Genomic DNA, 144179 nt, shown 5'->3' on the forward strand with positions numbered 1-144179 from the left:
GAGGTATCATAGAAGACTATCTGATGGGTGCCCGTTAGGGCATTGAAGTCCCCCAAGAGAATGATTCCCCCATCCCTAGAGAACTCCTATATGTCATCATCAAGCACAAAGAAAGGAGACTCTCCTCTAGGTGATACATAGGTTGATGTACTTGGAGCAAAGTAGCATATGCCAATATAGAGAAATCTTCCTAGGTCAACATTCAATCCCACCCACATGTATCTGGCATGATCGTCTCTCCGCACAATATGTACAGGCGACTACAAATCTTCCCTGAAAAGAACTACTCCCGAGTCCCCGCCCGATCCTCTACTCCCATGTTCAATTCTTGCGTCTACTCAATGAGCCGTCTCCCATCTGTATTTAGTCACATGTGGCATCATCTAACCCGGGGCCTCGTAAGTCTATGAATAGAGCACAATATCTATGTCTCTAAAGTTGTCCTCAAAGGCACGCACATCAAGCTTGAGAGACCCATTGCAGTTCCACACTGCTATTTTAAGAAATGAAATGAAATGAAATAATATATTAACGTCTTCAAAAGGCCAAAATGACCTATGAGACCATCAGATACAAAGTGGTGAATCTAATACAATGTCTGAAATTCAAGTACAAAAAGTACTGAAAGTACAAAAAATGAAAACTGAAAATGAAGTGTGAAATGTGAAATGTGTAATGTGTAATGTGAAAATGTAGAATAGGCCCTCAATGACAATCTAGGTGTCGTGCTAGAATGCCTCTGATCCTCTGCTGGAGTCTCCGTCGATGTAGTGTGCTCCTGTGTCTCGGTCGTGGTCGTCTCGATCTCCCGAGCTTAGTCGCCTTGTCAATGAGGGTGCCTCTGGTATGAATGCGAGTACAACCCTGGGTTGGTGGTTGGTCTCTTGGCTACCTCGATCCAAAGAAGTCTGTGATCTGTCTCTGTGAATGTCGTACTCCATGTCTCCCCAACAAACTATCTCTATGTCGGTGTAGCTCAAGTAGATATAAGCCAAGGCATCTCTGGTCCTGATACCTCATGACTCTATCTAGGGGTCCAAAACCCTCCCTGAATAAGCAATGGAAGCGCCCTCGTATCTCATAATACACAGTGCAGTGGCATATGTAGTGTAGCTCTGTCTCTGGTTCTCTACCGCATAGTTGACATATCCTAGACTTCGGTGGTATCCCTTTGAATCTACCCGTCTCAATCTCCAGCTGGTGTGAGGATGTGCGAATCTGACCAATAGCACATCGCAAACCATGAGATAAATGAGTGTCCATGTAGCTCGGACGAGTCACAAACCCATATCCCGAAAGTTGGAGAAGGTGCTCTTTGTAGAAAGCCATCTTCGTGCCCAACTCCTACATCGGCTCTACCCATGTCCTCCTAGTGTCCAACTGTATAAGATCCTAACGAATGAGTCTAGTGATCTCCGTCCGTGTGACTCGCAGGGAGGGTGCATCCAGGGAATACTGAAAGGGAGGCAATCTATCCATGCTGAGACCATGCCTCTGAAACCATGAGGTCATCTGCGCATACCAACATGATGCATCTCCCTGCATCGCTAACTGTCTAGAGGACTCAAGAGCCAATCTAGTATATCTGCCTCTATGTGTATCCCATAGACTGTGCATAAAGGACACTGATCTGGTAAGAGCCTTAATCTCTATAGGAGGGGCGGCTACCTCCGCTCGAATAATCGCATGTGGTACGGAGGCCTTGGCTCTAATCATCCGGGATATCATAAATACCAAGGGTGTCTCCATGTTCCTCCAACTATCATGATTCACAGATGGTCCCCACACTTGGACCCCATAAAGCATAGTTGAAGCAACCAAAGTACCAAAGAGCCATAACTTTGTTCGTGGTTCTTGAAACTGAACGCGCGAACACATCCTCTCTAGCCCTCCCAATGCGGCATAGGCTCTGGACAGTCTAGTCTCTGCTGCTCTCCTCAGAGTAAACCTCGGTCCCGTGAATACCACCCCCAGATATGTATATTCATCTGTGTACTCCACAGTGTCCTGACCATATACGAGTGTAGGTGCCGATCTCTTGACCCACTGTGGTGTGGTGTTAAACACCATAACCTTGGTTTTACCAAGGTTCACAGACAGTCCACTATCCTCTGCAAAGTTGTGCAATGCATCCAAATGTCTCTACATGTCCTTTGGACACTCTGATATCAACACAATATCATCAGCATATAATAATAAAGGGATCCATGTCCCTGCTAGCTGAGCGCCTCTGTCACCCGCTCTATCAATGTAGTCAGAGACCTCATCTACATACATACCAAAAAGTGTAGGGGACAAAGGACACCCCTGTTTCACTCCAATAGTAGAATGAACAATGTCAGAAATCCCCTCAAAAGTGAGTACCTGGCCAATCACTGAGCCGTATAAAGCCATGATCCCCCATATGATCTCTGTGGGTACTCCCAACTTCAGTAGCCTGTGCATCAATCTGGCCCTTGGCATTGTGTCAAATGCTTTGCGGAAGTCCACAAAGCAGCAATACATCCGTCTCCCATGTGCCCGACCCTCCTCAATAATGGCTCTGAGTGTAAGAATATGGTCCAAAGTGGAGAAACCCCTCTTGAATCCAGCCTGTCCTGCTGCTCGTATGCCCTCATTTTCTGCCCATTTACTCAGTTGTTGTTCAAGAATGGATGCATACAACCATGCCAATGTGTGCCCTATCATAATAGTACGGTAGTTCCTTGGCACTGTGGGGTCCCTTGCCTTGAAGAGAGGTACAATAGTAGATAATCTCCAGGATTTGGGTAGTCCCTTACACATCACACGGTTAAACAACCGCGCAAGAACCTTTGACAGTAAATCTCTAGCATGTATCAAGTGCTCTGCCACCAAACCATCATGATCATATGCTCTCCTAGTCCTCATCCTGTCAATGGCGTTCTTCACCATCTCAGTGGTAAAGAAGGTACTAGTGGCTGGACATGGCTCTAGAGGGTCGGGTAATGGTGGTTTCCCAGGTACTGTATATAATGATGCTGCATACTCACCCCAAGTCTTGGGAGAGGTAATCACTGGAGGAGGTGAGTGCTCATGGAAGAGACGCCAGGCATCACCTGAATCTCGACTCAAAAAAAGAGCTGATACAAATCACGTTCCATCTGGGCTAAAAAGGCCCGCATCTTCCGTCGCACTAAACACCGAAGGGCAATCCGAGACTGTCTATATGTAATGACTCCAAGTATAATCTCTCTCTGAATCTGAACTCTCATCTCTCTGCACTCCTCATCATACCAACTATTCTGAGGCATGTTCCCAGAACGTCTTCTCTGATCTGGTTGAGTGTGTGGGTATGCCTCTACTGTTGCCCCATGCAAGATCTCCGTCAATAAAGTGGTGATCTCCTCCACTGTATATACAGGCTCGGCTGCCCACATCCATCTGTAAATCTCTTCCACATAAACTGAATCCGTCTCTGGTGTAAAAGTATATCGTGTGTGTGCAATTGTCCTGGTGTCTGAGAGACACTATACTGGAAAGAGACTGAAAAAGTCAGGAGAGCATAGTCCACTGCTACTCCAACAGGCCTAGGGCCCACACTAAAATCCTGAATATTAGAGATGAAGTTCGGTGAAGTCATGACATAGTCCACTATACTGACCCCATGTCTGTGTGGAAAGCATGTGAATCCCCCAGACGAAGGAAAAATCTCTAGACCATTAAGTATGGCCAGACCATGCATAGTCGTCATCTCCATGAGATATCTCCCATACTCTGTGTGCTCTCTATCCTGTGAGTGTCTGTCAAGCCCCATCTCCGATATATCCATCTCTCTAAGCATCTCCTCCGAGGTATCATAAAATACCGTTTGGGAGTTGGCCGTCCTGGCATTAAAGTCTCCCAAGAGAATGATATCTCCATCTCTAGAGAACTCCCATATGTCATCATCAAGTATAGAGAAAGGGGATTGCCCTCTAGGTGAGGTATAGACTGATGTGCTAGGGGGAAAGTAACATATAGCAATGTATAAGAATCTCCCTGTCTCAGCTCTCAGTCTCACCCACATGTATCTCGCCTGGTCATCTCTCAGGACAATCTGTAATAGCGGCTGCAACTCCTCCTTGAATAAGACTGCTACCCCTCATGAACCTCGACTCCCATGTTGGGATCTAGCGTTTGGCCGACAAGCTGTCTCCCATAAATAGCCAGTCACACTTGGCCTCAATTGTCCAGATTTTTGATGTGTCTCTGAGTAAAAGACAATGTCTCTATCTCTAAAGCTATCCTCAAAGACACCCACATCCAGCCTATACGATCCATTCCATCCGGAGTGTGGTCCCATATGTCTCGCACCGTCATGCTGTGCGTTTTTCCAAAACCACTACTTTCCCTCCTCTACAAAAGGCAATTTTTCCCTTCTCCCTTGCTGCCTTGATCTCTGGCATCAACTCTTGCATATGTGCTATTTGTGCTAAAGTAAGGTCATCCCCCATAAATATTCCAATTTTCTTAAGTGCTGGTCTCTTCTTCAAGAATTCCTTCCTTGTTTCCAAAGTCGGGAAACGTAAAATAAGTGCTTTTTCTTTGACGTTTCCCTTCTCATCCACTCCCTTCTTTCCTACTCTCCAAGCACCTGTGTGAATAGGTTCCGGGATGCCCATGCGCTGCAAGAGTTCCTTGACTTTGTCTTCTACATTTTCGGAGTTGGCCGTCCTGGCATTAACATCTTCAAAAGGCCAGAATGACCTATGAGACCAAAACTGATACAAAAGTGGTGAATCTGTTACAATGTCTGGGTACCTTAGTACAAAAGTACTAAGTGTGAAAGTGTGAAAATAAATGTGAAAAAACTAAATACAAAGTATTAAATAAACTTCTTAGTAGCATTCTGGGTGTCTGGCTAGAATGCTTCTAATCCTTTGTTGTAGTCTCCTCCGGTGAAGTGTGCTTCTACATCTCGATCGTGGTCGTCTCGATTTCCTAAGCTCAATCGCCCTGTCAATGAGGGTGCCTTTGGTGTTAATGTGGGTACTCCTTTGTGCTAGCTGCTGGCCTCTTGCTTCTCCTTCCACTCCTGCTTCTCTCAATCCGAAGAAATCTGTGATCTGCCTCTGAGGCTGGAGTGCTCTTTGTCTTCTCATTAGATTATCCCTGTGTCGATGTAGTTCCAATAGGTACAAGCCTAAGCATCTTTGATCTTGGTATTGCATGACTCTATCTAGAGGTCCAAAGCCTTCTTTAAATAGGCAATGGAAACGTCCACGTATCTCATAGTATACGGTGCAATGGCATATGTAGTGTAATTCTGTCTCCGGCTCCATTCCACATAACTTACAAATTCTTCTCTCAGGTGGGATTCCCTTAAATCTACCAAATTCAATTTCCAACTGGTGTGAGGATGTATGAATCTGCCCAATAGCACATCTCAAACCATGAGACAGGTGGGTATCCGTGCAGCTCGGGCAAATCACAAATCCATCTTCAGATAGCTGTAGGAAGTTTTCTTTGTAGTCGGCCATCTTCGTGCCCAATTCTTGGGTAGGGTCTACCCATGTCCTCTAAGTATCCAACTGTATAAGATCCTGACGGATGATTTTATTAATCTCGCTTCGTGTAATTGCCAGTGATGGAGCCTCAAGAAAGTATTGGAAGGGGGGTAATCTTTCCATACTGAACCCGTGTCTCTGAAACCACGAGGACAGTTGCGCATACCAGCATGATGTATCCCCTTTCATTGCTAATTGTCGAGAGGATTCGAGGGCCGGTCTAGTATATCGGCAATTATTTGTATCCTAATCCACAGATGGTCCCCAAAGTTGGACCCCATAAAGCATAGCCGAAGCCACCACAGTATCAAAGAGCCAAAGTTTTGTTCGTGGTTGTTGAAACTGCACTTGTGAACACATCCTCTCCAACCCTCCCAAGGCCGTAGAGGCTCTAGACAATCTAGCATCTGTTGCTTTTTTAAGAGTAAACTTCGGTCCTGCAAATACCACACCAAGGTATGTGTATGCATCTGTGTACTCTACTGTATCCTGGCCATATGCAAATGTAGGTGCCGATCTCCTAACCCACTGCGGTATGGTGTTAAACACCATAACTTTGGTTTTACCCAAGTTTACCGACAGTCCACTGTCCTCCGCGAATTTATGCAATGCATCTAGCTGCCTCTGCATTCTATCCGGTGATTCTGCTATCAATACAATATCATCTGCATACAACAACAAAGGGATCCATGACCCTGCAAGTTGAGCACCTCTGTCACCCTCTCTATCAATGTAATCTGATACCTCATCTATGTACATACCAAATAAAGTAGGGGACAGTGGGCATCCCTGCTTTACTCCAACGATGGAATGAACAATGTCGGAATCCCCTTCTAGAATACGTACATAACCAGTTACTGACCCGTATAAGGCCATGATCCCCCAAATAATCTCTTTGGGGACCCCTAACTCTTGCATCCTGCGCATCACACTGGCCCTTGGTACTGTATCAAAAGCTTTCCGAAAATCCACAAAGCAACAATACATCCTTCTCCCGCTTGCTCTTCCTCAATAATGGCTCTAAGCGTAAGAATATGATGTAAAGTGGAATAACCCCTCCTAAATCCAGCTTGTCCTGTTGCCCTTATGCCCTCATTCTCCACCCATCTACTCAATTTTTGTTCAAGAATGGATGCATACAGTCGGGTCAATGTGTGACCTACCATAATGGTACGGTAGTTCCCGGGTATCATAGGATCCCCTGACTTGAAAATAGGTACGATAGTAGATAATTTCCAAGATTCAGGTAATCCTTCACACATGACCCAATTAAACAAACGAGCAAGGACTTCTGAAAGTAGATCTCTGGCATGGATCAGATGTTCTGCTACTAAACCATCATGATCATATGCTCTTCTTGTCTTCATGTTATCAATGGCTTTTTCCACCATTTCCGTAGTAAAGAAAGTACTAGTAGCAGGGCATGGCTCTAGCGGATCTGGTAATGGAGGCTGTCCAGATACCATATATAATGATGTTACATATTGACCCCAAATCTCCAGAGAAGTAATCGTCGGAGGCAGTGAGTGCTCGTGAAATAAACGCCAGGCCTCATGTGAGTCCTAACTCAAGAAGAGCTGATATAAATCCTTCTCGAGTTTGGCTAAAAGTGCCCTTTTCTTGCGACGTACTATACGCCGAAGAGCAATCCGAGAATACTTATATGTGATGATCCCAAGTGTAAGCTCTTTCTGGACCTGGGTTCTCGTCTCTCTGCATTCCTCGTCATACCAACTGATTTGAGGCATGTTCCCAGATCCTCTCTTCTGATCAGGTTGAGTATATGGGTATGCCTCTTGAGCTGCTCCATGTAGTATCTCTGTTAACTGAGAAGTAATCTCCTCTACAGTATATACTGGCTTGGCTGCCCACATCCTATTATAGATCTTTTCCACATAGACTGAATTAGTCTCTGGCATGAAAGTATATCTTGTGTGTGTCTTCTTCCTTTGTACTTGAGAGGCATTGTATTGGAAGGAGATTGATAAGGTCAAGAGAGAATGATCCACTGCAATCCCAACAGGTCTAGGTCCCACCTTAAAGTCCTCGATACTAGAAATAAAGCTTGGTGAAGTCATGACATAATCCACTGTACTGGCCCCATGCCTGTGCGGGAAGCATGTGAATCCCCCAGATCAAGGGAAATTCTCTAGACCATTAAGTATGGCCAAACCATGTATAGTTGCCATCTCCATGAGTTGTCTCCCATATTCAGTGTGTTCTTTATCCTGTGAGTTTCTAGTAAGCCCCCTCTGTGATAAATCCACTTCTCTGAGCATTTCCTCAGAAGTATCATAGAATACTGCTTGAGAGTTGGCTGTTCTGGCATTAAAGTTTCCTAAGAAAACGATGTCTCCATCTCTAGAGAACTCCCATATGTCATTATTCAATATGGAGAAAGGGGACTGTCCTTTAGGTGAGGAGTAGACTGATGTACTTGGAGGGAAGTAGCATATAGCGATATATAGAAATCTACTTGTCTCGGCTCTCATTCTCACCCACATATACCTTTCTTGCTCATCTTTCTTGATAATCTGTAGTAGTGGTTTCAGCTCCTCTTTAAATAAGACTGCTACTCCTCCTGAACCCCGGCTACCCCATAGAGATCTCTTGTCTGGTCGACCAGCTGTTTCCCATAAATAACCCTTCACATGTGGCATAAGCTATCCTGGTATCTAGTGTGTCTTTGAGTAGAAAAAACAGTCTCTTTCCCTAAAGTTGTCTTCAAAGGCACCTACATCTAGCCTATATGATCCATTACAATTCCACGCCGCTATCCGGAGCGTCGCCCCATAGGTCTCGCATCGTCATGATGAGCGCTTTTCCGGAACCACTACTTTCCCTCCTCTATAAAAGGCGATTTTCCCCTTTTCTCTTGCTGCCCTGATCTCTGGCATCAACTCTAGCATGTGTGCCACTTGTGCCAATGTAAGGTCATCTCCCAGGAAAATACCGGTTTTCTTAAGAGTTGGCCTCTTCTTTAGAAATTCTTTCCTTATTTCTATATTCGGGAAGCGGAGAATAAGTGCCCTATCCTTTACGTTTCCCTTCTCATCGATTCCTTTCTTACCCACTCTCCATGCACTTGTGTGAGTAGGCTCTGTGATGCCCATGCGTTGTAGCAGTTCCTTCACTTCTTCATCTACATTCTCTTTGTCTTTGACTCCTGTGACCCGCACATGCAGAGCCTGATTCTTCCTTTTCTGCTCTTCCTGAATTGTCATATTAATAATGGTGGAGGTAGGTGTGGTCTCGGGCATCTGGGCCTTCCCTTTCTTCGCATCCTCAATCTATTTCTCTGCTTCATCAACCTTTTCTTGTGTCTTAAAAAGACGTTCCGCCCATGAAGATGCCGTTTTCGATTTCTGTTCATCTCCTTCCCGTAGAGCTTTCATCTAATCCTTCATGTCCTCAAGCTCCTTCAGCGCCGAAGGTTGGTCGTCTCCCTTCTCCTCAGTTGCATTTTTTTTTTTCGACACACCATAGGGCCCACAGGGGGAGGTGCTTATCCATTCCAAATATTAGCCATGTTACATGGTCGGGCAAGGGCCGCGTACCATCGGGCAAGAGCCACGCGTAGGCATCTCCATGGCCACCTAATTGATGCACCACATGCTGGGAACGACGGAGAGAACTTGTAGCAACCAACTAGGAACCTCCTCCTCGGGTGACCCACCCCAGGAGGAGGATGCACTCGAGTGTCCAAGGGCAAGAGCCCTAGAAAAGTGAACACCAGGTGAGCACAAGGTGTCCCTCTAGAGTGTGACCCAACGGGGGATTTGAACCCACGACCCATAGGTTGAGAGGCCAAAGCCTTACTGTTAGACCAACTCTTTGGGGACCCTTAGTTGCATATTTGCAAGCCGCAAGTTCTCCTTTTAGCTCCTCGATTATTGCATAACACATTCTGTTACATTTACTTCGGCCTTGATTAGGTTTCGTAATTCCGTTTTCAAGATCTGAATTTCCTCATTCTGTGACCCCAGGATCTCTCTCCTTAGTTCTCTCAATATTGTCTCCATACATGGAGTTCCTGTAGCTCTCAGCGCTCGCGTGCGAGAGAGAGAGAGAGAGAGAGAGAGAGAGAGAGAGAGAGAGAGAGAGAGAAAGAAATGAAATGAAATGTTATATTAACGTCTTCAAAAGGCCAAAATGACCTTTGAGACCAAAAAGTTACAATTGGTGAATCTGATATTATGTCTGAGTACGGAAAGTACAAAGAATACAAAGAACTAACACTAGAAACATTAAGGAAATGAATCTGAAGCTAATTCGGGGGGGGGGGATAGGGGGTTGGTGGGTTCAGATGAAATCTCCCATCGGTCGCTGTCGAATCTCATCCACATCCTCCATGGCCAGTACTCGTGTTGGGCGTCTTGCATGTCGAGCTAGAGTGATCTGTATCTTCTGCTGCAGCCTTCGTTGATGGTGGGAGACCCCTCGAGGTCGAGGGCGTCTAGATTTGCCTAGCTCCATGGCTTGGTCAATCAACGTACCTCTAGTGTGGGTGGGCTCTGAGATCTGCTGTGGTGACTGCTCCTCTGCCTCTCCCCTGGCTTGTGTAAAGAAATCTGTGATTCCTCTCTGAGACTGTCTCTCCTCTGATGTCCTCAGCAAGCTCTCGCTAAGTCTGCGTATCTCTAGCAGGAACAGTCCGAGACATCTCTGATCCTCGTATCTCATGACTCTAGAAAATGGTCTGAAGCCCTCTCTGAACAGACACTGGAAGCGGTCGTGTATCTCATAGTACGCCGGGCAATGACATACGCTTTGGCTAGTCTAGTCTCTGCTGCTCTCTTCAAAGAAAACCTTGGCCCAATGAAGACTACCCCAAGATAAGTGTATGCATCTGTGTACTCTCCCCATGAACATAGATGCACCCTCCCTATCTCTCACACACAAAGATCAGTAGACTTGTACGTCAGGGTTTGATTCAACTTGATACCAAGAGCACATGGATATAGCCGACGCAAGAGTTGGACACAACGATGGCTTTCTATAGAGAGCATCTTCTTCAACTAACACAGCATGGATATGTGTTCAGACCACAAGGACACTCATTTATCCCATGGGATACGATGTGCTATTTGTCAAGTGCGCACATCATCGCATCAATTAGAGATTCAGACTGACAGATTTAAGAGAGTACTAGCAGAGGCCAGGATTTGCCAGCTGTCATATAGAGCTGTCATATAGAGCCAGAGACAAAGTTACATCACATTTATCATTGTCCAGTATACTATGAGATCCGAGGCCGCTTTCATTGTCTATTCGGAGAGGGCTTTGGATCGTTGGCTAGAGTCATGAGATATCAGGATCAGAGATGGCTCGGGTTGTTTTTGCTAGAGTTGCGCAGACACAGGAGAGTCTCTTGAGGAGATTAAGCAGTGGGAGACATTCATAGAGGGAGATCATTGACTTCTTTAGAGCAGGGGCCCGGCAGTCAAATGAGCAAGCTTCATAGTAGACTTAAGAGCCCACCTATATCACAGGTATATTAGTTGAGAGAGCCATTGAGCTCGGGAGAGATAGGCGCCCACATCTACCAAGGCAACCAAGACATCGACGGAGGCTCCATCAGAAGATCAGGACTATTCTAGCACGACATGGGAGACGTCCATTATGACTATTTTCAAAGGTGGACATTGACGGTGCTCTTCAGCGACCAATGCAATACTTTCTCACACAACACCCGATGTTGGGCATCCTAGGGCATTGATGTGATGATGATAATTTTAGTTTTTCACTTCACTTCATTTTTATTTTGCAGACATTGTATTAGATCCACCAAGATTGTATCAATTTGGCCTCATAGGTCCTTTTGGCCGTCTGAAGACATTTGATATAACATTTCATCTCGAATTGAAAATGAAGTGAGTTTACTACTCATAATACTATATGCCTAGTAGGCGAAAGGGCATAGATTGCTATTCAGTATCTTGGTAAACTTATGGAATGAGTGTTTAACAAATCCTTTAAAGCTCCAACTGGAGTACAATGTTCACGGGAACATTGATTTTCAGCACTTAAAAAGCTTTTAAACAGGCATTGCTTACATCTATGGATTCATAACTTGATACAGTCAGACTTCCCTCATCTACTTGATGAAGCTGTAGGCCCATACTCAGCCTCATCTGACTATGGTGCCTTGAATAGGGTGGGTACATACATACATATTTATGGGTTAGTAAGTGAACCTATTTTTCTCGGTGGATCACATAACCTACTAAAGTGGTACTTGCGTCCATGAGCTATATTTATTTGCCCTTGTCCTTGAGTTGTATTGTAGGATCATGTCCAATAGAGGTGGTCCAATTGCCAACTGCCAAGCACGTTATCAAAAAAAAAAAGCATATCCATCTTGCCACAAGTTGTGCCCAAGAACTGTGCCCATATAGCACACCAGAACTGTAACAGAAATGCATGCAAGAGACGTTCCCCGGCTCACTTAGTCTTGCATGGTGTAGCTGCTCTCTGTTCTGTATCGTCCTTTGTACATGAAATGGCCACAAGGAGGGCTCTTCAGCAACTGAGAGAGAGGGGATTTCATCCCAGTTTACTCACAGATACTGTAGCACTGCTTGGGATTGTGGAGTGCACTCTGTGTCTCTTACTGCACGACTGTGTTTTGCATTACTTTGGTGCTCACCACCTGCATTAGACAGTTTTTTATGTTTTTCTATTAGTGGGTCAAATTGCATTAGGTAGGCGAGATTTGGTCAATTTTTTCTACCCTTGTGAACAATTACTTCTCATTGGATTTGGCTTTTTGGACCACCCTTGGAATTGACTTCTCTGGTCTCACTTTGACACATATACGGTTGGCACGTCTCAGCCATAGTCTGCAAAAAAAAAAACAGCATGTTCGTTGAAGTTCTTTGGTTATGGAGAGCATTTAGAAATGATAAAAAGTTCTAATGAAGTAATGACTGTCGTGAATATGTCGAGTTTGCCTCAGATTCTGGCCCACACTTTGTGGTGTCTCCCTTGATGGATGGTAACCACATGCTGATAGACCAAATGTCTGCAATATTGGAAATTGGTGACTGCCATATAATGAGGCCTGTTTGGTATTGGTTTGGGCTCAGCTTTTGTTTGATATACTGTTGTACTCGTGGAAGCTTTTGGTCATCATAGCTTTGATTTCTTGCCATATTGGGAATAGGGATGGTTCTGAATTGATAGTACAGGGCAGGGCTCAGCATTCTCGAGCGCTGCTTTTTTAATCATGATTTACTGAAAAGATTCTACACATGACTTCTAGGTAATCTCAAACATGACCTGAAAATCATAAATCTGCAGATTTGAGCTTTTTCGAACTGATGGGGGTTTAATTGAATGGAGTAACTATTACAAGACTGAAGAGCACACCTATTGGTGTTCTGAATTGCGGGTAGAATGGTCGTGTGCTATCACAAACTTAGTTGGGGGATGAAGTAGACATACTGATAGAATGTGTCCCAGGAGGTTTAAGGATCCTGTAATAAAAATACTCGGTTGCCTTGGGTTGAGTACCAGTAGATACCAGGACTCTGGTCAAACCGGAACTATCAACTATTGAGCTTGTCTCTAAGTTTGAATCTGTTTTAACTCTCGAGTTTAACTTTGGCTTAAGAATTATTGTTTCGCTCGACTGGCATGATTTTTGACAGGTAAACACGGAGTTTGAGATTGTTCTTCTTTCTTCTTTTCTCTGAATAGTATCCTTGGGGGCCCTGTTGGGTGTTGGTATGATATAGATAGGTATTGGTCCCAAAATCAAAGTATATATTGCCCTCATTAAAACTACCTTTTCTCAGATAACCTCTTTAATCATCATGTAATGCCAAATAACTAGAGTTGGCTCCACAACATGCATACAAGGCTAACGATTCACGAATGTTGTTCTGTTTTTGTATGGATGCAGGTGAGAACTTCTTCTCCCCTATACCTTGCTAGGTCTGATGATGTTTGGAGCAACTTATGATGGGATCGACTGCTGTCCATTCCTTGTGATGAATTATTTTTACAATAGAATGGTTCTCTCATTCTCAAACACAAATGTAGAGAAGTATGCAGTAATGTGAGAAAGAATCGTAATATTACCAAACAAGATAATCAAGAGTGATAAAAAAGCTATGACACTGATATGAGAGTTGTGAGTTGCCATTTTCACTTGTAAGTACAACATGCTGCTCCCGTAGATAGAATGACATAGTTCAGGATCAGAGAACAAGTATTAGACAAAAATGATTATTAGACTTGATTGCAAATGTACAAGGGCTTACGGAGCCATCAAGATTTCAGATTATGGGTTGCCTCTCTTGATGTCTCTAAATCCTGCTAAACCTTAGTGCAGCCGGCGCTCCCCTCTCCGGGCTCTCCAAGCCTGATAACTTATGACAGTTGTCACATGCATTAAGCAACAAAGCCCAGAAACCCCCACAATACACTGTTGTGGTGCATCACCCTCAGACTTCATAGATGTCTGTCATATTGGAGAACAAGTATTAGAGAAAAATGATTACTAGGCTTGATTGCAAATGTACAAGGGCTCATGTATCCAGAGTTGAGGCTTACGGAGCCATCAAGATTTCAGATTACAAAATTCAAAAAAACGTTTCTAACTGTCGTGAGACAATCCTATTGGGAAAATGTGTATCTCATTGAGTCACAATTGGGTTGCCTCTCCTGATGTCTCTGTACTCCTGCTAAACCTTAGCGTAGTCGGCGCTCCCACTCTTCGGGCTCTGCAAGCCTGATAACTTATAAGAGTTGTCACATGCATTAGCGACAAAGCCCATAAACCCCCACAACACACTATTGTGGTGCATCACCCTCAGACTCCATAGATGTCTGTCATATCCTCTTGGTCCAAGAAAGAGCCTATCAAAATGCCAAATGAACCTCCCCACTCGCGAAGCCAGTTTCCCACATAGACACAATCTATCTGAGACAGATTAGATCATCTGATGGCGATCTCCTGTAGGGTAGCACAAGCTACCCCATACATTAGAAACCCGCAATGTCAATACATAAAGATCTCCTACGCTGACAATTGGATCCCATGCACAATGACCTAGTTGGCCCCAATCCAATTAGGTGAGTCCTCTAGCATGTTAAAGTCACCTTATCCTCACCTATGATCCACATCAACACATCAAAAATCTGTGTCCAAAACTTCTTCTGTGCACTAGCTTGATTAGGAGCACAAACGTTGAGCACCCCAAATGAGCTCACCCTGAAGCCTTAAGAGTAATCCATTGCATCCTATGAGGAACATAATCCCTCTATCCGCAATGGCTTGCTTCCTAGACTCTACAATCGTCATACATACACCTCCTTGCCCTCTTATGGGCTAAAGCCAGCTAACAAAATATACCATACCCGCGCTGCCAAGCGTTAGACTACACCATTGAAGCAGGATCTCGCCTAAGTGATGCTCTTAAAGCAACAATTAATCAATTTGTCCCCCACCAAGCACTGGCGAAGTTCCTGGCCTAGCCGTCCACGACAAGGCATGAACTTTAATAAACCAAATCTTCACATTCAATGAGACGACCCTCATGACGTCTCAACGAAGAGAGTTGACACTACCGCCACCACCAATCGCTGAACTTTCGCAAGAGACTCGGATGGGGAGCAATCCATGTTTGAGTGATTGCGGTCCGAGATGGATTTTGAACATAGGAGCTTCGTACCAAGGACTCAACAAGAAGAACCTCACATATGATTACATTGCACGTCGTTTGGCGAAGATTTGCAAATTGCCACAATCCTCACTACCATGTGGCGAACCCCATGCTTATCGATTGTCGCCACCAGATGAAATGAGCAAGATCCCACAAGCGCAAGCTCAGATTCGTAACCTCTAGATTGCTGACAATGTGTGAAAATTCAATCACCTAGAGTCTTGACACATTGAATAGCCTCGTCAATGGTCCATTCACGTGAATCAGAGCCATATAATGAAAAGGAGAGGCCCACCGTAGAATCACAAACCTCAGGTTTCAGATGGGGCGTGAGCTCACCCTCTCCAAAACACACGCATGAAGGCGTAGTCAAAAGCATCCCCCGAAAATGTATGTCAAACCTCACAAGATCACGTGGCACCACTGCGATGGGTGAAACGCTAATTTGCATGGGCACTTGAGTCATAGTACTCTACGCCAAGTCTCCGTCTCAAGATCTACGCGCAATTTAAGCATGCAAAGGAACATGCATGAAATCCAAATTGGGATGGGAACGGGGAACGAAGACTTGAAAATGGTTATTCCCTATAACTATGTCCAAAAGTCATAGCAGCCATTGGAGGAGGCGAGGCGAGGCGAGGCTGGGCAAGTAGAGAAGACAACAGGGGGAGGATGAGGTGAGGAGCACTAGGCTCAGCAGGGGGGAAGGGGAGAGTAGCTTCCATTCATGTCTGATGTTGAAGGTGAAGGCGAAGCGGGAGAAGAGGTGGAAGCAAGAAACATGCAACAGTCCACCTCCAAGGACTTCACACACCCCAACAAGAAACTCCAACCCCACAATCCCATAGACACACAAACACACACACACCCCACAGGAGGGGCTCAAGAATAAAGAGAAGGGGGGAGGGGTGGTGCAGGAAAAGTAGGGGTGAGGATGGCAAGGGGTAGAGCTGAATGTTCCTGGGAGGAAGTCAACGCTGATGCTGGGGCCACAAAAGAAGCAGGCCTGTGGAAAGTATTTGTACTCCAGCGATTGCTCGAAACCCTGGCGAGGCAACGGGACAGACATATCCATTTCCACAAGCTCCCTCCCAATGCCCGTCGGCCCCTGCTCTACCACTGCTCCCACTTCCCAGTGATGTCGCCCTGCTACCCATAATCCCCCCCCCCCCCCAAGGCTTCCCCTTCCGTCCCTAAAGCCGCCCCTCTTAACTCACCCCCAGAGGAATAAAAACCAGGCTAGATCTCGCCCTACCAACATGTTCGCTGTTTTGGATACTCTCAATGACTGTCGATTCCTCTAAGTCTGACTAGGAGGAGTGTCTCCTCCCAGCCCCCAGAGAAGCTCCCCCTCCCAGCTTGGAGGAACACGTCAATGCCCTCAACAAAGAGCAAATGTTCGATCTCAACAAGGAAAAAATTCCCCCATAATTCCCTTCCTCTCCTCTGGTCCTTTTCTCCTCGTGTCCCACCCCCATGGAAGTTTTGAAGGACAACAAACGGAGCCACTCAAATGTCTCTCAAACCCCTCCAAGGGCAGGCAGTTCAGGTAAAAGACCTCAACGCATTCAAAGATGAAGTTTCTGTCTTTGAACATTAAAGGGCTTTCAGACCCCTCTAAGACAAGGAAGATAGACAACTGGCTTAAGGACAAGAAGTTTGAAGTTGTGGCTCTTCAAGAGATCAACACCACAGGAGAAGATCTGCAGAGAAGACTGACTGAGGTCTTCAACGTCCTGCAATGGGATCCTCAGACCATCCCTAGGGCTCGGGAGATCCTCTATCCCCGTCACTGGCCAGTCCCCATCTGGCAGCTTGTCATCCGGAAAGGTTTGGTGTGCCGTCAACCTTCCAGCCCCTTCCACTGCAGACTGATTTCCCTTTATGCGGGGGGCTCCACAGCTGATAGAACTGATCTCTCAGAAGAACTCTCGGCCTTCTCCAGCCCTTGCATTCTTCTAGGTGACTTCAACATGGTTGAAGACCTCGAGGACAGATTTTTACGTAAAGGCATACGGTGTCGGGCTCTGAGAAAGTAGACACGGAAGATCTCAAATCCAAACTCCAACTTTAAGATCTTGGCACTCAAGGCGATAAAGCTCTGCAAATCCGCAATCGATGGTTTCACACTGATCCTGACTTCTTCAAGCTCCCCATCGCCCAGGTTCAAGTCAAAACCATCTGGTCTGACTGCTTTGCCTCGTTCTCCACTCCCTCTAAAGCCTGGTCTGCTGCTGTCCAAAAAATGCAATAGCATCTCCCTAAAGAAGCCACTCCCATCAGAAAAAAAAGAAAAGAATCAATCTATGCCGACCTCATCTAGCTAGAGACCGCCCTCCAAAACTTGCAAAGCCAAACCAAAATCTCTCAATTGAGGGCACAGCTGCGTATGGAAGAAGACTTGGCGCTTAAACACACCTCTCTATTCATCAAGGAAAGGTGGGCTGGCCAAGTGGATCGCCCGTCGAAAGCCATGTTCTACTCACTAAGACAGGAGACCTCGAAATGGAGTAAACCCTGTACCTGTCTTCACCGAAGTACGGTAAGCCCATAATGCACTAGGCAATTCCAAATCCCAATTCTTTCCTTGGTTCTCTGTCACTTTCGAAATAATTTGTACCAACTCACCATTGAATCTTTCATTCAAGCCATTGCACTGCGGGTAATAAGGAGTGGTATGCTGGTGCCTAATCTTCATCTTTGCGCATAAAGAGGCTAGCAATTTAGCTCTAAATCCTGGCCCCTTATCCGAAAGTAGCTCTAGTGGCACCCCAACCTTGCAACATATTTCATCATACACAAATTTTGCCACATCCTCTGTAGTGATTTGTTTTACTGCTATAGCCTCTGCCCATCTAGAGAGATAGTCCACTGCAGTCAAAATATAGCTTTTGCCCCTGCTTGTGATAGGTAACGGGCCTATTGCATCAATCCCCCATTTTTCAAACACATCAAATGCCAAAATGGTTTTTCGTAGCTCTGGCTTCAACACTCAGCCCTCCATAAACTATCTCAGAAACAGTAGCTCAAAACAGGGAAAAGATTTGGGCATGCAGAGCTAAGGTTATCCATGTGGAGAGTGCAAAGGTACTGGGGATCTCCCTCTCTCCCTTACGGACATACACATGGCTATAGAGTCTCTCAAGCCCAAGAAAAGCCCGGGGCTTGATGGTCTTCCCTCATAATTCTTCCAGATGTTTAAGGAACAAATCTCTCCCTTTCCCCCTACGGTGTGGGAGGAATCACTGAAGCACCAAGCTCTACCCTCTCAATCAGGACAGGGGTAATTAAGCTTCTACAAGAGGGGGCCAAAGGACGTCTTAGCCAATTGGCGTCCACTAACCATGCTGAACACGGCATACAAGATCTTCACCGGGGCGATCAGGGCTGCTTGGAACCGCCACCGGGGTCCTCTCCTCCCTAATTGGAAGTACAACAGCAGGCAGACCCTGCTACTTGACGACTCCATTAGGTGGCCTTAGGTAACTGGTAAGGACATCCCTGTTGATCACTCGCGGTTATCCCTAACCATCCACAATAAAGGGAATTGTCGATGGGGTGACATCTGGTCCCCCCACCACCACTCCTGGCTTACAGATCTAGATCTCTCCCTCAAGTTCAATCTCCTTCATCTGTCGAAGATGCACTCTTCTCCCCAGCTCTCCTCTTTGGATGCTTAACTGTTCCACTGACATTTCTCTTGGAGCCATTGTATGGCGAGGTGGCTTCTCCCTCGCTCATCCTCGTTTCCTTTACCAAGATTTGTCGTGGAATCTTACCCTGGATAGAAGGCAGTGGTATTTCAAGCTGCAATCCCTCTGGTCCAGCGCCTCTTCCCCTCATCTCTGGCAGCTGCCCCCGCTGCTCCATGTTTCAGTTGAGGACCTGCCGTGTCTCTTTGTCAACTGCCCTTTGAACGTCCTTTCTAAGGTTTCTCCTGGTCTTGGAAGGAGATTTTACCAAGAGACAGCCACATACGCGCCGAGTTTATGTGGGCTATATGGAATATTTTTCTTTGTGAGGATGCCCATCAAGCTCACATGACACAAATTTAGAGGGTTTCTTGATGAAATTCATTTGCATGTCCACCAATTAGCTTTCGAAAAAGCTCAAATTTATCAAATAAGAACATGAATGCTACATGTTTATGGATCCTCTGAGGATGCAGCCAGGAATCAATGTAAATTCTTGGAAGACCTCCAAAATGCCCAAGATGAGTGGAATGATGCTAGTAACTTGTTACCTGCAATCCGAGCTGAATTGGATTCCGTCCGATAATGCCTCAAGCTTCAGTGATTCTCTTGAAGGCAGTGATCCAATTCTGGATTCGAAGTACTCTCAACCACTTCAAGAATAGGTTGCGTTGAAGCTCATTCAGAATCCGATTCCCTCCGCTACAATCCCAATTGTATCTAGGATGAGAGATTTTGTATCTAGATTTTTGTATCATCCCGTTGCCCATTCCTTGGGCTCCTTATGTAATTTTTTTGCTCTCTTAATACAATTCACGCACCGTTTTTTATTTTTAAAAAAACAATTAGGGAAGTCATAAGGTCGAGACAAACCGAGACCTAAATTTTGTGAGTATTCGATATTACAGAACACAAAATTTTACACATATAGTGTATATCTATACTATTATAAAAGGGGGAGGGATTCCGCCCTGCCCCCCCTACCCCCCCCAACACGTGGCGAGAGCTCCTTTCCCCGGCTGGTTCCGGCCAATGTGCACTGTCGCCCTGCAACCCTACGCACTCAGTGAGACAGCACGCGAGAGAGGCGGCCAAAGGCCGCCAACCACACTAGTACATCTAAACTAACATAATATGGCGGATGGGAGTCCCATTTACACGTGGCGCAAGCTACGAGATGAAGGCTAAATTCCAAATTCCAAAAATAAGAGTGGCTCTTGGACATGCGATAAAGTGGGAGAGAGAAAGAGAGAGAGGCCGCCGAAGGCGGTCGGCCGTACTAGTATACACGATATGGAAGTGGAATTGTCTTGTATGTAGCGCTCCCATACCTGAGCAGACCACCTTACAAGTTGGACTCCTCCCATTGGTTTGGAGGAGCTTTGACCCCGACTACGCGGATGTGCTCAACAAGTTGCGCATGGTAGAATGATAACTTGACAACAGGTGCTCGCTGCTACAGTATCCCCTGCACTGCGCCCCCCCCTCCCCCCCCCCCCCATCGCTTCCCGCCTGCCCTCTCTCTACCCCCCCCCCCCCCCCCCCCCCCCCCCCCCTCGCTGCCCCCTTGCTGCCCTGCGTGTCCGCGCGCTGCCTTTCCCCAGCTGTGGCAGTTTGCGGCACTGCCGCTGCTGCAGCCCCACCCGCCACTGCCGCCCCTGCCATCCCCTTCCGACCCCCCCTGTTGCGCAGCTCCCGCCATTGCCCCCGCCCGTTGCTGCTTGCGCTCTCGCAGTAGCCGTTTCCACCACCCCCCCCCCCCCCCCCCCCGTCGACCCGCCTGCTTTTTTCTCCTCACTGTTACATCCTGCACATTGGTACTCTCAGCATTGACTCCGTTTTGGGGCAGTGCTTGGCGTGTCAAGTTGCAAATTCCGCCCGCCATCTTCTTCCTGCGCCACAGCAGTAGACACAGATGGAGGCTCCAACTTCGCCACAGAGGGACTCGCCTGAAGCCCCCTCGCCCGACCCTGCTGAGCCCACCATTCGACTTGCTCTTTTGCCGACAGAGCAAGAGAGCCTTGCCGCAAAGGTAGAGCGCTTGCAGGCGACTTTGGTCAACTGCAAGGTTCTCGGCACCCGACCTAGCAGAGGAGAGCTGCGAGACCTTCTCCAAGCCCGCCTTCTCGCAGAGGTGAGCAAGATCCTAGATGTCCAGATTCTCGGACGGGGGTACTACCAGATCGAGTTCGAGACTTCCGAGATGGCCTCCAAGGTCATAGCTATGACTCCCTTGGCCATCCGAGTATCACGCGCCCACTTTCGACAGTGGCGACATGGTTTTGACCCGACTTCGGATGTGCTAGTAGAGGAGGCAGACATCCCCATCTCAGTCTGCTTTCCGGGTTTACAGAGGGAGTACCTTCCACTTCTCTCCAAGATTGGTTCCGCCATCAGGACAGTCCTGGAGACACCTCGTACGACAGCATCAGTAGCTGCCAAGGCGGCTGGCATCCCTTCAGTTCGAGTTTTGGTAAGAGATACCCACACGCTCCCGAAGGTCGTTCTTCTGCCTGGGTGAGTGGGGGTTGGTTTAGACAAAGTGTGGAGTACTCAGGTCTCCCGAACCAGTGCTTCATTTGCAGACAGATTGGGCCACCTAGCGAAGGCCTGTCCACGGAGGAGGCCACGACCTGCACCTCAACCTCAGCCCCAGCCTGCCAAGGCTGGGCCGCAGCCACAGCCGGCGGCACAGCGCACAGATTCAGAGCCACCCTCCGAGCCTGGGGCTCCAGCGGAGGAGGGGTGGCAGCAGGCCCGTCGCCGTCGACGCCAGGGGCCACAGCGACAGCTTGGCACTCAGAGTGGCCCTCAGGTGCCTACTCAACAGCAGTGGGTTCCCACGGGGAACCGCTTTGGTCCTCTTGAGCACGAGGAGCCCCCTACACCAGCATCCACCTCTGCTTCACCCTCGCCAGCCGCCCCCCCTTCAGAGTTCCCCTCCTCCTCCTCATCCCCCCCCCCCCCCTCCCGCCTTCTGCTCCAGTCCACTCCCCACCTCACCCCCCTGCCTCTGTCGCCCCACCCCGCTTCTCTTCTCCTCCGCCCCCCCCCAGCTCCTTCTCCCCCTCCTCCTGCTTCAGTACCACAGTCGACTCAGGAGACTGGTCCCTCGCCGGCGGCTAGGAGATCTCTTGGCAGCGCTTTTGCCACGAGTCGCCTAGCGAGAGAGGGCCAGCCTTTCTTGCGGCCCCCTCTGCAAATTCAGACATCTTCCCTTGCAGCTATCCCCCGGGGTCTGACGAGCATTGACCTCCGACGCCACTGGGATTTCTTCGATTATGGGTTCACTCGCTTTCTCGGCGATTCCGCAGCAGACCACGAGGCAGCCTGCTTCAGGGTCCATGCTTTGTTCCTCGCCGCTAGGGGGACAGAGGCCTTGGACTCAGCAGTTGGTTTCTCTTTCCCCCTCTGTGGTAGGACCGAGACAAAGTGGTCCCTCGACTCAGTGGTGGGATGGTTGCATACACAGGTTCTCGAGTTCTCTCACCACATGGGAGAACATGGAGTTACAAATCTGCTGCAGACTTTGTGGCCACTGGCCAAGTTTGTGGTGACACCCCCAGATTCAACAGGATGTAGGCACATTGTGGTGTACTTTTTTTATGATACGCAGTGTTTGCCTTGCTATGTATTCATTCATGAGGACTCCTGGACAGAGCAGGTTGCTTTTCGCATGGCTCTCTCTGCTTGGGCTTAGGCCAGGCACTCACTGCAGTCTCGCCTATCTAGAGGACGCTCGGATGCGGATTACTCCCCATCCAAGCCAGCCTCGAAGATAGCCCGTCTTGCTGCTGCGACAGCATCTGTTCTCTCTCGTTCCCCATGAGGATCGTCTCGTGGAACGTGCAGGGACTAGGTGGGCCCCAATTTCAGCGACAGCGGGGCCGATTGCGATCAGGAGCTTCAGCGTTGCCTTGTGGGAGGAGAGATTGATCTCCTTATGCTTCAGGAGCACCATTTGTCTGAGAGCCACATTCGGCGATGTGGTCAGATTTTGCGTGGACGTTATGATACCTTTTGGTCAGCTGCTTTTGGACTTGGAGGCATCCAGGGAGGGGTATATATGACTATTGCGGACTCATTGCAGCAGGCCATTGTGGGCAGAGGGATTATTGTGCCAGGCAGGGCTCAGTGGATCACTACGCAGGTTCAGGGTGGCCTTGTGGGCTTCCTGAACATCTATGCGCCCAATGTGGCGAGTACTCGTGCACAGTTTTGGTCACAGATTGTTGAGTCCTTACCACAGGTTGACCATTGGTGTGTAGGAGGGGACTTCAACATGTTGGAGGACCCTTCTGACAGGATCGGAGGCAGCCATGCTACTTTGCATGGAGTCGAGTTAGCAGCTTGGGAGAGGTTGTGTATGACTTTGAGGGTCTCGGACACATGGCAGCACTCTGGCTTTGTGAGGCCTCCAGAGAGTCTTGCCTTCTCTAGGTCGCACCCCAAAGTGGGACGAGTGAATCTATCGCGGATAGATCGCTTCTACACTAGTGACCACTTCAGTGACTTGGGAGGATCAGTGGGCATCCTGGCAGGGACATCCTTCTCGGACCATGCACCAGTGATCTTTAGAGTGGCAGACAGGCAGAGGAGTGGGAGCACGATGCTCCGCATCCCAGAGCGGGTCTTGTTGGACTCAGCACTCAGAGAGAGGGTAGAGGCTCTCTGGACAGAGGGCATGGACAGCCAAGCTCTACCTGCAGACATAGTGGCCTTAGGCCTAGCTCAGCTTAGCCACTTTTTTCTTCAGGAGTCTCTGGCTCGACGGGCTACAGCGACTGCAGTGAGAGAGGAGGAGCAACGTCTCAGACGAGGCATTGCTTCACTACAGAGGATGCAGGAGCAGCATCCAGACAGTCCATGGTTGGAGGAGCAATTATAGTAGGCTCGCCAAGAGCTTGCTTGCACAGAGGAGAGGCGTCATGAGTTTGCCTTTCATCGACAGGCATCTCAGTGGACTCAGGTGGGTGACAGAGTGACAGGTGCTTTTTTTGAGACACTAGGACCTCGGCACTCGCATGCCAAGGTCAATCAGTTGAGGAGACCCGATGGGTCAGTTGTTTGTGAGCCCGAGGATATGCGTGCAGTTGCTACTGACTTTTACCGTGAGTTACTTTCGGCTGAGCCTCAGTCAGAGCGGCAGGGTGCATGCAGGGAGCAGGTTTGGGCACAGATGCCTTGTCTTGTGACTGAGGAGATGCGCCAGAGGCTAGAGATGCCTCTTCAGCTTGAGGAGCTGCACACGGCTCTTAGGGCCCTCCCTCGTGGTAGCTGTCCAGGTGAGGATGGGCTGACTCCCAGCTTCTTCTTGGATTACTGGGACCTGCTTGGCCCAGATCTATGTGGTGCCTTTCAGTACATTCTGCACACAGGAGTGATGCCGGATAGCATGAGTGAGGACCTGATTTACCTCATTGCAAAGGAGGGTGGCTCCTTGGATGAGATTCGACAGTGGCGCCCCATCACCATCCTCAACTCAGCCTACAAAATTCTTGCCAAGGCTCTGAGTTTGAGGATTCACCCACTTTTGGAGAGCCTTATATATGGGACTCAGACAGGTTTTGTCAAGGAACCCAGTATCCTTGACAACATCTTCAATTTCTCGGAGGCTTCTGCCCTGGCACGGCTCCGTGGGGAGGACTTTCTAGAGGGCACTCTACGTAGGATGGGCTTCCCAGATGCTTGGATCAGAGGGGTGTCAACTTTGTACAGACAGGCTCACAGTCAGGTGATTTTGGTAGGAGGTAGAGGTAAGCGCTTCATGCTCACACGATCGGTCAGACAGGGTTGTCCTCTTGCCCCCTTTCTCTTTCTGTTCTATGCAGAGGCGATGAGCAGATTTTTGGTCTTGTAGCACGTTGGTCTGAGGGGCTTAGCACTCCCTATACGGGGAGATGAGCTTCTGGACGCTGAGTTTGCCGATGACTCAGTCTTGTACTTAGAGGGCCAGGAGGCCAATCTACACAGATGTGAGCAGGCTTTGGAGACCTTCTGTTGTGCATCGGGCGCACTTATCAACTGGAGAAAGACAGTGGCTTTCTCGGTTGGCAATGCTCTTGTGCCAGATTGGATGCCAGGAGAGGGTTTCATGTGGATTCCTCCAGGGACTGCAGTTCGGTACTTGGGTTGTCAGGTTGGTTTGGACTTGTCCCCCGAGCAGCACATTGCTCCTCTTCTCCTGTCTATCAGGAGAAAGCTGTTACATTGGAGCTCAGCACGACTTTCGCTGGCTGGTAGAGTGGTAGTTGCCAACCAGGTGTTGTTGGCGACTATGTGGTACATCACTTCTTGTTGGTTCTTCTCGAGTTCTTGTATCAGCCACGTAGAGAGGCTGATCAGGAACTTCCTTTGGTCAGGTCGTGACACTCAGATTGCCCGAGCCAAGGTGGCTTGGTCGGTCATCACACTTCCTTTTTCTCAGGGAGGGCTTGGGATCATTGATCAAGCACAGCAGAGCAGAGCCCTTCTTGGGAAGCTCGTCGTCAGAGGACTTCTTCCAGGCGAGGAGCCCTGGAAGGAGTTCTTGCTGCAGAGGCTTCGTGCCAGGGTGCCTCAGTCAGGAGGCCCTTGGACACCTTCGACCAGATGGATCTTTACAGAGTTGCACTGAGTTGGTTTGAGTAGGAGACTGGAGGACCGCTTCGCTGTGAGTTTGCTTCGATCTTGGGAGCTCCTACTGCGTGGCCTAGAGCAGAGATAGGCGACATGCACAGAGGAGCGCCTACGGAAGCCCCTCGTCTGGAACCCCAGGGTTAGCACTAAGAGAGGCCACTTGGTTGGGAGTCGGCCTCATGTTTCTTGGGGTCCCATGGCGGCAGGTCCAGCACGTTCTCTAGGTGACTGGCTAGAGTTCACAGTTTTGTCAGAGGAGGTGCAGGCCGTCCAGCTTCAAGGCATGAGAGGGGTGCAGAGCATGTGTCAGGACATCTCAGAGTCACTTCCAGCTGAGTGGTTCACGCCTTTCGAGCCAGTAGCACCCCGGTGGATGGGAGCCTTCACACGACTGGAGGTTCTCATTTCAGTCAGGGCTTGCTCAGAGACTGTCCCAACCCTGTTCTTCGAGCTTCAGGGTGTGGGACGATTATATCAAGTTGCAGTAGAGGCCCCGCAGGTAGCAGAGTGCTGTTTCCAGAGGATCCGAGTTGTGGGCATCTGTGGGAGGACTTGCGTCATAGACCCTGACCCAGCAGCTCTTGAGACTGGACACTAGAGGCTATGGACTTGGGAGTGTTGTCCACTGGCACGAGTACAGTGGGATCCTGGTGAGTGGCTATGGAGGGACCCCTTCTCTTCTGCAGACCGCCTAGGAGTCCCCTTCTTTCAGTACACTGTTCGGCTTGGATGTCATATACTTGCAGCATAGAGAGAGGCCCGCCCCACTGCAGCACGTCATTGGCATGAGGAGGGCCATACAGTCGAGTTCTTGGCATCTTTTTGGCAGAGGCTGTGGGACTCCAGACAGCCGAGGAGCGTCACTTTGTTCCAGTGGCTGGTTGCACACAGAGCCACAGCAGTAGGGAGCTGGCTTGTGCATAGTGGTCTCTCGGCCGCATGTGCAGCCTGTGACCAGTTGGTGGAGAGTCAGCGTCACTGTCTGTGGGACTGTCCCTCGGCCCAGCAGGTGTGGCTACGTGTTCTTCGGCTGATGCTTGCCCTCTCCACGGCTCGACGGTACACTTGGGGGGCAGCGGCTTGGTCCACCCTCAAGGGCCCAGCACTTCAGTTTGAGCTATCTTCCACAAGCAGGATGAGAGTGATACAGGGGGGGCGACCTACAGTCAAGCCTGCTACAGAGCTTACTCCACAGGAGTGGTGCAGTGAGAGAGAGGAGTGTTGGGAGCTCATCAGCGGCCTAGCTCTCTGGTTCATCTGGCGGGGCCGCTGTTTCCGCATCTTTTAGGCTCATCTTGTGCCACCAGCAGAGACTGTTGGTGACTTTTGGCTAGAGCTGATCCATACTCTCAGAGGACAGCTTGAGGGACTACACGGCAGCTCCGACCGCATGCGGGAGTGCCGCGAGGCTTTTCTTCGACTCTGGCACCCTGGGCCTTTCTACACCATAGTCCAGGGGGTGCTCAGATGGCACTACTGACCACCTGTGTGGCTCTTCCCTCCTCCCATCTCTTGATTTAGCCTCATTGTATATATGCTGTTTTTTCATTGGGAGAGTCTCCCATCATGCTTGTTGTAGCCCTCTCTCATAGAGGTGGATGTAGCCCTATGGGCAGTTTTCATTAACTAATAGAAGGATCTATTTCTCGGAAAAAAGAAAAAAGTTGCGCATGATAAAATATTCTTGACTCTGAACAACTTTTAAATTGCAATAATGTAATTTTGTATGTTCCCCAGAAGGGCTAAGTTATGAATTACATTTTTCTTTTGGTAGGGACACTTCCACCACAAATATAATCACATCGATGGCATGAATGTAGCGGGCGGTGGCAGGTAAGGTTCTCTGTCTATGCTTAGGTTTTGTGTAATTTATGTATCTGTGTCAACATCAGTGACATTTCCAGCCATCTTCGCGCTGAGAGAGAGAGAGAGAGAGAGAGAGAGAGAGAGAGAGAGAGAGAGAGAGAGAGAGAGAGAGAGAGTGTAATGAAATGAAATGTTATATTAACGTCTTCAAAAGGCCAGAATGACCTATGAGACCAAACTGATACAAAAGTGGTGAATCTGTTACAATGTCTAGGTACCTTAGTACTAAAGTACTAAGTGTGAAAAGTGTGAAAGTGTGAAATTAAATGTGAAAAACTAAATACAAAGTATTCAATAAACTTCTTAGGAGCATTCTGGGTGTCTGGCTAGAATGCTTCTAATCCTTTGTTGTAGTCTCCTCCGGTGAAGTGTGCTTCTGCATCTCGGTCGTGGTCGTCTCGATTTCCTAAGCTCAATCGCCCTATCAACGAGGGTGCCTTTAGTATGAATGTGGGTACTCCTTTGTGCTGGCTGCTGGCCTCTTGCTTCTCCATCCACTCCTCCTTCTCTCGATCCGAAGAAATCTGTGATGTGCCTCTGAGGCTGTAGTGCTCTTTGTCTTCTCATTAGATTATCCCTGTGCCAATGTAGTTCCAGTAGGTACAAGCCTAAGCATCTTTGATCTTGGTATTGCATGACTCTATCTAGAGGTCCAAAGCCTTCTTTAAATAGGCAATGGAAACACCCACATATCTCATAGTATACGGTGCAATGGCATATGTAGTGTAATTCTGTCTCCGGCTCCATTCCGCATAACTTGCACATTCTGCTCTAAGGTGGGATTCCCCTAAATCTGCCAAATTCAATTTTCAGCTGGTGTGAGGATGTATGAATCTGACCAATAGCACATCTCAAACCATGAGACAGGTGGGTATCCATGTAGCTCGGGCGAATTACAAATCCATCTTCAGATAGCCGTAGGAAGTTTTATTTGTAGTCGGCCATCTTCGTGCCCAATTCTTGTGTAGGGTCTACCCATGTCCTCTTAGTATCCAACTGTATAAAATCCTGACGGATGATTTTATTAATCTCCGTTCGTGTAATTGCCAGTGATGGAGCCTCAAGAGAGTATTGGAAGGGGGGTAATCTTTCCATACTGAACCCGTGTCTTTGAAACCACGAAGACAGTTGCGCATACTAGTAGTAGGGCATGGCTCTAGCGGATCTGGTAGTGGAGGCTGTCCAGATACCATATATAATGATGTTACATATTGACCCCAAATCTCAGGAGAAGTAATCGTCGGAGGCGGTGAGTGCTCGTGAAATAAGCACCAGGCCTCATGTGAGTCCTGACTCAAGAAAAGCTAATATAAATCCTTTTCCAGGCCACAAGTTCTCCTTTTAGCTCCTCGATTATTGCATCTTTTTCCCCCATGTGCTTTTACATATTTATTCTCCATGCTTCAAAACTTGCTACTGCCTCATCGAGTTTCTTTTGCATAACGCATTCTCTTACATTTACTTCGACCTTGATTAGGTTTTGTAATTCCGCTTTCAATTTTCTGAATTTCCTCATCCCCCGGATCTCTCTCCTTAGTTCTCTCATCATGTCTCCATACATGGAGTTCCTGTAGCTCTCAGCGCTGCGTGCATTTCCTTCGTGATGTCATCCCTCATATAGTTTAGCTCTAATTCGAGCATCACCTGGACCTTCTCCATCATTAGCTCATCATGTATCCTGGAGGTTTTCCCAACTTGTAAGGATCCTGGTGATAGTACAGTATCTCTATTTCTCCGTTTAAATGTAGCTGTTGTTTTTTTTGGGGTGGTGTAGCTATCTACACCCGGCCCTTCCCCTTCTGTAAGCGGATCCATCGAACCCGAGCCACAAATGTGGCGACCCCTGCTACCTATGGAATCTTCGGCAAAGGCAGCGCCTGTCTGTAGCTATGGTGGCGCCCAAATTCGGCAACCCTTCGGGGTGGAGAGAGAAAGAGAGACTTCCCTAGCGTTACTGCTCACCCTGCGCGCGCTGCTGCTGCAGAGAGAGAGAAGGGCCTGCTCACTGCCCTGCTGCCCTGAGACCTGCTCACGGAGAGAGCTTCCTGCGCGCGACCTGCTGGAGAACAGCCCTCTGCGCCATCAACAGCAGCAGCAGCAATTCGCACACTTCAGCCTTCAGTTCGCACACAGAGACAAGGGGAGAGCAACCCGCTACCTTCAGCCTTCAGTTCGCGCGCAGAGAGAGAGCCCTGCTCGCGTAGTGAAGCTACCCGCGTAGGAGACCTGCTCGCGTAGGAGATGCTGCTCGCGTAGGACCTGCTCCGCGAGAGAGAGAAAGGTGTTGACAGGCTGCTCGCGTAGGAGATGCTACAAGAGAGAGAGAGAGAGAGAGAGAGAGAGAGAGAGAGAGAGAGAGAGAGAGAGAGAGAGAGAGAGAGAGAGAGAGAAACGCTACAAGATCATGGTGACTCATTGGTGAGATGGCACGAGGGTGTTGTTTGAGCAAGAGGTGAAGGTATAAGGTCGATAAGCTGCTGTCTGTGAGAAGGGAGACCGTTGTGAGTAGGTTGCTCTTGCAGTGTGCAACACGGTGCATGTCAGGTGGTGCAAGCCTGCTGGCTGCAAGGCACTGCTTGAGAAAAGCAGCCAGGGTAGGGGACAGGAGAGAAAGGGGATGTAGGGGGACTAGGGAGGATTCTTTAAGAGTGGTAGGAGATAGGAGAGCAAAATTGACAAGTGATAAAATCACTACGCCTGCCCATAAGAAGTTTCACCTCATGGTAAAGCTCACCATAAATGGGCAAAAGGAGAAAAATACTTTTAAAATGTGAAAACCCTTCTTTGCAGCAAAGGGGACTTGGCAAGAGATGCAAAAGACTTTTCCAACTAGCTCAACACAACAACCAAATCAAGCCTTCCAAACTTTTTTTTGCCATACTCAAAATTGTGAGCGGGTTGCATGTCGAGCCTTCCAAACTTAATGCCGAGAACCCAAAGCATGACAAAAAATCATGAATAGTGTGATATTACATCATCCCAAAACTTTTTTTTGCCATACTCAAAATTGTGAGCCGGTTTAGTGTCGAGCCTTCCAAACTTAATGGCGAAAACCCAAAGCATGACAAAAAAAATCATGAATAGTGTGATATTACATCATCCCAAACTTTAGGAGTGGCCCAATCACTTTAAATCCTAAATTTACAAGAATCGGACGTCATAGTAGAAATTCCAATGTAAAGATTACATTCTATAGATTATGGCAAACGCAATATGCAAGGCTCTCAAAGAGATTCACGTGAAGGAAACCTCTTAGAAGATAAGGGATCTACTAATGTTAAAGCTGACGAAAATTAATCTATATCCTAGATTGATATGTGTTTACAAAGCTCTCATCTTACAATAGCAAGAAATGTTTACTTATAATGAGACATTGTTTGCTAGTGTGGAGGTCAATTGGCATCTTGTCAGCCTGCAAGGACATAGTCGTAGTCTCCCGATGCCCCTCTTTCCTAAGTGCCAATTAGAGGCATAGTATGACTCTCCGAGTCTTTCAAGGCATTTGTTGACCTTCCACTCTGTCACAACAATTAGTTGGTGCCTTTCCCTCAACAAACCTTGAAGCATGGCAACATGTCCTCGAGCTCATACACTACCATGGCAATGGAAACGCCCACGTATCTCATAGTATACAGTGCAATGGCATATGTAGTGTAATTCTGTCTCCGGCTCCATTCCGCATAACTTGCAAATTCTGCTCTCAGGTGGGATTCCCCTAAATCTGCCAAATTCAATTTCCAGATGGTGTGAGGATGTACGAATCTGACCAATAACACATCTCAAACCATGAGACAGGTGGGTATCCATGTAGCTTGGGCGAGTCACAAATCCATCCTCAGATAGCTGTAGGAAGTTTTCTTTGTAGTCGGCCATCTTCGTGCCCAATTCTTGTGTAGGGTCTACCCATGTCCTCTTAGTATCCAACTGTATAAGATCCTGACGGATGATTTTATTAATCTCCGTTCGTGTAATTGCAAGTGATGCAGCCTCAAGAGAGTATTGGAAGGGGGGTAATCTTTCCATACTGAACCCGTGTCTCTGAAACCACGAAGACAGTTGCGCATACTAGTAGTAGGGCATGGCTCTAGCGGATCTGGTAGTGGAGGCTGTCCAGATACCATATATAATGATGTTACATATTGACCCCAAATCTCAGGAGAAGTAATCGTCGGAGGCGGTGAGTGCTCGTGAAATAAGCGCCAGGCCTCATGTGAGTCCTGACTCAAGAAAAGCTAATATAAATCCTTTTCCAGTTTGGCTAAAAATGCCCTTTTCTTGCGATGTACTATACGCTGAAGAGCAATCCGAGACTGCTTATATGTGATGATCCCAAGTGTAAGCTCATTCTGTACCTGGGTTCTCGTCTCTCTGCATTCCTCGTCATACCAACTGTTCTGGGGCATGTTCCCAGATCCTCTCTTCGGATCAGGTTGAGTATGTGGGTATGCCTCTTGTGCTGCTCCATGTAGTATCTCTGTTAACTGAGAAGTAATCTCCTCTACAGTATATACTGGCTCGGCTGCCCACATCCTATTATAGATCTTTGCCACATAGACTGAATCAGTCTCTGGTGTGAAAGTATATCTTGTGTGTGTCTTCTTCCTTGGTACTTGAGAGGCATTATATTGAAAGGAGATTGATAAGGTCAAGAGAGCATGATCCACTGCAATTCCAACTGGTCTGGGTCCCACCGTAAAGTCCTCGATACTAGAAAGAAAGCTTGGTGAAGTCATGACATAATCCACTGTGCTAGCCCCATGCCTGTGCGGGAAGCATGTGAATCCCCTAGATAAAGGGAAATTCTCTAGACCATTAAGTATGGCCAAACCATGTGTAGTTGCCATCTCCATGAGATGTCTACCATATTCAGTGTGTTCTTTATCCTGTGAGTTTCTAGTAAGCCCCCTTTGTGATAAATCCACTTCTCTGAGCATTTCCTCAGAGGTATCATAGAATACTGCTTGAGAGTTGGCCGTTCTAGCATTAAAGTCTCCTAAGAGAACGATGTCTCCATCTCTAGAAAACTCCCATATGTCATTACTCAATATGGAGAAAGGGGACTGTCCTTTAGGTGAGGAGTAGACTGATGTACTTGGAGGGAAGTAGCATATAGCGATATATAGAAATCTACTTGTCTCGGCTCTCATTCTAACCCACATATACCTTGCTTGTTCATCTTTCCTGATGATCTGTAGTAGTGGTTTCAGCTCTTCTTTAAATAAGACCGCTACTCCTCCTGAACCCCGGCTACCCCGTAGAGATCTTTTGTCTGGTCGACCGGCTGTTTCCCATAAATAACCCTTCACATGTGGCATACGTTGTCCCGGTATCTGGTGTGTCTCTGAGTAGAAAACTATGTCTGTCCCTAAAGCTGTCTTCAAAGGCACCTACATCTAGCCTATATGATCCATTACAATTCCACGCCGCTATTCTGAGCGTCGCCCCATCGGTCTCGCACCGTCATGCTGAGCGCTTTTCCAAAACCACTACTTTCCCTCCTCTATAAAAGGCGATTTTCCCCTTTTCTCTTGCTGCCCTGATCTCTGGCATCAACTCTTGCATGTGTGCCACTTGTGCCAATGTAAGGTCATCTCCTAGGAAAATACCGGTTTTCTTAAGAGCTGGCCTCTTCTTTAGAAATTCTTTCCTTATTTCTATATTCGGGAAGCGGAGAATAAGTGCCCTATCCTTTACGTTTCCCTTCACATCGATTCCTTTCTTGCCCACTCTCCATGCACTTGTGTGAGTGGGCTCTGTGATGCCCATACGTTGTAGCAGTTCCTTCACTTCTTCATCTACATTCTCTTTGTCTTGGACTCCTGTGACCCGCACATGTAGAGCCCGATTCTTCCTTTTCTGCTCTTCCTCAATGGTCATATTAATAATGGTGGAGGTAGGTGTGGTATCGGGCATCTGGGCCTTCCCTTTCTTCTTATCTTCAATCCATTTCTCTCCTTCATCAACCTTTTCTTGTGTCTTACAAAGACGTTCCGCCCATGAAGATGCCGTTTCGATTTCTGTTCATCTCCTTCCCGTAGAGCTTTCATCTGATCCTTCATGTCCTCGAGCTCCTTCAGCAGCGAAGGTTGGTCGTCTCCCTTCTCCTTAGTTACAGATTTGCAAGCCGCAAGTTCTCCTTTTAGCTCCTCGATTATTGCATCTTTTTTCCCCCATTTGCTTTTCCATATTTGTTCTACATGCTTCAAAACTTGCTACTGCCTCATCGATTTTCTTTTGCGTAACACATTCTGTTACATTTACTTCGGCCTTGATTAGGTTTCGTAATTCCGTTTTCAAGTTCTGAATCTCCTCATTCTGTATCCCCTGGATCTCTCTCCTTAGTTCTCTCATCATGTCTCCATACATGGAGTTCCTGTAGCTCTCAGCGTTCGCGTGCATTTCCTTCCTGATGTCATCCCTCATATAATTTAGCTCTGATTTGAGCATCACCTGGACCTTCTCCATCATTAGGTCATCATGTATCCTGGAGGTTTTCTCCAATCGTAAGGATCCTGGTGATAGTACAGTATCTCTGTTTCTCCGTTTAAATGTAGCTGTTGTCTTTTTGGGGGTGGTGTAGCTATCTACACCCGGCCCTTCCCCTTCGGTAGGCGGATCCATCGAACCAAAGCCACAAATGTGGGGTAGGGTATTACGATGAGGAAGTCCTTCTCCTCGTAGAAGAGCTTGCAGAGAGAGCGTGTGTGCGTACGGTCCTCGCGCGGCCCTGAGAGAGAGAGAGAGAGAGAGAGAGAGAGAGAGAGAGAGAGAGAGAGAGAGAGAGAATTTCCTCTTCACCTAGGTTTGACTCACCCTTCACAAAAGAGAGAGCACTTCCTTTGATTTGCTTTTGATGTTGTGTGGGAACTACTTCTTAGGATGTCTTCTTTGTAGGATGCCCTCACGTAGGATGTCTTTGCGTAGGATGTCCCTGCCCGTCGCGTAGGATGTCTTCGCATAGGATGTCACTGCCCTCGCGTAGGATGTCACTGCCCTCGCGCTGTCGTCGCGATGGGAGAGAGAGGGCGAGCAGCAGGTCGAACAGCTGAGCCACGTGAACAGCTGCAGGGCGAGCAACAGGGCGAGCCTGGCTCTCTTCTTCTTTGGCTGCCCTCGCGTCTTTTTGCCACCGCCGCCTCAGAGAGGTAGAGATGGCCAGCTCGCTGCCTTGCTGCCCTCACGTTGTGCCGCTAGCCACTCGCGATGTTCACCAGCTCCTCGGAGAGAGAGAGAGAGAGAGAGAGAGAGAGAGAGAGAGAGAGAGAGAGAGAGAGAGAGAGAGAGAGAGAGAGAGAGAGAGTTCTATTATCGTCCTCGGAGGTCAAATATGACCTATGGGACCAAATGAATATGTCACGTGGTGTGAGTGGAGGTCATAAGTGACTCTCGATGCTCAAAAATGGCTGAAATGAGCGTCGCAATAGAGAGTCCACGTCGTGGTTGGGAGAGGAAGGTATGTAGGGAGAGCTCATGGCTGAATATATGGGGAAAAGAGGACCTAATGTGGTCAAAAGCTGAGCACTCAAGTAATGTGTGGTACTCACTCTCTCGCACTTGACGAGGACATAAGGTGCAAAGTCGATGAGACTCCTCGCCAGTGCCCCAACGTCCTGTCTCGCAGCGTAGAGAATGGGAGCTAAGACAAATGGAGGCAATGGTACGGATCGCACTCAATGGGATGGGCTCAACGATGTAGGGATGGGTTCGGTTACCATGTTCGGAGAAGAAGAGAGATTTGTAGTTTGGGGCAATGTGTGTGGTGTAATGGCTGAGCGAGAACCTCAAGATTTCTCCCAAGCCATGATACATTGTCTATCGATACTACTTCGTCTTCTGCCTTCGCTGGCGCCCAAAGGGCTTCTTTTATAGGTCTTTGAGGGCCAGTCACAAGGATACTCTATTTCTTGGACTATATAGTACTGCAGATCTTACAAGATTTACTATATATTTACTTGTGCGATGGGGTTTCCCTCTCATGGGTTAGCAAGAAGTTAAAACGCTCAAGAAGTGATGGTGATTTCCGGTAGGCAGTAATATTATGTTTTAGCACAAAAAGAACTCAGTGCTGACAATTCGATAGTGACAATGTACATTGTGGATGATTTTCTTACACACATAGAACAAGATATATAACACGTTGGACCATGGAGAGTGCAATTTAGAAAACGTATTTGAGTCTGCTTTTTTACAGTTGTTGTCACGTGTACACTTCACTTGCACTACGTGGACAAGCTTTTGCTACAGTCTAGCGTCAATTTTAGCTTAGGACCTAGCCTATGGCACCCTCGTGAGCCTCTAGAAGTACGTGCATGATCAAGCAGGTCATAGTTGCACACTTTTTTTGTAAATCTGCTTTGATTACTTTACAAGTGGGAAACCTCAAAGCGAGGAAAACCCACAAAAAGAAAGCGATACAAAGAGAAGAGCACTATGAGGCTCCGAAAGCTAGAAGCAGTCAAAGTAAATCCTGTAGGCATCAAGAGTGATGTCTCCAGCGACAAGAAAAATGTAGTGTTTGGTCAAGAGATAATTTGAAATAGGGGAAGGGGTCAACATAAGTGTCGTGGAACATGAAGGAGTTTCTATGGTGCCAGATGGCCCACAGAGTCCAAAATATCTGACCCGGGTGAAGAACACCGCAAACTGAGAATGTGGTGACTGGAGCACCCCGAAAAGCCAAAAGCGTCAGTGAAAAGAGCCGGAAGGAAAACGCAGCCGAAGAGCAATCGACACTTGCCGAATGAAGGCTCTGGAGTGGCAACAATGCCATAGCAAGTGTGGCACAGTCTCCTCAGCTTCAAGGCATCTGGGACAGTGGGAAGACGCAATATGCCGAGCATGTAACACACTGCCAACAGGTAGAGCTCCCACCAAGCAGTGCCACAAGAAAACACATTCCTTCAAAGGCAGATGACTCTGCCAGATGCAAGATAACGTGCGTTGCCACCACAAGGATGACTTGGAAAGCAACCACAGTTGATTACCATGATGCACAATCCATATATCAGACTGAAGGATGGCATATACACTGCCAGCTGAGATACAGTCCAATGTAGTAGTAGCCAGATTCCAATCAGAGAAGCAAGAGTCCACATCCAAAGGAGGAATGGGTGAGTGATCAGCAAGAATCCTTTGAATTTCCCGCTAGAGAGGAGAATAGTGAGGACCCAACCGAAAGCGGGACACTGCATCAACGAACGAAAGAATAGAACCCAAGTCATCAAGCACCTGATGCACCTGACAGATTCCTTTTTGGGAAAAAAAATATGCTTGGCGAGGAGACCGTTGAACCAAAGTCGAAGCGAAGGCCCTTCTCCAATACAGACTCTCCGAACGAAGAGAGTTATCCACATCGGATTGTCGACCATTCCAAGACAAATGCGAAGTGACAACCTTCCAATCAACGATGAGAGAAGAGGTAAAGAGACATCAAGGAATGTGTCCTTCAAGCTTCCCAAAAACAACATCGCAATAAATCGGTTGCCAATGACCAAAAGCTGGGGTGACAATGTGCGTACACAAATGTGTCACCATGAGAGCCCAGGGTTGCTGTTGCTCCACCAAAACTGGCAACAACATAGCTTTCCAAGCCAAAAGATGACGTCGCAAGTCCAAAATATTTAACCCTCCAAGCCGCTTGGGAGAACACAACTTATCCATAGAAAGAAGCCGAAGACTCTTCTTGGTAGACGAGGTCCGCCAAAAATGCTCTAGAATATTGGACATGAGGGACTGCAAGCGCAACCGAGGCCACAATAACAAAGGCAAGTAAAACTGTCACAAAGTGATGACGTGGCGGACAGCAGAAACCCTAATTTCCGTCTGAAACCCTAAAATTCCTGCAAACCCTAAAATCTGCCAGAAACCCTAATTTGCAGCAAACCCTAATTTCAGGCTGAAACCCTAATTCAGCAAACCCTAATTCTGCCGGGGGTGCCACGTGGCAGCAGCAGTACAGATTTCCGTGATTTGCGGTGGAATTTGCGCTGGCAGCTTTTCTTGCTTTTTCTACGCAAATAGCAAGAGAAAGATAGAGAGAAAAAGTCTTTTGCTTTTTCTTTGGGACTCTCAAAGAGAGAGAAAGGGCAGATGCTTTTGCCTTTCAGAGCTTTTGATTTTGAAGCTTTTGGGGCTCTGCTTTTGGGCATCCCTTGTAACCTTTAAATAAGTGGTGAGGGCTTCACTTCTTAGAGCATATGGACGCAGAGTTTGAGAGTGAAACCCTAGCCACTCTCTTGTACTTCGATCTGATTAATATAAAAAGAAATACCGAAAGGGGCGCCAGTCTTTGGCGCCAATATGTCTAGGCACGGAACTCCGCCGGGCCAGTGCAAATCTATTGTGATCTGTGAATTGTTTTGAAGTGGTTATTTGGTGCTGTCGCGATTGATTCTTGACTTGGAGTGTCCAAGTCTGTTACAGTGGTATCAGAGCACGGCCGATTTCTCTTCTACGAGAAATCCGATCCCCAATTTTTTCCGCGGCACCTATGGCTTTACGCAAGGATCAGTAGACTCCCTCTGCATCTGGAGATGCGGGCACGGATCACAACAAAGATTCCGGCAGAGAGTATGGCCTGCCTCGGCCTACTCAGGCGGAGCGGCGAGAGATGGAGTGTCGCTAGTTGATCGGCGATGCAACGAAGATGGTGCTCAATTTTGCGAAGAACCCAAAATTTGCAAAATATATGAGCGAGACTTCTTTTCAAGAAGTGCATGAGCAGTGGCAGAAAACCACTACACCCACTCTCAAGAAACCTTTTGCTCACAAGAAATATTCAGAGAAGGAATTAGAAGAGGTGGTTGATGCACAGATCGCCTAGCTTTTTGACGCGCAAAAGAAAGCCAAAAAGCAGAAGAACAGCACTGACTTCCCGGGATATTTGGGTCGTCAATCAACTTTTGATAAGGCAAAGAAACAGAAGAAGCGTGTTCGATTTGAAGGAGTATCCGGTTCTTCTTCTTCTTCTTCTAACAGTTCTTCTAGCTCTTCAGATTCGAGCGAAGAAAACAGAAAAGGTAAAAAGCAAAGCAAGAAACAAAGCTTCGAAAAGGGCAAGAAAAAGGGAAAGAAGGCTAAATCTCGCCCAGACACTGACAGTTCTACCGAGGACTCGTCTACAGACAGCTCAGATTCCGATGACGGAAACTTTTATGCGAACAAGAAGAATTTTTACAAAGCTAACCAATGTGACTTTCTCGAAGATAAAAACAAGAAAGTCTGAGAGTTTAAGGAAGGTGGCCACTCGATCAAGTTTGATACTTTTTCAGGATACTCAGATGCTTCGAAGGATTTGTCTTTTATACAGCAGTTTGACATCGCTTTCGCGGTAGGACGCTATTCAGAGCACTCCAAGATTCGGAGAGCTACCTCTTACCTTAAGGGGAATGCTCGTACTTGGTGGTCCACGCTTCTTTTAAACAAGATTGCGCCAGTTAAATGGATGAAATTTAAAAAGGTTTTTATTTCTTCTTGGTTGACACAAGAATATGAACGAGATATACAAGCTTCTTGGAACCATCTTTGGATGACCAAGAAAGATACAATCAATGCTTATTGTGAAAGATTCTGGAGCTCTTTTCTACCCGCCTCTTCATTCAAGAAGATCTCGTTCAGAGAACAGATTGAGCGGTTCACCTTGGGTCTACCTACAGAGATCCGAGATCACTGTTTGGAACAGAAGTCAGCTTCTATTCAAGAGTTGATGAGTCATGCGAAGCGGGGCTTTGCCATTCACTCTGACAGTCTGACCTACCTCACAAATGAGATCATGACACAACGAGCCGAACAGACTTCTGGGAATGAAAGTAGAAAGAAAAAGAGCAACCCAGAGAAAAAGGATGCACGACCCAAGCTTACTCCTGAGGAGAGAGCTCGCTTCATTAGAGAGGGGAAGTGCTTTGGATGCGGGAAACAGGGACATATCTCCGTGAAGTGCCCTAAAAAGGCACAAAAAGAACAGAATGATAAAGACGACGACAAGCCTGAGAGTTCGAGAGTAGCTGAGGAACGTGGCAGAAAAGGCAGATAGAAAAGCAGAACTGATACCACATGGCGTGGGATCTGCACCGAATCTAATGAATGAAAGTACAAACTCTGCCGCTTTTGGGGCAAAGTGAAGGAACAGGAAGCTCTTTTGAAGGATCCAAGGCCAACTTCTTTTCACTTGGAATTGGCGGCTCGATTTGGAATTACACCCGACAGAATGACGCCACAGGTGGAGGTAGTTCGACTGGCACCCGGATGGGATATTGCCATTACACCGAGCATTGGCAAACTTCGTTTGCAATGACAGGGGTGTTCAGGGCACGCGAGTGACGTTCTACTCGGAATCCCTTGGTACCACAAGAAATACGCCGTGATTGACTACCGGGCCGAGAAAGTGACTTTGACAAATGAAGGGCTCAGAGATTGTACTTGATGAACTTCAATTTCTTTCCTCATTTGGGAGAGAATTGAACAATGGATAAAGGTTGAATATGTTTTGACCTGAAGAAAAGAACGCCAAGATTTTTTTTCTCCCCACTCATGCCGATTGCTTTTCAGAGGGCCTAAAGATCAAACCATTGATCTGATACCTGGAAGCACGCCACCGAACCGGCCACCTTACCGCCGTGTGAGCCGAGCACAAAATGAAGCGATTATGAACCCAGTGAAAGACCTCTTGGAAAAGGGTCTTGTCCATCGTAGTACTTCACCGTATTGCTCTCCACTGTTGTTGGATTTGAAGAAAAATGGATCTTGAAGAATGTGCATCGATTATAGAGCTTTCAACAAAATCACCATCAAGAACAGATTTCGGATCCCTAGGATTGATGATATACTCGACAGGTTACAGGGATCCTCGTGCTATAACAGACTTGGACACTCCAAGTCAAGAATCAATCGCGACAGCACTAAATAACCACTTCAAAACAATTCACAGATCACAATAGATTTTCACTGGCCCGGCGGAGTTCCGTGCCTAGACATACTGGCCCCAAAGACTGGCGCCCTTTTCGGTATTTCTTTTTGTATTAATCAATCATCAAAGTACAAGAGAGCGTTTAGGGTTTCACTCTCAGACTCTGCGTCCAGATGTTCTGAGAAGTGAGGCCCTCACCACTAATTTAAAGGTTACAAGGGATGCCAAAAAGCAGAGCCCCAAAAGCTTCAAGTCAAAAGCAAGTGCTCTCTCTCTCTCTCTCACAGAGAGTCAAAACTTGAAAGCAAAAGCATTCTCTCTCTTTCTCATTGCGTAGAGAAAAAGCAAGATTCGCGTCGTTCATCACTATAAAAATAAAATAAATAAAAAAATTCACCTCCGTGATTTCCGGAAATTAGGGTTTTTGGCAGAAATTAGGGTTTGCATGAATTTTAGGGTTTTTGGCATAAATTAGGGTTTCTGTTGTCCGCAGCCACATCATCACTTTGTGACATACCCCCCTCTTGAAAGCATTGTAATCGACCACGATTACGCCTGCAAAACCGACAAAAGCCATAAACTGTCTTAGCAGACACGGACTGTTAGTACCTACGTACTAGGAACACACATCTAGCACATGTACAAAATCCACAGTCACATCACACGACATCACAGAACATCACATGACATTCAACATTCATTCGGATCTTAGACCATGATTTATCGGCAATGTAGCTAGCAATCACATCTAGGTCCAATCGGGACCTAATCGATGTCCGATTGACTAACCCCTATTGCAACCATGTCTATTCGAGATCAAGTAGACTAAATGCTGCAGTCATTTCGTCTATCAGTTCCTGCACTCAAAAGAAGTGAAGAAACAAATCAGTATCATTATCAGGAATTCCATTTCATAAAGTCATCCAGCAGAATACTGTCAACTCTCAGTATCCCTGAAGCTCAAAGAGACATCAGTGACTTTAGTATCAAAATCAAGGCATCTATTGACAAAGGAGTGGAGTGACTCCCCTCTTGTGCATCCCACTGCACCAGATCTCCGGCCAAGCTGAATTCTGGGTTCCATTTGGAGTTACTTGCACCTCAGCCTCAGCCCCAGCCTCTGCCAAGGCTGGGCCGCAGCCACAGTCAACGCCACAGCGCACAGATTCAGAGTCACCCTCCGAGCCTGGGGCTCCAGCGGAGGAGGGGTGGCAGCAGGCCCGTGGCCGCCGACGCCAGGGGGCCACAACGACAGCCTGGTACTCAGAGTGGACCTCAGGTGCCTACTCAACAGCAGTGGGTTCCCACGGGGAACCGCTTTGGTCCTCTTGAGCAAGAGGAGCCCCCTACGCCAGCCTCCACCTCCGCTTCACCCTCGCCAGCCGCCCCCCCTTCAGAGTTGACCTCCTCCTCCTCTTCCTCCCCCCCGCCCTCTGCTCCCGTCCACTCCCCACCTCGCCCCTCTACCTCTGTCGCCCCATCGCGCTCTTCCTCCCCTCCGCCCCCCCAGCTCCTTCTCCTCCCCCTCCTGCTCCAGTTCCACAGTCGACTCAGGAGACTGGTCCCTCGCCGGCGGCTAGGAGATCTCTTGGCAGCGCCTTTGCCACGAGTCGCCTAGCGAGAGAGGGTCAGCCCATCTTGCGGCCCCCTCTGTGAATTCAGACATATTCCCTTGCAGCTATCCCTCGTGGTCTGACGAGCATTGACCTCCGACGCCGCTGGGATTTCTTCGACTACGGAATCACTCGCTTTCTCGGCGATTCCGCAGCAGACCACGAGGCAGCCTGCTTCAGGGTCCATGCTTTGTTCCTCACCGCTAGGGGGACAGAGGCCTTGGACTCAACAGTTGGTTTCTCCTTCCCCCTCTGTGGTAGGACCGAGACAGAGTGGTCCCTCGACTCAATGGTGGGATGGTTGCATACACAGGTTCTCGAGTTCTCTCACCACATGGGAGAACTTGGAGTTACACATTTGCTGCAAACTTTGTGGCCACTGGCCAAATTTGCAGTGACACCCCCAGACTCAGCAGCATGTAGGCACATTGTGGTGTACTTTTTTGCTGATACGCAGTGTTTACCTTGCTATGTATACATTCATGAGGACTCCTGGATAGAGGAGGTCTGCTTGGGCTTGGGTTAGACACTCACTACAGTCTCGCCTATCCAGAGGACGCTCGGATGCGGATTACTCCCCATCCAAGCCAACCTCGAAGATAGCCCGTCTTGCTGCTGTGGCAGCATCTGTTCTCTCTCGCTCCCCATGAGGATCGTCTCGTAGAACGTGCAGGGACTAGGTGGGCTCCAGTTTCAGCAACAGTGGGGCCGATTGCGGCAGGAGCTTCAGCGTTGCCTTGTGGGAGGAGAGATTGATCTCCTTATGCTTCAGGAGCACCATCTGTCTGAGGGCCACATGCGATGTGGTCAGATTTTGCGTGGACGATATGATACCTTTTGGTCAGCTGCTTTTGGACCTGGAGGCATCCAGGGTGGGGTATGTATGACTATTGCAGACTCATTGCAGCAGGCCATTGTGGGCAGAGGGATTATTGTGCAAGGCAGGGCTCAGTGGATTACTATGCAGGTTCAAGGTGGCCTTATGGGCTTCCTGAACATCTACGCGCCCAATATGGCGAGTGCTCGTGCAGAGTTTTGGTCACAGATTGTTGAGTCTTTGCCACAGGCTGACCATTGGTGTGTAGGAGGGGACTTCAACATGTTGGAGGACCCTTCTGACAGGATTGGAGGCAGCCATGCTACTGTGCATGGAGTCGAGTTAGCAACTTGGGAGAGGTTGTGTATGACTTTGAGGGTCTCGGACACATGGCAGCACTCTGGCTTTGTGAGGCCTCCAGAGAGTCTTGCCTTCTCTAGGTCGGACCGCAAAGTGGGAGGAGTGAATCTATCGCGGATAGATCGCTTCTACACTAGTGGCCACTTCAGTGACTTGGGGGGATCAGTGGGCATCCTGGCAGGGATATCCTTCTCGGACCATGCACCAGTGATCCTCACAGTGGCAGACAGGCAGAGGAGTGGGAGCATGATGCTCCGCATCCCAGAGCGGGTCTTGTTGGACTCAGCACTCAGAGAGAGGGTAGAGGCTCTTTGGACAGAGGGCATGGACAGCCAAGCTCTACCTGCAGACATAGTGGCCTTAGGCCTAGCTCAGCTTAGCCACTTTTTTCTTCAGGAGTCTCTGGCTCGACGGGCTGCAGCGACTGCAGTGAGAGAGGAGGAGCAACGTCTCAGACGAGGCATTGCTTCACTACAGAGGATGCAGGAGCAGCATCCAGACAGTCCATGGTTGGAGGAGCAATTATAGTAGGCTCGCCAAGAGCTTGCTTGCACAGAGGAGAGGCGTCATGAGTTTGCCTTTCATCGACAGGCATCTCAGTGGACTCAGGTGGGTGACAGAGTGACAGGTGCTTTTTTTGAGACACTAGGACCTCGGCACTCGCATGCCAAGGTCAATCAGTTGAGGAGACCCGATGGGTCAGTTGTTTGTGAGCCCGAGGATATGCGTGCAGTTGCTACTGACTTTTACCGTGAGTTACTTTCGGTTGAGCCTCAGTCAGAGCGGCAGGGTGCATGCAGGGAGCAGGTTTGGGCACAGATGCCTTGTCTTGTGACTGAGGAGATGCGCCAGAGGCTAGAGATGCCTCTTCAGCTTGAGGAGCTGCACACGGCTCTTAGGGCCCTCCCTCGTGGTAGCTGTCCAGGTGAGGATGGGCTGACTCCCAGCTTCTTCTTGGATTACTGGGACCTGCTTGGCCCAGATCTATGTGGTGCCTTTCAGTACATTCTGCACACAGGAGTGATGCCGGATAGCATGAGTGAGGACCTGATTTACCTCATTCCAAAGGAGGGTGGCTCCTTGGATGAGATTCGACAGTGGCGCCCCATCACCATCCTCAACTCAGCCTACAAAATTCTTGCCAAGGCTCTGAGTTTGAGGATTCAACCACTTTTGGAGAGCCTTATATATGGGACTCAGACAGGTTTTGTCAAGGAACCCAGTATCCTTGACAACATCTTCAATTTCTCGGAGGCTTCTGCCCTGGCACGGCTCCATGGGGAGGACCTTGTGATTCTTCTTCTCGATTTTGAGAAGGCATACGACAGAGTTGACTGGGACTTTCTAGAGGGCACTCTACGCAGGATGGGCTTCCCAGATGCTTGGATCAGAGGGGTGTCAGCTTTGTACAGACAGGCTCACAGTCAGGTGATTTTGGCAGGAGGTAGAGGTGAGCGCTTCATGCTCACACGATCGGTCAGACAGGGTTGTCTTCTTGCCCCCTTTCTCTTTCTGTTCTATGCGGAGGCGATGAGCAGATTTTTGGTCTCGTAGCACGTTGGTTTGAGGGGCTTAGCACTCCCTATACGGGGAGTTGAGCTTCTGGACGCTGAGTTTGCCGACGACTCAGTCTTGTACTTAGAGGGCCAGGAGGCCAATCTACACAGATGTGAGCAGGCTTTGGAGACCTTCTGTTGTGCATCGGGCGCACTTATCAACTGGAGAAAGACAGTGGCTTTCTCGGTTGGCAGTGCTCCTGTGCCAGATTGGATGCCAGGAGAGGGTTTCATGTGGATTCCTCCAGGGACTGCAGTTCGGTACTTGGGTTGTCAGGTTGGTTTGGACTTGTCCCCCGAGCAGCAGATTGCTCCTCTTCTCCTGTCTATCAGGAGAAAGCTGTTACATTGGAGCTCTGCACGACTTTCGCTGGCTGGTAGAGTAGTAGTTGCCAACCAGGTGTTGTTGGCGACTATGTGGTACATCACTTCTTGCTGGATCTTCTCGAGTTCTTGTATCAGCCACATAGAGAGGCTGATCAGGAACTTCCTTTGGTCAGGTCGTGACACTCAGATTGCCCGAGCCAAGGTGGCTTGGTCGGTCATCACACTTCCTTGTTCTCAGGGAGGGCTTGGGATCATTGATCCAGCACAGCAGAGCAGAGCCCTTCTTGGGAAGTTCGTCGTCAAAGGACTTCTTCCAGGCGAGGAGCCCTGGAAGGAGTTCTTGCTGCAGAGGCTTCGTGCCAGGGTGCCTCAATCAGGAGGCCCTTGGCAACCTTCGACCAGATGGATCTTTACAGAGTTGCACCGAGTTGGTTTGAGCAGGAGACTGGAGGACCGCTTCGCTGTGAGTTTGCTTCGATCTTGGGAGGGGAGCTCCTACGGCGTGGCCTAGAGCAGAGATAGGAGACATGCACAGAGGAGCGCCTACGACATCCCCTCGTCTGGAACCCCATGGTTAGCACTCAAAGAGGCCACTTGTTTGGGAGTCGGCCTCATGTTTCTTGGGGTCCCATGGCAGCAGGTCTAGCGCGCTCTCTAGGTGACTAGCTAGAGTTCACAGGTTTGTCAGAGGAGCTGCAGGGTGTCCAGTTACAAGGCATGACAGGGGTGAAGAGCATGTGTCAGGACATCTCAGAGTCAGTTCCAGCTGAGTGGTTCACGCCTCTCGAGCCAGTAGCACCCAGGTGGATGGGAGCCTTCACACGACTGGAGGTTCTCATTTCAATCAGGGCCTGCTCAGAGACTGTCCCAGCCCTTTTCTTCGAGCTTCAGGGTGGGGGAAGATTACAACGAGTTGCAGTAGAGGCCCCGCAGGTAGCAGAGAGCTGTTTCCAGACGATCCGAGTTGTGGGCATCTGTGGGAGGACTTGCGTCATAGACCCTGACCCAGCAGCTCTTGAGACTGGACACTGGAGGCTATGGGCTTGGGAGTGTTGTCCACTGGCACGAGTACAGTGGGATCCTGGTGAGTGGCTATGGAGGGACCCATTCTCTTCTGCAGACCGCCTAGGAGTCCCCTTCTTTCAGTACACTGTTCGGCTAGGACGTCATATACTTGCAGCACAGAGAGAGGCCCACCCCGCTGCAGCACGTCACTGGCAGGAGGAGGGCCTCACAGTGGAGTTCTTGGCAGCCTTTTGGCAGAGGCTATGGGACTCCAGACAGCCGAGGCGCGTCACTTTGTTTTAGTGGCTAGTTGCACACAGAGCCACAACAGTAGGGAGCTGGCTTGTACATAGTGGTCTATCGGCCGCATGTGCAGCCTGTGACCAATTGGTGGAGAGTCAGCGGCATTGTCTTTGGGACTGTCCCTCGGCCCAGCAGGTGTGGCTACGATTTCTTCAGCTGATGCCTGCCCTCTCCTCGGCTCGACAGTACACTTGGGGGGCAGCCGCTTAGTCCACCCTCACGGGCCCGGCACTTCAGTTTGAGCTATCTTCCACCAGCGGATGATAGTGATGCAGGGGGGGCGACCTACACTCCAGTCTGCTGCAGAGCTTACTCCACAGGAGTGGTGCAGTGAGAGAGAAGTGTTGGGAGCTCATCAGTGGCCTGACACTTTGGTTCATCTGGCGGGCCCGCTGTTTTCGCATCTTTGAGGCTCGCCCTGTGCCGCCAGTAGAGACTGTTGGTGACTTTTGGCTAGAGTTGATCCATACTCTCAGAGGACAGCTTGAGGGACTACAGGGCAACTCCGACGGCATGGAGGAGCGCCGCGAGGCTTTCCTTCGACTCTGGCGCCCTGGGCCTTTCTACACCATAGTCCAGGGGGTGCTCAGATGGCACTACTGTCCACCTGTGTTGCTCTTCCCTCCTCCCATCTCTTGATTTAGCCTCATTGTATATATGCTGTTTTTTCATTGGGAGAGTCTCCCCATCATGCTTGTTGTAGCCCTCTCTTGCAGAGGTGGTTGTAGCCCTATGGGCAGTTTTCATTAACTAATAGAAGGATCTTTTTCTGGAAAAAAAAAAAAGTACAAGGGAGCGGTTAGGGTTTCACTCTCAGACTTTGCGTCCAGATGATCTGAGAAGTGAGGCCCTCACCCACTAATTTAAAGGTCACAAGGGATGCCCAAAAGCAGAGCCCCAAAAGCTTCAAGTCAAAAGCAACTGCTCTCTCTCTCTCTCTCACAGAGAGTCAAAACTTGAAAGCAAAAGCATTCTCTCTCTCTTTCTCATTGCGTACAGAAAAAGCAAGATTCGCGTTGCTCATCACTATTAGATAAATAAATTGAAAAAAAAAACACCTGCGCGATATTCGGAAATTAGGGTTTTTGGCAGAAATTAGGGTTTTTGTTGTCCGCAGCCACGTCATCACTTTGTGACACGTGCTTTAGCAGGATTGACTTGAAGAGTAGATATCATCAGATCAGGATAGCGCCGGGAGACGTCTACAAGACAGCTTTTCGGACGACTTTTGGGTTATTTGAGTTTTAGGTGATGCCTGTTGGCTTAACCAATGCTCCTGCGACATTTAACCGGATGATGGACAGGATTTTTCGAGAGTACAAGCTATTTGTTGGCACTTTCTTTGACGACATCATCGTTTTCTCCAAGAATGAGGCAAAACACAGAGATCATCTGCTTCAGGTCTCTCAGGCATTACGAGATCACAAGTTACTGATTAATGCAAAGAAAAGTGAATTTTTCCTACCAGAGATACACTTTTTGGGACACATTGTGTCAACAGCAGGAGTGCAAATGGATCCAGCCAAGATAGAGACTATCCGTGATTGGCCCGACTTGAGGCAAAGGGGAAGCAACCTCTGCAAACTTTTGTACGAACTGCTTGTAGTAATGAACACAATCCCAAGAAGCTTCTAACTTCATGGACATTCCTATCTTGACACAGAAAGGAGTACCTTTCTCGTGGGGACCCAGAGAGGTGACTGCCTTTCAGACATTGAAAGAGAAATTGACTACGGGACCAATTTTGACTTTGCCGGACTTGCAAAAGTCATTTGAAGTATATTGTGATGCTTGTGGTCGTAGTCTGGGTGCGGTCTTGATGCAAGAAGGGCATGTCATAGCTTACGAGAGCCGTTTGTTCTCTAGGCCAGAGATGACAACACAGATCTATGAGAGAGAGCTTTTGGTGGTTATCCATGCTCTTACTCAGTGGCGGCATTACCTACTCGGAGCAGATTTTACTGTCTTTACAGACCATCAGAGTTTGCACTACTTCTTGTTACAGAAGCAGCTTTTGGAAAAGCAGATGCAGTGGGCGAACATCTTGTCACAGTTCCACTTCCACATTGCCCATGCGCAGGGACAGAAGAATGTGGTGGCAGATGCTTTGTCTCAGAAACCGTTGGTTCTGGCTATTTCCACGATACATCATAGGAGCTTCGAGGATATGGTCGATCAGTATGCCACAGATACAGATTTTGCATATATTTTCACACGGATACGGGATGGGGAGACAGTAGCGGGATACTCCCTTCGGGAAGGCTACTTGATGAAAAAGACTATGTTGTGCGTTACACAACCGTTGAGGGAAAAGGTTATGACTGAATGCCACTGTCCACCTTTTACGGGTCACCGCGGCATTGCTACCACCATGAAAGGGGTAGAGAGATACTTCTTTTGGCGGAGACTCAAGAAGGACGTGGAAGAGTTTGTGCGCAGTTGCTTGGTATGCCAGAAGGTCAAGTTTGACAGGTATAAGGCACAAGGATTGTTACAGCCTTTACCCATACCCACCCGCCCCTGGGAAAGTATAGTGATGGATTTCATTTTTGATCTCCCGAGAACACACAGTGGCCACGGTGGTATCTGGACTGTTATTGACAGATTTAGCAAACAGGCTCATTTCATTCCAGTGAAGAAAACAGTCAAGCCGGATCACTTAGCAAGACTGTTTGTGGCCCAGATTTTCAGATTACATGGCATGCCTGAGACGATTGTCTCCGACAGAGACCCCAGATTTACGAGTTTGTTTTGGAAGGCAATTTGGGAGAACATTGGCACGCGGTTGCAGTTCTCGGCATCGTTCCACCCGCAAATTGACGGACAATCCAAGATTGCCAATTCACTGGTTCTAGATTTATTCAAGTCTTATATCTCAGATCAGAAGACTCAATGGGAAAGATATTTACCTTTGGTGGAATTTGCCTACAATAACACAATACACTCTTTGACAGGGAAGGCGCCATTTGAGATTGTTGAAGGTGCTGCAAAGGTTCCACCCTTCCTGAGCACGAAAGATAAGATCTTTGAAGCGGATGAATATACGCGAGATCTGGATACGGCTTTTGCCAAGGTTCGCAGGACTTTGCAGAAGTCTCAAGAACGACAAAAAAAGGCAGCGGATCGCCATCGTCACGACATGAAATTGAAGGAGGATGATTGGGTGCTCTTACGTTTTGAGAAGGCACGCCTATGAAAGAAAAAGGGAAAGGAGAGGCTTTTTCCAAAGCTTAGTATGCGATACTACGGCCCTTTCCAGATCACCGAAAAGATAAATGATGTCTCCTTCCGATTGAAACTGCCAGATACTTGGAGGATTCACAATGCATTGCATGTGAGTCTCTTGAAACCTTTTAGGGGTGATGTATTTGATGATGGGGAGCCTGATGAGCAACCCGAAGTGGAAAAAAACGAGGAGATCCTTGTTCCTGAACAGATTTGGCACATAAGGATACGAAGACTAAAGGTAAAGTCCGAAGGCGGTTCTTGGTTAAGTTCAAGAACTTTCCTGCATTTGATGCGAAGTGGATGGAGGAGGAGGACCTAGCAGATACTCCTCGGATTGTGAAACTTTACCTCAATGTTTTGGTTTAGCATAGTCTACTCCAAACGGAACCCAGAAATTCACCTTGGCCAAAGATCTGGTGCAGTGGGATGCACAAGAGGGGAGTCACTCCACTCCTTTGTCAACAGATGCCTTGATTTTGATACTAAAGTCACTGATGTCGCTTTGAGCTTCAGGGATACTGAGAGCTGACAGTATTCTGCTGGATGACTTTATGAAATGGAATTCCTGATAATGATACTGATTTGTTTCTTCACCTCTTTTGAGTGCAGGAACTAATAGAGGCAATGACTGCAGCATTTTGGTCTACTTGATCTCGAATAGACATGGTTGCAATAGGGGTTAGTCAATCGGACATCGATGAGGTCCCGATTGGACCTAGATGTGATTGCTAGCTACATTGCCGATAAATCATGGTCTAAGATCCGAATGAATGTTAAATGTCATGTGATGTCCTGTGATGTCGTGTGATGTGACTGTCGATTTGGTACATGTGCTAGATGTGTGTTCCTAGAACGTAGGTACTAACAGTCAGTGTCTGCTAAGACGGTTTATGGCTTTTGTTGGTTTTGCAGGCGTAATCGCGATCGATTACAATGCTTTCAACAGGGGGTATGTCACAAAGTGATGACGCGGCTACCGACAGCAGAAACCCTAATTTCTGGCTGAAACCCTGAAATTCCTGCAAACCCTAAAATCTGCCAAAAACCCTAATTTGCAGCAAACCCTAATTTCAGGCTGAAACCCTAATTCAGCAAACCCTAATTCTGCCGGGGGTGCCCCGTCGCAGCAACAATATGGATTTCCATGATTTGCGGCAGAATTTGTGTTGGCAGCTTTCTTGCTTTTTCTATGCAAATAGCAAGAGAAAGAGAGAGAACAAGTCTTTTGCTTTTTCTCTGGGACTCTCAGAGAGAGAGAGAAAGGGCAGATGCTTTTGGCTTTCAGAGATTTTGGTTTTGGAGCTTTTGGGGCTCTGCTTTTGGGCATCCCTTGTAACCTTTAAATAAGTGGTGAGGGCTTCACTTCTCAGAGCATCCGGACGCAGAGTCTGAGTAAAACCCTAGCCACTCTCTTGTACTTTGATCTGATTAATATAAAAAGAAATACCGAAAGGGGCGCAAGTCTTTGGGGCCAATATCTCTAGGCACGGAACTCCGCCAGGCCAGTGCAAATCTATTGTGAATTGTTTTGAAGTGGTTATTTGGTGTTGTCGCGATTGATTCTTGACTTAGAGTGTCCAAGTTTGTTACAAACTGCATATAAGCCACAAGGATGCATTGGACAGTCTTGAGACATACATGAAGTGGCCGCGTGGACAGCTTCCAATAATTCAACTTAGAATGTAGGCGTTGGAGCACCCAATCCAGTTTCTGCATAGCTGATACATTCCAACCCAACGGATAACCCAAATGGCGAACCAGAACATGTGGAGGAACAATCTCCCCAGGCCACAATATCTTATGCCAATCACACTCCTTCAGAGGCAATAGTTTGGATTTACAAACGTTGACTTTGAGACCTGCTGCCAATCCAAACAAGTGAAGAGTATGCATAATTTGTTGTACATCATCATAATGATTGCGAGGCATAAACAAAGAGTCATCCGCATAGGCCTGACCAGCAAACTGCCGTCCCGAAGGTAAAGTCAGGCCATGTAGCCTACCAGTGGAAGTCAAGGAATCCACATACATAAACAAGGGGTGAGTAGCGATCGCATAAAGCAAAGCACTCAAAGGGCAGCCCTGTCTCACCGACCGTCCCAAAGGCCAAGATTCTGTAAGAGATCCATCCAGCAAGCCTGCAGAAGTGTTGTGTGCATACAAGAAAAGCACTGCATGGGATAGCGTCATAGTTGCATACCCTTACTTGCACAGTTAAGTCAATTAAGCATATATGAACAATCATTTAAGTCATTTATTAACAAGTGACTTTGACATCAGACTGACCTATGATTCGACGTTCGCACATCAGATCCTTCCCAGAGTGCAATGGGAGGCCATTAGAGTAGTCGGCTCTCATGGAAAGCGTCGTTGTGTTGATCCTCGTTTCTCTTCAAGGATTGCTAGCCTATGGAGACTTTGGGTGTGTCGTCCCCTATTTGAGCTTTGGCATTGGCCTCACTCTGACCCTGCATATGCACCGGTCTCTTTCTTCAAGTACACTGTCAGGATTGGACGGTTATCATTGATACATTAGCAGAGGGAGAAGCCCACCTGTATAAGTTTCTGGTAACATTCAGGTCTCTCAAGCTTATATGCAGCAGCTTTGGTCCGCCATCTGGGACTTACATACGGAGCGACGTATTTCCTTCTTTATGTGGATGATTGCTCATGTAGGACTTTCAGTTGGGAGTTGATTAGCTACTATGGGTCATGATCCCTTATGCCCTCACTGTTCTTCCACTCTCCCTGAGTCACTTGCTCATTCTCTTATTGGTCCGGCACATCAAAGTCGGGCCCTGCTAGGGAAGCTGGTTATTCGGGGATTGCTTCCAGACACGGAGCCTTGGAAGGCTCTTCTCCTACATCGACTACTTGTGAGGACTTCCCCTACTGCGGCCCTTGGCCTCCGGATCTTGACCGAGATGCGCCGCACCGGGCTCAGCAGAGGATAGGAGGACAAATTTGCATTGAGTGTTCTCATCAGGGCTTGGGAGCTCTTATGACCAAGCCTCAGACAACGGCGACCAGAATTCTCGGAGGAGCGCCTAAGGCATGGACCAGGGCCACATGCTTGGCAGCTGGTCGCATATGGCCTGGGTCCAATTGGTTGCTGTGGAAAAAAGTGATTTAATCCCGTCGATGGAACCATAAAGAAATACCGAAAGGGGCGCCTAAGTTAGGGGCCAATCTGGTGTCTGTCTACTCATACAGGTGCAATCTAGCAGCCTGTATCCCTCTCCCCTTTGTTGTGTCTTGAAAGTACAGGTAAAATAGACGACTAATAATGGGTGAAAGCTAAATCAAGGTTTAAAGTAAAGTCTACCGCCCTTTTTGGATTGAACAGGCCGGTTTCATGGTTCCATTGCCGGGATTAAATCACTTTTTTCCATAGAAGTGAGCCTTGGTCAGTTTTCGGCTTGAAGACACAGGGGATCATAGACGAGACACAGGGAATTGTAATTATGGCTGACAGACCAGATGATGTGACTGAAGAGGTTTCCTCTTCACAGGGTCAACAGACACATGAAGTGGGTGAGTCCTCAAGACCACCACAGACTGATGATGATATATTCAGGACCCAGTTGGCTACTGCTGTGGCTATGTTCACACAAGTAATGCAGAACCCAAGGTTTTTAGCCTTTCTGCAACCTCCTGTTCCGTCTCAGCAAGTTGGGTCACTGGATCATATTCAAAAGCCTGTTAAGGCTCGAGCACAGGTGATTCATACCGCACAGTCAATGGAAACACCTATACACTTGACGGAGAACATGCAGTCTCCACAACCTGTGCCTAAGGTGCAAGAACAGGTGGCTGAGATGCCAGTTTTTCAAGCTGTACCAGTTCAGCCCGCCACCTTTCAACAGCCTATAGCTGGTTCTAATGGGCAGGGAAGCAACTTACAGGCTATGCAACAGGTCTTCCCACCACCTTCAGTACACCCTGAAAATGCGCCAGATCGCCTGTACAGCGGTCCCCTTGCGTCCCCGAACCTCCTGGGGGTATTAGGGTCCGTTTAGGGCCAAAACCCTAAACCTGCAAAAATACACAGCAGGCTGTAATTCACTGTTTCGGGCTCCGTTCCGCGTGCCGGTCGCATCCCTAGCAAGTCCTCGAGCTCCCGCACCTGTAGGGCTACTTGCCCTTTGAATCGGACGAGATTTCTGGCGTGAAACCTCTCCGAATTCACCTGTACCTGCGGGGGGATTAGCCGCTAGCTAATCCAGTACCTGTGCAAGAGGCTCTTGCCTCGGCAATCGCGCATGAACCCACACAACTGTACATTGGTCAAATGAAGAGCCCACTAGAGGGGCATAACATACTGCCAAAGGGGAGAGAGAGGGCAGTGCGTAGCGTGCAGGGCATCACTCCTGGCACCGCACTGTGCATAAGAGGGAAAGCAAGCACTCCATAGCTCTTAACCTGTGACAGAGACTTGCAAAATGAGCCTCCCAGCTATAAATCACGTTTTTGCCTTCTCTATAAGTAGTAAACTGGCCTCAGAGTGCCAAGTGTCACTCATTTGTGCATTTTCCCGCTTTAGACCCTCGGGTCTAAAAATATCTCACCTGCAGCCTCTGTTGACTTGGCCACAGAGTAACAAAATGATCCCCATGTCAAACTGCACGTAATGACGCGAAGACATTTTCAGGTCCCAAAATAGCAGTTCCCTAAATTTTAGGAGATGCTGCCATTATATCTTTCTAGGTCATCCGACCCTCTTTGTACACTGTGGCCACATCCAAAACTGAAATGTAGCCTCTGTAGCAAAGGATTCCACTTTGGCTAGTCAATGACCCCACTTGGCTAACCATAGTCCTTGTCCAACCTTAGTGCTCTCTTGCCCTCAGGCCTGGACTCCCTCTGGACAGTTCCACACTAGCTATGCAATGCAGGGCAGTTAGATTTCCCGAGGGGTGTTTCCAAAAAGTGAAAGTAAATAGATAATAAGAAAGAAATCAACAAATAGGATAGATAGTAGTCACACGCTGGTGACATGCTGGGCATGCTGTACCCTAGGGGATTGGCTGAAATTCTCTAAGCTTCCGGAGACCGTACAGCTAGGAAGACTAAGCCGGTATAGAGGAGGACATAGTATGAGACATGACATCGAGACCGCACTAAAGGCAGAGACACAAGAGCCTTTTGAGCTTCAAGCTCTGGCTTGGATGGGGGCTTTCATGCAGCATGAGATCCTGCTGGCAGTTAGGGATTGCACAGCATAGGGACACACCTATTTCTTTGAGATCCAGGAGGAGGGAGACTCATCTAGCTGAAGGACGAGTCTCCTATGGTCTCAGAATGCGCCTTCCAGCAGGTCATGGTGGTGGCCATGGATTCTAAAAAGTGGACAATTGATCCATCCCCAGAGGCAGAGGAGGATTGGCAGCTGTGGGTCTAGGGAGGCCAACCCCTAGCTCGCTTGCAGTGGGACCCGGAGAGTGGGAATGGCAGGACCCCTTTACGCCCCCAGGCCATTCGGGGATTTCCTTCTTCCAGTACTCAGTACGGCTGGGGAGACATATCTTGACAGCCCAGCGGTCAGCCATACCAACAGCAGCAAAGCATTGGTGGTGGCAGGGTGTCACCACAGAGTTCCTAACTGATATTTGGGGCTGACTCTGGGCCAGCCAGCACGCCCGCAAAGTCTCTACTTTTCAGTGGTGGGTGGTTCACAGAGGCATAGCCATGGGGGTGTGGTTAGGTTACAGTGGACACCCACAGACTTGCGTGGGCTGTGGTCACCCGATGGAGGCGCAGCGACATTGTTTGTGGGATTGCATGTAGGCTCAGCAGATCTGGTTGCAGATCCTGAGGCTGATGGATCCTTATGCATCCGACCAGTTCTTCACATGGGGAGTAGCAGCTGGTTCGTCACTTCGAGACGAGCTCTAGGTTATGAGCAGGAGCCAGACAGTCAGGCCATTCAGATGAGAGGAGGATGTCCTCGGAGATGCACTACACCAGACTTTACGATGGCCATCTAGACTCGGGAGAGGGACCCGCGCTGGGAACTGATCAGTAGTCTCACCCTTTGGTGCATCTAGAGCGGTTTCTGCTTTCGAGTGTTTGGGGGCAAAGCGGAGCCACTAGTAGAGACAGTGATATCTCAGAAGACATATCAGAGCGACCCATGGTGGTGCCCATAAGAGGACGTGCCAGCCATAAACTGGTGCCAGTCATCAACTGCCTGAATAGCTAGCAGAAATCTCTCCCATGCATCCTGCTAGCCAGGAGTAATGGTGGTCAAAACAAGGTCAACCTGAGCCCGAAAGTCATGGGCAGACTCAATATTGTTCAGGTCTCCACCAACAATCCAAGAGTCTACAACTGGCAAGGCATCAGAGATCTGGGACCAAAAACAAGCTCGTTCTCTCGCAGTAACAGGAGCATAAATGGACATAAAACCAATCAAGGATTCCCCAATCTGGATAGCTCACCCTGGAATAAGAATGCGATGTTGCCTGATAGGACTCACGGAGCTGTTAGAGTTCTGACCCAATGCTGGAGATCAAAGAAGTGTGCGATCCAACGTACAAGAGTTTAATAAAGGCTGCTCCAGCTTATGCTCTTGAATCAACAGAATATCAACATTTCCTACTATATGTCTGTTGATCTCTCTTTTGAGTCTAGACGGTCGGAGCCTATTGCACTGCTAGTCCGCAATCCATTTACATTCCAAGATAATACATGTAGATCCATGTCAAAGAACCACAAGAATTTACATATCTCTGTACAGATCTCCAACCAGAAAACACATACATATTGCTGTAAAAAGCTCCAAAAACCACAGCCTCTAAGTATATATAAATATCAGCGACGTTGTCTCTTGTAGCTAATCAGCTCTAGTGACTTTGCCTTCGGTGGAAACAAGGAATCTTCTTCCTGGGGCCAAAATATTGTACATCAACCAACAAGCTAGATACATCCTGCTGTGAACATGACATCGCCTGACTCACTCTCTTCAAACCCCAAATACACATAGAACGTGGGAGCATATATGAGTCTGGTAGATAAAACACAATAGGAAGGCAAAAGCATCTGTTTGTGTCAAGCCAATCCAATGCTGCAGTGCATGCACTAAACTGCGCAGACAACAATGTGGCAAAACTACTATCACCAAGCCAGGCTTGCATATGCATAATAGTATGATGGTGCACAAAATGCAAGACAGAATCTGGCGTCCAAGTCTCTCACCTTGAGAAAGGCAAGAAGAAAGATACCAACGGAGTGGACACTCCTCTTATCAGCTGGGGACCAGGAGGCCGAGCGGATCTCTGTAACATATATACTCTGATCATGAGAGGTCCGAGCTCACCGGCGCTACTCTCTGCTCTCTCAACACCCCAAATAACCAAGCAATGATTGAAAAACTCTCTAGAAACATGGCGAGGATGAGGAGATGGAGGAGGTGGAAGAAGTGGCTGATTTGTGGCAGAAGCAGTAGCGAGAGTCTGGAAGGGGCTGCACAAGTAGAGGCTGTGGATTTAGCTGCATAGCGCTGGCTCACTTACAGATAAAGCAGGAGGAGATGGCAAGGCTGGAGCTGCCGAGGCTGAAAGTGGCAAGGGTGGAGCTGGCAAGGCTGGCAGAGGGAAAAAAGCGCTAGCATCCGATGGACTAGGAGGGTCGCAGGCACCTGAGAAACTGGAGCCAACTAGCACCTGAGAGCAGGTGGAGGCGCTCGCTGCACCTGCCGAGCATGCTGCCCCCTCTGTTGGAAGCTATGTCTCCTATCTGGTCTCCGCCAGTCCTCTGTACCAACAGAGGTAACCTGCTTTGGGTGGTGTAAGTCAGCAGCTGGGGGACAGAGGCAGAGTCGTGCTGCCCCCTCTGTTGGAAGCTATGTCTCCTATCTGGTCTCCGCCAGTCCTCTGTACCAACAGAGGTAACCTGCTTTGGGTGGTGTAAGTCAGCAGCTGGGGGACAGAGGCAGAGTCGTGCTGCTGAGGTGCTCCAAGTGCATGCCTACCTCTAGTAGCCTAGCACCTCTAAGGAGGCTGGGTAGGTGTTATGTCCCGCTTCAGGAGAGGGGATCTGGCTAAGACACCGTCCGGATGTGCATCCGGTGTCCGAACGGAGGTAGTGTGAACCTTGCCAGTGTGGCCGGCCAATAGTATAAAAAGGAGGTCAAGGCTTCATTTGTAGTTATCGACCCCCACTGGCAAAGTGCGAGTGATTATCCCGTGAGGTTGGGAGTGTGCAAGGTCACCTGAAGGAGGTGAGGCCGGGTGGTATGGAACGCTCGATCTTACAGGTGCACGCTTACGTCCTCGGACGCTCTCGCGAGGTTTACTCAAAAATATGTAGAATAGCACGTGAGTTCAACAAAAGGGGTTTTTCCTTTATGAAATTACAAAAAATGTACATATAGAAGGATGTTTTAAATCGAAAAAGTGAAAACTTTGGTACATAAGAGGTCTCTATATGTTACATCCCCAGACATCACGATGGGCACCTGCAATTATGTCTGACCAATGTGAACCTGGCCCTTTCGGTTATGAAGTGAGTCTCATTTGTGAGACGTCTTGTGTGATCACCACACTTAGGACTCTTGGCCCTTGGCAACTCTGCCCGCACACCCGTATTGGTGTGGGATTGGTGGTATGGGACACCGGCCCTTGTGGTAGAGGCTAGCCCACTTGGTTGCAGGCTCCCAGGCTCGGGGTGAGCCTGTATTGGCTCTATGGCTAGGAGGTGAGCCTCATGTCCCCTCACTACGTGTGTCAAGGTGTGAGTTTGGCTTGTGCCATGTCATGTATGCAAGATGAATCCGATCATCCGTCTAGGGATTAACATTGGTGTCAGAGCCTGATGTCCGCTCACACTGTGTGTCTAGGTGTGAGTTTGGCTTGTTCCATGTCATGTATGCAAGATAGATCCGGCTACGGATGGATCTTGATGTCTAGGGACATAAAGTTATATCCGGCCAGTGTGAACCTCGTCCTTTTGGTTATGAACTCCTACAAATAGGACTTGAGTCTCATTTGTGAGACATCTTGTGTGATCACCATACTTGCACTCTTGGACCTTAGCAAGCCCGCAGCCTCACGCCGTCACCGCTGCTGCGCACGGCCTCACGCTGGCACTCTGGCTAGCATGTTGGCCCGCGCATACGTCCCCAGTCCCCCCTCTATCTGTTGTGTATATAGTTGCTAGCGGAATTTTAAACCGTGGGCCGAGCACCCAGCCACCATGGCCACCAGGGGGGTACCACTCTAACGAAGGGAGTTGCCCCCCACACTAAATAAGAAATTACACCTCTACCATGGATACCAATAAGACATGCTCCATGTACGAGAAGACCTCTCACCGATTGCATACAGAGGGGCTGCCATGTCCTTAGAGTGACAGCTCTCAAGGACACCCTCATGCGATCATCGACAACAATGAGGCAAAACCAAGACATACCGAACATCCATGTGACTGCCACTGGCCATCAACATTCCACACACTAGAATCCGTGAAAAAAGACTTAGAAGATTCCCACCATCGGCTAGCATGTGCCCCCCTTGCCCTCCTCTCTCGCTAGTAGCATCCCATACCACCCTATGCGAGAGTTGGGAGAACATCTCACGCTAGGCCATCGCGGCCCCATGAGCTCTAGTGGTTTTTTGCGAGTCGCCAAGTCATGCATACGAGCAAGGAGGAGGCTCTGATACCAATGCTAATCCCTAGCCGAATCTATCCTACATACATGACATGACACACATAATGAGCGGACATCAGGCTCACCTCCCAGCCATAGAGCCAATACGGGCTCACCCCTAGGCCTGGGATATTGCAGCCAAGCAGGATAGCCTCTACCACAAGGGCCGGTGTCCCATACCACCACGCTCACACCAATACGGGTGTGCAGGCAGAGTTGCCAAGGGCCAAGAGTCCAAGTGTGGTGATCACACAAAATGTCTCAGAAATAAGACAAGTCCTATTTATGGGACTTCATAACCAAAAGGACCAGGTTCACACTGGCGGGACATAACTGCAAGCGCCCATCCTGATGTCTGGGGACGTAACACTGTATACCTCAAAAAATGTAGACGAGGGGGTTTTATAAATACATCTTGAACGCACGTCCTATACAAGAACTCCATATAGTGAACCCCCCGAGTGGACGCTAGGCCAACACGGAGTGACCCCTCGAGCGGACGCTAGGCTAGCACGGGGGTGCTACCGGATGGTGGCTATGGTCTTGTGGTTCGTCCGACGTGTGTAGGCGGTCCGTATAGCCGCGAGATCATCTACGAGTGTTCATTTCATGGTATCAGAGCCGACTTGGCTGCAAGTAGGACCACGTGCACACTTATGGATCCGTTGATGTCGGGTAACCTCAATTATGGGTAATTTTTTATGACTTATTGTTAAAATTGTCTGTTTTTCTTCTCGTGAGTATGTGTGCAAGTGAAAATTGATGTGCTTTTGCTGATTTTTTATAAAAATCAGCAATTTAACTGGTGGGAATGCTGAAAATCTGATTTTCTATGAAAATCAATGAATTATTCATTAATTTATTGATTTATAATTCAGCACACAGTGCTTTTTTCCCCCTCTCTATAGCCTCCTCCTTTGTGCGAAGTAGAGAGAGAGAGAGAGAGAGAGAGAGAGAGAGAGAGAGAGAGAGAGAGAGAGAGAGAGAAATGAAATGAAATGAAATGTTATATTAACGTCTTCAAAAGGCCAGAGTGACCTATGTCGAGACCAAACTGATACAAAAGTGGTGAGTCTGTTACAATGTCTGAAAAGTGTGAAAATGTGAAAATAAATGCGAAAAACTAAATACAAAGTATTAGATAAACTTCTTAAGAGCATTCTGGGTGTCTGGCTAGAATGCTTCTAATCCTTTGTTGTAGTCTCCTCCGGTGAAGTGTGCTTCTGCATCTCGGTCGTGGTCGTCTCGATTTCCTAAGCTCAATTGCCCTGTCAATGAGGGTGCCTTTGGTATGAATGTGGGTACTCCTTTGTGCTCGCTGCTGGCCTCTCGCTTCTCCTTCCATTCCTGCTTCTCTCGATTCGAAGAAATCTGTGATCTGCCTCTGAGGCTGTAGTGCTCTTTGTCTTCTCATTAGATTATCCCTGTGCCAATGTAGTTCCAATAGGTACAGGCCTAAGCACCTTTGATCTTGGTATTGCATGACTCTATCTAGAGGTCCAAAGCCTTCTTTAAACAGGCAATGGAAACGCCCACGTATCTCATAGTATACGGTGCAGTGGCATATGTAGTGTAATTCTGTCTCCGGTTCCAATCCTCATAACTTGCAAATTCTGCTCTTAGGTGGGATTCCCCTAAATCTGCCAAATTCAATTTCCAACTGGTGTGAGGATGTACGAATCTGACCAATAGCACATCTCAAACCATGATACAGGTGGGTATCCATGTAGTTCGGGCGAATCACAAAGCCATCTTCAGATAACTGTAGGAAGTTTTCTTTGTAGTCGGCCATCTTCGTGCCCAATTCTTGTGTAGGGTCTACCCATGTCCTCTTAGTGTCCAACTGTATAAGATCCTGGCGGATGATTTTATTAATCTCCGTTCGTGTGATTGCCAGTGATGGAGCCTCAAGAGAGTATTGGAAGGGGGGTAATCTTTCCATACTGAACCCGTGTCTGTGAAACCACGAGGACAGTTGCGCATACCAGCATGATGTATCTCCTTTCATTGCTAATTGTCGAGAGGATTCGAGGGCCAATCTAGTATATCGGCAATTATTTGTATCCCATAAACCATGTATAAAGGACAGTGATCTGGTAAGAGCTTCAATTTCTATTGGAGGGGCAGCTAGTTCCGCTCGGGTAATCGCGTGTGGTACGGAGGCCTTGGCTCTAATCATTCGGGAAATCATAGATACCAAAGGTCTCTCCATTGACTTCCAATTATCCTGATCCACAGATGGTCCCCAAATCTGGACCCCATAAAGCATAGCCGAAGCCACCACAGTATCAAAGAGCCAGAGTTTTGTTCGTGGTTCCTGAAACTGCACTTGTGAACACATCCTCTCCAACCCTCCCAAGGCCGCAGAGGCTCTGGACAATCTAGCATCCGCTGCTTTCTTAAGAGTAAACTTCGGTCCTGTAAATACCACACCAAGGTATGTGTACTCTACTGTATCCTGGCCATATGCAAATGTAGGTGCCGATCTCCTAACCCACTGTGGTGTTGTGTTAAACACCATAACTTTGGTTTTACCCAAATTTACCGACAGTCCGCTGTCCTCCGCGAATTTATGTAATGCATCTAACTGCCTTTGCATTCCATTTGGTGATTCTGCTATCAATACAATATCATCTGCATACAACAACAAAGGGATCCATGACCCTGCAAATTGAGCACCTCTGTCACCCTCTCTATCAATGTAATCTGATACCTCATCTATATACATACCAAATAAAGTAGGGGACAGTGGGCATCCCTGCTTTACTCCAACGGTGGAATGAACAATGTCGGAATTGCCTTCTGGAGTACGTACATAACCAGTTACTGGCCCGTATAAGGCCATGATCCCCCATATAATCTCTTTGGGGACCCCTAACTCTTGCATTCTGCGCAGCAATCTGGCCCTTGGTACTGTATCAAAAGCTTTCCGAAAATCCACAAAGCAACAATACATCCTTCTCCCGCTTGCTCTTCCTTCCTCAATAATGGCTCTGAGCGTAAGAATGTGATCTAAAGTGGAATAACCCCTCCTGAATCCAGCTTGTCCTGTTGCCCTTATGCCCTCATTCTCTGCCCATCTACTCAATTTTTGTTCCAGAATGGATGCGTACAGTCGGGTCAATGTGTGACCCACCATAATGGTACGGTAGTTCCCGGGTATCATAGGATCCCCTGACTTGAAAATAGGTACGATAGTAGATAATTTCCAAGATTCAGGTAATCCTTCACACATGACCCGATTAAACAGACGAGCAAGGACTTCTGAAAGTAGATCCGTTGCATGGATCAGATGTTCTACTACTAAACCCTCATGATCATATGCTCTTCTTGTCTTCATCTTATCAATGGCTTTTTCCACCATTTCGGCAGTAAAGAAAGTACTAGTAGCAGGGCGTGGCTCGAGAGAGAGAGAGAGAGAGAGAGAGAGAGAGAGAGAGAGAGAGAGAGAGAGAGAGAGAGAGAGAGAGAGAGAGAGAGAGAGAGAGTATTGGCTTCTCTCCCTCTATCGCCTTTAGTGTGGAGCAAAGAGAGAGAGCATGCTTGGGAAGAGAAGAGAGAGAATGTGCACAAGAAAGAGAGAATGATCGCAAGCAGAGGTTCCAACGTGGAGGATTTTCTTTCCAGCGTGGATGCTCAACTAGTAGCCCAATTGCATGTGGGGCACACGTGAGTGCACGCAAGCTCTTTTCACTCCAAACCCACGTCTGGGTTCTCTCTCGGTCTCCATGCGGGAGAACGGCAAATTTTTTTTCGTTAAATCTCTACGCAAGCGATTTCTTTTTGTTGAGAACCCTCAAGTCTTAAGCGACTTTATTTAAATCAAATGGCCAGGACATTTTTTAAGTAACTACGAAACCTGCACATTATTAAAAGGTCACTTATAGAGACTGTAAAGTTTACAGAGAACTCTTTTTCTCTACTCTACTGCTCTTCTTCCGAGTTTCCTCTTTCTCCTCTGCTCGCATTCACGCGCTCCCACCATCACCTGCCTACTTTCGAACGCTCATGCCGACGCGCCGAGCTTCCCAAAGTTTGACTTTTCGGGACCGAAAAGTTCAGAAGAGGTCCGTTTTTAAGCAAAGTTTCCCGTTCTTCACCAAATTTCATCATGGATTCCTTCAACTCAAATGGACAACGTAACGACGCACTAGAAAACATTCAAATTCCATTCGCGTATTCTCTATACACATGGATCACGGATACTTTCCAGAGCCATGATCAACGTATATCTGCTCTGGAAACCACTAATGTTTGGACGAACATTCGCTTGTCCTCTCTTGAAGGGGTCGTGCAAGGGTTTAATGCCCGTCTTGCTGCTCTCAAAAATACGGCTCAGTCGACGACTGCTTGTGATGCTGAGAACGATACCCATCTCCAGTAATTGCGTACACAAATTGCTGCTTTTGGGCACTCACAGGGTTGTCCCACTACCACGACTCCGTACAAAACCACCAATTTCTCAGGGGAAGAGGAGTGTACGGAATATAATTGGCTTCATCAGTGGATCACGTATTTTGATCTTCACGGGGAGCATGATGAACGAAGGATTCAAACGAGTCCTCTTTATCTGCGCAGTAAGGCACTTACCTTGTGGGGCGACATGACAGATAAGCCTGCGACGTGGGCTGATTTCTGTGTGAAATTCAAGAAGGATTTTGCAAAGATGGATTCTTTGAAATATTATGTAAAATTGCAGAGTCTCTGATGAAAACTCTATCTTTTGATAAATATACAATAACTTTTAACGAAGCGCTCGCCTTTTGCAAGGTGGACTCCACGCATGTTGTGCACATGTATCTGTTGGGATTACATGAGAACTACTGTTGAGCCTTGATCAATGATAAAGCCCCGATTGACGTTGAGGACGTTGTGGCGAAGGCTAGGACGTTCCACTTGATAAATGGAGCAAATTATAAGAAGAAAAGAAGATTAGATCACTAATCCGGCGAGGGCACTTCGAGGAAGCGGCCTCGACTCCAACAAAGGTCAAAATCACCGTCGAGACCTTCTCAAGACAAGAAGAAAGCCAAGAATGTTGCTATCTCTAATGCCACCAAATTAAAGACTGCCCCAAGAAGAAGACCAAGAAATCATCACGCTGCCCTTCGGTTCAGATTCATGAGATCTCAAGTAATTCTGATGTTATTCAAGTTGAAATCCGTTACTTAGCGCATAGTTCATACACTAATTGTACCTTTAGCACTAGAGTGTTTGATAAGCATGATCTTCTCCATTTTCCTGGGAAGGTCAATGGTCACGACATGACCGTACTCCTTGATAATGGAAGCTCACACAATTTCGTGGATGCAAAATTGGTGCAGAAAGTGCGCCTGCAGACGCAGGAAAGTGACCATGAGTATCTCGTGAAGATGGCTCATGGCGAAGATACAAATGTATAGAATTAGATGGTTCCTGATTTGATGCTCGAGCTAGCTGATTATTAAGAGAACCTGGATTTCCACATCATGCGCCTGGACAAAGCAAATCTTATTTTAGGAATTCCATGATTTTATGATAAACAAGAGATGTTGTATATAGACTATTTATATCACTCTCTTGTTTTTGTTAAACAGGACATGCCTCATGTATCTGTTTCGCTTTGTAATCAAATTTCTGTAGATAGTGGTGTTGCTATACTAATTGTTACTGCTTTGAAAATGTTTAAAGATATGAAGTCTTTTGATGTTGACTTTTATCAATGTATACCATCTGCTTGGTTTGATTCATTAGTGCTTGGTACTTCTATCACTGAATCTCATAAACATGTTTCATATTCTTCTGTTGAACTTCGGGATTCTGACGAATCCACCCTTATCCGAGAAATCATGATTGATTTCAAGGTGTCTTTCCTGATGATCTACTTCCTCACTTGCCGCCTTCGAGAGGAGTAGATCCTACCATTGAATTGGTGGCTGGTAATCAGCCTTTTTCAAAGCAACCCTATCGATTTAGTAAAACCAAAGAGCACGAGATTCAGTGAAAGGGGTTTTTTTTTGCCAAGTAAATCCCCGTGGGGGGTGCTTGTGTTACTTTCTCAAAAGAAGGATAACACTATGCGCTTTTGCGTGGATTATAAGGGGTTGAATAAGCTCACTGTCAAGAATAAGTACACTGTCCCGTGCATGGACGATCCGATAGATGGACTCCATGAAGCATTGTATTTTACGAAGATAGACCTCCGATTAGGCTATCACCAGATATGAATCAGACTGGAAGATGTTCCCAAAATAGGCTTCCATATGCGTTATGGTCACTACGAATTTTTGGTCCTGCCTTTTGATTTGACCAACGCTCTAGCTACATTTTAGTAGATGATGAATAATCTCTTGAGACCATTTCTATGCCACTTTGTTGTTGTATTTCTAGATGACATCGTGATTTATAGCCGAATTTTGTCTGAGCATCTACGTATATACGCGTTGTTCTCGAAGTATTGAGAACTGACAAGGTTTATGGTAAGGCTTCTAAATGCGCATTCTTTAAGAAAATGATTCTGTATTTGGATCATATTACAGTATATTACCCGTGATGGAATTCGCGTCGACCCTAAAAAGCTGGATAAAGTGCAAAATTGGTCCATTCTGAAGAATGTATGCCAAGTAAAGTCCTTCCTAGGCTTTATGGGATTCTTTCGCAAATTTACCAAGGATTTCTCCAAAGTTGCTGCTTCGCTTATGGAACTTTTAAAAGGAGGGGTGAAAGGACCGAAGACTTCGGGTCCTCACAGTAAAGCTAACCCCCGTGTTGTTTGGAATGAGCGTCTTGACAAGAGCTTCAAGACACTAAAACACTTGGTGACTACTGCGCTAATATTGGAAATTGTGGATCCTAGCAAGCCATTTGTAGTTAAAACAAATGCTAGTGATTATGCGATTGGTGTAGTGCTGTATCAGGATGGACGTCTTATTGCGTTTAAAAGTAAGAAACTTTCTGACGCTGAGATGTGTTATCCAACGTATGGAAAGGAGCTTTATGCCGTAGTTCATGCTTTGAGGAATTGGCGGTATTATTTATATGGCTCTACCTTTGTTGCATGGACAGACCACACTCTTTGCGCTATATCAGGGTGATCTCAGCGGTCGGAAGGCCAGATGGATTGAACTTATGCAAGAGTTTGACTTTGAGATCCGTTACAGAAAAGGATCCAATAATCGAGTTGCTGACCCACTCAGCCGGAGTCATGAAGTTAATGTCTTGTCCACGGCTGAAATTTCGACGGATTTCTATCTCTCTCTCCGAGGGCTATGTCGTTCCGATAGCTCTTTTGGCAAGATATGGAGCGAAGTCGAAGCGATACATGACTCTTATACAGGCTTGGGTGATACAGAAACCCCAAGTGAGTCATGTTGAAGAGACGAGACATCGACAATATTCCATTAGAGGTGGACTATCGTTTAAGAATGGAAAAATCTACGTGCTAAAAATCGATGAGGTTTGACAAAGGGTTTTGTTTGAATGCCACGATGTTCCTAGCGTTGGACACCCAGGCATCCAAAGAACTTTAACATTGGTCAAACGATATTTCTATTGGCCAAGGATGCTCTCTTTTATAGAGAGCTATGTGAAGAGATGCACTCATTGTCCAGTTAATAAGGCAAAGTGCCTTAGAAAAGTTGGCCTACTACATTCATTGGAAATCCCTGATGCCAAGTGGCAGAGTATTTCTAAGGATTTCAAAGTTGGTTTGCCAAATACTAGTCGTGGCAATGATTCCATTTGGGTTGTGGTCGATAGACTCATAGAAATGGCAAAGTTTATACCAAGAAGTCGTCAGTAAAAAGCCATGAGTCGATAGTTTTATTTTTCAATCAACTTTATAAGCCGTATGGTCTACCAAAAGATGTCGTCAGTGAGAGATACCAAGTTCATAGGGCAATGTTGGCAAGATACGTTTGCTTACCTTCGGACAAAGTTGAGTATGTCGTCCTTTGATAAGCCAGAGCCCGACGGACAAATTGAAAGGATAAATCAGACGTTAGAGGACATGTTGAGGACTTATGTCTCACAGGCAGTTTGATTGGGAAAGGTACCGCTCACAATTAGAGTTCCTACAATAATTGCAAGCATTTTTCTATTGGATTTAGCCCTTTCATGCTCATGTATGGATTTGAGCCTAAATCCCTGATTGCTATTGGCTTAAGAGAAAGTCAAGGATCGCCAAGCTCGTGATTTCTTGTATGATATGCAAGAGATGCTCGAATTGGCTAAGAATAGTATAAGGGCGGCTTGTGATCAAGTTACTACTTATGCTAATCAAAACAGATCTCCAAGGAATCTAGAGGTGGGACAATGGGTCTATATGAAGATACCCAAGAATTCCAAGACTATGCCAATGGGAAAGCATTAGCTAGATATTGTGGTCCATTCTTGATCACAAGAAAATTGGCCAAGTTGCCTATAAAGTTATAAACTAGCTCTTCATTCGAATGTTAGTATACATCCAATGTTTCATGCCACCTGCCTTAAAGAAAAATTAGGGGAAGCCCTCATTGTTATGCCTATCGAAGAAAATGTGTGGCAAGATATGCAAACTGAGTATATTCCTTGAGAACCAGATGTTGTTCTAAATCATCGTACCCCTCATTCGCGCCAAAAAGCTTATGATGAGTACTTAACTAAATGAAAGGGTCAATCTGAAAAGTTTGCTACTTGGGAATCAATCAGAGCTTTAAAAGCCCACTTATTGATGAGGACATCAATGGTTCTTAATGGGGGAAGATTATTGTTGACCTGGGGTCTCTCTCTAGAGTGGAGTCGAAGCCTAGTACTCTCTACTCCGGCTAGCTTTGAGGCTCTCAGCTCTCTCTAGGGTGACTCCATGTTGTGTGGTGGGCATGTTGGTCGATAGGGAAAATCCATGTTGTCTATGAGTTGTGTCTCTTGGATTCCGCCTCTCGGTGTAGCCGGCTCTTGTAGACTGTAATGCTCTATCTATGATCTCCAGTAGGAAGGCTCCAAAGCTGCCCTGGTGTAGTAATACAAGCTCAAGCATCCGATGCTTCTGCTTGCAATCTTGACAACAACCTCGGTGACCACTTAGATGCATACTTTTTTTTCCAAGAAAAAGATCCTTCCATTAGTTGATAAAATTGTCCAAAGGGAAACAAACCACCTCTACTAGAGAGGGCCACATCAAAGGCATGGGGGGAGACTCCCAGTGAGTAAACAAAATATGTACAATGAGGCTAAATTACAAAATGGGAGGAGGAAAGAGCCATAGAGGTGGCCGGTAGTGCCATCTAGGTGCACCTTGGACCATGGAGAAGAAAGGCCTTGGGCGCCAGAGTCGCAAGAAAGCTTCTTTGCACTTCCGCATGTGATCGGAGCTGCCATGAAGTCTCTCGAACTGACCCCTGAGAGTATGAATCAACTCCAATCAAAAGTCACGAGCAGTGTAGGTCGACCCCCCTAAATCACTATCATCCAATTGGTGGAGGCTAACTCAAAATGGAGTGCAGAGCCCATGAGGGTGGGAACCACGCTAAGCACCCCAAGTAAACTGTCGCACTGTGGAAAGAGCTGGCATCAGTTGAAGTACCTGAAGCCAAACCTATTGTGCCATGGGACAACACCACAAACAATGACGCTGACTCTCCAAAGGATGGTCACAATCTACACAGGCTGCCGACAAGCCACTATGTACTAGCCATCTCCCCACTTTTGTAGCTCTATATGCAACTAGCCACTAGAACAAAGTGACTCGTCTCTGTTGTCTGGAGTCCCACAACCGCTCCCAAAAACCTGGCAAGAACTCAACTATGAAACGCTCCTCCTGCCAATGAGGTGTTGCAGAAAGACGAGCCTCTCTCCGTGCTGCTAGTATGTGTCGCCCTAGTCGAGCAGTGTACTAAAAGAAGGGGGTCCCAGGGTGATCGGCTGAAGAGAAGAGGTCTCTCCAAAACCACTCCACGGGCCCACTGCACTTGTGAGAGGGGGCAGCTCTTCCAAGCCCATAGCCGCCAATGGCCTGTCTCAAGACCTGCTGCGTCAGGATCTATGACACAGATACCCACTACACGTACCCTCTGAAAACAACACTCTGCTACTTGTGACTGAGACTGAACATGGGGGGTACGGACTCTGAGCAAGCACGAACTACGATGAGGACCTCCAATAGCATGAAGGCCCCATCCATCTGGGAGCTGCGGTCTCTAGAGGGGTGAGCCACTCAGTTGGTAAAGCTTCTGTAACATCTTGGCACATGCTTTTCACCCCTCTCATGCCTCGTAGTTTGATGCTCTAAGTCTCCTCAGAAAGCCCTGAAAACTGAAGCCAGTCGCCAAGAGTGCGGACTGGGCCTTCTGCCATGGGACCTCACATGGACAATTACCACGGGGGAGTGCTCTGAGGGCCTCATGGAGCTCCTCTAGTTGGAGAGGAAGCTTTAGTCTATGTCGCATCTCCTCAATAACAAGGCAAGGCATGTAAGGTGCAGCGGAAGTGAATGTTGAACTTTTCTCAAGATGAGTGCTCTGAACTGTGCTCAAGGGTTCCTTTTACTTACGGAAGGTAGAGCCTTCCATTTCTTTAGTGAGAGAGTGCAAATGACACTATGAATGAAGGTGCTAAGACTGAGAGAGAGAGAGAGAGAGAGAGATAGAGAAGAATACGACACCAGACGGTTGCCAAACCCTCCTTCAAGGGTCCCCCCTCTCTATGGCAAGAGAGGTCTACGCTATTGATTACACAAATATGGTAGAATGGTCTAGATACAATGGACTTGCCGACGATGTTGACGACAATGATGACAACGATGAGATGGGCTGAAATCTATCTACTAACTGCTGAATTCTGACACTGTGTCGGCGAGGACGGCGATGGGACGACGATGCGCTGAAAATGCAAATGCTGAAATCTACGAACAACAGTTGAATCTGAAAACACTAGCTGATCTGATGGTGCGGCGAGGATCTGCTACGGGTAGGTGAGATCTGCAAGGTTTGGGGCTGATCCTGCGGAGTCTAAGTACTGAAAATTGAAAACGCTAATGACTGGGTCTGATCTGTCGCTGGGAATCTGCAAAACGTTGATGCTATCTGCAAAATTGCTAGGCCTAATCTGGTATCTACAAAACACCAAGCTGAAACTGTAACCAAAACGCTATCTGCTTCTTGTTGGCTTGAAAACGCTAGGTCTTGTGCCGGTCTTGCTGAGAAGGTGCATTGCAACTTGTTGGAACTTCTGTTGGCTCTTCTGCCAGAAAGTCCTAGCGCTAGGTTTCTTTTATAGCGCTTAGCAAATTTGCCCTACCTAGTTTCCCAACAAAGTCACTTATTAATAATAAGTGAAAAATGGATAAAATAGGGAAAATGGGTTCTGTGCACTGTAAAATGCTCATGATGGGTACTGACTGTCATGCTGAAAATCATGCTATGTGCAATCAAAGGATATGCAACTACTCTAAGTGCCTGGACATGCACCGCCTGCGCACAGGCTCACAAAGGTGCAAGAACACTTCCTAAGTTGACCTGAACCCTGGACCTGAAGTAGCTTGTCCACATGCACAAAGGGTTAGATGTGACAAGGTATCTGCACCCAAATTTGCTCTCTGCATGCATCGTGACGCTTTGAGTGAGGCTCATCTCACAAGAAATTACGGTAAAAGTCAGTAGCAGCTGCACGCATATCCTCAAGCTTTGAAGCAACTGAACCATCGCGTCTCCTCAACTGGCTAACACTAGTGTGTGAATGGCGTGACCCCACCGTCTCAAAAAACTCCCCAGTAACTCTGTCACTCAGTAACTTTGTCACTCACTAGAGTCCATTGAGATGCCTGTTGATGGAAGGCAAACTCATGGCACCGCTCCTCAATGCTAGCCAGCTCCTGCCTAGCCTATTATATGTGCTCCTCCAACCAAGGACTGTCTGGATGATGCTCCTACATGCTCTGCAAGGAAACAATGCCCCATTGGAGATGCTTCTCCTCCTCCCTGGTTGCAGCCAAGCGAGCTACAGACTCCTGGAGGAAGAAGCGGCTGAGCTCCGCTAGTCCAGAGGCCACTCTACCAGCAGGGGAGTCCTACGTGTCCAAGCTTTGTGTCCAAAGTACCTCCACTCGCTCTTTAAGCTTTGGATCCAGCAAGATCCTCTAAGGGATGCGTAGCATCCCACCCCCCCTCCTCTGTCTGTCTATCACACAGTGAGAATCATTGGCGCATGGTCAGAAAAAGTAGTCCTTGCCACATGTCACAGATGTGGTCACTGGCATAGAAGCGATCTATTCGACATAGATTCACTCCTCCTGCTCTGTGGTTAGAGTGAGAGAAAGACAAGATGTAAGGGGGCCTCACAAAGCCTAAATGATGCCAAACACCAGGAACTCTCAAAGTCATACATAGGCAAACTCTAATCCTGTCAGAGGGATCCTCCAGCATGTTGAAGTCTCCCCCAACACACCATTGCTCTACATGTGGCAAAGACTCTACAATATGAGACCAAAACTCTGCTCGTGCACTTGCCACATTGGGCACATATATGTTTAGGAAACCCAACCTTGAAGACTCTACATGCTGCAAAGACTCTACAATATGAGACCAAAACTTTGCTCGTGCACTTGCCACATTGGGCGCATATATGTTTACGAAACCCAACCTTGAACCTTCATAGTCATTCACTGAGCTCTGACTGGCACAATAATACCTCCGTCCACAATGGCCTACTTCCATGAGTCCGCAATAGTCATAAATACCCCTCCTTGGATACCTCCAGTCCAAATGCAGCTGACCAAAATGTCTCATATCGCCCACGCAAAATTTGACCACATCATCTAATGCGACTCTCACCACACACAAGGCATCGCTGAAGCTCCTGACGCAACCGACCCCTCTGACGCTGAAACTCGGGTCCTCCTAATCCCTGCACATTCCATGAGACAATCCTCATGGAGTCGGTGAGAAAAAACAAATGTTGCAACAGCAGCCAATCTCGCTATCTTAGAGGCCGGCTTGGATGGGAAGTAATCCGCATCCGAGCGACCTCTAGACAAACGCAGCTGAATTGACTCTCCCACCCAGACCCAAGCCGAGCGTGCAGTCCGCAAGGCCGCATCCTCTGTCCAAGAATATTCATGTATAAATACATAGCAAGGGGGGCTCTGAGTGCCAGCAAACAAGTTTACCACAAGGTGCGTGCAACCTGCTGCATCTGGCGGTGTGACGCGTCACACTAAACTTTCCTAAAGGCCAAAGTATCTGTATTAGATCCGTCACCCCTAGGTCTCCTATGTGATGTGAGAACTCAATAGCTTGGACCTGTAGCCGATCAAAGAACTGTGTGCAAGGTCCACTCTGTGTGATCCGTTCCACACAATGGAAAGGAGAAACCTATTGTTGTATACCAGAGCCTCATTGCCTCGGGCTGCTAGAAAGAGGACATGGACTTGGAAGCAACCTTCCTCCAGGTCGGAAGAAGGGTCACCAGGAAAGCGTGTGAACCTGCAGTCGAAGAAGTCTCATCATCAGCGGATGTCGAAGCTGGTCAAATCACAAGGAACTGCTGCAAAAGGAGAGGTCTATACCAGAAGAGGCCTCCTCAGGTGGGGTTTGTCCCTCTCGAGCCATGCGACTCATAGCAACAGCACTACCGAGAGATCGTCTCGCTGCGGATGTTTGTCCACTCTATTGTGTCTGAGGAGAAGTGTAGGATGGGTTAAGTGATGAGCTAAGGGCCCCACTGGGGAGAGAGGAGCGGGAGGTGGGGATGGAGGTGGGGGAGGAGGAGGCGGCGAAACGAAGGAGTTTGATGGAGGAGGGGAGGGAGGCAGTGGAGATGGTGGAGCTAAGGTGGAAGAGCCTCCTCAAGGGGCTCCTGCTAGGGGAGTTCAAAACGGTTCCCTGTTGGAACCCAATGCTGCTGAGGTGCAAGAGGTCAGCCACTAGGGGGGCAGTGTGGCTAGCCGTCCCTGTCGACAACGGCGGGCACCTGCTACCAACTGTCAGCTGTCTGATCGCTGGCTTCTATCGAGGCACCAGTCTGTGTGTCCTGGGTACCTGTTTGCTGGGCATGCTCAGCCTTAGGAGGCTGTGCATGCGCTGTGGGTCGAGATCCCCTGCGAGAACAGGCCTTTGCTAAGTGGCCCATCAGCTTGCAAATGAAGCACTGGTTAAGGAGTCCCGAATAGTCCACCCTCTGGCGTTAACCATCCCCCACTCACCCTGGGTGGAAGGAACACCTTCCGTAGAGTATGGGTGTCACGAACTAGAACGCGTACTAAAGGCATACTGGCAACCTTAGCTACAATTGAAGCTGCCGTGTAGCACGGGGTCTCCAAGACTATCCCGACCTCGGAACCAATCCTAGAAAGAAGCGGAAAGTACTCCTCCATAGGGCAGGAAACAGACCGGCAAGTCTGCCTCCTCGACAAGAACATTCAATGCTGGATCGAAGCCATGGCGCCACTGTCGGAAATGAGCTCTGATCGCTCGGATGGCCAACAGGCTCATTGGTAGCCATCTCGAGAGTGTAGGGATGAGAAGAGAGAGAGAGGCACTGACGAGCAGAGGGAGACGCAATAGCAACGAGCATGTCAGACTTTACTTAGATGCATACTTACATACAACGGAAGTTGCAACGAGTTCTATAAAAGGAAACGATGGAAAATTTTCTCTTATAACTCATAGATCATACTCATAATGTAATACATTAATGCAGCACAGTATGCTAGGTTTATAATTGTTATTGCTTTTGGATGTGATGATAGGAAGCCTATTTTTTCCCTATTTAAAGGGCATAGCTCTATGAAGGATCTACCCTTTTACTTATTGAGAAATATTTTTTTTCAAAAACTATTCAACTCATATTTTGTCCAATGGTAGGCCACTGATTGTATGACCTTGTTGATATTTTTAGGTACATTTTGTTGGAGGATCCATTGGAGTTACATCACTTCCACATCATTGCAGCAGTCCAAAATCATAAAGACTATGTCAAGATTTTGGACGAGATAAAAGCAAGATGGGCAGCTCGGGAAGAGCTGTATTTGCAAGCAGACACACCAAGGTATGATATTGCTATTATTTCACACTTCTTCATGGTCATTACACCTCTTTTTCTTTCACACATGGAAAAATGTCAAACACTACTTTTGATATATTTTATTATTGTATGCAGAGTTGGTGCAGTTCTGCAGGTGGTGTTCCATTCGGGTGCTCCTAGATTTGTGATTCTCGACAAGCAGTAGACTCTCCAAATGTAGTTTCCTCTCTCTCTCTCTCTCTCTCTCTCTCTCACACACACACACACACACACACACACACACACACACACACATTGCGCAAGATGATGGCTTTGCCACATAACAAGACACCCCCAAGGACCTTGAAGGCGACTTTCATGCTCACACACAAACGGCTCATAGAGATGGAGAAAGAGATGAAAGAGTGGAAAGCGGAGATGGATGGTTGGATGGAGAAAAAAGCAGATTTCCTCCAAAAGCAAGCTAGCAAAGAGGAACAATGGAAAGCGGAGAAGGAGGACAGGCGGGCTGAAATAGACGCGCTCAAAGGGGAGGTATCGGCCCTTAAAAAAGAGCTGGCTGAAGTTAAGACAAGAGGGGAACTCGAAGAAGGAAAATTCCAGCCCTCACTTATCGAAGAGCTCCAAGTCATCAAGGAGCAAGTGCAAACAATCAAAGGATGAGAAGCAACGGTGGAGGTGATCACCAAGATGAAAAGAGATGATGGATGAAGCGGAGAAGTGGATAGAGGTCGCCGAGGAAAGGAAAAGGGAAGGAGGCATCAACCCTTACACCAACCATCATCAACATGACACTACAGGAGGAACAACGGAGACGCTCACGTGTTGTACATGTGGGAGTTACCTGTCCAAAAGATCGAGATAAAGTCGAGGAAGAAGTAAGGGAGCTCATGGAGTTAATGGGAATAGATAAACCAACGCATACAAAGACATGGAGAGTCGGTAAAAGAAGTGGAGGTGTTGGAGAGACATTGAAGGAACGTGCTCTCATTTGGCGCTTTTCACTATTGAGGCGAAGAAAGAGTTTCTAAAGAGAAGGCCCACATTAAAGAAGACCTGCATATTCCTTGGTGATGATTGTAGCGTGGATAGTGTGTCATGCTCTCTACAGTGGGGTGCTCCTCAGTGCAATGTGCGTGACATCTCACTGAAAACAAAGGAAACAATAGATAACAGCTGATCAACACAGAGACACAATAGCAGACCAGAACATATGGACTCGATTATCTTAGAGAACTGATACAGACTCTGGCGTGGCAGCACACTCAGCTCCAGCCCAGAACGCACGGGTACAATGGGGGTGTCGAGGCTCAGATGTGCAAGGATGGTGCAGACATGCTGTGTATAGAATCGCTCTCTAGACGACGACATTGGACCATATATGAAGAAGATACTAATGATGACCCAACAGCTACTACTCATATGTCCAACCATAAAGAACCATCAACGGCTCATAAATGTCAGCCATCTAAGTCTATCTCCAAACTGAGTGGTGGTGGTGACCTGGCCAGGATGTCCACTAGACCACCGTCCGTATCCCTGCCATGTGTCATTGCCCAGCCCAGAGAGTCCGTCCAATGTGAACTAGACCAGACCAACTGTAGTAACTGTGTGTCCTGTGAAAGTGACACTGTAGCCTGCTACAGGTTGCCCGCCACAAGACCGCTCACCGTCTCGGTGAGAGGAAATACTGAAAAACTGTGAAAGAAAACCACTAGGTACCGCATCTGTACATCTTTCTTGAAGCAGATTCTAGGTCCAACCATGACCTTACATGCCTCAAAAGTGGAGTTAAAAACATTGCACTGCTTGCCAACGCCTTAAACCTTTGAATAGACAGAAACCCAGTATGATTGCATAGTCCAAGAATCCCAATTGGCAAAACAGAATGAGGCTCCATAGCAAAGAGATATGCTTGGTTTGGATCCTTCGCATCTTTATCCTCCATAACCATAGTGAGAGGAAAATGGTTCTCACCCCGATGTAAAGACAAGGAGTTGCACATGCTTTTTGATGCAACTAGCTCCATCGAATTGAAAAAGAGGATCACAGCATTAGAGGATGAGAAAAAGGTCTTGATTGCCAAATCAGGTGAGGATGAAGTGAAGCTTACTGAACTTAAGTTTGAGGTCTCTGACTTGCTTGTGAAGGCAAAAGATTTGGAAGCTGAAGAGAGGGTGGTAAATGATAGGTTAAACTCTCTTTCAACTGAAACATGCATAAGAGGCTGAAAACTTGAAGTTAAATCATGCTCTGATTACTTGCAAGGAAGAGAAAGTCAACTCATTGAAGCTCGAGACCAAGGACCGCAAGAAATGATTGCAACTGGCGAGAGAATTCGACACTTGGAGGGAGAGGTTTCTCTGCTCGAACACAGATGAGTTTCTTGCCAAATCCAGTCAAAACCGAAGATTTACTTGCCATGCTTTACTGGATAGTACTGAGAGGGTGAGTTAGGGGGCGAGGGGTGGGTAGGGGGGTCGATGGGTAGGTAGGGGAGCGAGGGGGAGAAGATAGGGGCGAGGGTGAGTTAGGAGGGGGCGAGGGCTGGTGAGGGGGTGCGAATTGGGAGAAGATAGGGGCGAGGGGGGGTAGGGGGGGCGAGGGCTGGTGAGGGGGGGGCGAGTTGGGAGAAGATAGGGGCGAGGAGGAGGGACTAGGTAATGGCGAGGAGGAGGGGCTTAGATAGGGGCGAGGGGGTAGTGAGGGGCGAGTAGAGAGAAGTAGGAGCGAGGGCTAGTGAGGGGGTGGGTAGGGGTGAGGGAAGAGCTAGATAGGGGCGAGAGGGGAGGGAGGGAGGGGTAGGATGTGTGGAGGGTGGGTAGAGACTAGAGTCGTGGAAAGCGGGTGAAGAGGGGTGAGGGAAGACCACATAGGGATTGTCAGAAGGCAGAAGCAAAAACTGAAGACAATCCAAAACGTACTTTGTGCTTGGAACGTACGGCGCGGAAGCTTGTTCATGGCTAGTGCATCAGATTCAACCCCCACACTCGTGACCTCCACACTTGTTGCATCCTTTGGCAAAGATTGAATAGAGACCTCATAACAAGGCATAGACTTGGTAGCTTCCAACCAATCCAGTAAATCTTCTTCTAACCCGTCAGGTAGAGTAGGCTGATTTCGTTCAGAGTTTGATTCTATTGACAGGGAATTATGTTGCACCACTGTATCCACACCTCCTTCAAGTTTAATGGGTTTCATTTGGGAGCCAGAAGTATGTATCCACATTGAGTCATTTCCCCAATCATGCAGTGCTTTCATGTGCCGCAACCATGGTCTACCGATGAGCGAGGGAAATCCGCCCTCCACCTGTGGAAGACGAACCACAACAAAATCCAAACTAAAAGTGAAATCTTGTACCTACAGAGGCACCTTTTCCACTATGCCCACAGGGTATACTGTCTTCTGGTCGTTCAATGTTACTGTGAAGGGGCCAGGTTGAGTAGGCTTCAGACCTAAAGCCATCATAGTGAACTCAGGCATCATGTTGATGCCAGATCCACAATCCACAATTACTCTTGAAAACTGCTATCCCAAGACGGACATGGTGAGACGAGGGCTTCTATAATCCTTGAGGGGATATCATATAGGACTCGGATGGTTGCACTGGGAGGTGCCCGCCACTAGGATCTGCTCCGGGGTAAAGTGATTGAATAACTGTAAGGGTGTCACTTCGAAAACTCGCATCTAGCCGCATCATGTCATATAGCGACACTTTTTGTAAGGTGTTCTTCAAGATTGTCACTGCTGTAGGTTTTTCTTTTTCTTGCAGTGGCTTTTTTGGTACCTTGATCTGTTGTGGATCAGCCACTGCTTCCAAGAAGGCTTCATCAATATCAAAGAGCAAAGATTTGGATTCTTGCTTACCAATGGGTGATGGCTTGTCAGCAGCTAAAGGTAGGGTATCCACTGTTGGGAGAATGTATGGGGGAGTTGAGTGTGTTGGAATACTAAGACCGAGAGCATCTCTTTGGGCCCGGGTGAGGACACCCGCTGCTCCTCTACCAACTGCAACTTCTCTTGAGTGGTAACCACATGGGCGGAAGGGTGTGGTTAAGGAGTGGTGCTAACTGCTATCAAATTGAGCTTGGGAAAGGTAAACTCATTCTGGCTTTGACTTGGGTTCGAAGTCATGGATGCACAAAGTTTAGGGCAATCCTTACTGTAGTGATCCTTCGTTTCAAGGCAATGACGGCAAGGAGGGGACCCTTTTGGCAGGGGGCATTTGCTTTGGTAATGACCATATTCCCCGCATCTGTAGCACAAAATGGGCCAATTCAATGGGCGAGTCGAAGGGCGAGGTGGTCCTTGCTCCTGGTGCATGGAGTTGGAGTTGGAGGCATAGAAGTTTTGAGGGGATGAGGGAGCATGGACATGATAAAAGCTCTGAGAGGGAAAAGTACTTTGCATACCTTGCATAGGAGGGGCTGTCAATAAAGGTGGCATGTGGTGTGGATGGCCACAGAGAGAAACCATATTGGATACCGGTGCTGGCCCTTGTTGACGAGTTTGACCACTTTGTTGTATTTTTCGCAATCCTTTGAGGTAGTAGAAATCCTTGTCCTCATGACCAAACTTTTCACAAAGGTGGTAGTAAACCCGAAGGGGACAATCCTGTGGAGGGTGTCCTAGAGAGTAGCATGAGCTGCACCATACCATAGCCTTAGTCTCCTGCTGAGAGCTAAGCTCTTCTAGCTCTCTTTTGATTTGATCCAAAGCCTCATGATGTGGGGGCTTTTCCTGTCTAAGAGAGATTGATTTCTCCTCTTGAAGAGCACGTTGTAGTTTTAGGGCTTCAAGTTCCCTACGTAGAGAAGTCAAAGGGTCAAATGGACTCTCCAAGAATACAGAGGCAATCTCTACCTGAGAAGAGTCGGTAAACAGCTCCCTTGCCCCCTCAATCCTAGTAGAAGCCGCAACAAACTCCTTCAAGGTGGCATCAGGTCGGAGATTCTCTCTTAGTTTTTGTTGAGAAGTCTTTGGAAGAGCTTTCTCTACCCACTTCTTGACCATAAATTCCCTTGGTTGCTGAGGAAGCTTGGCAACCAGAGACTTGGTTTTAGTCATGAGTTCTACAAAAGTCTCCTCTGGCTGGAACACCATGTTGGCCAACTCATCCAAAACCTTTTCTTGGAAGTCACCTGGCATGAATGCTGCATAGAATTGTTGTCTTAAAGCTGCCCAAGTTGCAAAGTGATTCTCTGCAAACTGACTGTACTACTTGCCTACTTAACCATCCAAGGTTGATGGAAACAACACCAAATAAGCATCTTCTCTATTAAGACCACAACCTCTATAGAGAGAAAAAAACCTCCTTGCATGGTCGTCTGCATCTTCTGAGGAGAGTCCCTTGAAAGTAGGAAACTTGATGTTTACCTTGGCCAAAACACTGGTCAACGCCTCCATGGCCTATTGTTCAGGAGCCTCTTGCTCAATAGCTTGTTGTAACAAAATGGGAGAGAGCTTTACTGGGCATGATGAACTGGAAGATGTAGAACCAAATGGAGGAATGGATGATGCCGTATGTGGAGGTATGGGTGATGAGGTTGGTGGACTTCTACTAGGTACCAAGGGTTGACGTCTTCTACAGTAGTAATTCAGAGGACTCAGTAGTGCGCTTTGACGCTCTAATGACCGCCTTGTATGTGTCATGCAATAATCACAAACCCAATCAAGATTTCGGCAAGAAGACCTTTCACTAGCTGAACACCGGTCTAGACTCTACTAGACCAAGGCGAGTGACTAGACACCTGGCTGGACAGGGCGAGGAAGGACTACACCAGGACGAGAGCTGGTTGGACCAGGGCGAGAGAGGACCAGACCAATAGGGTGAGAGACTAGGTCAGCTAGACTAAGCTGTCTACGGTGAAATTGGACCAGACCAGCAAGCTGCATTGTGCAAGGCGAAGTAGGCGAGGCTAGGTAAAACCCAGCTAGCTCCTCGATTTGTACCTCAACAGAGTGAGACTTCAGTTGAGGTCCCACCGGACGTGCCAAAAATGAGAGCACCTATAGCGCGGATAGTGTGTCGTGCTCTCTACAGTGGGTGCTCCTCAATGCAATGCGTGTGACATCTCACTCAAAACAGAGTGAAAACAAACAAAACAATAGATAACAGCTGATCAACACAGAGACACAACAGCAGACCAGAACATATAGACTCGACTATCTCAGAGAATTGATACAGACTCAGGCCGGCAGCATACTCAACTCCAGTCCAGAACTCACAGGTACAATGGGGGTGTCGAGGCTCAGATGTGCAGGGATGGTGCAGACGTGCTGTGTGTATAGACTCGCTCTCTAGACGTCGACGCTGGACCATATATGAAGAAGATACTAATGATGACCCAATAGCTACTACTCATATGTCCAACCATAAAGAGCCACCAACAGTTCATAAATGCAAGCCACCTAAGTCTATCTCCAAACTGAGTGGTGGTGGTGACCTGGCCACGATGTCCACTAGACCACCATCCGTATCCCTGCCATGTGTCACTACCCAGCCCAGAGAGTCCACCCACTGTGAACCAGACCATACCAACTGTACTAATTGTGTGTCCTGTGAAAGTGACATTGTAGCCTACTACAATGATCCTACTCTATCACAACTTGCCCACATGCAGGAAGCTATGCCAGAGATTAGGCAGCAAGGGAAAAAGGAGAGATAGCCTTCTATAGCAAAGGGAAGGTGGTCATTATATAGCAACGCTCCACATTACGGTTGGCGACGTATGGGACCAAACTTAAAATAGCAATGTGGAATTGTCACAAAGTGATGACGTGGTGGACAACAGAACCCTAATTTCTGCCAGAAACCCTAAAATTCTTGCAAACCCTAATTTCCGCCAGAAACCCTAATTTTCGGAAATCGTGGAGGCTGGAAAAAAAAAATGATGAGCGGCGCAAATTTTTCTTTTTCTCTACGCAATGAGAAAGGAAAGAGAATGCTTTTGCTTTCAAGTTTTCACTCTCTGTGAGAGAGAGAGAGCAATTGCTTTTGATTTGAAGCTTTTGGGGCTCTGCTTTTGGGCATCCCTTGTAACCTTTAAATTAGTGGTGAGGGCCTCACTTCTCAGAGTATCTGGACGCAGAGTCTGAGAGTGAATCCCGACCCACTCTCTTGTACTTTGAACTGATTAATACAAAAAGAAATACAGAAAGGGGTGCCAGTCTTTGGCGCCAATATCTCTAGGCACGGAACTTCGCTGGGCCAGTGCAAATCTATTGTGATCTGTGAATTGTTTTGAAGTGGTTATTTGGTGCTCTAGTGATTGATTCTTGACTTGGAGTGTCCAAGTCTGTTACAGTGGTATCAAGCACGGTCGATTTCTCTTCTACGGGAAATCCGATCCCCAATTTCTTTTCCGCGGCACCTATGGCTTCACGCAAGGATCAATCGACTCCCTCTGCATCTGGAGATGCGGGCAAGGATCACAACGAAGATTCAGACAAAGAGTATGGCCCGCCTCGGCCTACTCAAGCAGAGCGGCAAGAGATGGAGCGTCGCCAATTGATCGGCGATGCAACGAAGATAATGCTCAATTTTGCGAAGGACCCAAAATGTGCAAAATATATGAGCGAGACTTCTTTTCAAGAAGTGCATGAGCAGTGGGTGGCAGAAAACCACTACACCCACTCTCAAGAAACCTTCTTCTCACAAGAAATATTCAGAGAAGGAATTAGAAGAGGTGGTTGATGCACGATCGCCCAGCTTTTTGACGTGCAAAAGAAAGCCAAAAAGCACGGCAAAAAAAAGCATAAGAAAAGCACTGACTTCTCACGATATTTGGGTCGTCAGTCAACTTTTGATAAGGCAAAGAAATAGAAGAAGCGTGTTCGATTTGAAGGAGTACCCAGTTCTTCTTCTTCTTCTTCTGACAGTTCTTCTAGCTCTTCAGATTCCAGCGAAGAAGATAGAAAAGGTAAAAAGCGAAGCAAGAAACAAAGCTTCGGAAAGGGCAAGAAAAAGGCAAAGAAGGCTAAATCTCACCCAGAGACTGACAGTTTTACTGAGGACTCGTCTACAGACAGCTCAGATTCCAATGACGAAAACTTTTATGCGAATCAGAAGAATTTTTACAAAGCTAACTAGTATGACTTTCTCGAAGATAAAAGCAACAAAGTCCGAGAGTTTAAGGAAGGTGGCCACTCGATCAAGTTTGATACTTTTTCAGGATACTCAGATGCTTCGAAGGCTTTGTCTTTTATATAGCAGTTTGACATCGCTTTCGCGGTAGGACGCTATTCAGAGCACTCCAAGATTCGGAGAGCTACCTCTTACCTTAAGGGGAATGCTCGTACTTGGTGGTCCACGCTTCTTTTAAACAAGATTGCGCCAGTTAAATGGCTGAAATTTAAGAAGCTTTTTATTTCTTCTTGGTTGACGCAAGAATATGAACGAGATATACGAGCTGCTTGGAACCATCTTCGGATGACCAAGAAAGATACAATCAATGCTTATTGTGAAAGATTCTGGAGCTCTTTTCTACCCGCCTCTTCATTCAAGAAGATCTCGTTCGGAGAACAGATTGAGCGGTTTACCTTGGGTCTACCTACAGAGATCCAAGATCACTGCTTGGAACAGAAGTCAGGTTCTATTTAGGAGTTGATGAGTCATGCGAAGCGGGGCTTTGCCATTCACTCTGGTAGTCTGACCTACCCCACAGATGAGGCCATGACACGATGAACCGAACAAACTTCTTGGAATGAAAGTAGAAAGAAAAAGATCAACCCGGAGAAAAAGGATGCACGACCCAAGCTTACTCCTGAGGAGAGAGCTTGCTTCATCAGAGAGGGGAAGTGCTTTGGATGCGGGGAACATGGACATATCTCCGTGAAGTGCCCTAAAAAGGCACAGAAAGAATAGAGTGATAAAGATGACGACCGGCTTGAGAGTTCGAGAGCATCTGAGGAACGTGGCAGAAAAGCCAGAAAGAACAGCAGAACTGGTACCACATGGCGTGGCACCTACACCGAATCTAATGGATGAAAGTACAAACTTTGCCGCTTTTGGGGCAAAGTGAAGGATTAGGAAGCTCTTTTGAAGGAGCCAAGGCGAACTTCTTTTCACTTGGAATTGGCGGCTCGATTTGGAATTACGCCCGACAGACTCACGCCACAGGCGGAGGTAGTTCGACTGGCACCCGGCTGATGGGATATTGCCATTACACCGAGCATTGGAAAACTTCGTTTGCAATGATAGGGGTGTTCAGGGCACGCGAGTGACATTCTACTCAGGATCCCTTGGTACCACAAGAACTACGCCGTGGTTGACTACCGGGCCGAGAAAGCGACTTTGATAAATGAAGGGCTTAGAGATTGTACTTGATGAACTTTAGTTTCTTACTCATTCTTTTGGGAGAGAACTGAACGATGGATAAAGGTTGAATATGTTTTGACCTGATTAAAAGAACGCCAAGATTTTTCTCCACACTCATACCGATTGCTTTTCAGAGGGCCTGAAGATCAAACCATTGATCTGATACCTGGAAGCACGCCACCGAACCGGCCACCTTACCGTGTGAGCTGAGTACAGAATGAAAAGATTATGAACCCAATGAAAGACCTCTTGGAAAAGGGTCTTGTCTAACATAGTACTTCACCGTATTGCTATCCACTGTTGTTGGATTTGAAGAAAGATGGATCTTGGAGAATGTGTATCGATTACAGCGCTCTCAATGAAATCACCATCAAGAACAGATTTCCAATTCCTAGGATCGATGATATACTCGATAGGTTACAGGGATCCTCGTGCTCTAGCAGGATTGACTTGAAGAGTGGATATCACCAGATCCGAGTCGATCCGACTTTTGGATTATTTGAGTTTTTGGTGATGCCTTTTGGCTTAACCAATGCTCCTCCGACATTTAACCGGATGATGGACAGGATTTTTCAAGAGTACGGGCTATTTGTTGGCACTTTATTTGATGATATCATTGTTTTCTCCAAGAATGAAGCAGACCAAAGAGATCATATGCTTCAGAGATACATTTTTTTGGGGACACTTTGTCTAAGCAAACAAGAGTGCAAATGGATCCGGCCAAGATAGACACTATCTGTGATTCGCCCGATTTTAAGAATGTCCATGAAGTTGAAAGCTTCTTGGGACTGTGTTCGTACTACAGACGGTTCATTCGAAAGTTTGCAGAGGCTGCTTCCCCTTTGCATATCTTGATAGAGAAAGGAGTCCCTTTCTCGTGGGGATTCACAGAGGTGACTACCTTTCAGACATTGAAAGAGAAATTGACTACAGGACCAGATTTGACTTTGCCGGACTTGCAGAAGTCATTTGAAGTATTTATTGATGCTTACAGTCGTAGTCTAGGTGCGGTCTTAATGCAAGAAGGCCATGTCATTGCTTACGAGAGCCGATTGTTCTCTAGGCCGGAGATTACAACACAGATTTATGAAAAAGAGCTTTTGGTGGTTATCCATGCTCTTACTCAGTGGCGGCATTACCTATCGGAGCGGATTTTACTGTCTTTACAGACCATCAGAGTTTGCGCTACTTCTTGCCACAGAAGCAACTTTTGGAAAAGCAGATGCGGTGGGCGAACATCTTGTCACAGTTTCACTTCCAGATTGTCCATGTGCAGGGACAGGAATGTGGTGGCAGATGCTTTGTCTCGGAAGCCGTTGGATCTGGCTATTTCGGCGATACATCATAGGAGCTTTGAGGATATGGTCGATCAGTATACCACAGATACCAATTTTGCTAATATTTTCACACGGATACGGGATGGGGAGACAGTAGCTGGATACTCCCTTTGGGGAGGCTACTTGATGAGAAAGACTACGTTGTGCGTTACACAGCTGTTGTGGGAAAAGGTTATGAGTGAATTCCACTGTCCACCTTTTACAGGTCACCGCGGCATTGCTACCACCATGAAGGGGTAGAGAGATACTTCTTTTGGTCGAGACTCAAAAAGGATGTGGAAGAGTTTGTGCGCAGTATGTCGAAAGGTCAAGTTTTACAGGCACAAGGCACAGGAATTGTTACAGCCTTTACCCATACCCACCCGCCCCTGGGAAAATATTGCAATGGATTTCATTTTTGATCTCCCGAGAACACAAAATGATCACGATGATTTTCCGATTACATGGCAGGTCTGAGACGATTGTCTCCGACAGAGACCCCAGATTTATGAGTTTGTTTTGGAAGGCAATTTGGGAGAACATTGGCACGCGGTTGCAGTTCTCATCATCGTTCCACTTGCAGACTGATGGGCAATCTGAGATTGCCAATTCCGTGGTTTTAGATTTATTGAAGTCTTGCATCTCGGATCAGAAGACTCGATGGAAAAAGAACTTACCTTTGGTGGAATTTGCCTACAATAACAAGATACACTCTTCGATGGGGAAGACGCCATTTGAGATTGTTGAAAGTGCTGCGAAGGTTCCATCCTTCCTGAGCACGAAAGATTAGATATTTGAAGCAGATGAATATTCGCGAGATTTGGATATGGCTTTTGCCAAGGTTCGCGAGACTTTGCAGAAGTCTCAAGAACGACAGAAAAAGACAGCGGATCGCCATCGTCGCGACTTGAAACTGAAGAAGGATGATTGGGTACTCTTACGTTTTGAGAAGGCACGCCTAAGAAAGAAAAAGGGAAAGGAGAGGCTTCTTCCAAAGCTTACTATGCGATACTACGGCCCTTTCTAGATCACCGAAAAGATAAATGATGTCTCCTTCCGATTGAAACTGCTAGATACTTGGAGGATTCACAATGCATTGCATGTGAGTCTCTTGAAACCTGTTAAGGGTAATGTGCCTGATGATGGAGAGCCTGATGAGCAACCTGCAGTGGAAGAAAACGAGGAGACCCTTGTTCCTGAACAGATTTTGGCACATACAAATACGAAGAAAGGTAAAGTCCGAAGGCGGTTCTTGGTTAAGTTCAAGAATTTTCCAGCATTTCATGCCAAGTGGATGGAGGAGGAGAACCTAACAGATACTCCTCAGATTGCGAAACTTTACCTCGATGTTTTGGTTTAGCATAGTCTACTCCAAACGGAACCCAGAAATTCAGCTTGGCCGAAGATCTGGTGCAGTGGAATGCACAAGAGGGGAGTTACTCCGCTCCTTTGTCAATAGATGCCTTGATTTTGATACTAAAGTCACTGATGTCTCTTTGAGCTTCAGGGATACTGAGAGGTGACAGTATTCTGCTGGATGACTTTATGAAATGAAATTCCTGATAATGATAGTGATTTGTTCTTGACTTCTTTTGAGTGCACGAACTGATAGCCAAAATGACTGCAGCATTTTGGTTTGATTGATCTCGAATAGACATGGTTGCAATAGGGGTTAGTCAATCGGACATCGATGAGGTCCCTATTGGACCTAGATGTGATTGCTAGCTACATTGCCGATAAATCATGGTCTAAGATCCGAATGAATGTTCAATGTCATGTGATGTCCTGTGATGTCATGTGATGTGACTGTCGATTTTGTACATGTGCTAGATGTGTGTTGCTAGTACGTAGGTACTAACAGTCAGTGTCTGCTAAGACGGTTTATGGCTTTTGTCGGTTTTGTAGGCGTAATCGCGGTCGATTACAATGCTTTCAAGAGGGGGGTATGTCACAAAGTGATGACGTGGTGGACAACAAAAACCCTAATTTCTGCCAAAAACCCTAATTTTTGAAAATCGCGAAGGCTAAACAAAAAGAAAAAAAATAAAAAATTTGATGAGCGACGCAAAATTTGCTTTTTCTCTATGCAATGAGAAAGAGAGAGAATGCTTTGGCTTTCAAGTTTTCACTCTCTGTGAGAGAGAGAGAGAGAGAGAGCAATTGCTTTTGATTTGAAGCTTTTGGGGTTCTACTTTTGGGCATCCCTTGTAAGCTTTAAATTAGTGGTGAGGGCCTCACTTCTCAGAGCATCTGGACGTAGAGTCTGAGAGTGAATCCAAACCCACTCTCTTGTACTTTGAACTGATTAATACAAAAAGAAATACCGAAAGGGGCGCCAATCTTTCGGGCCACTATCTCTAGGCACGGAACTCCGCCGGGCCAATGCAAATCTATTGTGATCTGGGAATTGTTTTGAAGTGGTTATTTGGTGCTGTCGCGATTGATTCTTGACTTGCAGTGTACAAGTCTGTTACAGGAATTGCAATGGGTCTTTCAAGCTTGATGTGGGTGCCTTTGAGGACGGCTTTAGAGAAAGAGATATTATGTTCTATTCAGAGACTCACCACGCCCCGGGTTAGATGATGCCACATGTGACTGTATATGGATGGGAGATGGCTCATCAAGTAGATGCGAGATCTGAACATGGGAGTAGATGATTGGGGGGGGGGGGGGGGGGGGGGGGGTAGAAGCTCTTTTCAGGAAAGATTTGCAGTCGCTTGTACATATTGTTGGGGGAGACGATCGTGCCAGGTACATGTAGGTGAGATTGAAGGCTGACACAAGCAGATTTCTCTACATTGCCATATGCTACTTTGCTCCAAGTGCATCAACCTATGTATCACCTAGAGGAGAGTCTCCTTTCTCTCTGGTTCATGATGACATATGGGAGTTCTCTGGGATGGGGACATCATTCTCTTGGAAGACTTCAACGCCGGAACGGGCAACCGTTAGACAGTCTTCTATGATACCTCGGAGGAGATGTTGAGAGAGTTGGACACCATAGACATGGGGCTGAACGTACCCTCACAGGATACAAAATGTATGGAGTATGGGAGATACTTGCTAGATATGGGCACCACACATGGGTTAGCTATACTTAATGGCTTATAGAGATTCCCAACAGCTCCCAGGTTTACTTGCTTCCCACATTGTCACGGAACTAGCACGGTGGATTATGTTAAGGCCACGCCGAGCTTTCTTTCCCATATTGAGGACTTCACAGTTGGACCTGGCCCATTAAGATAGTAGAGGACCATGCCTTTTGACACTGGACATCTCCTTCCAATTCACCATAGCTCAGAAGACATAAGCAAGAGGTCCTACAAGATATACTTTCACTCTGGACGGACTATGTTTACATAGATGGGATTTAAAGACGCCTATTCACAGAGAATCCAGGGTGACCTTTGGAGGAGCTCACCCATATTCTGGCAGCGACTCTATGGGATGCGGCTAGGGAGGCCTCTATCCACGTACACAGCCCGAGCATAGCAATGAATAGGTGTGCAAGTGCAGCAGACCATAAGACAATAAGTTTTCAAACAATTGCAGAAAAGCTATTATACTAAAAGGAGTGAACAAGTCTTCTGTCGTCTATCAAAACATCCACACCAGCACTTTTATTTTGTCATGGATATTACCATTGCAGAACCCAATTTAATGCACTTAGAATGTCAACAACATTTTCTCTCAGTGAAGTGTACGACCACCTTGTGTATATTTTTTATGCCTCTCTGCTTCTAATTAATCAAGAGAGGATACTCTATACATCGTTGCCATGAGGAGTGCAGAGATTTGAGAGCCCTACTACAAAGAGAGATTTCTCTGGAAATTATCACTCATAGACAGTCGCGCATTGCCTTCCGACGTTTAGTACGTCGGAAGAAGATGGCCTTTCTAGCTAGACTTGAGCAGGAGTTATACCAGCTATTTTTGAGTTAGGATTCTTGGCGGCTTTTTCATGAATGCTTTCCCGCTCTATCTATTACTTCTCCAAAGGTGTGTAACATCCCTATATACAGTGTCGGAGCATCACCACCAAGGCCATGCCCACATGCCATTGACTTCTTTACAGCAAAGATGGTAAGGAAAGCCATTGACATGATGAAGCATACAAGAGCTTATGATCATGAGGGATTAGTGGCCGAACATTTTATTCATGCCAGAGATATGCTTGCAAAGTTTTTAGCTATGATGTTCGTCCGTGCTATGTGTGAGGGCCTAGTGAGACTTGAAGTTTGTCTACTATCATGCTTTTCCTAAAGGTGGGAGACCTTATGGAGCCTGGGAACTACCATACCATTATGATCGGTCACACATTAGCACGGTTATACGCATCCATTCTCGAGCAGCAATTGAACAGACGTGCAGAGAGAGGGTATACAAGCAACAAGGCAGGCAGGTTTCAGGAGGTGTTTCGCTACTCTTCATCACATCCCGACTCTACGAGCCATTATTAAGGAGGGCAGATCACAAGGCAAACGGATATATTGTAGCTTTGTGGACTTTCGCAAATCTTTTGATATAGTATCCAGAGCTAGACTGATGCGGCGATTGTAGGTCATTTTTATACAGATCAGTTGCAGGGCAGGTACACACTCGCGAGGGAATTTCTACCTTGGTTCACTCCACTATTGGAGTGAAACAGGGACGCCTGTTACCTCCTACTTTGTTTGATATGTCTGTAGATCAGGCCTTTAATTACATTACGAGACTAGGGGACACCTAGAAGGGACATGGATCCCACTTTTGTTATATGCTCATGGTATTGTGTTGATTTCTGACTCCCCAGAGAAAATACAGTTCCATTTGGATGCCTTGCATGTGTTTGCGGAGGATAGAGGATTGCCTGTCAAGGTTATGGTGTTTAACACCACACCGCAATGGGTCAAGAGGTCAGCTCCCACATTTACCTATGGGCAAGAAATTTGTGGAGTATACAGATGCATATACTTATCTGGGGATAGTTTCCAATGGGCAAGTTTTTTTGCTCAGAAGAGCAGCAGAGACTAGATTGACCAGAGCCTATGCAACCTTGGAGAGACTTGAGAGGATGTGTTCGCAGGTTTAGTTTTAGAAATCACGAACCAAACTTTGGCCTTTTTTGGTGACCTCATTTATGATATATGGGGTGTTGGTTGTCATGGCAGAGTTGGTAGCACTAACGGACGGAAAGGGATGGAGAGGCCCTTGGTATCTATGATTCCTCGGATGATTAGAGCCAAGGTACACTGCCTTCCTTCTAGTACTCTTTGGAGGCCCCCTCTCTCACTGTGACACGGACGAAGATTAGTAGACTTATCCGTCAGGACTTGATTCAAATGGACACCAGGAGGACTTGGATAGAACCAACTCAAGAGTTGGGCATGAAGATGGATTTTTACAGAGAACATTTTCTTCAACTCAAAGCAGATTTCTCTGTAGTCAGGCCCAACTATATGGATACACATTTATCATATGGGGCCCTGAAACCGGTCTATAGGGCAGTAGACTTTGGCTCTCACCCGAAACTTTACTTTAGAATTTAGGACACAGAGAAACTTTGCAAATAAAACCTGTAACTCGAATTAACACTTCGAACACATGGCTTGGAAGCTAGAGCGCTCCAAGAAAACGCAGACAACCTGTTAGCACCAAAGACTGGTGCCCCTTTCGGTATTTCTTTATTCTTATAAAAAAGGGAATAAAACCTGCGATTTCCTACAAGCTGTCCTGCATAATCCGGGCTGAAAAAGAGCTTTTATGGCCCAATTTCAGCAACATAAATGTACTAGGAAACTTCACAGAAAAAATCCCCACACAATGGATGACTTTCCCGGCGCATACGGACACTTTACAAAACCTGGTGAGAATCTACAGCAAGCTGAATTCTTTGTTTTCTGCCGTAAAATTACGCCAAATCACCTATTTATCGATCCCCTCGCTTCCCCGGAGCTCCTCTTGCTATAAGGGACCGATTAGGGCCAAAACCCTAAACGTGCAAATTTACACGGCAGGCTTTAATTTCCTGTTTTGAGCTCCGTTTCACAAGCGGAACGAGCCCTCATACTCTCGCACTTGCTGGGCTACTTGCCCTCTGAATCGGACGAGATTTCTCACGAGAAATCTCTCCACATTCACCTGTACTTGCGGGGGATTAGCAATTAGCTAATCCAATACCTGGACACGAGGCTCTTGCCTCGGCATATGCGCATGAACCCACATAACTGTACATACAGATGAGTAGCCCTCGAGCGGAGCATCACGATTCTGTATTCAAAAGGGGGGAGAGGTGCGCGAGACAGGAATCATCGTGCTACATAGTGCAAGGGAAAAAGCAAGCTTTCCAATTAAAGCTTCATCACCTACATCAACTACTGACACACACTCTGTAGGTCACACTGAGTAAAAATCAGCCTCCTCTTTTATTTTGGGCGCCCCTCTTCAACTGGACTTGGCAAAATCATCTAGAGCCTCCAAGTGTCCACTTTGCCTCTTTTGAGTTAATTTCCTAGTACCACCGACTTATAAGCGTAACGAGGGGCCTAAATGACTTTGAGCTGAGCCTAGACACCCTTTTAAAGCTCGGATTCCAATGCTCGTCAGCGTGACCAACTCGTGGCGACAAGACCTTTCCATCTGCGGGTGAAACTCTCGGCTGTTGGCCGTTTCACACTGGTCATACAATGTCCGGTCATTTGCAACTTCAAAAAGAGGGTCCCAAAAAATAAATAAAAATTATCGGAAAGAAACCAACAACTAAGGTTAGCGGTTGTCACGTCCTCGTGACATACCACCCCTCTTGAAATTGCAAACATCCTCGATTGCATGCCATATATACATACCATTGATGATCTTGTGTTGTTAGCACGCTTTTATCATCGCGTGTACCTGCAAGAAAGGTTATAATACATAGATACAAATGACTTAAATGAGACCTTCATACTTTTGTCATTTCCATCTATTATAGAAGTGAACATTATACCTTAACACTTGAAGAGCGATGCACACTTCTATTACACTGAATCGATACGTACACTTGATGTGCTAGCTCTATCGTTACCCCTCCTCTGGACACCTTGGGTTGGGGCATACGTGGGATGTAACCCAAAGGCCTCAAGGTAAAGCTGCAATACATTTGGTGACTCTGACAGTTCATGCTCTTCCATACACTTTGCATCCATATGTAAATAGTTCTTGAGCTTCACCAAATAGCGTCTTGCAACCTGTCCCTTAACTTTTCTTTCCTTATGTGCCAAAATCTGCTCAGGAACCAAAATCTCATCATGTTCATCAATTTCTGGCCGATCCTCCCGTGGCATATCTTCTGGCACATGACCCACAATGGGTCTTAGAAGACTCACGTGAAACGCATTATGAATCTTTCAAGTGTTAGGAAATTTTAGCCTACAAGCAACATCGTCCCCGTTCCCATCCCAATTTAGATTTCATGCATGTTCCTTTGCATGCTTAAGTTACGCGTAGATCTTGAGACAAAGATTCGGCGTAGAGTACTATGACTCAAGTGACCATGCAAATTAGCGTTTCACCCATCTCAGTGCTCCCATGCGATCTTGTGAGGTTTGACATACATTTTCGGGGGATGCTTTTGACTACTCCTTCATGCGTGTGTTTTGGAGAGGGTGAGCTCATGCCCCATGTGAAACCTGAGGTTTGTGATTCTACGGTGGGCCTCTCCTTTTCATCATGTGGATCTCATTCACGTGAGTGGACCATTGACGAGGATATTCAATGTGTCAAGACTCTACGTGATTGAATTTTCACACATTGTCAGCAATCTAGAGGTTACGAACCTGAGCTTGCCCTTGTGGGATCTTGCTCATTTTCATGTGGTGGCGTCAATCAATAAGCATGGGTTCGCCACATGGTAGTGAGGATTGTGGCAATTTGCAAACCTTCGGCAATCGACGTGTAATGTAATCATACATGAGGTTCTTCTTGTTAAATCCTTGGTACGAAGCTCTTATGTTCAAAAGCCATCCGAGCCTCTTGCGAAAGATCACCGATTGGTGGTGGCGGCAGTGTCAACTCCCTTCGCTGAGACGTCATGAGGGTCGTCTCATTGAATGTGAAGGGATTGGGTTTATTAAAGTTCATGCCTTGTCGTCACTGGTTAGGCCACGAACTTCACCAGTGCTTGGCGGGAGACAAATTGATTAATTGTTGCTTTAAGAGCATCACTTATGCGAGAGCCTGCTTCAATGGTGTATTCTAACACTTGGCAGCAGGTATGATATATTTTGTCAACTGGCTTTAGCCCATAAGAGGGCAAGGAGGTGTATGTATGATGATTGTAGAGTCTAGGCAGCAAGCCATTGTGGATAGAGGGATTATTGTTCCTCATAGGATGCAATGGATTACTCTTAAGGCTTAAGGGTGAGCTCATTTGGGGTGCTCTAGCTTCCAAGCAGTGTGTGTTCAAAGTGTTAATTCCAGTTACAGGTTTTATTTGCAAAGTTTCTCTGTGTCCTAAAGTCTAAAGTAAAGTTTCGGGTGAAATCCAAAGTCTACCGCCCTATAGACTGGTTTTAGCACCCCATATGATAAATGTGTATCCATATAGCTGGGCCTGACTACAAAGAAATCTGCCAAAAAGTTGAAGAAAATGTTCTTTGTAAAAAGCCATCTTCGTGCCCAACTCCTGAGTAGGCTCTATCCAAGTCCTCCTGGTGTCCATTTGAATCAAGTCCTGACGGATAAGTCTAGTAATCTCCGTCCGTGTCATAGTGAGAGAGGGGGCCTCCAAAGAGTACAAGAAGGGAGGTAGTCTGTCCATGCTAAAACCACGCATCTGGAACCAAGCAGCCATCTGTCCATACCAGCAGGCCGTGTCTCCCTGCAAGGCTAATTGTTAGGTAGACTCAAGAGCAAGCCCGGCATATCTATTTCTAGGAAGGTCTCGCAAGTTATGTATGAAAGAGACTAATCTAGTAAGTGCCTCAATCACCTCCGGAGCGGCAGCTAGCTCTGCTCTAATAATCTCGTGAGGTACAGAGTCCTTGGCTCTAATCATCCGTGAAATCATAGATACCAAGGGCCTTTCCATCCCTTTCCGTCCATTAGTGCTCCCAAATCTGTCATGGCAACCATATATCATAACTGAGGTCACCAAAAAAAGCCAAAGTTTGGTTCAAGATTTCTAAAACTAAACCTGCGAACACATCCTCTCAAGTCTCTCCAAGGCTGCATAGGCTCTGGTCAATCTAGTCTCTCCTGCTCTTCTGAGCAAAAAAACTAGCCCATTGGAAACTACCCCCAGATAAGTATATGCATCTGTATACTCCACAATCTCTTGCCCATAGGTAAATGTGGGAGCTGACCTCCTGACCCATTGCGGTGTGGTGTTAAACACCATAACCTTGACAGGCAATCCTCTATCCTCCGCAAACACATGCAAGGCATCCAAATGGCACTGTATTTTCTCTGGGGAGTTAGAAATCAACACAATACCATCAGCATATAACAAAAGTGGGATCCATGTCCCTTCTAGGTATCCCCTAGTCTCGTAACGTAATTAGAGGCTTGATCTACAAACATACCAGCAAAGTAGGAGGTAACGAGCATCCCTGCTTCACTCCAATAGTGGAGTGAACCAGGGTGGAAATTCCCTCGTGAGTGCGTATCTGCCCCGCAACTGATCTGTATAAAGACATAATCCCCCAAATGAGCTGTGTGGAACCCCACAACCTGCAATCGCCGCATCAGTCTAGCTCTGGATACTATATCAAAAGCTTTGCGAAAGTCCACAAAGCTACAATATATCTGTTTCCCATGTGATCAACCCTGCTTAATAATGGCTCGTAGAGTCACGATGTGATCAAGAGTAGAGAAACCACTCCTGAAACCTGCCTATCCTGTTGCTCGTAAACCATGTCTCTTTGCACGTCTGTTCAGCTACTGCTCGAGAATGGATGCCTATAACCGTGCTAATGTGTGACCAATCATAAGAGTACGGTAGTTCCCAAGCTCCATAAGGTCTCCCACCTATAGGATAAGCACGATAGTAGACAAACTTCAAGTCTCGCTAGGCACTCACACATAGCACGGATGAACGTCATAGTTAAAAGCTTTGTAAGCATATCTCTCGCATGAATAAAATGCTCGGCCACTAATCGCTCATGATCATAAGCTCTCGTATGCTTCATCATGTCAATGGCTTTCCTTACCATCTTTGTTGTAAAGAAGTCAATGGCATGTATATATGGCATGCAATCGAGGACGTTTGCAATTTCAAGAGGGGGGGTATGTCACAAGGACGTGACAACTGCTAACCTTAGTTGTTGATTTCTTTCTGATAATTTTTCTTTATTTTTTGGGACCCTCTTTTTGAAGTTGCAAATGACCGGACATTGTATGTCCAATGTGAAACGGCCACCAGCCGAGAGTTTCACCCGCAGATGGAAAGGTCTTGTCGCCACCAGTTGGTCGCGCTGACCAGCACTGGAATCCGAGTTGTAAAAGGGTGTCTAGGCTCAGTTCAAATTCATTTAGGCCCCTACTTATACTTATAAGTCGGTGGTACTAGGAAATTAACTCAAAAGAGGCAAAGTGGACACTTGGAGACTCTAGATGATTTTGCCAAGTCCATTTGAAGAGGGGCACCCAAAATGAGAGAGGAGGCCGATTTTTCTCAATGTGACCTACAGAGTGTGTGTCAGTAGTTGGTGTAGGTAATGAAGTTTTAATGGAAAGCTTGCCTTTTCCCTTGCACTATGTAGTGCGATGATTCCGCTCTCGCGCACCTCTCCCCCCTTTTGAATACAGAATCGTGATGCCCCGCTCGAGGGCTACTCATCTGTATGTACAGTTATGTGGGTTCATGCGCATATGCCGAGGAAAGAGCCTCTTGTCCAGGTATTGGATTAGCTAATTGCTAATCCCCCGCAGGAACAGGTGAATGTGGAGAGATTTCTCGCGAGAAATCTCATCCGATTCAGAGGGCAAGTAGCCCAACAGGTACGGGAGTATGACGGCTCGCTACGGATGCGTTCGGCTCGCGAAACGGAGCTCAAAACAGGAAATTACAGTCTATTGTGTAAATTTGCAGGTTTAGGGTTTTGGCCCTCATCGGTCCCTTATACCATGAGGAGCTCCGGGGAAGCGAGGGGATCGATAAATAGGTGACCTGGCATAATTTCACAGCAGAAAACAAAGAATTCAGCCCGGATTATGCGGGACAACTCGTAGTAAATCGCAAGTTTTATTCCCTTTTTTATAAGAATAAAGAAATACCGAAAGGGGCACCAATCTTTGGGGCTAACACGTTGTCTGCGTTTGCTTGGAGCGCTCTAGCTTCCAAGCCATGTGTGTTCAAAGTGTTCATTCCAGTTAATTTGCAAAGTTTCTCTGATTCCTAGAGCCTAAAGTAAAGTTTCGGGTGAGAGCCAAAGTCTACCGCCCTATAGACCGGTTTCAGGGCCCCATATGATAAATGTGTATCCATATAGTCGCTGTGGTACTCTTCAAAATGAAGCACCTCTGACCCTAGAAAAGCCCGCTACTGCTGCTCGCCCCCCCCCCTTTGCTGTTGCGCCATCGCTCTCCTCCCCCCCCCCCTCCCTCCCCCCGCTGCCCCTTCGCTGCCCCCCCACCCCCTTCAGCCCCTGTGCACTGCCTCTCAACCCACCCGCTGCCCCCCCCTATATGCGCGCGCTGCCTCATTAGCTGCCGCAGCCCGCTACCCCCCCCTGTTTGCGCGCTGCCCCTTGGCTGTCGCAGCCCGCTGCCCTCCTCTCGCTCTGCCTTCCCCGCTCCATCCCCCCCGCTCGCTGCTGCTTGTGCACCCGCACATTGCACAGCGGCCCTCTTCGCCCTCACTGTCTCCCCATCCCCCCCCCCCCCCCCCCCCCCCCCATCCTCTTCGCTCCCGAAGGCCCTCTGCACCTGGCTCGGCAGCACTTTCTCTTCGAAAAAGTGCCTGGCTGACTTGTTTGCAGGTTTCTTCTTTGCCGCCCGCTTCTTCGACTCAGCAGTAGACGCAGATGGAGGCTCCAGCTTCACCTCAGAGGGACTCGCCTGAAGCCCCCTCGCCCGACCCCGGTGAGCCCACCATTCGACTTGCTCTTACGCCAGCAGAGCAAGTGAGCCTTGCCACAGAGGTAGAACGCTTGCAGGTGACTTCTGTCATCTGCAAGGTTCTCGGCACTCGTCCCAGCAGAGGAGAGCTGCGAGACCTTCTCCAGGCCCGCCTCCTCGCAGAGGTGGGCAAGATCTTGGATGTCTAGATTCTCGGACGGGGGTACTACCAGATTGAGTTCGAGACTTCCGAGATGGCCTCCAAGGTCATAGCTATGAGTCCATTGGCCATCCAAGCATCACGCGCCCACTTTTGACAGTGGCGACATGGTTTTGACCCGTCTTCGGATGTGCTAGTAGAGGAGGCGGACATCCCCATCTCAGTCTGCTTTCCGGGTTTACGGAGGGAGTACCTTCCACTTCTCTCCAGGATTGGCTCCGCCATCGGAACTGTCCTGGAGACACCTCGTACGGCAGCATTAGTAGCTGCCAAGGCGGCTGGCATCCCTTCAGTTCGAGTTTTGGTCAGAGATACCCACACGCTCCCGAAGGTCATCCTTCTGCCTCGGGTGTGTGGGGGTTGGTTTAGACAGAGTGTGGAGTACTCGGGTCTCGCGAACCAGTGCTTCATTTGCAGACAGATGGGCCACCTAGCGAAGGCCTGTCCACGGAGGAGACCACGACCCGCACCCCAGCCTCAGCCCCAGCCTGCCAAGGCTGGGCCGCAGCCACAGCCAGCGACACAGAGCACAGATTCAGCGCCACCCTCCGAGCCTGGGGCTCCAACGGAGAAGGGGTGGCAGCAGGCCCGTGGCCGTCGACGCAAGGGGCCACAGCGACAGCCTGGCACTCAGAGTGGCCCCCAGGTGCCTACTCAGCAGCAGTGGGTTCCCACGGGGAACCGCTTTGGTCCTCTTGAGCAGGAGGAGCCCCCTACGCCAGCCTCCACCTCCGCTTCACCCTCGCTTGCCGCTCCGCCTTCCGATCTCCCCTCCTCCTCCTCATGCCCTCCCCCGCCCTCTGCTACCGCTCACTCCCCACCTCGCCCCCCCCATGTCTCTGCCGTCCCACCCCGCTTCTCCTCTCCCCCGCCCCCCCTAGCCCCTTCTCCCCCTCCTCCTGCTTCAGTACCACAGTCGGCTCAGGAGACTGGACCCTTGCCGGCGGCCAGGAGATCTCTTGGCAGCGCCTTCGCCACGAGTCGCCTAGCGAGAGAGGGTCAGCCCTTCATGCGGCCCCGACTGCAGATTCAGACATCTCCTCTTGCAGCTATCCCTCGTGGTTTGAGGAGCTTTGACCTCCGACGCCGCTGGGATTTCTTCGATTACGGGTTTACTCGTTTTCTTGGCGATTCCGCAGCAGACCACGAGGCAGCCTGCTTCAGAGTCCACGCTTTGTTCCTCGCCGCTAGGGGGACAGAGGCCTTGGACTCAGCAGTTGGTTTCTCCTTCCCCCTCTGTGGCAGGACTGAGACAGAGTGGTCCCTCGACTCAGTGGTGGGATGGTTGCATACATAGGTTCTCGAGTTCTCTCACCACATGGGAGAACTTGGCGTTACAGATTTTCTGCAGACTTTGTGGCCACTGGCCAAGTTTGCGGTGACACCCCCAGATTTAGCAGGATGTAGACACATTGTGGTGTACTTTTTTGCTGGTACGCAGTGTTTGCCTTGCTATGTATTCATTCATGAGGACTCCTGGACAGAGGAGGTTGCTTTACGCACGGCTCGCTCTACTTGGGCTTGGACCAGGCACTCACTGCAGTCTCGCCTATCTAGAGGACGCTCGGATGCGGATTACTCCCCATCCAAGCCTGCTTTCAAGATAGCTCGTCTTGCTGCTGTGGCAGCATCTGTTCTCTCTCGCTCCCCATGAGGATTGTCTCGTGGAACGTGCAGGGACTAGGTGGGCCCCAGTTTCAGCGACAGCGGGGCCGATTGCGTCAGGAGCTTCAACGTTGCCTTGTGGGAGGAGAGATTGATCTCCTTATGCTTCAGGAGCACCATTTGTCTGAGAGCCGCATTCGGCGATGTGGTCAGATTTTGCGTGGACGCTATGATACCTTTTGGTCAGCTGCTTTTGGACCTGGAGGCATCCAGGGTGGGGTATGTATGACTATTGCGGACTTATTACAGCAGGCCATTGTGGGCAGAGGGATTATTGTACCAGGCAGGGCTCAGTGGATTACTATGCAGGTTCAGGGTAGCCTTGTGGGTTTCCTGAACATCTATGCGCCCAATGTGGCGAGTGCTCGTGCAGAGTTTTGGTCACAGATTGTTGAGTCTTTGCCACAAGTTGACCAGTGGTGTGTAGGAGGGGACTTCAACATGTTGGAGGACCCTTCTGACAGGATCGGAGGCAGCCATGCTACTTTGCATGGAGTCGAGTTAGTAGCTTGGGAGAGGTTTTGTATGACGTTGAGGGTCTCGGATACATGGAAGCATTCTGGCTTTGTGAGGCCTCCAGAGAGTCTTGCCTTCTCTAGATCGGACCGCAGAGTGGGAGGAGTGAATCTATCGTGCATAGATCGCTTCTACACTAGTGACCACTTCAGTGACTTGAGGGGATCAGTGGGCATCCTGGCAGGGACATCCTTCTCGGACCATGCACCAGTGATCCTCACAGTGGCAGACAGGCAGAGGAGTGGGAGCACGATTCTTCGCATCCCAGAGCGGGTCTTGTTGGACTCAGCACTCAGAGAGAGGGTCGAGGCTCTATGGACAGAGGGCATGGACAGCCAGGCTCCACCTGCAGACAAAGTGGCCTCAGGCCTAGCTCAGCTTAGCCACTTCTTTCTCCAGGAGTCTTTGGCTCGCCGGGTTGCAGCGAGAGAGGAGGAGCAGCGTCTCAGACGAGGCATTGCTTCACTACAGAGGATGCAGGAGCAGCATCCAGACAGTCCATGGTTGGAGGAGCAGCTACAGCAGGCTCGACAGGAGCTTGCTTGCACAGAGGAGAGGCGCCATGAGTTTGCCTTCCACCGACAGGCATCTCAGTGGACTCAGGTGGGTGACAGAGTGACAGGTGTTTTTTTTGAGACAGTGGGACCTCGGCACTCACATGCCAAGGTCAATCAGTTGAGGAGACCCGATGGGTCAGTTGTTTGTGAGCCAGAGGATATGCGTGCAGTTGCTACTGACTTTTACCGTGAGCTACTATTGGCTGAGCCCGAGTCAGAGAGACAGGATGCATGCAGGGAGCAGGTTTGGGCACAGATGCCTTGTCTTGTGACTGAGGAGATGCGCCAGAGGCTTGAGTTACCTCTTCAGCTTGAGGAGCTGCACACGGCTCTTAGGGCCCTCCCTCATGGTAGCTGTCCAGGTGAGGATGGGCTGACTTTCAGCTTCTTCTTGGAGTATTGGGACCTGCTTGGCCCAGATCTTTGTAGTGCCTTTCAGTACATTCTGCACAAAGGAGTGATGCCGGATAGCATGAGTGAGGGCCTGATTTACCTCATTCCAAAGGAGGGTGGCTCCTTGGATGAGATTCGACAGTGGCGTCCCATCACCATTCTCAACTCAGCCTACAAAATTCTTGCCAAGGCTCTGAGTTTGAGGATTCAGCCACTTTTGGAGAGCCTTATACATGGGACTCAGACAGGTTTTGTCAAGGAATGCAGTATCCTTGACAACATCTTCACTTTTTGGGAGGCTTCTGCCCTTGCACAGAGTTGACTGGGACTTTCTAGAGGGCACGCTACGCAGGATGGGCTTCTCAGAGGCTTGGATCAGAGGGGTGTCAGCTTTGTACAGACAGGCCCATAGTTAGGTGCTTTTGGCAGGAGGTAGAGGTGAGCGCTTCATGCTCACACGATCGGTCAGACAGGGTTGTCCTCTTGCCCCCTTTCTCTTTCTGTTCTATGCGGAGGCAATCAGCAGATTTTTGGTGTCACAGCAGGTTGGTTTGAGGGGCTTAGCACTCCCTATACGGGGAGATGAGCTTCTGGACGCTGAGTTTGCCGATGACTCAGCCTTGTACTTAGAGGGCCAGGAGGCCAATTTACACAGATGTGGGCAGGCTTTGGAGACCTTCTGTTGTGCATCGGGCGCACTGATCAACTGAAGAAAGACAGTGGATTTCTCAGTTGGTAGTGCTCCTGTGCCAGATTGGATGCCAGGAGAGGGTTTCAGGTGGATTCCTCCAGGGACTGCAGTTCGGTACTTGGGTTGTCAGGTTGGTTTGGATTTGTCCCCCGAGCAGCAGATTGCTCCTCTTCTCCTGTCCATCAGGAGAAAGCTGGTACATTGGAGCTCAGCACGACTTTCGCTGGCTGGTAGAGTAGTAGTTGCCAACCAGGTGTTGTTGGCGACTATGTGGTACATCACTTCTTGCTGTATCTTCTCGAGTTCTTGCATCAGCCAGGTAGAGAGGCTGATCAGAAACTTCCTTTGGTGTGGTCGCGACACTCAGATTGCCCGAGCCAAGGTGGCTTGGTCGGTCATCACACTTCCTTGTTCTCAGGGAGGGCTTGGGATCATTGATCCAGCACAGCAGAGCAGAGCCCTTCTTGGGAAGTTCGTCGTCAGAGGACTTCTTCCAGGCGAGGAGCCCTGGAAGGAGTTCTTGTTGCAGAGGCTTCGTGCCAGGGTGCCTCAGTCAGGAGGCCCTTGGACACCTTCGACCAGATGGATCTTTACACACTTGCGCCGAGTTGGTTTGAGCAGGAGACTGGAGGACCGATTCGCTGTGAGTTTGCTTCGTTCTTGGGAGCTATTGCGGCGTGGCCTAGAGCAGCGACAGCCGACGTGCACGGAGGAGCGCCTACGGCAGCCCCTCGTCTGGAACCCCATGGTTAGCACTCAGAGAGGCCACTTGGTTGGGAGTAGGCCTCATGTTTCTTGGGGTCCCATGGCAGCAGGTCCAGCGCGCTCTCTAGGTGACTGGCTAGAGTTCTTAGGTTTGTCAGAGGAGGTGCAGGTTGTCCAGCTACAGGGCATGAGAGGGGTTCAGAGCATGTGTCAGGACATCTCAGAGTCAGTTCCAGCTGATTGGCTCACGCCTCTCGAGCCAGTAGCACCCTGGTGGATGGGAGCCTTCACACGACTGGAGGTTCTCATTTCAGTCAGGGCTTGCTCAGAGACTGTCCCAGCCCTGTTCTTCGAGCTTCAGGGTGGGGGACGATTACAGAGAGTTGTAGTAGAGGCCCCGCAGGTAGCAGAGTGTTGTTTTCAGAGGATCTAAGTTGTGAGTATCTGTGGGAGGACTTGCGTCGTAGACCCTGACCCAGCAGCTCTTGAGATAGGACACTGGAGGCTATGGGCTTGGAAGTGCTGTCCACTGGCACGAGTACAGTGGGATCCTAGTGAGTGGCTATGGAGGGACCCATTCTCTTCTACAGACCGCCCAGGAGTCCCTTTCTTTTAGTACACTGTTCGGCTTGGACGTCATATACTTGCAGCACAGAGAGAGGCCCGCCCCGCTGCAGCACGTCATTGGCAGCTTTTTGGCAGAGGCTGTGGGACTCCAGACAGCTGAGGCGCGTCACCTTGTTCCAGTGGTTGGTTGCACACAGAGCCACAGCAGTAGGGAGCTGGCTTGTACATAGTGGTCTCTCGGTCGCATGTACAGCCTGTGACCAGTTGGTGGAGAGTCAGCGACACTGTCTTTGGGACTGTCCCTCGGCCCAGCAGGTGTGGCTACGAGTTCTTCGGCTGATGCCTGCCCTCTCCACGGCTCGACAGTACACTTGGGGGGCGGCGGCTTGGTCCACGCTCACGGGCCCGGCACTTCAGTTTGAGCTATCTTCCACCAGCAGGATGATAGTGATACAGGGGGGTCGACCTACACTCCAGCCTGCTACAGACCTTACTCCACAGGAGTGGAGCAGTGAGAGAGCGGAGTGTTGGGAGCTCATCAGCGGCCTAGCTCTCTGGTTCATCTAGCGGGCCCGTTGTTTCCGCATCTTTGAGGCTCGCCTTGTACCAGCAGCAGAGACTGTTCGTGACTTTTGGCTAGAGCTGATCCATACTCTCAGAGGACAGCTTGAGGGACTACAGGGCAGCTCCGACCGCATGCGGGAGCGCCGCGAGGCTTTCCTTCGTCTCTGGCGCCCTGGTCTGTTTTACTCCATGGTCCAGGGGGTGCTCAGATGGCACTACTGTCCACCTGTGTGGCTTTTCCCTCCTCCCATCTCTTGATTTAGCCCCATTGTATATATGCTGTTTTTTCATTGGGAGAGTCTCCCCATCATGTTTGTTGTAGCCCTCTCTTGCAGAGGTGGATGTAGCCCTATGGGCAGCTTTCATTAACTAATAGAAGGATCTTTTTCTCGGAAAAAAAAATGTGTATCCATATAGCTGGGCCTGACTACAAAGAAATCTGCCGTGAGCTGAGGAAAATGTTCTCTGTAAAAATCCATCTTCATGCCCAACTCTTCAGTAAGCTCTATCCAAGTCCTCCTGGTGTCCATTTGAGTCAAGTCCTGACGGATAAGTCTAGTAATCTTCATCCGTGTCACAGTGAGAGAGAGGGGGCCTCCAAAGAGTACTAGAAGGGAGGCAGTGTGTCCATGCTAAAACCATGCATCTAGAACCAAGTGGTCATCTGTCCATAACAACAAGTTGTGTCTCCCTGCAAGGCCAATTGCTAGGAAGACTCAAGAGCAAGCAGGGCATATCTATTTCTAGGAAGGTCTCGCAAGTTATGTATGAAAGAGACTAAGCTAGTAAGTGCCTCAATCACCTCCGAAGCGGCAGCTGGCTCTGCTCTAATAATCTCGTGAGGTACAAAGGCCTTGTCTCTAATCATCCGAGAAATCATAGATACCAAGGGCCTCTCCATCCCTTTCCGTCCGTTAGTGCTGCCAACTCTGCCATGACAACAAACACCCAATAAATCGTAACTGAGGTCACCAAAAAAAGAAAAATTTTGGTTCGAGATTCCTAAAATTGAACCTGCGAACACATCCTCTCAGGTCTCTCCAAAGCTGCATAGGCTCTGGTCAATCTAGTCTCTGCTGCTCTTCTGAGCAAAAGAACTTTCCCATTGGAAACTACCCCCAAATAAGTATATGCATCTGTATACTCTACGATCTCTTGCCCATAGGTAAATGTGGGAGCTGACCTCCTGACCCATTGCGGTCTGGTGTTAAACACCATAACCTTGACAGGCAATCCTCTATCCTCCGCAAACACATGCAAGGCATCCAAATGACACTGTATTTTCTCTGGGGAGTCAGAAATCAACACAATTTCATCAGCATATAACAAAAGTGGGATCCATGTCCCTTCTAGGTGTCCCTTGTCTCGTAATGTAATTAGAGGCATGATCTACAGACATATCAAACAAAGTGGAAGGTAACGGGCATCCCTGCTTCACTCCAATAGTAGAGTGAACAAGGGTAGAAATTCCCTCGGGAGTGCGTTCCTGCCCCGCAACGGATCTGTATAAAGCCATAATCTCCCAAATGAGCTGTGTGTACTCCCATGACCTGCAATCACCGCATCAATCTAGCTCCGAATACTGTATCAAAAGCTTTGCGGATGTCCACAAAGCTACAATATATCCGTTTTCCTTGTGATCTTCCATCCTTAATAATGGCTCGTAGAGTCAGGATGTAATCAAGAGTAGAGAAACCCCTCCTGAAACCTGCCTGTCCTGTTGCTCGTATACCCTTTCTCTCTGCACGTCTGTTTAGCTACTACTTGAGAATGGATGCGTATAACCGTGCTAATGTGTGACCGATCATAATAGTATGATAGCTCCCGGGCTCCATAAGGTCTCCCTCCTTTAGGATAAGTACGATAGTAGACAAACGTCAAGCCTCGCTAGGCCCTCACCCATAGCATGGACGAACATCATAGCTAAAAGCTTTGCAAGCATATCTCTGGCATGAATAAAATGCTTGGCAACTAATCCTCATGATCATAAGCTCTCGTATGCTTCATCCTGTCAATGGCTTTCCTTACCATCTTTGCTGTAAAGAAGTCAATGGTATGTGGGCATGGCCTTGGTGGTGATGCCCCGACACTGTATATAGGGATGCTACACGCCTCTGGAGAAGTAATAGCTAAAGCGGGAAAGCATTCATGAAAAAGACGCCAAGCCTCGGCTGAATCCTGACTCAAAAAAAGCTGGTATAACTCCTGCTCAAGGCTAGCTAGAAAGGCCCTCTTCTTCTGACATACTAAACGTCGGAAGGCAATGCACGACTGTCTATGAGTGACGATTTCCAGAGAAACCTCTCTTTGTAGTCGGGCTCTCAAATCTCTGCACTCTTCATCATACCAGTTGTTCCGGGGAATAGTCCCAGAACGGCGTCTATGCTCGGGCTGTGTACGTGGATAGAGGCCTCCCTAGCCGCATCCCATAGAGTCGCTGTCAGAATATGGGTGAGCTCCTCCAAAGGTCGCCTTGGATTCTCTATGCATAGGCGTCTATAAATCCCATCGATGTAAACAAAGTCCGTCCAAAGTAAAAGTATATCTTGTAGGACCTCTTGCTTATATCCTTTGAGCTATGGTGAACTGGAAGGAGATGTCCACTCTCAAAAGGCATGGTCCACTACTACGTTAATGGGCTGGGTCCAGCTGTGAAGTCCTCAATATGGGAAAGAAATCTCGGCGCAGCCATAATATAATGCACCGTGCTAGCTCCGTGACAATGTGGGAAGCAAGTAAACCCGGGGGCTGTTGGGAATCTCTGTAAGCCATTAAGTATAGCTAACCCATGTGCGGTGCCCATATGTAGCAAGTATCTCTCATACTCCATACATTTTGTATCCTGTGAGGGGATATCCAGCCCCATGTCTATGGTATCCAACTCTCTCAACATCTCCTCCGAGGTATCATAGAAGATTGTCTGATGGTAGCTTGTTCAGGCGTTGAAGTCTTCCAAGAGAATGATGTCCCCATCCCCAGAGAACTCTTATATGTCATCATGAACCATAGAGAAAGGAGACTCTCCTCTAGGTGATGCATAGGTTGATGCACTTGGAGCAAAATAGCATATGGCAATGTAGAGAAATCTGTCTGTGTCAACCTTCAATCTCACCTACATGTATCTGGCACTATCGTCTCTCCTAACAATATGTACAAGCAACTGCAAATCTTTCCTGAAAAGAGCTTCTACCTAAACCCCCCCCCCCCTCGATCATCTACTTCCATGCTGAGATCTTGCATCTACTTGATGAGCCGTCTCCCATCCATATCCAGTCATATGTAGCATCATCTAACCCGGGGCGTGGTGAGTCTTTGAATAGAACATAATATCTCTTTCTCTAAATCTGTCCTCAAAGGCACCCACATCAAGCTTGAAAGACCCATTGCAATTCCACATTACTATTTTAAGTTTGGTCCCATAGGTCTCCAACTGTCATGTGGAGCGTATGACCACCTTCCTTTTTCTATAGAAGGCTATCTTTCCTTTTTCCCTTGCTGCCCTAATGTGTGGCATAACTTCCTGCATGTGGGCAAGTTGTGATAGAGTGAGATAATCACCAACGAATATGCCATTCTTCTTTAATGTAGGTTTTCTCTTCAAAAACTCTTTCTTCGGCTCAATAGTGGAAAAGCGCAAAATGAGAGCACGTTTCTTCAATGTCTCTCCAACACCTCTACTTCTTTTACCGACTCTCCATGCCTTTGGCATAACTTCCTGCATGTGGGCAAGTTGTGATAGAGTGAGATAATCACCAACGAATATGCCATTCTTCTTTAATGTAGGTTTTCTCTTCAAAAACTCTTTCTTCGGCTCAATAGTGGAAAAGCGCAAAATGAGAGCACGTTTCTTCAATGTCTCTCCAACACCTCTACTTCTTTTACCGACTCTCCATGCCTTTGTATTCGTTGGTTTATCTATTCCCATCAACTCCATGAGATCCCTAACTTCTTCCTCAGACTTTATCTCGATCTTTTAGACAAGTAACTCTCACATGTACAACACGTGAGCGTCTTCGTTGTTCCTCCTGTAGTGTCATGTTGATGATGGTTGGTGTAAGGGTTGATGCCTCCTTGACTTTTCCTTTCCTGGCAACCTCTATCCACTTGTCCACTTCATCCATCTTCTCTTTGCATCTTGGTGATCACCTCCATTGTTGCTTTTTGATTGTTTGCACTTGCTCCTTGATGACTTGGAGCTCTTCGATAAGTGAGGGCTGGAATTTTCCTTCTTCGAGTTCCTCTCTTGTCTTAACTTCAGCCAGCTCTTTTAAGCGCCGATTCCTCCCCTTTGAGCGCGTCGATTTCAGCCCACATGTTCTCCTTCTCTGCTTTCCATTGTTCCTCTTTGCTAGCTTGCTTTTGGAGGAAACCTGCCTTTTCCTCCATCCAACTTTCCATCTTCGCTTTCCACTCTTTCATCTCTTTTTCCATCTCTATGAGTCGTTTGTGTGTAAGCATGAAAGTAGCCTTCAACGTCCTCGGGGGTGTTTTGTTATGTGGAGAAGCCATCATCTTGCCCAGAGAGAGAGAGAGAGAGAGAGAGAGAGAGAGAGAGAGAGAGAGAGAGAGAGAGAGAGAGAGAGAGAGGAAATTACATTTGGGGATTCTACTGCTCGTCGAGAATCACAAATCCAGGAGCACCCGGACGGGACACCAGCTGAGGAACTGCACCAACCCTACATACAAAAATAAAATATAGCAAAAGTAGTGTTTGACAATTTCTCATGTGTGAAAGAAAAAGAGGTGTAATGACCATAAGGAAGTGTGAAATAATAGCAATATCATAACCTGGTGTGTATACTTGCAAATACAGCTCTTCCCGAGCTGCCCATCTTGCTTCTATCTCGTCCAAAATCGTGACATAATCTTTATGATTTTGGACTGCTACAATGATGTGGAAGTTATGTAACTCCAATAGATCCTGCAAAAAAATGTATCTAGCAATATCAGCAAGGTCATACAATCAGTGGCCTACCATGGGACAAAATATGATTTGAATAATTTTTGAAAAAAAAACATTTTTTCAATGAGCAAAAGAGTAGATTCTTCATAGAGAAATGCCCTTTAAATAGGGAAAAAATAGGCTTACTAGCATCACACACAAAAGCAATAACAACTAGAAACCTAGCATATTGTGTTGCATTAATGTATTACATTATGAGTATGACCTGTGAGTTATAAGAGAAAATTTTCCAGCGTTTCCTAAACATATAAGCGCCCAATGTGGCAAGTGCACGAGCAGAGTTTTGGTCTCATATTGTAGAGTCTTTGCCGCATGTAGAGCAATGGTGTGTTGGGGGAGACTTCAACATATTGGAGGATCCCTCTAACAGGATTTGAGTTTGCCAGGCTACTGTACACGGGGCTGAGTTGGCAGCTTCTTGGGAGTGCCTATGTATGACTTTGAGAGTTCCTGGTGTTTGGCATCATTCAGGCTTTGTGAGGCCCCCTTCCATCTTGTCTTTCTCTTACTCTAACGGCAGAGTAGGAGGAGTGAATCTATGTCGGATAGATAGCTTCTATGCCAGTGACCACATCTATGACATGTGGCAAGGACTACTTTTTCTGACCATGCGCCAGCGATTCTCACTGTGACAGACAGACAGAGGAGGGGGAGTGCGATGCTACGCATCCCTTAGAGGATCTTGCTGGATCCAGAGCTTAGAGAGCGAGTGGAGGCGCTTTGGACACAAATCTTGGACACGTAAGACTCCCCTGCTGGTAGAGTGGCCTCTGGATCAACGGAGCTCAGCCGCTTCTTCCTCCAGGAGTCTACAACTCACTTGGCTGCAACCAAGGAGGAGGAGAGTGTCTCCGATGGGGCATTGTTTCCTTGCAGAGCATGCAGGAGCAGCATCCAAACAGTCCTTGGTTGGAGGAGCAGATACAACATGCTAGGTAGGAGCTGGCTAGCATTGAGGAGCGGCACCATGAGTTTACCTTCCATTGACCGGCATCTCAATGGACCCAGGTGAGTGACAGAGTTACTGGGGAGTTTTTTGAGACTGTGGGGTCACGCCATTCGGATACCAGTGTTAGCCAGTTGAGGAGACCCGACAGCTCAGTTGCTTCAAAGCCTGAGGATATGCGTGCAGTTGCTACTGACTTTTACTGTAATTTCTTGTGAGATGAGCCTTAGTCAGAGCGTCACGATGCATGCAAAGAGCACGTTTGGACGCAGATACCTTGTCATGTGCACATCTAACCCTATGTGCATATGGACAAGCTACTTCAGGTCCAGGGTTCATGTCGGCTTAGAAAGTGTTCTAGCACCTTTGTGAGCCTGTGCGCAGGTGGTGCATGTCCAGGCACTTAGAGTAGTTGCATATCCTCTAGTTTCACACAACATGATCATCAGCATGACAGTCAATACCCAGCATGAGCATTTTACAGTGCACAGAACCCATTTTCCTTATTTTATCGATTTTTCACTTATTATTAATAAGTGACTTTGTTGGGAAACTGGATAGGGCAAATTTTGTTAAGCTCTATAAAAGAAACCTAGCGCTAGCGCTTTCTGGCAGAAGAAGCAGCAGAAGTTCCAACAACTTGCAATGCACCTTCTCAGCAAGACCGGCATGAGACCTAGCGTTTTTCAGCCAACAAGAAGCAAATAGCGTTTTGGCTACAGTTTCAGCTTGGTGTTTTGCAGATACCAAATCAGGCCTAGCGTTTTTGCAGATAGCATTAGCATTTTGCAGATTCCCGGCGATAGTTCAGCCCCAGTCATTAGCATTTTCAATTTTCAACACTTAGACTCCGCAAGATCAGCCCCAGACCTCGTAGATCTCACCTACCCGCAGCATGTCCTCGCAGCACCGTCAGATCAGCCAGCATTTTCAGATTCAGCTGCTCATCGCAGATTTCAGCATCTACGTTTTCAACGCATCAACGTCGCGTCGTCACCATCGCCGTCGTCGCCGACACAGTGTCAAAATTCAGCAATTAGCAGATTTGCAGATTTCAGCCCATCTCGTCGTCGTCATCATTGTCGTCAACATCGTCAGCAAGTCCATTGCCTCTAGATCATTGTACCAGATTGTTAGGTGCAACGGAATGAATGTTGAACTTTGCCAAGATGAGTGCTCCGAACTGTGCTCAAGGGTCCTTTTTTCTTAGGGAAGGAAGAGCCTTCCGTTCTTTAATGAGAGAGTGCAATGGACACAAACAAAGTGAATGGACACTATGAGTGAAGGTACATGAGACTAAGTATAACCGGCCTGTACAACGTACAGGGCGGTACTATTTCAATTACCTATTAACTTTACACAGAGCACTGAGAAGCAAAGAGGAACACAGTTGCGTCCAGCGACTAGAATGTCGCTGCGCACACGAGACCGACACCCTGTAGGCCCCAAAGACGGACGCCCCTTTCGGTATTTCTTTAATAATTTAAGGTAGACGATCCGACCACTTAGCACAAGCTTTCACAAAGCTGTCCAAACCTGGCGAGGGCTGAAAACACAGGTTTTCGACTTGATTTCGGCAACATAACGGTGTAAAAACCCTTGTAGGTCAAAAGTAACTGTCTAGGGCGGATTCCCTCGCTATCTGGAAGCTTTGTGGTGAGCTGTCACGAAAATACAGCGGGCTGTAATTCTCTATTTTTCACTGTCGGGTGCCCAAAAGCCTGTACACACATCCCAAGGCTCTCACGAGGCTCCCTTGGTGTTCCCTTGCAGTTTAGGTGTGGAACCCTAAACCTGCAAAAAAACACAGCAGGCTGTAATTCCCTGTTTCGGATTCTTTTTAGTGGAGCGAAGACGCCCACGTGTGTCCCAAGGGCTCCCGCACACAATGGGACAGTTCCCCTGTGAATCGGACAAGTTTTCAGGCGAGAAAACTCTCCGAACTCGCAATCTTTCGTGATGGAACTGTGCGTACCTGTGGGGGATTAACAATTAGCTAATCCGGTTCCTGTTCAGAAGGCTCTTGCCTTGGCAAACGTGCATAAACGCCCATAACTGTACATATTCATCTGAGTAGCCCAAGTAGTGGGGCATTACCATATGTGCCAAAGGGGAGAGAGAGATGCACGAGAGCAAGTCATCGCGCTACATGAGACAGAGGAGAAGATAAGCTTTCCATTAAAGCTGTAGACCTGCACCCACTACTCACACACACACTGTAGGTCACTTATGAGTAAAAAATCAGCCCCCTCCCTCTCTTGGGTGCCTCCTCTTGCTGAGGTGTCCCGGAGGCAGCTCTCCTCCTGCCAAGTGTCCAGTTTGCCCCTTTGAGTTAATTCCCTAGTTCCCACTGACTTATAAAGTTATAAGTGACTTTCCGAGTGGCCCAGACTTCATTTGGCGCACACAGGCTTCAATACTCATCAGAATTCAGTGCTAATTGGCCCGACCAGTCCCAGATTGACCGACCTAGACTCCCGATGTGAGAAACCTATTCGGCCGCAGCCGTTTCACACTGGCCATGCAATGTCTACTTGCACCTTTTCAAGCGTTCCGGGGAAACAAGTAGAAATAAAAATATATAGTACTTATTTACGAGAGGCGACAAGAAAAATACACCTCCTGGTGACACACCCCTCTTTGAAATACTGCAAGCGACCTCGCTTGCATGCCAATAATACATGCGAATATCTCCTGATAGCACATATATTCTATGATGGGAATCCAAGATATACATGCTTCCGGAAATGTAGCGTTGGACGATTAAACAATCCCACAAACCTGGCTACGACACATATATCAAGCATAGAAGTCTTCTAGTGTACTCTCGAGCACAAACTTCTCTAGCTAAATTCTGTATGGAAAGAGTAGATATAATTGCTTAACTACTCTGTTCAGCATCATGAACCATGCTCTTGCCTTGCTCCAAAAAAAAGGCTACATCAAGTCACTGTGGGTTCCATCTGAAAGGCTTCAAGATACAATTGCAATAGCTGAGGTGAATCAAGCAATTCAGACTCTTCCATCCATTTGGCATCCAATGATGGATAGTTCTTGAACTTCACCAAATAGCGTCTTGCAACCTTTCCTCCAACCTTTCTTTCTTTATGTGCCAATATCTGTTCAGGAACAAGGATCTCATCCAATTCTTCCACTTCGGGTTGTTCCTCATCAAGCATATTCTCTGGCATATCACCAACAAAGGGTCTTAGAAGGCTGACATGAAAAGCATTATGTATTTTCTAGCCTTCTGGTAGCTTCAACCTATAAGCTACATCGCTGATCTTTTTCGAAATCTGAAAAGGACCATAATATCGCATACTGAGCTTAGGAAACAAACGTTCCTTGCCTTTCCTTCCTTAACCTGGCCTTTTCAAAGCGCAAAAGCACCCAATCACCAAGTGAAAATACAAGTTCACGACGGTGACGATCAGCAGCTTTCTTTTGCTTAGCCTAAGTCTTCTCAAGAGCAATCTTTATCTTCCTGTATGTCTCATCCACATCTTGTACATACTTGTCTGCCTCAAATATCTTGTCCTTAGTCTGCAAAATGGGCGGGACTTTCTTCCCTCCTTCCACTATCTCAAATGGTGCCTTACTGTTGACGTATGCACAGTGTTATTGTAGGCATATTCAACCAATGGGAGATGGTGTTCCCAAGTTGCCTTGTGCTCTGACACATAATATTTGAGCATGTCCAGGACAATAGAATTTGCCTCTTCTGACTGTCCATCAATTTGCGGATGAAACGAAGAAGAGAACTTTAGCGTAGTGCCCATGTTCTCAAACAATGCCTTCCAGAAAAGACTCGTCATATGTGGATCCCTGTCACTGACAATTGGCTGAGGCATCCTGTGGTATTTAAAGATATTGCTGATGAATATCTTGACCATATGTTCTGGCTTTATCTTCTTCCTCACAGGAATGAAATGGGCCTGCTTACTGGACATACAAATGATAGTCCAAATCTCATCATTGCATGTTTGCGTCCTTGGAAGATCAAAGATAAAGTCCATTGCTATGCTTTCCCATGGCCTATCAGGGATCGGCAATGGCTGCAACAATCCCGGTTGCTTTTGCCTGTCAAATTTGACTTTTTGGCAAACTAAGCATGATCTTACAAATGTGTCAACATCTTGACGCAAAGCTGGCCAATAGAAGAATGCCTCAACCCCTTTCACTGTCGCATCAATTCCACGATGCCTAGCATAAGGTGGAGCATGACTTTCCATCAAAATCTTTGGCCGTAACTGTTTAATAACGCATAACTTTCCATGCATCATGAGAAAGTCATTCTTAAGCATATAGTTCTCATAATGTTGCCCATCAATAAGCTGGTCATAGATCCTTGCAAAATCTGTATCTTCAACATATTGTGTCTTCATTTCGTCTAGTTCACAATGGTACGGAATTGACACTGCTAAAATTTGGAGCTTTCGTGACAACGCATCAGCCACCACGTTCTTTTTCCCTTGCTTATGCACAATCTGAAAATGGAACATTGACAAGATGTTTGCCCATCGCATGTGCTTCTCAGACAACTTCGTCTGTGTGAGAAAATATCGCAAGGTTTGATGATCCGTTTGGACAACAAAATCAGCCCCTAGCAGATAATGTTTCCAACTAGTGAGAGCATGAATTACTGCCAACAATTCTTTCTCATAGACTTGCAAGTTCCTTTTAGTCTTCAAAATAATTCTTCTCTCATATGCGACTATTCTGCCATTCTGCATTAGAACTACACCAAGACTATGGCCACATGCATCACACTAAACCACAAAAGGTTTCGAAAGATCTGGTAAAATGATTACCGGATATGAAGTCAGCTTCTCTTTTAAGTGTTTGAAGGCTAAAATTTCCTTGGATGTCCACTTAAAAGTAACTGCTTTTCCTTGCAGTGCATGGAGTGGAGAAGCAATCTCAGCAAAATTTTGGATGAACCTCCTGTAGTAGGAACACAAGCCTAGAAAGCTTTGAATGCCATGTATGGACTTCAAGTCTGGCCATGACCTAACTGCTTCCACTTTGGCGGGATCCATGCGTACTCTATCCTTTGAAACATTTTGCCCAAGGAAGTGAATCTCTTCCAAAAAGAATTCACTCTTGTTCGCATTAATGAGTAGCTTGTTCTTGCGTAGCTCATTGAAAACTACGGTCAAGTGATCCCTATGCTCCTCTTCAGACTTTGAGTAGACAATCATGTCATCAAAGAAGGTACCCACGAAGTTTCTATGTGGTCTAAAAATTATGTCCATCATTCTATTAAACGTGGCAAGAGCATTTGTGAGACCAAATGGCATGACAAGAAACTCATAGAGACCAAATGTTATCCTGAACGCAGTCTTATAGACATCTTCTGGCCTAATGCATATCTGATGGTAGCCACTCTTTAGGTCTATCATTGTAAATAATGACGCTCCCTCAAGCCGATCAAGAATGTCATCTATTATCGGTATGGGGAACCTGTTCTTGATGGTATTCTTATTCAAGGAGCGATAGTCAATGCACATGCGCCATGAACCATCCTTCTTCTGCACTAAGAGTACATGCGAACAAAAAGGGGATGAACCCCTTCTCTAAAAGCTCGTTGACCTGACTCATAATCTCTTTCTGCTGGGCTGCACTAACCCTGTATGGTGGTCTATTCAGTGGACTAGAACCTGGCACAAGATCTATGGTATGATCCTCAGGTCTCTCAGGAGGTAACTCCTCTGGCAAAGAGTTCGAAAAACAATCACTGAAACCACTCAAAAAAGTTGACCTGTCTTTATCTAAGGTAGACAAATTAGATACAACTTGAGGTTCTTCTTTTGCAAAGATCAAGTACGCAGAAACATGATTCTTTATTACAGATGAAATAGCAGAAGTAGAAACAACTCGAACAGAGTCGCCTTTAAGCTTTACATCAAGGACATGAGTCTTTCCTCTATGTACAAGGGTAATCTTTTTGTTGTAAGTATCCACCATAGCATGCAACCTGTAACACCATGGGATATGGGCCCAGTAACACATCACAACCCTCAAGTGACATAATATAAAATTCTTCCGCATCCACATAGCTCTGAATGTGCAAACGAAGCTTCCCCAAAATGGGAGTAACAGGCTCTGAATGACTTGGGCATGCCAAACCTGCTTCCCTTGTCATACCCATCTCCCCTGCACGAATGCCCAATTTTGATGCCAATTCTGGCGATATGAAATTTGCACGGGCTACTGGATCAAAGAAAACCAGCACTGTCTGGTCTCTAACTTTGCCCCAAGCTATACACAGCTCCGTGGCATCTGTGTTTGGCTGGTCTCCAACCAAATCTGGAACAAGTCCTGCACTTCGCTTTGGCTTCTTGCCTTTATGGTCTGACTTGTCATCCTTATCCTGTGAATTTTTATGTGGGCATTCATTTGCAAAATGTCCTTCCTGTTCACAAATGTAGCATTTCTTGGCCTCCCTAAGAGCTTTCCTTTCTTTAAAGGTTTTGCCAGAAAAATGCATTTTTTGTCCTTGTCCTCGTCCTGAAGAAGATTTAAACTGCTTCTTGGACGTATCAGCTTCTTTAGTTGGAGGGCTTCTTTGCGGGAGGCTCAGAAGGCTTTGTTGCAACATTGCCCTTGGCTAAAAACTGTTTGCCCTGGGACCGTTTCTTGTGGCTACTAAATCCATCGGAATCTCCCTTCCATAGATTGTTGGCCACTCTTGCATTCTCTATCAACTGAAACATATTCATGACAGTAGTCTTTGTGCAGTAGTCCCTGATTTTCTTGAGCAATCCGCAATAGTACTTCTCAATCTGTTCTGACAATGGCACAAACCTGTAAGAGGTGAATGGCAACAGTGCGGCCCAAAACTGTTTATTGTACTCTTCTAGATTCGCACACTGTTTAGAATTCAACTCGTGCCATTCTGTCATCACATCCACTTCAAAAGTGTTTGTCAACCATGCAGGCGCAAAAAGCTGTTTGAATTGGACCCACGTTGTTGGGGCTTGCGTATCTTTGAAGATTCCGTGAAGTTTCCTCCAACATAAGCTGCATCGAACTGCTGTATGAAAGTCAAAGCCTTCAATTGGTCCTCAGTTCCTCTAAAAGTTTCAAACTTCACTCCCTGCCCACCTTCCTTGTAATCCTGAGGCTGACTCAAAGGAGCCAAATTATCATAAACAGGTGCCTGTAATAGTGGTGCTCCATGATTATTCATTCCAGCACTCGCATCAACTGTTTTACCTGTCGTATCTGCATTTTGTACGTATGGCTGCGAAAAACCAGCCATACCAAACTGTGTTCCAGGCACTCGAAACTGGCCATAGGCACCCTGAAAACCTGGTTGGACACCCATGTTCGCGTACATAGGGTTACCCATGCCTGTTTGCATTGTCCCGAACACATTCCTTGGCATATAACCTGTGGAAGGTCCAGCCATAGCTTGAAACACTGAACCACCTCCAAAATAACCAGGAAAAGTATTAGGTAATGGAAGGGTCTGACGCATAGCCTGTTCATTACTCCCTTGACCATTCACAAACGGTTCCTGTCCAGCTAAAGCAAGTTTCTTTGGATCATTGGACACCGCTAGTTGCTCAACCACATGGGCTTTCCCTCGAGCATCATGAGTCCTTTGCGCATTGGAAATCTCCTTTTCCTGCAACGGCTCAGTCATGCCTTGTGTAGGAGGCTGAAAACCCTGTGTCGGAGCCTGTAAGAACTGTTGCATCCTTGGGTTGCTAGCCAACTGCTGAAACATGTCCATGCAGCAACGCAGTTGAGCTCTAAACAACTTGAAGAGTTGAAGGAACTTTCTCTGTGTCATGTGAGGAAGATCCCTCTTCAGGTACTTGGTCTCTCTTCTCTGCCATAACGACAAGCTCTGTGTTTTGCTTTCACCCACAACAATCCACGATGCACTTTTTGAAGAAAAAGTGACTATCCCGGCAATAGAACCATATAACCGGCCTGTACAACGTAGAGGGCGGTACTATTTCAATTACCTGTTAACTTTACACAGAGCACTAAGAAGGAAAGAGGAACACAGTTGCGTCCAGCGACTAGAATGTCACTGCGCACACGAGACTGACACCTTGTAGGCCCCAAAGACTGGCACCCCTTTCGGTATTTCTTTATTGATTTAAGGTAGACGATCCGACCACTAAGCACAAGCTTTCACAAAGCTGTCCAAACCTGGCAAGGGCTGAAAACACAAGTTTTCGACCTGATTTCGGCAACATAACGGCGCAAAAACCCCTGTAGGTCAAAAGTACCTGTCTAGGGCAGATTCCCTCGCTATCTGGAAGCTTTCTGGTGAGCTGTCACAGAAATACAGCGGGCTGTAATTCTCTGTTTTTCACTGTCAGGTGCCCAAAATCCTGTACACGCATCCCAAGGCTCTCACGCGGCTCCCCTAGTGTTCCCTTGCAGTTTAGGCGCGAAACCCTAAACCTGCAGAAAAACGCAACAGGCTGTAATTCCCTGTTTCGGATCGTTTTTAGCGGAGCGAACACGCCCACGCGTGTCCCAAGGGCTCTCGCACACAATGGGACAGTTCCCCTGTGAATCGGATGAGTTTCCACGCTAGAAAACTCTTCGAACTCGCAATCTTTTGAGATGGAACTGTGCGTACCTGTGAGGGATTAGCAATTAGCTAATCCGATTCCTGTTCAGAAGGCTCTTGACTTGGCAAATGCGCATAAACCCCCAGAACTGTACATATTCATCTGAGTAGCCCAACTAGTGGGGCATTACCATATGTGCCAAAGGGGGAGAGAGAGATGCACGAGAGCAAGTCATCGTGCTACATGAGACAGAGGAGAAGGCAAGCTTTCCATTAAAGCTGTAGACATGCACCCACTACTCACACACACACTGTAGGTCACTTATGAGTAAAAAATCAGCCCCCTCTCTCTCTTGGGCGCCTCCTCTTGCTGAGGTGTCCTGCAGGCAGCTCTCCTCCTGCCAAGTGTCCAATTTGCCACTTTGAGTTAATTCCCTAGTTCCCACTGACTTATAAAGTTATAAGTGACTTTTCAAGTGGCCCAGACTTCATTTGATGCACACAGGCTTCAATACTCATCAGAATTCAGTGCTAACTGGCCCGACCAGTCCCAGATTGACCGACTCAGACTCCCGATGTGAGAAACCTATTCGACCGCAGCCGTTTCACACTGGCCATGCAATGTCCACTTGCACCTTTTCAAGGGTTCCAGGGAAACAAGTAGAAATAAAAATAAATAAAAATATATAGTACTTATTTACGGAAGGCAACAAGAAAAATACACCTCCTGGTGACACTGAGAGATAGAGAAGAGAATACGACACTAGAGATGTTGTCAAACCCTCCTCCGAAGGCCCCACTCTCTATGGCGACAGCGGTCTATTATTGATTGCACAATCTCTACAATTCTTGGACTTGCCCACGATGAGACGACGATGAGACGGGCTGAAATCTGAAAATACTAAGGGCTGAAATCTGCAAATCTTTATCTGTTGCATTCTGACTCTATGTCGGTGATGATGTCGGTGACGACGATGCGACGACAACGCGCTGAAAGCGTAGATCCTGAAATCTACATTTTTCGGGCTGAATCTGCAAACTATGTAGGATCTGACCGTGTGGCGAGGATCTGCTGCGGGAAGGTGAGATCTGCGAGGTTCGGGGATTCTACTACGGGTACAGACTGCTAAAAATTGAAAACGAGGATTCTAAATGAGGTCTTGTCGCGAAGATCTGCAAAACGTTAGTCTCACACTGATGCAAAAACGCTAGGGCTGAATGTCATCCTACGGTGGAAATCTGCTAACGCTGGGGCTGATCTGTTGTTCTTCTGTCGCCAGGCTGATGCAGATGCAAAAACGCTGGCTGATCTTGGTTCTGGATGCAAAAACGCTAGCCCATCCGCTATGGTGCAAAAATGCTAGGGATCTTGGGGTCCTGCTGAGAAGTTGTCTGTGAACACATTGGTTCCTGCTGCCTCTTCTGCCACAAAGTGCTAACTTTGGTTTGCTTATATATTATCTTAGCAAAATTGCCCTACCTACTTTCCAACAAAAGTCATTCAAAATAATAAGTGAAAAATGTCAAAAATAGGAAAAATAGGTCTATGCACTGTAAAAATGCTCTTGATGGGATCTGATGGGAATTTGATGGTCATGATGTGTGCAACCGGAGGATATGAATCTAATCTAAGTGACTGGTCATGCACGGTCTGCAAACAGACTCACAAAAGTGCCAGATCACTTCCTATCCTAGAGTGACTTGACTGAATTGAACCCTGGTCTTGTTGTAGCTTGTCCAAGGACACATATGGTTGGATGTGTCACGTGACATCCCCTCCTTTTCAAAGTGAGGTACTGGTACCGAACTGTATGGCGTCGAGGGAGATCGCCAACAGTGTCTGGAATCATGGAAAGGACTCTTCGTCGGCCCACTCTAATGCATGGGTCATGCGATACTTGAACTTCAGAAAGGTGTGCAATGCTTGCTTCTTTGAGCCGCGCCGAAAGCGACACAAAGTCTTTTGTGCCTCCTTTGATGCTTCAACTTCGTCTATAGTCATGCATCTACCTTCTTCAAGAATCTCCCAAGATGAAAATTCCTGAAACCACTTCCAACACAAAAACATGAACATACCCATTCCATGTAAAGTGACTGGAAAAATACTATTCCTTCAAAAAAACTGTGCATGCAATGGAGATGAACATAGAAACGGAGTGCCAAACCGTTCATCAAACACACGCAAACAATGGGGTCGAATCTTGACTTTCTGAGCTATGCAAAACACAATGGAAACGCCTATGCTTGATGCTCAATCCTTTGTGTGCTCTTTCGGATACTGTGTCATGCCAAGGAAGAGACATGGAATGGAAATTCCTTGAATGCAAATATTTCATCTTTTCATGAATCATCCGCATACATCCGTGCTCATTCAGGAGTGAATTGTGCTCAACGTACAATATGGCATGCCTATGAAAAGGGATCACATAAAGACGATGGCTAAAATACAGGAAACGATCACGAATGAAACACTCGAACAATGCTTGCTGACTAATCATTCGAACACATAATACTTCCTGTAAGAGTTTTTTGGACCGAGACTCAAGAGCCAAGATCGGTTCTTCGTGTTTGATCAAATCTTCCTGTGGGGGTTTTGTGGACCTCGACTCAAGAGCCAAGATCGGTTCTTCGTGATTGATCGAATCTGCAATGAGGTTAGCTTCACTAGAGAAAGTATCAACGAACACATCATCCTTGTGAACAATCAGATCATCTTCATGCAAATCATCATGCTTGTGAGAATTCACATCATGATCAATTCACATCTTGATCATGCAAATCATCATACTCATCATCATGCTTATCATTGTCATGAAATTCATCATGCTTATCATTCAAATCATCATGCAAATCCTACATGGCATGCTTTGGAGAAGAAGAGACTGAGAGAGTCTCCTTTTCCCATATCTCTTGCATCTGTGCCTGCACTTGAGAAAAGAATCGGACCAAGGCGGCTTTCCTTTCATTGTTCTCATGCTCTATGGCTGCCATTCTTTCTTCGTGTTCACGTTGTATAACTGATTCTCTTTCTACGGCCTCCAAGCGTGCTTGCTCGCGTTCACGCTCAAAGTCGGCCTTTCTTTCTGGTTTTCGTGCTTCGCATTCTAACTTCCTGTCCATCATCATCTTGTCGAAAGCTGCCATAGGATCTGGTGCAATCTTTGGCGTAGATGGGGAAGGGTCGGAAAAACCTCATGGTAGGGAAAACTCTTCTTCGCCACTCCCACGCTCACCACCTCCAAGCGAAGTATCCATTCTGCTTCGAGTGATGACCATCCACTGAAGTCGTGGGTTCTTGTGGGTTATTGTGGTCTTGGGTTCTTAAGTTCACGAGGAACTTGGGTTCTTGGGGGTCTTTGTTTCTTGAGGTTCTCGAGTTCTTGAGGTTCTTGGGGTCTTGAGGTTCTTGAGGTTCTTGGGTTCTTCTTTCGCTTGCAATCTATGTTAGAGAAGGATCTTCTCTTCACCTGAGTTTTGCTCATTTCCGTAGGCGCACCCCTTGGCGGCTTTGCGCTCACACCAAGGTTGCTTTTTCCCACCTCACGTCGATTGGACGACCGCTAAGTGCACGGTCCGCTCTCAATGAGTGAAAAGAGGCACAAGGGGAGGCTGAACAAGCCCTTCTTTCTTGGGTTTCCTATCACTCTTCAAAAACACGATTAGGAATCGACACGCCCAAGAGGACTTGGGTCACATGCAACCGCAACAAGCAAAAAATTATGTGGTTCTTGTGGTTCTTTCCTTGAGTGATACAGAACATTGCCAAAGCTCTGATACCAATGTTAGGTGCAGTGGAATGAATGTTGAACTTTGCTCAAGATGAATGCTCCGAACTGTGCTCAAGGTTCCTTTTTTCTTAGGGAAGGAAGAGCCTTCCGTTCTTTAATGAGAGAGTGCAATGGACACAAACAAAGTGAATGGACACTGTGAGTGAAGGTGCATGAGACTGAGAGATAGAGAAGAGAATACAACACCGGAGATGTTGTCAAACCCTCCTCCGAAGGCCCCACTCTCTATGGCGCGAGCGGTCTACTATTGATTGCACAATCTCTACAATGCTTGGACTTGCCGACGATGTCGACGCTATGAGACGACGACGAGACGGGCTGAAATCTGAAAATGCTAAGGGTTGAAATCTACATATCTTTATCTACTGAATTCTGACTCTATGTCAGTGACGATGTCGATGATGACGATGCGACGACGACGCGCTGAAAACGCAGATGCTGAAATCTGCATTTTTTGGGCTGAATCTGCAAACTACGCGGGATCTGACCGTGCGATGAGAATCTACTGCGGGAAGGTGAGATCTGCGAGGTTTGGGGGTTCTACGACGGGTATTGACTGTTGAAAACTGAAAACGCTGATGTTAACTGAGGTCTTGTCGCGAAGATCTGTAGAACGTTGATGGTCTCAGGCTGATGCAAAAACGCTAGGGCTGAATGTCATCCTGTGGTGGGAATCTGCTAACCCTGGGGCTGATCTGCTGTGGTTCTGTCGCCAGGCTGATGCATATGCAAAAATGCTGGCTGATCTAGGTTCTTGATCCAAAAACGCTAGCCCATTTGCTGTGGTGCAAAAATGCTAGAGATATTGGGGTCCTGCTGAGAAGTTGCGTGTGAACACATTGGTTCCTGCTACCTCGTCTCCCAGAAAGTGCTAACTCTGGTTTGCTTATATATTATCTTAACAAAATTTCCCTACCTACTTTCCAACAATAGTCACTTAAACTAATAAGTGAAAAATGTCAAAAATAGGGAAAATAGGTCTATGCACTGTAAAAAATGCTCTTGTTGGGATCTGATGGAATCTGATGGTCATGCTGTGTACAACCGGAGGATATGCATCTAATCTAAGTGACTGGTCATGCACGGTCTACAAACAGACTCACAAAAGTGCCAGATCACTTCCTATCCTAGATTGACTTAATGACATGGCCTTCTTGCATTAAGACCGCACCTAGACTACGACCACAAGTATCACAATATACTTCAAACGGCTTTTGCAAATCCGGCAAAGTCAAAACTGGTCCTGTAGTCAAATTCTGAAAGGGAGTCACCTCTGTGGGTCCCCACGAGAAAAGGACTCCTTTCTATGTCAACAAATGCAAAGGGCTAAGCAACCTCTGCAAACTTTCTGATGAACAGCCGGTAGTAAGAACATAAGCCCAAGAAGCTTCTAGCTTCATGGACTTTTCTTCAAATTGGACCAATCACGGATAGTCTCTATCTTGGTCGGGTCCATCTGCACTCCTGCTGCTGAGACAATGTGTCCCAAAAAAAAAAGTGTTTCTCTGGGCTCCGCTCACACGGTAAGGTGGCCGGTTCGGTGATGTGCTTCAAGGTATCAGATCAATAGTATGATCCTCAGGACAAGCTGGTGGCAACTCACCTGGCAGTTCCTCTGAAAAGCAATCAGCATGAGTGTAAAAAAAAATTGTGGCGTTCTTCATTCAGGTCAAAACATATGCGACCTTCAATCATTATTCAGTTCTCTCCAAAAAATCAAGCAAAGAAACTAAAGTCCATGAAGTAAAATCTCTGTGCCCTTCATTTGTCGCTTTCTCGGCCCGATAGTCAACCACTTTAAACTCATGATTAAGACTTAAGAAACTGAAACTGAACTTAGAATAAGACTTAGAAGACTCTGTGTTTGATTGATTGAAAGTGTGATACAAGGGCTCCTTATATAGGAGACGAAGAGACATAAATAAAAAGGCACGTCTCCTGGTGAAGAGACATGACTTTAGACGTAAAGACACATCCTTTCGGTGAAGAGCTGCAACCATTAGGCGAAGAGTCGCACCCGTAGAGCGAAGGGGTGTGACCAGTCGTCGAAGGAGTGTGGCTTTTGGCGAAGAGGTTTGTCTTTTGGGCGGAGGGGTGTGACCATTCGAGAACAGGAGTCCTCCTGGGTTAGTCACACTTCGCATCTGCATCTGTAATGAATCAAGAAGAGTGTAACAAGTCACAATTGTGACATTCCCTCCCATTTACTTTAAAACCCTGTGTTCAGATGAAAGTCTTCTGCTTTTCAAAGAATTCTTGAAGGAGGCTTGGGTACTGCTGCATATCTTCATCCGTCTGCCAAGTTGAGTCTAACTCATCAAGATCCATCCACTTGACAAGAAATTCTGTTGTGATCTTTCGTCTTGTTTCTTTTTGTCTCACATCAAGAATCTTTTCTGGAACAAGAATTATGTGTTCATCTTCAGTTTCTGGCACATAAGAAGATAAGTCTGGAATTGGCGAATCTCCTTGTATGTATTGTTTGAGCCAAGAAATGTGGAAAGTTGGATGAAGTTTTCCCCATGAGAGTGGAAGTTCCAACTTGTAACTGACAACTGAGTACTTCTTGATTATTTTGAAAGGTCCATAGAAGTGAGGGCGCAACTTTGGAAAGACCGATTTCACAGTTTTGTAGCGATGAGGTGCTACATATAATAAAACCAAATCTCCCTCTTGGAAATCTGCATGTCGTCGATGTTTATTGGCTTGCTTCTGGTACTTTTGTTGGACATGAACCAACTTGTCACGTACTTGAATAAGTACATCTTGCATTTCTTGAACCAACTGATCTGCTAGAGCTACTTTGTGTTGAAGAACAAAGTTTGTCGATATAAGAGGAGTATGCCCATAAGCTGCTTGGAATGGAGTCATGCCAGTTACTGAATGGATAGAGTTATTGTATGCGAACTCTACAAGTGGCAAATTCTCTTCCCATGATCCCAATCGAATTTGTATGTAATGTCGAAGCATTTCTTTCAAAATTTGATTCACTCTTTCTGTCTGCCCATCAGTTTGAGGATGGTATGCTGAGCTGAATAACAAATTTGTACCAAGGGATTTGCAAAGGGATGTCCAAAAATGCCCTGTGAATTTTGGATCTCTGTCTTAAACAATAGACTTTGGTAATCCATGTAATCTGAAAATGTGTTGCACAAACAATTGCGCAACGTATGGTGCCGAGGCAGCTTTCTTGCAAGGAATAAAGTGTGTCATCTTTGAAAACCGATCCACCACTACGAGAATCTATGCATTGCCTTTTTGAGAACGAGGCAATGTAGTGATAAAATCCATGCTGACACTTTCCCATCTTTCTTGAGGTACGGGCAAAGGATGAAGTAACCCTTGAGGAAGTTGTCGAGAAGCCTTCATTGTTTGACAGGAATGACAAGCTTTGACAAATTTGATAACATCTTGCTGCATTTGTGGCCAAAAATATGTTGCAGATAACAATCTGTATGTCTTGTTGATGCCTGGATGAGCAGCAAAAAGGACTTCATGATGTTCTTGGATCAAAATTTTCCGCAATGGTGTTGAGAGGCGGAAGTGAAAAAAATAGACCCGGTGGCCTCTACACCAAGACTATGCACAATGGCCTCATCATGGGGGATACACAATAGGGGCACCACCTAGCAAGATATGCGGCTAGGAAGCATACATATACACAATGAAACATGCCATGGAAAACAATTTCAAGATCCACACCCAAATGTGGAATGGGGTGGTCAGAGAATAAGGTGAGAGGAGTGGTGAGTGAGTGAGAATGGGCTCGCTACTCGTGCATGTAGTAAGGAAGATAACGAGGTCAGGGATACATGCAAGTATGCTCACTTCTCATACAAAAGGTGGCGAATCCGCACACCTCAAGATGGAAGTAGAAAGATGATAGGAATATGAGAGGAAGAGAGAGTGTGTGTGTATGGTGGCGAATCCGCACACCTGAACATAAGCAGGAAAAAAAATGGCAAGGAACAAGCATAAACCATACTCACAATGAGATGTATCCAAAGCGACACAAAGTATGGCACCAAGATGGAGTGTGTTGATTGCTTGCAAAAGATGAATACAATAGGTAGCGTATGGCAGGAAAATGAGAAGGGAACAAGATCGTAGGAGGCAGAATGGAGAGATGGGAGTTGATGGCGAGGAATATCATGAGTGTGTCCACCCTTCTTCTTCTTGAAATTGTGCCTTCAACCCTTAATTACAAGTGGTGTGGAGGTGTGGTGCTCATCTTTTGTGCATGGTGATGGTGTTGTGATTATGTGATTAGGGTTCATGCTACAAGCATGTAGCACAAGAGTGTGTATGGATAGGTGTGTGTGTGTGTGTGTGTTCTCCCCCTTAGTGAGATCTCATGGCCTCCTTATATAGGGAAGGAGGGGAGGATTTAGCAATATTTCTATTTGAGGTGGGTGTCCCACTTTGGTGACTAGGAAAATGGGGTGCATGTGACTGTGGCTCCCATCTTGTCTCCTCATTATTTAAAATACCAGAGTCAATAGAGAGAGAAGATGAGAGAATGTGGGTAAGATGTAGAGGACAGGAGACATTTACAATAGTATAGCTTTAGCTAGACATAAGCTTATTAGGGAGAGAAGAGAGAGGTAAGAAATTTACAAGAGAGATTGTCAAAGGTGGATAGTTGTTGATGAGGATGGATCCTCCAAAAATGGTGATAGAATCACTCTAGACTTGCCAAGACCTCATTAAAAGAGCCTTGTCTCTTGTAATCATGCTTGAAGACTTGTAGAACCATAGCCATTCTAGAGGGAAGAAAATTGGGGATGGCCTGTGTCACCATTACACGAGAAAACTGGGGTCCACTATAAAAATCATATCTCCGTGTTCATAACTCCAAAAATTCTGAAAAAAATTGAGCTAAAAGTTGAGATCACGAGCTACATCTTTTATGTTGAACGCTCCTTCAGATTCGGGGTTCTTCTTTACTTAAAAAATTCAGCCAAATAATGTATTATTTGTGGCTGCAAAGGTCTTTTGGTGGTCCCCTTTGAGTGGACTTCTCTCTTGCCTTCAAGTGTAAGCTCCTTCATGTGTATGAAAACACGACCTAGAGTTTTGAAAAGAGTGGCAATCATCTAAATGAAGGTATTATTGAAATTTGAAAGTGGGGTTGAGGTTTAAAAATGAAAACTAGTGAATAAAATATTTGGTAGGGTGGAATAATATACATACATGAAAATTATATTAGAAAATACTAAAATATATAATGTAATCTAGAATATATATATTTAATATTTAAGGTCAAAAGAGAGATCAACAAAGAAAGCTTACTTATTTATGCTACATCGTGATTGATTAGCATAAGTCTTATTTATTTAATAAAGACTAAAACGTTTGTGAAAAAGGGAAGAAAAAATCAAAAGTAACTTATATAATAGGAAATATTTTTGGTAAAAGAGAAAATAATAGGTGGTGCTAGAGGTGGTCGGGTCCTAACGGCTTCCTCTTCATCGATATTCCTGGCTTGAAGACGCAACTTCTTGTCTTTAAGGCGGGCCACTTCAACCTGCTAGCTCATACGTAGCAGGAAACCTTTCCTTCACCTTCTCTTTAAGAGTTGGCCATAACCCAGCCACAAACCGATCCTTCTTTAGGAAATCAGGTGCCCCCTCATCCTCTCTTAGCGATGCAACCCATCGCCCCCATAAATCTACAAACTTTGACTCATATGATGCGTATTCTAGCATACTGCCCTGCTTCAACTCTGTCAACAATTGCCATAGCTTCTCTGATGTTGTGCCCTCTCCAAAACGCTTGACAAAGGCTGCTCTTAATAAGTCCCACCGTTCCTTGGTTGCTTGTGCCAAGGCATTGTACCATGATCTTGCCTCCACCTTCATTAGAAGTGGGAAGATGCGCAAGCGCGAAGCATCATCATCTCTCGCAGAGATGACACATGCTATTTCCAAGTTGTCTAGAAAGTCTGCAGCATCCTCACCCACCTTACCAGTAAATGTTGGAAATGCTACACTTGCCATTGTGAGAGTGAGAAAATTAACTCGACTTAGACTTTTTTTTAATTTTTTTTTTAATAGAGATTCAATACATGGGTGCTCGGTGGATGGAAAACATACTATACAAGGATGAAAATAACTACATCAAAAGACACTTCATGATTAATCATAGGGAGGATAAAGGGTAGAGAAGAGGTGTTTATCTCTTGCAGTCATTCTCTACCAAACATGGTTGTAATGATCTGCTGATAAAACATCTTGCGGTCCAAGATTGAATTCGTTGTGGTGCATAAGTTTGGTTCCTTGCAAAAGGTTGATGTGCTAGGTCCATCACATGCTGCGAGAAGGCGGGCCTGGAGAAGGTCTCGCAGCTCTCCTCTGCTACGACGGGTGCCGAGAACCTTGCAGATGACAGAAGTCGCCTGCAAGCGCTCTACCTCTGCGGCAAGGCTCGCTTGCTCTGTCAGCGAAAGAGCAAGTCGAATGGTGGGCTCAGCGGGGTCGGGCGAGGGGGCTTCAGGCGAGTCCCTCTGTGGCGGAGCTGGAGCCTCCATCTGTGTCTACTACTGAGTCGAAGAGGCGGACGGAGAAGAACAATCTGCAACCGAGGACGCCGAACACTTGTCCGAAGAACAAATGTTGTAGAGCCAGGCGCAAAGAAACCTTTGGGGATAATGCGGACAAAGGGGGGGGGGGGGGGGGGGGGGGGGGGGGGGGGGCAACGGGCGGGCTAGGGGGCAGCTAGGGGGGGAGGGCGGCGGGCAGCAGGTGGCGGGCAGGGCTGGGAGGGGGAGACAGCGCAAGGCGGGAGGGGATCGGGGATGCAGCGCGAGGGCAAGGGGGAGGGGGGGGGCAGCGCGAGGGGGGCTGATGGCACCGCGAGGGCAAGAGAGAGAAGGGGGGTGAGGGGAGGCGATGGCGCAAGAGGGGGGGAGCGTGCAGCAGTAGCGAGCCCTTTTCTATTTGTTCACCTCTCTTGAGTCTGTCCCTCATGGGAATTTCGGCCTGGACTCTCTCTGAACAGTTCCACACTGGCTATGCAATGCAGGGCATTTAGATTTTCAGAGGGGTGTTTCCAAAAGGTAAAACAAACGAAATTCCCCAGAGAAAGAGAAAAATAAACAAAAATGGAATTGCCACTGGCTGGTGACACGAATCCTCTCGACAATTAGCAATGAAAGGAGATACATCATGCTGGTATGCGCAATTGTCCTCGTGGTTTCAGAGACACGAGTTCAGTATGGAAAGATTACCCCCCTTCCAATACTCTCTTGAGTCTCCATCACTGGCAATTACACGAACGGAGATTAATAAAATCATCCGTCAGGATCTTATACAGTTGGATACTAAGAGGACATGGGTAGACCCTTCACAAGAATTGGGCACGAGAAAACTTCCTACGGCTATCTGAAGATGGATTTGTAATTCGCCCGAGCTACATGGATACCCACCTGTATCATGGTTTGAGATGTGCTATTGGTCAGATTCATACATCCTCACACCAGCTGAAAATTGAATTTGGCAGATTTAGGGGAATCCCACCTTAGAGCAGAATGTGCAAGTTATACGGAATGGAGCCGGAGACAGAATTACACTACATATGCCATTGCACCGTATACTATGAGATACGTGGGCGTTTCCATTGCCTATTTAAAGAAGGATTTGGACCTCTAGATAGAGTCATGCAATACCAAGATCAAAGATGCTTAGGCTTGTACCTACTGGAACTACATCGGCACAGGGATAATCTAATGAGAAGACAAAGAGCACTACAGCCTCAGAGGCAGATCACAGATTTCTTCGGATCGAGAGAAGCAGGAGTGGAAGGAGAAGCAAGAGGCCAGCAGCCAGCACAAAGGAGTACCCACATTCATACTAAAGGCACCCTCATTGACAGGGCGATTGAGCTTAGGAAATCGAGACGACCACGACCGAGATGCAGAAGCACACTTCACCGGAGGAGACTACAACAAAGGATTAGAAGCATTCTAGCCAGACACCCAGAATGCTCCTAAGAATTTTATTTAATACTTTGCATTTAGTTTTTCACATTTATTTTCACACTTTCACACTTTTCACACTTAGTACTTTAGTACTAAGGTACCCAAACATTGTAACAGATTCACCACTTTTGTATCAGTTTGGTCTCATAGGTCATTCTGGCCTTTTGAAGACGTTAATATAACATTTCATTTCATTTCATTTCATCTCTCTCTCTCTCTCTCTCTCTCTCTCTCTCTCTCTCTCTCTCTCTCTCTCTCTCTCTCTCTCTCTCTCTCTCTCTCTCTCTCTCTCTCTCTCGCTATGGATACAACCACACCCCCAGGACCACGTCCATCGAGGCCTAGAGGAGTCCGTCTTGATCAGGACACTGCACAGGGTCGTACTCGCCGTCCTCGACCACCCGGGCCTCGACTCAGACCCCGCCATTTGCACCAAATCAGAGGCATCATCGCTCGACATCGGAGACGAGTGCCACCTTTCAGCGTCCTCGACCACCCGGGCCTCGACTCAGACCCCGCCATTTGCACCAAATCAGAGGCATCATCGCTCGACATCGGAGACGAGTGCCACCTTTCAGCGGCCTCTCTATATTGGATCTGCCCATCTGGGATATCCTGGGATAGAGGACAGGGAGATAGAAGTTGATGGTCAGATTTGGATGGGATCAGTCATGTATTTGTACATATTCTCAGTTTTAGCTTAGTTTTAGCTTTGTAGACTCAAACATCACTATGATGTTGAGTAGATCTTTTTTCTGTTTAAGTAGACGAGAGATGTATTACCAGATGTATAGTTTCTTGTCTCAGGGGCCATTTTGGCTCTTTCGAGACGTTAATATATCTTTCTTTCTTTCTTTCTTCTCTCTCTCTCTCTCTCTCTCTCTCTCTCTCTCTCTCTCTCTCTCTCTCTCTCTCTCTCAGTGCGAAGATGGCTGGAAATGTCACTCATGTTGACACAGATACATAAATTACACAAAACCTAAACATAGACAGAGAACCTTACTTGCCACCACCCACTACATTCATGCCATCGATGTGATTATATTTGTGGTGGAAGTGTCCCTACCAAAAGAAAAATGTAATTCATAACTTAGCCCTTCTGGTGAATATACAAAATTACATTACTGCAATTTAAAAGTTGTTCAGAGTCAAGAATATTTTACCATGCGCAACTTGCTGAGCACATCCGCGTAGTCGGGGTCAAAGTTCCTCCAAACCAATGGGAGGAGTCCAACTTGTAAGGTGGTCTGCTCAGGTATGGGAGCGCTACATGCAAGACAATTCCACTTCCATATCGTGTATAATAGTACGGCCAACCACCTTCGGCGGCCTCTCTCTCTTTCTCTCTCCCACTGTATCGCGTGTCCAAGAGCGACTCTTATTTTTGGAATTTGGAATTTAGCCTTCATCTCGCAGCTTGCGCCACGTGTAAAGGGGACTCCCATCCGCCATATTATGTTAGTTTAGATGTACTAGTGTGGTTGGCGGCCTTTGGCCGCCTCTCTCGCGTGCTGTCTCACTGAGTGCGTAGGGTTGCAGGGCGACACTGCACATTGGCTGGAACCAGCCAGGGAAAGGAGCTCTCGCCACGTGTCGGGGGGGGGGGGGGTAGGGGGGGTAGGGCGGAATCCCTCCCCTTTTATAATAGTATAGATATACACTATATGTGTAAAATTTTGTGTTCTGTAATATTGAATACTCACAAAATTTAGGTCTCAGTTTGTCTCGACCTTATGACTTCCCTAATTGTTTTAAAAAAAATAAAAAACGGTGCATGAATTGTATTAAGAGAGCAAAAAAATTACATAAGGAGCCCAAGGAACGTGCAACGGGATGATACAAAAATCTAGATACAAAATCTCTCATCCTAGATACAGTTGGGATTGTAGCGGAGGGAATCGGATTCTGAATGAGCTTCAATGAAACCTATTCTTGAAGTGGTTGAGAGTATTTCAAATCCAGAATTGGATCACTGCCTTCAAGAGAATCACTGAAGCTTAAGGCATTATCGGACGGAATCCAATTTAGCTCGGATTGCAGGTAACAAGTTACTAGCATCATTCCACTCATCTTGGGCATTTTGGAGGTCTTCCAAGAATTGACGTTGATTCCTGGCTGCATCCTCAGAGGATCCATAAACATGTAGCATTCATTTTCTTATTTGATAAATTTGAGCTTTTTCGAAAGCTAATTGGTGGACATGCAAATGAATTTCATCAAGAAACCCTCTAGAGTTTGATGGGCATCCTCACAAAGAAAAATATTCCATATAGCCCACATAAACTCGGCGCGTACGTGGTTGTCTCCTAGTAAAATCTCCTTCCAAGACCAGGAGAAACCTTAGAAAGGACGTTCAAAGGGCAGTTGACAAAGAGACACGGCAGGTCCTCGACTGAAACATGGAGCAGCGGGGGCAGCTGCCAGAGCTGAGGGGAAGAGGCGCTGGACCAGAGGGATTGCAGCTTGAAATACCACTGCCTTCTATCCAGGGTAAGATTCCAGTACAAATCTTGGTAAAGGAAATGAGGATGAGCGAGGGAGAAGCCACCTCGCCATATAATGGCTCCAAGAGAAATGTCAGTGGAACAGTTAAGCATCCAAAGAGGAGAGCTGGGGAGAAGAGTGCATCTTCGACAGATGAAGGAGATTGAACTTGAGGGAGAGATCTAGATCTGTAAGCCAGGAGTGGTGGTGGGGGGACCAAATGTCACCCCATCGACGATTCCCTTGATTGTGGATGGTTAGGGATAACTGCGAGTGATCAATAGGGATGTCCTTACCAGTTACCCAAGGCCACCAAATGGAGTCGTTAAGTAGCAGGGTCTATCTGCTATTGGACTTCCAATTAGGAAGGAGAGGACCCCAGTGGCGGTTCCAAGCAGCCCTGATCGCTCGGGTGAAGATCTTGTATGCCGTGTTCAGCATGGTTAGTGGACGCCAATTGGCTAAGACGTCCTTTGGCCCCCTCTTGTAGAAGCTTAATTACCCCTGTCCTGATTGAGAGGGTAGAGCTTGGTGCTTCAGTGATTCCTCCCACACTTTTTCTTGGGCTTGGGAGACTCTATAGCCATGTGTATGTCCGTAAGGGAGAGAGGGAGATCCCCAGTAGCTTTGCACTCTCCACAGGGATAACCTTAGCTCTGCATGCCCAAATCTTTTCCCTGTTTTGAGCTACTGTTTTTGAGATAGTTTCTGGAGGGCTGAGTGTTGAAGCCAGAGCTACGAAAAACCATTTTGGCGTTTGATGTGTTTGAAAAATGGGGGATTGATGCAATAGGCCCGTTACCTATCACAAGCAGGGGCAAAAGCTATATTTTGTCTGCAGTGGACTATCTCTGTAGATGGGCAGAGGCTATAGCAGTAAAACAAATCACTACAGAGGATGTGGCAAAATTTGTGTATGATGAAATATGTTGCAAGTTTGGGGTGCCACTGGAGCTACTTTCGGATAAGGGGCCAGGATTTAGAGCTAAACTGCTAGACTTTTTATGCGCAAAGATGAAGATTAGGCACTAGCATAACACTCCTTATTACCCGCAGTGCAATGGCTTGAATGAAAGATTCAATGGTGAGTTGGTACAAATTCTTTCGAAAGTGACAGAGCACCAAGGAAAGAAGTGGGATTTGGAATTGCCTAGTGCATTATGGGCTTACCGTACTCCGGTGAAGACAGGTATAGGGTTTACTCCATTTCGAGGTCTTTTGTCTTAGTGAGTAGAACATGGCTTTTGACGGGCGATCCACTTGGCCAGCCCACCTTTCCTTGCTGAATAGAGAGGTGTGTTTAAGCGCCAAGTCTTCTTCCATATGCAGTTGTGCCCTTAATTGAGAGATTTTGGTTTGGCTTTGCAGGTTCTGGAGGGCGGTCTCTAGCTGGATGAGGTCGGTATAGATTGATTCTTTTCTTTTTTTTCTGATGGGAGTGGCTTCTTTAGGGAGATGCTATTGCATTTTTTGGACAGCAGCAGACCAGGCTTTAGAGGGAGTGGAGAACGAGGCAAAGCAGTCAGACCAGATGGTTTTGACCTGAACCTGGGCGATGGGGAGCTTGAAGAAGTCAGGATCAGTGTGAAACCATCGATTGCGGATTTGCAGAGCTTTATCGCCTTGAGTGCCAAGATCTTAAAGTTGGAGTTTGGATTTGAGATCTTCCCAGTCTACTTTCTCAGAGCCCGAGACCGTATGCCTTTACGTACAAATCTGTTCTCGAGGTCTTCAACCATGTTGAAGTCACCTAGAAGAATGCAAGGGCTGGAGAAGGCCGAGAGTTCTTCTGAGAGATCAGTTCTATCAGCTGTGGAGCCCCCCGCATAAAGGGAAATCAGTCTGCAGTGGAAGGGGCTGGAAGGTTGATGGCACACCAAACCTTTCCCGATGACAAGCTGCCAGAGGGGGACTGGCCAGTGACGGGGATAGAGGATCTCCCGAGCCCTAGGGATGGTCTGAGGATCCCATTGCAGGAAGTTGAAGACCTCAGTCAGTCTTCTCTGCAGATCTTCTCCTGTGGTCTTGATCTCTTGAAGAGACACAACTTCAAACTTCTTGTCCTTAAGCCAGTTGTCTATCTTCCTTGTCTTAGAGGGGTCTGAAAGCCCTTTAATGTTCAAAGACAGAAACTTCATCTTTGAATGCGTTGAGGTCTTTTACCTGAACTGCCTTCCCTTGGAGGGGTTTGAGAGACATTTGAGTGGCTCCGTTTGCTGTCCTTCAAAACTTCCATGGGGGTGGGACATGAGGAGAAAAGGACCAGAGGAGAGGAAGGGAATTATGGGGGAATTTTTTCCTTGTTGAGATTGAACATTTGCTCTTTGTTGAGGGCATTGACCTGTTCCTCCAAGCTGGGAGAGGGAGCTTCTCTGGGGGTTGGGAGGAGACACTCCTCCTAGTCATACTTAGAGGAATCGACAGTCATTGAGAGTATCCAAAACAGCGAACATGTTGGCAGGGCGAGATCTAGCCTGGTTTTTATTCCTCCGGGGGTGAGTTAAGAGGGGCGGCTTTAGGGACGGAAGGGGAAGCCTGTGGGGGGGGGGGGATTATGGGTAGCAGGGCAACATCACTGGAAGGTGGGAGCAGTGGTAGAGCAGGGGCCGACGGGCATTGGGAGGGAGCTTGTGGAAATGGATATGTCTGTCCCGTTGCCTCGCCAGGGTTTCAAGCAATCGCTGGAGTACAAATACTTTTCACAGGCTTGCTTCTTATGTGGCCCCAGCATCAGCGTTGACTTCCTCCCAGGAACATTCAGCTCTACCCCTTGCCATCCTCACCCCTACTTTTCCTGCACCACCCCTCCCCCCTTCTCTTGATTCTTGAGCCCCTCCTGTGGTGTGTGTGTCTATGGGATTGTGGGGTTGGAGTTTCTTGTTGGGGTGTGTGAAGTCCTTGGAGGTGGACTGTTGCATGTTTCTTGCTTCCACCTCTTCTCCCGCTTCGCCTTCACCTTCAACATCAGACATGAATGGAAGCCTACTCTCCCCTTCCCCCCTACTGAGCCTAGTGCTCCTCACCTCATCCTCCCCCTGTTGACTTCTCTACTTGCCTAGCCTCGCCTCGCCTCGCCTCCTCCAATGGCTGCTATGACTTTTGGACATAGTTTATAGGGAATAACCATTTTCAGGTCTTCGTTCCCCGTTCCCATCCCAATTTGGATTTCATGCATGTTCCTTTGCATGATTAAATTGCTCGTAGATCTTGAGACGGAGACTCGGCGTAGAGTACTATGACTCAAGTGCCCATGCAAATTAGCGTTTCATCCATCTCAGTGCTGCCACGTGATCTTGTGAGGTTTGACATACATTTTCGGGGGATGCTTTTGACTACGCCTTCATGCGTGTGTTTTGGAGAGGGTGAGCTCATGCCCCATGTGAAACCTGAGGTTTGTGATTCTACGGTGGGCCTCTCCTTTTCATTATGTGGCTCTGATTCACGTGAATGGACCATTGACGAGGCTATTCAATGTGTCAAGACTCTAGGTGATTGAATTTTCACACATTGTCAGCAATCTAGAGGTTACTAATCTGAGCTTGCGCTTGTGGGATCTTGCTCATTTTCATGTGGTGGCGACAATCGATAAGCATGGGGTTCGCCACATGGTAGTGAGGATTGTGGCAATTTGCAAATCTTGGCCAAACGACGTGCAATGTAATCATATGTGAGGTTCTTCTTGTTGAGTCCTTCGTACGAAGCTCTTATGTTCAAAATCCATCTCGGACCGCAATCACTCAAACATGGATTGCTCCCCATCCGAGCCTCTTGCGAAAGTTCAGCGATTGGTGGTGGCGACAGTGTCAACTCTCTTCGCTGAGACGACATGAGGGTCATCTCATTGAATGTGAAGGGATTTGGTTTATTAAAGTTCATGCCTTGTCGTGGCCGGCTAGGCCAGGAACTTTGCCAGTGCTTGGTGGGGGACAAATTGATTAATTGTTGCTTTAAGAGCATCACTTAGGCGAGATCCTGCTTCAATGGTGTAGTCTAACGCTTGGCAGCAGGTATGGTATATTTTGCTAGCTGGCTTTAGCCCATAAGAGGGCAAGGAGGTGTATGTATGACGATTGTAGAGTCTAGGCAGCAAGCCATTGTGGATAGAGGGATTATTGTTCCTCATAGGATGCAATGGATTACTCTTAAGGCTTCAGGGTGAGCTCATTTGGGGTGCTCAACGTTTGTGCTCCTAATCAAGCTAGTGCACAGAAGAAGTTTTGGACACAGATTTTTGATGCGTTGATGTGGATCATAGGTGTGGATAAGGTGACTTTAACATGCTAGAGGACTCACCTAATTGGATTGGGGCCAACTAGGTCACTGTGCATGGGATCCAATTGTCAGCGTAAGAGATCTTTATGTATTGACATTGCGGGTTTCTAATGTATGGGGTAGCTTGTGCTACCCTACAGGAGATCGCCATGAGATGATCTAATCTGTCTCAGATAGATTGTGTCTATGTGGGAAACTGGCTTCGCGACCTGGGAGGTTCATTTGGCATTTTGATAGGCTCTTTCTTGGACCAAGAGGATATGACAGACATCTATGGAGTCTGAGGGTGATGCACCACAACAGTGTGTTGTGGGGGTTTATGGGCTTTGTCGCTAATGCATGTGACAACTCTTATAAGTTATCAGGCTTGGAGAGCCCGAAGAGTGGGAGCGCCGACTACGCTAAGGTTTAGCAGGAGTACAGAGACATCAGGAGAGGCAACCCAATTGTGACTCAATGAGATACACATTTTCCCAATAGGATTGCCTCAGGACAGTTAGAAACGTTTTTTTGAATTTTGTAATCTGAAATCTTGATGGCTCCGTAAGCCTCAACTTTGGATACATGAGCCCTTGTACATTTGCAATCAAGCCTAGTCATTATTTTTCTCTAATACTTGTTCTCCGATATGACAGACATCTATGAAGTCTGAGGGTGATGCACCACAACAGTGTATTGTGGGGGTTTCTGGGCTTTGTTGCTAATGCATGTGACAACTATTATAAGTTATCAGGCTTGGAGAGCCCGGAGAGGGGAGCGCCGGCTGCACTAAGGTTTAGCAGGATTTAGAGACATCAGGAGAGGCAACCCGTAATCTGAAATCTTGATGTCTCCGTAAGCCTCAAGTCTATATACATGAACCCTTGTACATTTGCAATCAAGTCTAATAATCATTTTTGTCTAATACTTGTTCTCCGATCCTGAACTATGTCATTCTATCTACGGGAGCAGCATGTTGTACTTACAAGTGAAAATGGCAACTCACAACTCTCATATCAGTGTCATAGCTTTTTTATCACTCTTGATTATCTTGTTTGGTAATATTACGATTCTTTCTCACATTACTGCATACTTCTCTACATTTGTGTTTGAGAATGAGAGAACCATTCTATTGTAAAAATTATTCATCACAAGGAATGGACAGCAGCCGATCCCATCATAAGTTGCTCCAAACATCATCAGACGTAGCAAGGTATAGGGGAGAAGAAGTTCTCACCTGCATCCATACAAAAACAGAACAGCATTCGTGAATCGTTAGCCTTGTATGCATGTTGTGGAGCCAACTCTAGTTATTTGGCATTACGTGATGATTAAAGAGGTTATCTGAGAAAAGGTAGTTTTCACGAGGGCAATATATACTTTGATTTTGGGACCAATCCCTATCTATATCATACCAACACCCAACAGGGGCCCCAAGGATACTACTCAGAGAAAAGAAGAAAGAAGAAAAATCTCAAACTCGGTGTTTACCTGTCAAAAATCGCCATTCGACCGAAACAATAATTCTTAAGCCAAAGTTAAACTCGAGAGTTAAAACAGATTCAAACTTAGAGACAAGCTCAATAGTTGATAGTTCCGGTTTGACCAGAGTCCTGGTATCTACTGGTACTCGACCCAAGGCAACCAAGTATTTTTATTACAGGATCCTTAAACCTCCTGGGACACATTCTATCAGTATGTCTACTTCATCCCCCAACTAAGTTTGTGATAGCACACAACCATTCTACCCGCAACTCAGAACACCAATAGGTGTGCTCTTCAGCCTTGTAATAGTTACTCCATTCAATTAAACCCCCATCAGTTCGAAAAAGCTCAAATCTGCAGATTTATGATTTTCAGGTCATGTTTGAGATTACCTAAAAGTAATGTGCAGAATCTTTTCAGTAAATCATGATTAAAAAAACAGCGCTCGAGAATGCTGAGCCCTGCCCTGTACTACCAATTCAGAACCATCCCTATTCCCAATATGGCAAGAAATCAAAGCTATGATGACCAAAAGCTTCCACGAGTACAACAGTATATCAAACAAAAGCTGAGCCCAAACCAATACCAGACAGGCCTCATTATATGACAGCCACCAATTTCCAATATTGCAGACATTTGATCTATCAGCATGTGGTTACCATCCATCAAGGGAGACATTTGGTCTATCAGCATGTGGTTATAATCCATCAAGGGAGACACCACAAAGTGTGGGCCAGAATCTGAGGCAAACTCGACATATTCACGACAGTCATTACTTCATTAGAACTTTTTATCATTTCTAAATGCTCTCCATAACCAAAGAACTTCAATGAACATGCTGTTTTCTTTTCTGCAGACTATGGCTGAGACGTGCCAACCATATATGTGTCAAAGTGAGACCGTAGAAGTCAATTCCAAGGGTGGTCCAAAAAGCCAGATCCAATGAGAAGTAATTGTTCACAAGGGTAGAAAAAATTGACCAAATCTCGCCTACCTAATGCAATTTGACCCACTAATAGAAAAACATAAAAAACTGTCTAATGCAGGTGGTGAGCGCCAAAGTAATGCAAAACACAGTCGTGCAGTAAGAGTCACAGAGTGCACTCCACAATCCCAAGTAGTGCTACAGTATCTGTGAGTAAACCGGGATGAAATCCCCTCTCTCGAAGTTGCTGAAGGGCCCTCCTTGTGGCCATTTCATGTACAAAGGAAGATACAGAACAGAGAGCAGCTACACCATGCAAGACTAAGTGAGCCGGGGAACGTCTCTTGCATGCATTTCTGTTACAGTTCTGGTGTGCTATATGGGCACAGTTCTTGGGCACAACTTGTGGCAAGATGGATATGCTTTTTTTTTTTGATAACCTGCTTGGCAGTTGGCAATTGAACCACCTCTATTGGACATGATCCTACAATACAACTCAAGGACGAGGGCAAATAAATATAGTTCATGGATGCAAGTACCACTTTAGTAGGTTAAGTGATCCACCGAGAAAAATAGGTTCACTTACTAACCCATAAATATGTATGTATGTACCCAACCTATTCAAGGCACCATAGTCAGATGAGGCTGAGTATGCGCCTACAGCTTCATCAAGTAGATGAGGGAAGTCTGACTGTATCAAGTTATGAATCCATAGATGTAAGCAATGCTTGTTTAAAAGATTTTTTAAGTGCTGAAAATCAATGTTCCCGTGAACATTGTACTCGAGTTGGAGCTTTAAAGGATTTATTGAACACTCACTCCATAAGTTTACCAAGATACTGAATAGCAATCTGTGCCCTTTTGCCTACTAGGCATATAGTATTATGAGTAGTAAACTCACTTCATTTTCAATTCGAGATGAAATGTTATATCAAATGTCTTCAAACGGCCAAAAGGACCTATGAGGCCAAATTGATACAATCTTGGTGGATCTAATACAATGTCTGCAAAATAAAAATGAAGTGAAGTGAAAAACTAAAATTATCATCATCACATCAATGCTCTAGGATGCCCAACATCGGGTGTTGTGTGAGAAAGTATTGCATTGGTCGCTGAAGAGCACCGTCAATGTCCACCTTTGAAAATAGTCATATTGGACGTCTCCCATGTCGTGCTAGAATAGTCCTGATCTTTTGATGGAGCCTCCGTCGATGTCTTGGTTGCCTTGGTAGATGTGGGCGCCTATCTCTCCCGAGCTCAATGGCTCTCTCAACTAATATACATCTGATATAGGTGGGCTCTGAAGTCTACTATGAAGCTTGCTCATTTGATTGCCGGGCCCCTGCTCTAAAGAAGTCAATGATCTCCCTCTATGAATGTCTCCCACTGCTTGATCTCCTCAAGAGACTCTCCTGTGTCTGCGCAACTTCTAGCAAAAACAACCCGAGCCATCTCTGATCCTGATATCTCATGACTCTAGCCAACGATCCAAAGCCCTCTCCGAATAGACAATGAAAGCGGCCTCGGATCTCATAGTATACTGGACAATGATAAATGTGATGTAACTTTGTCTCTGGCTCTATATGACAGCTGGAAAATCCTGGCCTCTGCTGGTACTCTCTTAAATCTACCAGTCTGAATCTCTAATTGATGCGATGATGTGCGCACTTGACAAATAGCACATCGTATCCCATGGGATAAATGAGTGTCCTTGTGGTCTGAACACATATCCATGCTCTGTTAGTTGAAGAAGATGCTCTCTATAGAAAGCCATCGTTGTGTCCAACTCTTGCGTCGGTTGTATCCATGTGCTCTTGGTATCAAGCTAAATCAAACCCTGACGTACAAGTCTACTGAGCTTTGTCTGTGAGAGATAGGGAGGGTGCATCTATGTTCATGGGGAGAGTACACAGATGCATACACTTATCTTGGGGTAGTCTTCACTGGGCCAAGGTTTTCTTTGAAGAGAGCAGCAGAGACTAGACTAGGCAAAGCGTATGTCATTGCCCGACGTACTATGAGATACACGGCCGCTTCCAGTGTCTGTTCAGAGAGGGCTTCGGACCATTTTCTAGAGTCATGAGATACGAGGATCAGAGATGTCTCGGACTGTTCGTGCTAGAGATACGCAGACTTAGGGAGAGCTTGCTGAGGACATCAGAGGAGAGACAGTCTCAGAGACGAATCACAGATTTCTTTACACAAGCCAGGGGAGAGGCAGAGGAGCAGTCACGACAGCAGATCTTAGAGCCCACCCACACTAGAGGTACGTTGATTGACCGAGCCATGGAGATAGGCAAATCTAGACGCCCATGACCTCGAGGGGTCTCCCACCATCAACGAAGGCTGCAGCAGAAGATACAGATCACTCTAGCTCGACATGCAAGACGTCCAACCAGAGTACTGGCCATGGAGGATGTGGATGAGATTCTACAGCGACCGATGGGAGATTTCATCTGAACCCACCAACCCCCTATTCCCCCCCGAATTAGCTTCAAATTCATTTCCTTAATGTTTCTAGTGTTAGTTCTTTGTATTCTTTGTACTTTCCGTACTCAGACATAATATCAGATTCACCAATTGTAACTTTTTGGTCTCAAAGGTCATTTTGGCCTTTTGAAGACGTTAATATAACATTTCATTTCATCTCTCTCTCTCTCTCTCTCTCTCTCTCTCTCTCTCTCTCTCTCTCTCTCTCTCTCTCTCTCTCTCTCTCTCTCTCGCACGCGAGCACTGAGAGCTACAGGAACTCCATGTATGGAGACAACTAAGGAGAGAGATCCTGGGGTCACAGAATGAGGAAATTCAGATCTTGAAAATGGAATTACGAAACCTAATCAAGGCCGAAGTAAATGTAACAGAATGCGTTATGCAAAAGAAACTCGATGAGGCAGTAGCAAGTTTTGAAGCATGGAGAACATATATGGAAAACCACATGGGGGAAAAAGATGCAATAATCGAGGAGCTAAAAGGAGAACTTGCGGCTTGCAAATCTGCAACTAAGGAGAAGGGAGACGACCAACCTTCGGCGCTGAAGGAGCTCGAGGACATGAAGGATTAGATGAAAGCTCTACGGGAAGGAGATGAACAGAAATCGAAAACAGAATCTTCATGGGCGGAACCTCTTTTTAAGACACAAGAAAAGGTTGATGAAGCAGAGAAATGGATTGGGGATGCGAAGAAAGGGAAGGCCCAGGTGCCCGAGGCCACACCTACCTCCACCATTATTAATATGACCATTCAGGAAGAGTAGAAAAGGAAGAATTGGGCTCTGCATGCGCGGGTCACAGGAATCAAAGACAAAGAGAATGTAGATGAAGAAGTGAAGGAACTGCTACAACGCATGGGCATCATAGAGCCTACTCACACAAGTACATGGAGAGTGGGTAAGAAAGGAATCAATGAGAAGGGAAACGTAAAGGATAGGGCACTTATTCTCCGTTTCCCGAATATAGAAATAAGGAAAGAATTTCTAAAGAAGAGGCCAACTCTTAAGAAAACCAGTATTTTCTTGGGAGATGACCTTACATTGGCACAAGTGGCACACATGCAAGAGTTGATGCCAGAGATCAGGGCAGCAAGAGAAAAGGGGAAAATCGCCTTTTATAGAGGAGGGAAAGTAGTGGTTCCGGAAAAGCGCTCATCATGACGGTGCGAGACCTATGGGGCGACGCTCCGGATAGCGGCATGGAATTGTAATGGATCATATAGGCTAGATGTAGTGCCTTTGAAGATAGCTTTAGGGACAGAGACATAGTTTTCTCCATAGAGACACACCAGATACCGGGATAGCTTATGCCACGTGTGAAAGGTTATTTATGGGAAACAGCTGGTCGACCAGACAAGAGATCTCTACGGGGTAGCCGGGGTTCAGGAGGAGTAGCACTCTTATTTAAAGAGGAGCTGAAACCACTACTACAGATTATCAGGAAAGATGAGCAAGCAAGGTATATGTGGGTGAGAATGAGAGCCGAGACAGGTAGATTTCTATGTATCGCTATATGCTACTTCCCTCCAAGTACATCAATCTACTTCTCACCTAAAGGATAGTCCCCTTTCTCCATATTGAATAATGACATATGGGAGTTCTTTAGAGATGGAGACATCGTTTTCTTAGGAGACTTTAATGCTAGAACGGCCAACTCTCAAGCAGTATTCTATGATACTTCTAAGGAAATGCTTAGAGAAGTGGATTTATCATAGAGGGGGCTTACTAGAAACTCACAGGATAAAGAACACACTGAATATGGGAGACATCTCTTGGAGATGGCAACTATACATGGTTTGGCCATACTTAATGGTCTAGAGAATTTCCCTTTATCTGGGGGATTCACATGCTTCCCGCACAGGCATGGGGCCAGTACAGTGGATTATGTCATGACTTCACCAAGCTTTATTTCTAGTATCAAGGACTTTAAGGTGGGACCCAGACCGGTTGGGATTGCAGTGGATCATTCTCTCTTGACCTTATCAATCTCCTTCCAATACAACGCCTCTCAAGTACAAAGGAAGAAGACACACACAAGATATACTTTCACGCCAGAGACTGATTCAATCTATGTGGACTCACAGGAGTCAGGACTCACATGAGGCCTGGCGTTTATTTCACGAGCACTCACCGCCTCCGACGATTACTTCTCCGGAGATTTGGGGTCAATATGTAACATCATTATATATGGTATCTGGACAGCCTCCATTACCAGATCCGCTAGAGCCATGCCCTGCTACTAGTAATTTCTTTACTACGGAAATGGTGGAAAAAGCCATTGATAACATGAAGACAAGAAGAGCATATGATCATGTTGGTTTAGTAGCAGAACATCTGATCCATGCCAGGGATCTACTTTCAGAAGTCCTTGCTCGTTTGTTTAATCGGGTCATGTGTGAAGGATTACTTGAATCTTGGAAATTATCTACTATCGTACCTATTTTCAAGTCAGGGGATCCTATGATTCCTGGGAACTACCGTACCATTATGGTAGGTCACACATTGACCCGACTGTACGCATCCATTCTTGAACAAAAATTGAGTAGATGGGCAGAGAATGAGGGCATAAGGGCAACAGAACAAGCTGGATTCAGGAGGGGTTATTCCACTTTACATCATATTCTTACGCTCAGAGCCATTATTGAGGAAGGAAGAGCAAGCGGGAGAAGGATGTATTGTTGCTTTGTGGATTTTCGGAAAGCTTTTGATACAGTACCAAGGGCCAGATTGATGCACAGGATGCAAGAGTTAGGGGTCCCCAAAGAGATTATTTGGGGGATCATGGTCTTATACGGGTCAGTAATTGGTTATGTACATATTCTAGAAGGGGATTCCAACATTGTTCATTCCACCGTTGGAGTAAAGCAGGGATGCCCACTATCCCCTACTTTATTTGGTATGAACATAGATGAGGTATCAGATTACATTGATAGAGAGGGTGACAGAGGTGTGTGCGCTCCTTGCCGCACTGTCGAAGCAAGGGACTTGCCTAAGACTGTGTGCGAGCCACAGACGGCTCCAAGCACACAACTAGCTTAACTAGTAAGCTCAAAAGAGGGCAATGGTGTGTCACTCACCGCTCTATGCTCCTGCCGTGGAGGATTCCTCGCCGCGAAGAAGAAGGAGACGCCGCTACGTCGCGCTCAACCGCTTCACCGCCTTCGTGCCGCCGCAATGCTCTCTCTCTCTCTCTCTCTCTCATACACAAACACACAAGGAGGTGAAGAAGAAGAAGATGCAGATGGAGATGGAGCAAGAGCACTCTTCTATTGCACAAATGAGAGAATGAGTGAATTTTAGGTTTAGTTGGCTTTTATATGAGCTCACCCCATTCACACTTGGGAGCCCATGCTTAGCCAACTAATCCCTTGAATGTCCCAGTTAGAGTGCGCCTCTCATCGGCGATCACTCTTACCCTTTTCCTATTGGTCCGACAAGCCCGGTACCTGACTCTACCAAATACATAATACACGTCCGTCGTAGGTGATGGGGTGTCCGTGAGCCGTGAGGGTTAACATGCCCCCCTTCCTGATGTAGATTCTGTCCTCGGAAGCTATTGAGTTGAAGCTCGTTCGTCGAGGTGGAAGAGCATTTGAGATGAATGTCCTTAGCCTTCTTCAGTCACTGCAAAATCAAACAACATTGGCACAATTATTGCATTCTCATAAGTGATTAAAAATCATATGCAGTTTTAGGTAGACAAATTGATTGG

At 47.0% G+C, this 144179-nt stretch overlaps 2 protein-coding genes across 2 annotated transcripts; one reads left to right on the forward strand and one right to left on the reverse strand.

Moving 5' to 3' along the window:
* The first annotated feature begins 19325 nt into the window (after positions 1-19325).
* Positions 19326-74297, forward strand: LOC147420060 (uncharacterized). The gene is made up of 5 exons (XM_086504076.1): positions 19326-19510; positions 20191-20293; positions 27263-27321; positions 73967-74116; positions 74228-74297. The coding sequence occupies exons 1-5, from the start codon at positions 19326-19328 to the stop codon at positions 74295-74297; spliced, it is 567 nt and encodes a 188-aa protein (XP_086360202.1).
* Positions 74298-107226: 32929 nt separating this feature from the next.
* Positions 107227-130970, reverse strand: LOC147420061 (uncharacterized). The gene is made up of 5 exons (XM_086503998.1): positions 130786-130970; positions 129998-130100; positions 129838-129896; positions 107411-107557; positions 107227-107299 (listed from the first exon to the last, which is right to left on the reverse strand). The coding sequence occupies exons 1-5, from the start codon at positions 130968-130970 to the stop codon at positions 107227-107229; spliced, it is 567 nt and encodes a 188-aa protein (XP_086360124.1).
* Between the last annotated feature and the right edge of the window lie 13209 nt (positions 130971-144179).

The sequence above is a fragment of the Adiantum capillus-veneris genome, chromosome 28 (assembly GCF_014529385.1).
Source record: "Adiantum capillus-veneris isolate H3 chromosome 28, ASM1452938v2, whole genome shotgun sequence".
Classification (NCBI taxonomy): Eukaryota; Viridiplantae; Streptophyta; class Polypodiopsida; order Polypodiales; family Pteridaceae; genus Adiantum; species Adiantum capillus-veneris.

Bases quoted from the DNA above. Each gene is read 5' to 3' on its own strand.
- LOC147420061 (XM_086503998.1), bottom strand. From the start codon at position 130,970: ATGGATCCTCTGAGGATGCAGCCAGGAATCAACGTCAATTCTTGGAAG. The intron at 130,101-130,785 runs ATACTCTCAACC...TCTTGCATGTAG, and splicing joins GATCCAATTCTGGATTTGAA to CGCTCCCATACCTGAGCAGA. The intron at 129,897-129,997 runs GTAAAATATTCT...TTCTTTTGGTAG, and splicing joins TGCTCAGCAAGTTGCGCATG to GGACACTTCCACCACAAATA.
- LOC147420060 (XM_086504076.1), top strand. From the start codon at position 19,326: ATGGATCCTCTGAGGATGCAGCCAGGAATCAATGTAAATTCTTGGAAG. The intron at 19,511-20,190 runs GTACTCTCAACC...TCTTGTATGTAG, and splicing joins GATCCAATTCTGGATTCGAA to CGCTCCCATACCTGAGCAGA. The intron at 27,322-73,966 runs GTAAGGTTCTCT...TGATATTTTTAG, and splicing joins AATGTAGCGGGCGGTGGCAG to GTACATTTTGTTGGAGGATC.